Below are 144,179 nucleotides of genomic sequence, written 5' to 3'. Positions count from 1 at the left end.
TCAGTCCTGAATATTCATTGGAAGGACTGATGCTGAAGCTCCAATACTTTGGCCACCTGATGCAAAGAATTGACTCATTTTAAAGACTGTGATGCTGGGAAAGATTGAATTTAAGAGAAGGGGACAACAGAGGATGAGATGGTTGGATGGCATCACTGATCGATGGACATGAGTTTGAGTATGCTCTGGGGGTTTTGATGGACAGGGAAACCTGGAGTGCTACAGTCCATGGGGTCACAAAGATTCAGACATGACTGAGTGGTTGAAGTGAAGTGAAGGAATGTATATACATAATATAGGAGGAAATCTAACAAAGCAAATATTTTCAGTTGAATCCAGGGGAAAGGATTATAATTTTTAATTTAATGTGTTATATTTTATATTCTGTGTGAGATGTTTAGAATGGAATGTGGAAAGGGTAAATGAAAGTAAGAAAGTCATTATAACTTACATTAAACGTTTTCACTAACAAAGGAATATATTTTTGCTATAATTCCTATACTTTAAGGAAAATTTATTTCCTTATATAATATTTAAGGAATATTCCTTAATAGCATTTCCTTAAATATGTATTAAAATGTATTTTGTTTCTTTGTTCATGTAAATCATTAAAATTCCAGAGATTATAATATTTTACTATTTATAGTCTACTACAATTTCTACACTTTATATCTAGAAGTATTATAAAAAATTTTATCAGATTACATAAGTTTTGGTTTAGAAAATGTGTTCACTGCATGTGTGCTAAGTCACCTCAGTCGTGTCCAATTCTTTGTGACTGTATAGACCCATGAGGCCCCTCTGTCCCTGGGATTCTCCAGGAAAAAATACTGGAGTGGGTTGCCATGCCCTCCTCCAGGGGATCTTCTTGACCCAGGGATTGAACGCTTGTCTCTCATGTCTCCCGCATTGTTAGGTGGGTTCTTTACCAAAGCAAAACCAGGAGTCCTATTTAACTTACCGTTTTCCTTAAATAAAATGAGCTTGAAGGGCTGGTTGATTTTCCTTTTATTCCCCTTTTTATTTTTCCTAGGTGGAGCTCTCTCATCTTTCCTCACCCAAACTGGAGTTTCTGCCTCTGACCCATCCAATAACCACTGACAAGGTGATTGTTTTGCAAAATGCAAAATGCAATATGATAATGTCACTCTCCTGGTTAAGCCAAAAATAAACATAAAAACAGATGCCACCAACTCCAAGATAAAGTTCAAACTTCTGAGTATTTCATGAAGTAGAGTCACAGATATAGAGAACAAATTATTAGGGGTAGGGGAATAAGACATCAGAACTCTTAGGTATAAACTAAAGTACAAGGATATATTGTATAACATGGGAATACAGCCAATATTTTAAAATAACTTACAAACTGAGTATAACCTTTAAAAATTGAAAATCACTGTATTGTACACCTATAATAATAATATTGCACAACTGTAGTTCAACTAAAAAATAAAATAGTTAAAAATTCAACTCTTTGTGAACTTATTTCCTGTGACACAGTTCATATTCTTGCTACACACACCTCATCTCCTAACATCTTGTACATCCTGTAGCCTACATACATTCTGCCCTTTAAGCTCCTATGATGCCTTTCTGTGCCTCCATAACTTCCAGGTTCCAATTTCATTTACACAGGATTTTTCTTCACACACACACACACACACAATGGATTCTTTGATATTTTTCAAATATTGTCTAAGATTGGAAACTGATTTTTCTTCTGAGTACTCATTCTCTGAGATCAAATTCCATTTTGGGAGAAACTATTTCTTCCACACTTCTATCATATATGACTCTAGTGAGAGGTCCTAATCATGGATTTCCATCTCCTGATCCTTGTTGATTTGTTTAGGGATGGACATATGGTCCAAGCCACGCCAAACAGTCTATCTTCATGATTTTGTTGACTGGGATGAATAAAGAGAAACAGTTCCTATTTAATGACTAAGCTATGCTACAGGAGCTATGGAAGCTGTCAGGAATCAAGTTCCAAAAAAAAAAAAATAATAATAATTTGAAGCCTGCATCCAATAACACAGAAAGAGGTTGCAATGTTAGATAGCACAGGAGTCTTGAACTTTTTCATGTGGGCTCCTCCTTGCATTTGTCCCTGAGGCCTGTACAAGGATATGTGAAATTGTAAATAAAAGCCACATCTCCTTATCTATTTAAAAATTCTTTTGCTTATAACATTGAATTTTTCTCAGCTGCCAATACGAGTCAATGGACAAGATTCCCTAATCTGTAATTTCGTACTGTGGTGAGGTTGTACCATATAAACTTAGTTTAGACAAAATTATCCACATATGTTAATGCAAGGACAATAGAGAATTAATATATAAAATAATATGGACAATCTACAGGTCTTGAAGTGTGTATAAGATCTGAATCTCCCTCATTTTCATTCCTCTATTTCCCTCAAAGTGAAAGCATAAACTTTGCTGAGTGTGAACCTTTCTTTTTAATCTATGAAATGATTCTTAAATTCAAAATAGCCCCCAAATGCATGTCCAGCACCTATATCTTGATTTCTAAATATACACCAATAAATGAAACTGGGACTTCTTGGAGAAGTGGTTAATTCCAGGGCTAAACAAGAAAAATATGAGCTTGGTCCCAGAAAATAAGAGAAAGCTCAAAGAAACACAATGGGGTGTCAAAAGAACACAGGAACCAACCTGAAGGCACTTCTAATGGTCCAAACTGAAACATTTTGTGCATGAAAATGAGTGACTGAGTGAAAGTTGCTCATTTGTGTCCGACTCTTTGTGACCCCATGGACTATACAGTCCATGGAATTCTCCAGGCCAGAATACTGGAGTGGGTAGCCTTTCTGTTCTCCAGGGGATCTTCCCAACCCAAGGATTGAACATAAGTCTCCCGCTTTGCAGGTAGATTCTTTACTAACTGAGCCAAAAGGGAAGCTTGAAAATAAACAATGATAATATTGAAATTTAACCCATAATATAAAAGAAACATCTACAAGTCCAGACTGATATAAATAAATACTCAACTAGGGGACAAGAGATGGCTCTTCTTTATAGTAGAATACCATTCAATAAATGTGGAAGAAAATGAAAAAAAAAAAAAAAAGAAAATCAGCATTAAACAAATGTCATAGTAGCAATAATTTCTGCATACCAGGTTCATTGATGTATGCTAAAGTTAGTGCCAGCTTGAGAAGAAATGGGATTTATATCATATCAAAGTCTCTCTCTCCAAATATTTATTAACTATAAAAGTGATAGATGGCAATGCTGCAGTAGAAAAAGTTCACAGAAGACACATTTCATCAAGTGATCAATGACAACATCACCAGTAAAAACATCATCATCATGAACCCCATGATATCTTGCACTCGGACAAACACAATATCATGCCTATGGTACAATACCATACAGTTCCTATGGTATTGCTGCCAAAAAAGCATAACCATTGTTCAGTTATGACAAAATAACAGATAAACCCAAATGGAGAGAATTTTAAAAAATAACTTATAAGTATTTCAAAAGTATCAAGATCCTGAAAGACAAAGAAAAGCTAAGGATCTGTTGAAGGACTATTGGACATTAAGAAGAAATAACACTTAAATTCAACATTGAGTGTTGGGTAGAAGGATGAATCTTAGAATAGAGAAATGAACTTATGAAACCATAGTAATTAAGCTTTTGATATATTGACAGAAATATATACTAAACAGATAGAATAGAGATCTCAATACACTGACATATGCAGGTATGGAACTTGGAAGAAATCAGAGTTGGCAGGTCAAATGTTACTGCTGCTGCTATGTCACTTCAGTCATGTCCAACTCTGTGTGACCCCATAGACAGCAGCCCACCATGTTCCCCCGTTTCTGGAATTCTCCAGGCAAGAACACTGGAGTGGGTTGCCCTTTCCTTCTCCAATTCATGAAAGTGAAAATTGAAAGTGAAGTCACTCAGTTGTGTCCAACTCTTAGCGCCCCCATGGACTGCAGCCCACCAGGCTCCTCCATCCATGGGATTTTCTAGGCAAGAGTACTGGAGTGGGGTGCCATTGCCTTCTCTGGGCAAGTCAAATGAGTGACAAGTAAGTTAGAGAAAGTAATTAACTATGTTAAAAAAAAAATGAAACTATTTCCCTACCTCATTTAGGTACAGGATTATCCATCCACATTAACACTATTTACAATAGCAAAAACTTAGAATAAACTTAAGAGGATAACAATGGAAAAGAGGATGAATAACTTCACACACACACACACACACACACACACACACACACACTCCTACAATTACTATAAAACAAAGCAAATGAACTAGAACCACATTGATGTTGCATTAGTGGAAGTGAAAAGTAAGTTTGACAGAAGACTTATCACATGATTTTTAATAAGTAAAATGGTTAAAATTCCAAAATATATAGTAATATATATAGGTGCAATAAAATTACAGTATATAATAGACACTGAGTACAAGATTAAAAATGGTAGTTACTTCAGTTGAACTAAAAATAAATAATTGTGTGAAATGCCAAGCTGGATGAAGCACAAGATGTAATTTAGATTGCCAGGAGAAATATCAATAACCTCAGACACACAGATGACACCACACTTATGGAAGAAAGTGAAGAACTAAAGAGCCTCTTGATGAAGGTGAAAGAGGAGAGTGAAACAGTTGACTTAAAACACAACATTTAGAACACTAAGATCATGGCATCCAGTCCCATCATTTCATGGCAAATAGATGGGGAAACAATGGAAACAGTGAGAGACATTATTTTGGGGGGCTCCAAAATCACAGAAGATGGTGACTGCAGCCATGAAATTAAAATACTCTTGCTTCTTGGAAGAAAAGCTATGACCAGCCTAGACAGCATATTAAAAAGCAGAGCCATTAATTTGCCAACAAAGTTCATATAGTCAAAGCTATAGTTTTTCCAGTAGTCATGTATGGATGTGAGAGTTGGACGATAAAGAAAGCTGAGCACCAAAGAATAGATGCTTTTGAAGTGTGGTATTGGAGAAGACTCTTGAGAGTCCCTTGGACTGCAAGGAGATTCAACCAGTCCATCCTAAAGGAAATAAGTCCTGAATATTCATTGGAAGGGCTGATGCTGATGCTGAAACTACAATACTTTGGCCACCTGATGCAAAGAACTGACTCGTTTGAAAAGATCATGATTCTGGGAAAGATTGAGGGCAGGAGGAGAAGGGGACAATAGAGGATGAGATGGTTGGATGGTATCACCATTTCAATGGACATGAGTTTGAGTAAGCTCTGGGAGTTGGTGAAGGACAGGAAAGACTGCTGTGCTGCAGTCCATGGAGTTGCAAAGAGTCATACACGACTGACTGACTCAACTGAACTGAGCTGTGTGACATCCACATCATTTATTGCCCTGTCCATTGGTGGGCACTCTGTATTTTGTTTGACTGGTCCTTTCTAAACCCCTTTGCCAATTTATTATCTAATATGCTATTCGCCAGGCAATATGAAAATATCATTTGCACTTAACGATTGATATTTTTTTTGTGTTAATCATTTTATGTAGTTTATATAACCATTTCATTATTTATTTATTTAATTTATTATTTTAATTTACTTATTTAATTTAATTAATTAATTTATTTAATCTTTATTTTTATATGTAGAAGGGGTTTTAATTTCCAACATTTGCTTCTACACTAATAGCTATATATAAGGCCAGAGACCTTTTTTCTTTTCATATATGTTGATATCCTCCTATGAGCAATAAGGAAATTAGTCATTAACCAATTCTTTCCACTCTCCTCCCTTTCCCACAGCACCTGATATATAATAATAAATTTTAACCTCAATAACTTTAAAAGAATCAAAAAGTTTATTCTACCTTTCATACTGATCTCTTTCTTATTTTTTATGAATACACTTTTTCTACATCATCAGAGCATATGTTTGCCATAATTTACTCTTTTATAATCATTATTATAACCACTTTTCTCTTTTCTATAAACATTGTTTATTGTTGGTTCTGAAGGAAAACATATCTTTTATGTTTACCAACATACTCATGCCAACGTTTATCATGTCATTTGGTAATCTAATCTAACTCTTTAATAGATTCCTAAAGAAATATCTGTGAATGTAATTTTTCCTAAGGAAATGATTGTGCCAGTATTATGCACTTGTATTTTTATAACAGTGCACAGCCTTTTTATTTGAAAGTCAGCTATTTGGATGTAAAGTATTTGGCTCACATTTTCTTTCCTAGAATATTAAATGCAAATTTTAATTGTACACTTTCAAATTTACTAATTTTTCTGTGCTAACGATTTTATTTACTTCTTTGGGAACTTGTAATAGAGATAATGTATACACTTGTAAATCAAAATAAATTGATCTAACAAGTAATATGAAATATAGGATTAACCAAAATAATAAGGCCTAGAAATTACCTACCAAATCTGACTTCTTTTCCCACCTTTCTACTGAACCTTTGCAAAACTCTCTGAAGTCTTTCTCATCCCTATATCTAGTGGCTTCTTTTGAGTTATCATTTTGCATTATTTCATCTCTGATTAATTTGCTTCTGTTGATTGCTTCTTTCTCAGGCTGTGTTTTAATTTGAATTCTTTGATCTTTCCTAATCCTTTTTTATATTTCTCAATTATTCTTTTGACTTTCTCTTATTACTTCTTAAACGATTGACTCCCTAGAGTTCAGCCTTTTTTCATTTTTCTTTTTTGTTACACATGTAAGTGGGGATATCATCTGCTCTCCAGTCTTTTGGTGGATACTATTGAAGATTTTCTAAATTCTATTTCATACTCCAATTTGTATTTTCAGCTGCTAATTATTATTTTTCTGATAATACCTCAAACCTAATATGTTCATAATGAATTTCATTATCCTCCTCAAATGCCAAGCCTGCTTTTCTTATTCTGTTTGCATCAGAATAAATTTTACAATTATTTTATGAATTCAAATTGTGGTACTGGAAAAGACTCTTGAGTCCCTTGGACAGCAAGGAGATCAAGCAAATCAATTCTAAAGGAAAATCAACCCTGAATATTCATTGGAAGGATTGACGCTGAAGCTGAAGCTCCAATACTTTGGCCACCTGATGCAAAGAGCATCAGGAAAAGCATTGGGAAAGACCCTGATACTGGGAAAGGTTGAGGGCGGGAGGAGAAGGGGGTAATAAAGGATGAGATGGTTAGATGGCAATACTAACTCAATGAACATGAGAGCATGAAACTCCAGGAGAGTGTGAAAGACATGTGTGCTGCAGTCAGTCCATGGGATGGCAAAGTGTCAGACAAGATCTAGTCCAAACAACAGTAAAACAACAACAATCTTATGAATCATTGCTTGTATACACTTTTTTCTTCACATCTGGGTGCTTTTCTGCATTACCTAAAAATTGCTTCCTACATATTCACTAGAAACTGAACTACCCTTGACTTTAATTGAAGCTTTTTCAAATCACCATCCTCCTAACTGGTGTCCCTGTTTGATGTGTCTACTACCTCCAAACTGCATATTCTCCACAAATCATCAGAAGTGCACTTTAAAACATACAATTCAGTGTAGCATTCTCCTTTTTAAAAACACTCAATGGCTCCTTAGTTCATATAGCAATAGTTATAAGTTCATTTTATCATCATGTTAGCAGTGGCTCTTTAATATTTTTTTTCTGTGAAGATGTCCATACATAGGAAAAATTTCTTGAGCCAAAGCAGGGATGTGAGCGGTACTGGGTAGAGGACCTAGTTTTTCCTGCTGAATCCTCTTATTCACTGCATTGTGGAGCACCTCTGGTGAATCTTGAGAATTCAAGATCAGTCAGTTTAGTTCAGGCGTTCAGTCGTGTCCGACTCTTTATGACTCCACGGACTGCAGCACACCAGTCTTCCCTGTCTAGCATCAACACCCGGAGCCTACTCAAACTCATGTCCAACATGTCAGTGATGCCATCCAACCATCTCAACCTCTGTCATCCCCTTGTTCACCTGCCTTTGATCTTTCCCAGCATCAAGGTCTTTTCAAATGAGTCAGTTCATTGCATCAGGTGGCCAAAGTATTGGTGTTTCAGCTTCAGAATTAGTCCTTCCAATGAATATCCAGGACTTATTTCCTTTAGGATCAACAGGTTGGGTCTCCTTTCAGTCCAAGGGAGTCTCAAGAGTCTTCTCCAACACCACAGTTTAAAAGCATCAGTTCTTTGGTGCTCAGCTTTCTTTATAGTCCAACTTTCACACCCATACATGACTATTGGAAAAAACCATAGCTTTCAGTAGATGGACCTTTGTTGGTAAAGTAATGTCTCTGCTTTTTAATATGCTGTCTAGATTGGTCATGGAGAAGGCAATGGCACCCCACTCCAGTACTCTTGGATGGAGAATTCCATGGATGGAGGAGCCTGGTAGGCTGCAGTCCATGGGGTGGCTAAGAATTGGACACGACTGAGCGACTTCACTTTCACTTTTCACTTTCATGCATTGGAGAAGGAAATGGCAACCCACTCCAATATTCTTGCCTGGAGAATCCCAGGGACAGGGAGCCTGGTGGGCTGCCATCTATGGGGTCGCACAGAGTCGGAGATGACTGAAGTGACTTAGCAGAAGCAGCAGCAGCAGCAACAGGTAGATTGGTCATAACTTTTCTTCCAAGGAGCAAGTGTCTTTTAATTTCATGGCTGCAGTCACCATCTTCTGTGATTTTGAAGCCCTCCGAAATGAAGTCTCTCAGTTTCCTTTGTTTCCCCATCTATTTGCCATGAAGTGATGGGATCAGATGCCATGATCTTAGTTTTCTGAATGTTGAATTTTAAGCCAACTTTTTCACTCTTTGACTTTCATCAAGAGGCTCTTTAGTTCTTCACTTTCTGCCATAAGGTAGGTGTTATGCTTTTGAACTGTGGTGTTGGAGAAGACTCTTGAGAGTCCCTTGGACTGCAAGGAGATCCAACCAGTCCATTCTGAAGGAGATCAGCCCTGGCATTTCTTTGGAAGGAATGATGCTAAAGCTGAAACTCCAGTACTTTGGTCATCTCATGCGAAGAGTTGACTCATTGGAAAAGACTCTGATGCTGGGAGGGATTGGGGTCAGGAGGAGAAGGGGATGACAGAGGATGAGATGGCTGGATGGCATTACTGACTCAATGGACGTGAGTCTGAGTGAACCCTGGGAGTTGGTGATGGACAGGGAGGCCTGGTGTGCTGCAATTCATGGGGTCGCAAAGAGTCGGACATGACTGAGCGACTGAACAGAACTGAACTGATCCATGTATCTGAGGTTATTGATATTTCTTGATTCCAGCTTGTACTTCATCCAGCCCAGCATTCTCTTGATGTACTCTGCATAGAAGTTAAATAAGCGTGGTCACAATATACAGCTTTGATGCGTTCCTTTCCCAATTTGGAGCCAGTCTGTTGTTGTTCCATGTCTAGTTCTAACTGTTGCTTCTTGACTTGCGTACAGATTTCCCAGGAGGCAGGTCAGGTGATTTGCTGTTCTCATCCATTGAAGAATTTTCCACAGTTTGTTGTGATCCACACTGTCAAAAGCTTTGGCATAGTCAATAAAGCAAAAATAGTTTTTCTGGAACTCTCTTACTTTTTCAATGATCCAGCAGATGTTGGCAATTTGACCTCTGGTTCCTCTGCTTTTTCTAAAAAATTTCCTGTAAAAAGCCTCAGACTTCTCAGCACTTTATTGAAGACCTTAAATGGGCTATACCCATCTACTTTTTTTTTTTTTTTTTACTACTTCCATATCATTATCCTAAATTTTGAAATCCTAACTACTCAAAGTTCCACTGAATATAGCGTTTATTTATTCATCTTCTTTCATCACTTTCTATGCTTAATAACTTGAATTCATCCTTCAAGCATTTCTTTTTCTTTGAAGGCATCCCTCAAAACAAAACTGATTTTACTTCTATGCATTATCTCTGAGAGTAGTTTGTATAAATGTTTTCGATAACACTGATCATGTTTTTCTTTCATATATCTATCCTTTTATGTCTTTCTAACATAATGTAAACTCTTGAAAATATAGGGTCTATGTCTTAGTCTTACCTGTATATTCCCAATTCCTCATACAACCTCCAGAACATAAAAGTTATTTTATAAATATGGACATAATTGACAATGTGTGTGTAGTATAAAATATAAAAACATCATTAAGTGCAAATGGTTTATTATTTACACTGAGTCTAATTTTTCATTCATTACACTCTGATATCCAGCCTCAGTGGTCATCCCAGACTGAGAGTCCCTTTCATATTCATTGTGTGTTAGTTGCTCAGTCATGTCTAACCCTTTGTTACCCCATAGACTGTAGCCTGCCAGGCTTCTCTGTCCATGGAATTCTCCAAGCAAGAATACTGGAGTGGACTGCCATTCCTTTCTCCAGAGGAACTTCCCAACCCAGGGGTCAAACCCTGGTCTCCTGCATTGCTGGCAGATTCTTTACCATTTGAGCTACAGGGAAGTCCTTCATGTTCATTTCTATGTAGTATTTTAAAAAGATGCTGCAGCAATAATATCCTTCATCCCACGTGTTCTTCTAGAATAGGACTTGACAAGCTACAAATTATTAAGCAAATCAGCCTAGATTTATACTGCCTTGTTCATTTTTTACTTCCCTCAAGCTAGGAATTTTTTTTTTACCTTTTTAACTATTATAAAATAATGAAGACTATGTGACAGAGATTGTGTGGGGACACAGAGCCTAAAATATTTATTTGGCCCTTTCCAGAAACTTTGCCAGACTCTGTCCTAGAAACTTGACACATCTTTCAAGTGTGGTATCTAATTGCCTTCCCCTTAACTCTATGGATTTATGGCTTACTTACAAGTAATAGAATGTGATGGGTATGATGCTGCATGATCCTCAAGGCTAAGTAAGAAAAGACTATGCACTGCTCACCTTGCTTACTGATGTCCTGCTTAAATGCTGATATCCTGAGATTGCCACATGGAAAGGAAGCCTGAACTACCTCACATGGAGAAACTACATGCAGATTCTATGTGCCTGTGTGAAGAGAGAGAAATATCCAGTCAGCTCCCAACCACAGCATTGTAGCTACAAGCCACTATCTGACCACAGCTGCAAGAGAGGCTCAAACAAGAACCACTCATCAAGGCTCTTCCCAAATTTCAATCTTAGGTTTTTGTTATTGTTTGTTTTTATTGAAAATAAAGAATGATATAAGACCTCAGGATCTAGAACCAAGATCCCAGAGAACGACAGAGTAGCAATTATCCATAATGAAGAAACTGGTACTATGCGCTTATGCAAATTGAGAGAATGGACTACATTGTTACATGCCGTATGACTCTGTCTTTATAAAGTTCAAGAAAAAGAGAAAGATAATTTCTGCTGTTGTAACACAGGATGGTGATGACCTTTGGAAAAGGGGAGTAACTCAAACGGGATATGAGAAGAACATCTGGGTTGCTGTTAATATTCTGTTTCTTGATCTGAGTGAGGATTACATGGTTGTACACTTTCGAAAATCCAAGTTGCATTCTTATGACTTGTAAACTGTGCTTAATATTACACTTCAATTTTGATGGTGACTATTTTTAGGCATCAAGTACTTGTAGTTATATATTAATGTTCAGTGAAATATGCCTTGGTATTGAGATGGTGGAGAAATTAAAGAATATGAAAAGGTTAGAAAGGGAAGGAACATAAAAGATCACAGAATGCAACCATAATTTTGCATCTGACATACAAAGATGGTATCACATACAAAGTCATGGTACAATTTAGAAACTGAATTGAATGGTTTTATGGCTCTTTATTTAGTGTTTTTTTTTTCACAGTATAAAAAGTTGTAAAATAAAGATATGTTGCTTATTCTTGAATTTATTGCATTATGAAAATGGTTTATGAAAATTATTGTCTACTCCTCTACCACCATCTTTAGGTTATGAACATATATATAACTTGTATTTATACTTCTAGTTCTTATAGAAACATCCTGGCTCAGTTTTATTCACTGCTGACCCAGCAAGTTTCTGGCAGATTTGACCTCAGAAGACTCTTTTAATCTTAGAGACCTTGTAAGTGTCTATACTTGCAACATCCTCTAACTCTGCTAAAAAGTCAGTCTCTGGGTTGCTTCCCATTAAAGAGGTGTACAAGCTTAGATTTCAGCCTGTTCCCTCTCTGCAGGCATCAAGTCTTTATTAGGTATTTTTCCTAGCACATAAGCCAGGACTTCATCAAACTGCATCCCACTGGGTACAAAGACTGTTCTTAAGTTTCTGGAGAGAAATATCTTTTGCAATGACTCCTCTGTCCTTTTTCTCATTTCTAGGTCACTTTCAACTTATTCTTTATAATATGTGGAGATTAATCAGTCAGCTTTTCTGATGACCATATACTGTTAATCAGAACAGCTTCAGCACACTGCTGCTCTGGGCTCATCTGTTAGCGTCTCACTGTTCCTTTGACTACATGCCCTTTCTTATCATCAAGAGGTTATTTAGCATTTTATGATGTTTTTACATTGGAACTTGGCAGTTTAGTTTTTCTACCTTTATGATTTTGATTTTTTTCTGACTAAAAGTAATATATAGGCAGTATTAAAAGATTGAAAAATATAGGAAATCATTGTAATACCAATATAAAAATGATCATAGTAATAGCTAACATTTATTTGCAGGTTATTTGGGAGTACTGTACTATTTTTTTACACATATTAATACACATTTATATTTTATATAACTCTACAATATTTTAGGGAGGTAGGCACAAATATGGTAAATGGAAGACAAGTTAAATGTTTACTTCAAAATCCTATGGCTAACAAGTGGGTGAAAGTGAAAGTCACTCAGTTGTGTCCAACTTGTTGTGACCCCATAGACTATACAGTCAATGGAATTCTCTAGGCCAGAGGACTAGAGTGGGTAGCCTTTTCCTTCTCCAGGGGATCTTCCCAACCTAGGCAGGGAAACCAGGGGACATTCCGAACCCAGGTCTCCCACATTGCAGGTGGATTCTTTACCAGCTGATCCACCAGGGAAGCCCATAAGTGGCTGAACTGGGAGTCAAATCTAGATCTTCTGAATATGAAGCCCCAGATTTCTCTTAAATTGACTGTTCAAAAAATAAACATTGTTTACATTTTAGTTTTCTGTCATGTAATAAACATGTAGAGCTCAATATTTCTCTATATTTTTCTATTCTGGGATCATTCTGTACATAAAATGTGTACCCTGCTACTAACACCTAGTACTTAACAATTTTCTCATTTGATTAAAGTTTAAAATATTTGAAATCTGTTTTTTTCTGGGTTATACAATATTAATAACAACTTTTTAAACAATGTAACATCGCTGGGGCATAGTGATCGACAGGAAAGCCTGACATACTGCAGTCCATGGGATGACGAAGAGTCAGACATGACTTAGCAACTAAATAACAACAACAGCTATTCATTTCTCATATACATTACATGAGGTAAACAGCTCAACTGTATTCTGCTGGGACCTGCTTTGGATATCTAGTCTTAGCTTCAAGTGTCTTCTTAACCAGAACTGGAGCTGGAGAAGAAACTTCTATCTGGAAAAAAAGTGCTCATGGAGGAACACTAGAACAAGAGGAGCCCAGTTAAGTCACTCAAGTGCAGTTAAACCCATGTTCAGATATGTGAAAAGTCACAAATGTTTATATCAAATTGGCAAAAGTGTACCACATGGCAAAACCCAAAGACAGTGGTACCAGGGAGCACAGCAAATGTGGGAAGGGGATGAATGATTATATATGAATGATACAACCCACCACAGTATTCATTTCCATTCTGCAGGCAAAATATACATTCATTCCCTCCTCAAAGCATTGAGATGTCTTTTCTTGAAGTTAAAATAGGATCAAAGCCTAAGGTCTTGGGATCCAAGAGCTTCTCTTGAATGAAAGAATGTTCAGTTAAAAAGATTATCTATTCCCCCTACATACCCAAAGAACAGTGAGGGGACAATAACAGGATAATCACAATGAATATTCACATAGAAACAGAAAAAAATACATATTCCCAGTTAATCACTGGTTCTTAGAAACCTTGAAACCCCACAGGGCAAATGTGAGATTGGCCCTAACCTAGGGAATGTTTCTTGACTAGGCTCCAGCTCTGTCCCATAGAATTAACAATTCTGTCCCTAGTACTCCAAGGAACTTAGCTCTTTGTTTGGGAATATTCCCCTTGGTGTAGTTTAAGAAGGTTTTGAGATGTGCCCTCCTTGTCATTGAGCAATTTTTCCTTCTTATAGAGGGCTGAGGGAATAAAAGAAATTTTACAGCTAGAAAATTTACAGTCCTTTTAACCAGGATATATAATACTTTGATGATACATCTCTCTCAAAACCTGCTGGTTTTTACCTCTTTAATTCTAGTCAGCATTACATAATAGGCAAAGTCTCAATGCTTCTTGACATATATCTGTCACTCTAGACTTAATTGATGTTCTTTGTGTTTATCAGGTTTCTAAGAATACACAGAAGAAGTGTACAAAAAAGATCTTCATGACCCAGTTAATTACGATGGTATGATCACTCACCTAGACCCAGACATCCTGGAATGTGAAGTCAAGTGGGCCTTAGAAAGCATCACTATGAACAAAGCTAGTGGAGGTGATGGAATTCCGGCGGAGCTATTTCAAATCCTGAAAGATGATGCTGTGAAAGTGCTGCACTCAATATGCCTGCAAATTTGGAAAACTCAGCAGTGGCCACAGGACTGCAAAATGTGTTTTCAGGCCAATCCCAAAGAAAGGCAATGCCAAAGAATGCTCAAACTACAGCACAATTTCACTCATTTCACATGCTAGTAAAATTATGATCAAAATTCTCCAAGTCAGGCTTGAGCAATACGTGAACTGTGAACTTCCAGATGGTCAAGTTGGTTTTAGAAAAGGCATAGGAACCAGATATCAAGTTGACAACATCCACTGGAACATTGAAAAAGCAAGAAGTTCTAGAAACACATATATTTCTGCTTTATTGACTATCCCAAAGCCTTTGACTGTGTGAATCACAATAAACTGTGGAAAATTCTGAAAGAGATGGGAATACCAGATCACCTGACCTGCCTCTTGAGAAATCTGTATGCAGGTCAGGAAGCAACAGTTAGAACTGGACATGGAACAACAGACTGGTTCCAAATAGGAAAAGGAGGACATCAAGGCTGTATATTGTCACCCTGCTTATTTAACTTACATGCAGAGTACATCATGAGAAATGCTTGGCTGGATGAAACACAAGCTGGATTCAAGATTGCTGGGAGAAATATCAATAACCTCAGATATTCAGATAATACCACCATCATGGCAGAAAATGAAGAACTAAAAAGCCTCTTGATGAAGGTGAAAGAGGAGAATGAAAAAGTTGGCTAAAAGCTCAACATTCAGCAAACTAAGATCATGGCATCTGGTCCCATCACTTCATGGCAAATAGATGAAGAAACAGTGAGAGGCTTTATTTTGGGGGCTCCAAAATCACTGCAGATGGTGATTGCAGAGACGAATTTAACAGACGCTTACTCCTTGGAAGGAGCTTATGACCAATCTAGACAGCATATTAAAAAACAGAGCCATTACTTTGCCAACAAAGGTCCATCTAGTCAAGGCTATTTTTTTTCCGTTAGTTATGTATGGATGTGAGAGTTGGACTATAGAGAAAGCTGAGCGCTGACGAATTGATGCTTTTGAACTGTGGTATTGGAGAAGACTCTTGAGAGTCCCTTGGACTGCAAGGAGATCCAACCAGTCCATCCTAAAGGAGGTCAGTTCTGACCTGATGAGAAGTGCTGACTTATTTGAAAAGATCCTGATGCTGGGAAAGATTGAGGGCAGGAGGAGGAGGGGACGACACAGAATGAGATAGTTGGATGGCATCACCCACTCAATGCACATGAGTTTGGGTAGGCTCTGGGAGCTGGTGTTCGACAGGGAGGCCTGGTGTGCTGCAGCTCATGGGGTTGCAAAGAGTCAGACATGGCTGAGCAACTGAACTGAATTGAACTGATGAGACCAAAACAGTGCACTCTTATCTTTAAGAAATTTTGTCAAAATGAAAGAATTTACTTGTCTATTTAATAAAATCAGACTTAAGGGAAGTTTTGAGATTTTTTCCTTTAATTTAGTCTTTGTCCAGACATTATATTTCTACGACCACACCCTTCACTTGGTTTTTACCTTTGGGTTTGATCTTAATTTGACAATCTTTTAACAGCTGAGGTGAAAACCTGATGAATTTTTCAACTCTGTAGTCTCCACATTTCTGTGCTTTCCCTTCTTTCTCACTTGGAAACCTTTTTTTTCCTGAGCTCGTTTCTTCCTTGAAACACTTCTCCAAATGGAGCAAATACTCACCAACTCATGTTGCCATTACTTTGATCAAAACCTTTTAATCCAAAGTTCAAAGTTATATACTCTGCCTCCCAAATGAACATTTTATCAAACATTTCACAGTAGAATCCTGTGGTCTTCTTTTTTATAGCCTCTTATGACAGCGTTCTTGCTTTCTTCTCCTTCTATAGCTAATACCACATATTTTGGTGCTTTGTTATGGCAGATAACATTTATAGATATTCCATTTTCTAGAACTCTGTATGCAGTTTCCACTAGGTTAAGCTATAGGGGGGAAATCCTCAAAATATCAGTGGCTTAAAATGACAAATAATTATTTCTTATTAACATCAAATGAGGGTTTCAGGGAGCCCAAGACATCTAGGCTCTGCTTGACGGAGGAAGGGAAACAGGCGCTTAAATTTGTGCCTAAAGTGAGCCGCTTTCTAGGCTTTTATGTAAGCAAGGTTAAAACATCTTCCGTGTACTTAAGCTATTTTGAGTCACATTTTCTGTCACTTGTTCTAAGGGAAATCAACTGAACTGCTTTACTAAGGAATTTGATTGTTATCCTAAGAGCACAGCAGATATTGAAAGAGTTCCATTAGAGAGATAACATATGAATTGCATTTTGGAAAAAAAAAAAAAAATTCTCCTCCTGCAGTGTGGAGAAAGAATGGGGAAGAGTCCAAAGTAGATGGGAAAAGACAGTTTCTAGGCCAACAGAAGAATTTAGATAGTAGAATATTATAGATTGGAATAGAGTGGTGACACCAGAGGAGGAGACATGCAGATTTAAGAGGTTTAACAGAATAGACAAGTATTGGTAGTGAATTAGATATGTGAGTGAGGAAGAAGGAAATGTGATAACTGATTCAGAGAAACTCAGAAATTTGTTTTGTGCAACTGGATACACATGATAGAAAGCATTGAAACAGGAGCTGTTTTCTTTATAAAATAACCTGTTAGTTATTAAACTTGTTGAATATTATGTGCCCTTACAGGCCAGGAAGCAACAGTTAGAACTGGACATGGAACAATAGACTGGTTCCAAATAGGAAAAGGAGTACATCAAGGCTGTATATTGTCACCCTGCTTCTTTAACTTCTATGCAGAGTACATCATGAGAAACACTGGATTGGAAGAAACACAAGCTGGAATCAAGATTGCTGGGAGAAATATCAATGACCTCAGATATGCAGATGACACCATCCTTATGGCAGAAAGTGAAGAGCAACAAAAAAGCCTCTTGATGAAAGTGAAAGAGGAGAGTGAAAAAGTTGGCTTAAAGCTCAACATTCAGAAAACTAAGATCGTGGCATCTGGTCCCATCACTTCATGGGAAATAGATAGGGAAACAGTGGAAACAGTGTCAGACTTTATTTTGGGGGGCTCCAAAATTACTGCCGATGGTGACTGCAGCCATGAAATTAAAAGACGCTTACTCCTTGGAAGAAAAGTTATGACCAACCTAGATAGCATATTCAAAAGCAGAGCCATTACTTTGCCAACTAAAGTCCATCTAGTCAAGGCTATGGTTTTTCCAGTAGTCGTGTATGGATGTGAGAGTTGGACTGTGAAGAAGGCTGAGCACCGAAGAATTGATGCTTTTGAACTGTGGTGTTGGAGAAGACTCTTGAGAGTCCCTTGGACTACAAGGAGATCCAACCAGTCCATTCTGAAGGAGACCAGCCCTGGGATTTCTTTGGAAGGAATGATGCTAAAGCTGAAACTCCAGTACTTTGGCCACCTCATGCGAAGAGTTGACTCACTGGAAAAGACTTTGATGCTGGGAGAGATTGGGGGCAGGAGAAGGAGGGGACGACAGAGGATGAGATGGCTGGATGGCATCACCGACTGGATGAACGTGAGTTTGAGTGAACTCCGGGAGTTGGTGATAGACATGGAGGCCTGGTGTGCTGCGATTCATGTGGTCACAGAGAGTCAGACATGACTGAGTGACTGAAAACATTCAAGTGGAGATGTGGAGTATGTGTGCATGTGTGGTCAGTTGCTTCAGTCATGTCCGACTCTGCGACCCTACGGACTGTAGCCCAACAGGCTCCTCTGTTCATGGGATTCTCCAGGCAAGAATACTGGAGTGGGTTGCCATTTCCTTCTCCAGAGGATCTTCCTGACCCAGGGATTGAACCTGTGTCTCCTGCATTGCATGCAGATTCTTTACCCCTGAACCACTGGGAAAGCCCAATGTGGAGTATACAGTTGGATATTTGAAAGTTAGAAAATAAATCTTGATTAGAAATACTGATTAATGAGCCTTTAGGCTAAATTTGGACCCAGATGAATTCTTAAAGGCACTTACCCTGTGTTGTGAGCATTTAGATTCTCTTTTCTTTTAATAATAAAAAATTCATAGTTGTTAGCTCTTTCATGTATATAGAACTTTTCTCTGTGCAAGAAAATTTCTCTTGGAAGAAATTTCTTCTCTTGGAAGATGGGAAATTTACTTCCAGTGTCCAGAATAATGGCTTATACTTGGTAAGAGTTTACTAAGACTTAGGAAAAGGCAATGGCACCCCACTCCAGTACTCTTGCCTGGAAAATCCCATGGACAGAGGAGCCTGGTAGGCTGCAGTCCATGGGGTTGTGAAGAGTCTGAAATGACTTGAGCGACTTCACTTTCACTTTTCACTTTCCTGCATTGGAGAGGGAAATGGCAACCCATTTCAGTATCCTTGCGGGGAGAATCCCAGGGACGGGGGAGCCTAGTGGGCTGCCGTCTATGGGGTCGACAGAGTTGGACATGACTAAAGCGACTTAGCAGCAACGGTAGCAGTGAGTAAATGAAGATTACAAGTAGAATCATCTATCTAGCATTTTGGCTAGAGTACTTTTTCTGTTCCTATGATTTCAAATGTGGCTTTTAAAGTCACCGTTCCAACTCTCAGCCATGTATGTCTCCGTTTATTTTTGCCTGGTTGTTTCCTTGTTCAACTATTTACATAGAAAAGACCATTTATAAACCGTTGTGCTCTCATTTCTCTGCACACTTGAGACCAAAAGAGTATATTTTCATAAATATTTTCTACACTAGTATGTTCCTTGTGTTTACATTGAAACTAAGTTGTGGTGAAATGGGAGATGGGGGGGTCTATCTAATATCCACATACCTGATCAATTTCAATTTTTGATGCAATGGTAGTTTGTTTCATTAGGGCGGGTTGGTTTTTTTTTTCCCCCTGAGCCTACAGTATGGACTTTTGGAAAATATTAAGAATGGATTATATGAATACAAAATTTGATCAGCTCTATGGGGGCTGGTATTTCAGTTTTCATGAATACTTCCAAAGAACTAGAGGAATATTAAGATATGTCATCCCTGACCCACTTAAAGTTTTTCATAAATAGTATGTTCCATTTATAAAGCAGAAGTGTCTGTTGGATGACTAACAAAGCAGATTTAATTCAAAGGGTAGCAGAAATTTCTTAGCTTACTGTTTATTGCCACAGCTGCAGTATGAACCAATACATTCAGGGCCTCTACCCCATATATACAAAGAGAAGTCCGAAAGGAGCTAGCCAAGCAGAGAGGAGTTATGCTAAACTGGCCTCAGCTGCAGGTCTCTTTCTTCATATCTTCCCACAGCAGAATGGCCCTTCCCTGCCAAGACCAGAGCAATCATTTCTCATGCAAATGATACATTTCTGAATGCCAGAGAATGGAAAAACAATGACACCTGGAACCACAGTCTACTCACCAAACACCCATTATAAAATGAGATCATATTGGAAAATATGCAGGTGTTGATCTCCAACAGCTTTTTACAGGGAAGTAAAGCATTTGGGCATGGAGCCACAGGTGCTTTTTATAGGCTTTTCCCTTTTTTTTAAACCATCTAGTGGCATATTAGGCTGAGACTATTTTCAGGATTTCATTGTCATATAAATCCTCTTTTGTGGAATAAGAAATTGAAATAGGATGGAATTTTGACCATGCAAATACAGAAAGATGGTACTTACAAAATACTGGGTTGGCCGAAAAGGTAGTTTGGGTTTTTCCATTAGATGGTGTGGGAAAGACCAAACAAATTTTTTGCCTGACCCAAATTTAATTTTGTTAAAGTAAATTCTTATACAGTCAATTCAGTTACTGTAAACTCTCTGCTTCTTGAGAGATCTTGGGGAAAAAAATCAGGCTAATAAAATAACTGGGTTTACTGTCTGTAAAGAGTATTTTTATATTCTTTGCCATTCTATGGGTTATATGTAAGTCCACTTTAAGCTAGGTATCTATATTAGCCAGTTCTTTCCCCAATCTGCTGGCTTTAGCCCTCTACCAAGTCTCTAGAATTCTTTCAAGCCATGCCTAATCCCAACATTGCATGTCTCAAATGGAATTCTCCAATGTCCAGATGTTCTGCTAGGCATCCCTTGTTTTCTCCCCAGTGCACAGTTTCCAGGAGCAGGTGTGCTCATCCAGTTGGGACTATATCTCCTCTTTTGAGCCTTCAGAATGCTAAAGCTTCATATTGGTTCATACCATCTTAAAGCAGGGACAGGAGAGAGGAGAGAGTGTGTGTACAACAAGAACAGGACTCTCTTCAGTATTGTACTCTTTTACAGGGCTCCCCAATCCATTTCAGAGCTAGGTAAAACTTCTCCTTCAGTTTTTATTATACTCCTTTCTCTCCCTGGGGCTTCCCTGATAGCTCAGTTGGTAAAGAATCCTCCTGCAATGCAGGTGACCCTGGTTCGATTCCTGGGTAAGGAAGATATGCTGGAGAAAGGATAGGCTATCCACTCCAGGATGCTTGGGCTTCCCTTGTGGCTCAGCTGGTAAAGAACCCACCTGCAATGTGGGAGACCTGGGTTCAATCCCTGGGTTGGGATGATCCTGTGGAGAAGCTAAAGGCTACCCACTCCAGTATTCTGCCATGGAGAATTCCATGGACTGTGGAATTCTCCATGAGCAATGTTCACTTTCACTTTCTCTCCCTGGGACCTAGATATAAGCCCAAGATTGCTAGCATGAACTTTAATAGCAACTGGCATTTTTCTCAAAATTTTTCTCTGAGGATGTCTTTTGTTATATGCTTTAGATAGTCATCCCAGGTTACTTCTTTATTTAAGACAATTCCTTCACTAGCTGTCCCTTAATTCCCCGAAGATATGCTTCTCTGTGGCCATCCTGCCAGTTTGTCTGTCTAAAATCCAACATCTATTCATAAATCAACAAATATTTACTGAAGCTCTATCATTGACTAGATACTACACAAGTAAGTTTTTAATTAAAAACTTTATCCCTACTTTTTATTTGCTGAAAAAGTACTATCCTGTGTGACTGTTAGAATCTAAAAATAATCTATTTAGCTATGCTTTTGCAAAAAACTAAACACAAAAAAGAAAGACTTGTAATTCTGTGCATGTGTGGGAGTACATATTGTTGATATTTTCTGAGTGTTAGCTGATCGCAAAACTTCTCTTAAACTCCCCAGTCTGCCAGCTTCCTCTTTTCCAGGGAATGTGGAACCAAACAGTATACTTAAACTCTAAAAATATTCTCGATAGCCTCATCAAACTTCCAATACATTCCATGCTATCGCCTTTATTGCAGGTGGTGAGTGATGAACCTTGATTTGCAGAACTGGTTTCAGACTTTCTTTAAACAACTTTCATGGGCAACCTGAAATTTCACTGCAGTATGTGAGAGTATTTCACACCTCAGTCTGAGACAAAAGGAAACATTGTGTCACCTGTTACTAGAGTCACTTTTTTCACTCTCTTCTTTTTTAGGATAACTCACTTCAGGCAGTTGTCTACAAGGGCTAAAGCTAAGGTGTGGCAAAGTTGAGTCTTCCTTCTGTAGCAGATGTACTCAGAATCCACTGAGGAAAGAAGACAGATTGACTACATTTCTCACTAACTCCTTTCTTACCACTGTGTCTCTTGCAACATTTTCATGGAATAATATTAAGATGCCTTTCTTTCATCAGTGTAATTAAATTTCTACCTTTTAGTCCCTCTCATATTCTTTCTGTGGTCAGTGTTGAGAAATAACATAGATGTTGGTTTCCAGGGGAAAGGAAAAGATTTAAAAAAAAAAAAAAAAAGAAGAGGAAAACAGATCCACGGGACTGAAATATTATGACCTAAAAGTAAGCTTGTGAACTAATCAGCGGTTTAGTGTTTGATACATTTATCAGCATTTTTTCCATCTTCTTTTAAATCCTTTTTACATCAACTCCCTTTTCCAACTCATCACCTCATGATGAAAGGATTATTATAGATGAAAGCCTTCAAAAGTATCTCATGCAGATACAGCATATGTCTTCTGCCTCAGGAGCCTTTACAAATTTATTTAAAATCTTTAAAATATTATCAACTCCACACCTTTCACATTAGTAGCTAGCCAAAAATAAAAACTATACACTAGAGAAAACAGCATTTCACAGAAACCAGCAGGTGTATAATAGATCAAGAATCTATTTTCTCCTTTAAATGAAGTGATTGCTCTGTACAGACCTCTATTAAACTTCGCATAAAGAAGAAATCTATGAAAATCATTCTCTTCTCTAAAATACTTTCAAAAGTAGATCAGAATAAAAATCATATCCCAGTATTCCCTATTTAGAGTGCACATTGAGCTAGGGGCCTAGACATCGTTAAAGTATTGCTCATGGCATCTTTGGAGATTAAATAAATTTCTAAAGCTTTAATTTAGGCCTTTAGGTTGGAATACGTCCAAAAGAACAAGTAGTTATTCTAGGATTATTACCGAGTTTAAAATAGGGTTAAATGCAAAGTGTTTATTAAATTTTTTTTCTTCTCAAGAGGTATCATTTTCACAGTGATCTAGTTAATGGTACACTAGCAGATTAAAAAAAAAAGATGTACATCCACAGAGAAAACCTGATAATAAATATCATAAAAATAGAAATTCACTCTTAGATAAGTACTTCATAATTTACAAAGTATTTTCACATTTTTAATCTTGCATTCTCAAAGTTAGTTTTCAGAGCCATATTAATATCCTCACTTTACAGACAAAAAGAATACAGTTCAAAGAAGGTAAGATTTGCCCAATATCACACAACTACTTAATGACACAGCTGGGACTTCAACCCAGATTTCTAACTCTTTTGGTACCATTTCAAAGACTCTTTTGCTGCGGTAATAGTTGCCTTAGGTACAATTCTCCTTAACTGGTTAGGAAAGAAGCTAAACAAAAATAATACATCTATTCAAAAATGAAGTAATCAATTGGCTACAACACACAGATAAAAATGATATATGTGTCATTGTAAAAATTTTTGAAAACTTTGAAATGGGCAAAAACAATGTATGTCCTTTCAACAGAAAGCAGAACATTCTCTAGCAAATCCTTCTAAAGTTTCTAATTTTATATATATCTGAACCATCTCCTGGATTGGATCTGACAGTTCTGTAAGATGTAGAAAACTGACAGTAATGAAAATAATTCTTGCCTATAAAGATCCAATTTGGCCCTTAGAGATTATTTCCACCCTGTGGATATTCATCAGTTTTGTACCTATTGGAAAATTCATTTTCATATTTCAATGGCCTATATATATATCTGTATTTTGGAGTCATCTTTGGATCTACAGTCTTCCACTCTACCAGCTTAGCTATTGAAGGGTGCACAGAGTCACCTTTGAACCAGTTTTAACTTTAACTGGTTCCCTCATTAACTGAGTTAAATAAAAACATTTGATACATGTTCATTTTTCATTTGTAGGAGAGTCATGATTTTACTTTTGAAAAACGTTCTTATCAAATGAAACTAAATGTGTCTTATAAGAAATTACTATACAATAAGGATTGAAATACAGTTAAAGTAGTAAATGACAAATAATACAAATTTGTGAACAAAGTGATTTACAAACATAAATAAACAGTACTGTAGGGTTGAGGAATAATGGTTTATCTCCAACTTGAAAATGAAAAGAGAAAAACCACAAAAGTTAAAGAAACATAACAGTGAACCATGTTTAAACATAAATTGGACAATTAATAGAGATAAAGAAAGTAGTCTGTTTTGGGGTATAATGAATCATCATTCTTCGCATGCATGCTCAGTTGTGCCTGACTCTTTGCGACCGCATGGACTGTAGCCCGCCACGCTCCTCTGTCCATGGAATTTTATAGGCAAGGATACTGGAATGGGTTGCCTTTCCTACTCCAGGGTATCTTCAAGATCCAGGGATCAAACCTTTGTCTCCTGCATTGGCAGGCAGATTCTTTACCACTGTGCCACCTGGGAAGCCATCATCATTCTTTAGCATCATGATAAACTGAAACAAATGGTTTTTATCCTACATAGGCTGCAATATGATAGGCAAAGGAAGTGGGAAATTGCACTAAGATTTGGTTGATTCAATCTTTTTGGCCTAACTGGATATGTATCCAGCCTCCAGGAGATTCTTTTCTCAATTTTTTCAGCTGGGTTTCATATTTGTAAAGACTACATATTTATTAAGAGTATTATTTTTCTAATTCATATCAGTAGTTATTTCAATACTAAACAAAGATTACTGTCAAGAAAATCCATTTCATAGATATTTGATGAATTTAAAGAATACTTGAGCTCATGCTGGTGCTTTCTTCTGAAGTATTCTCCCCTTCAGAAATTCCATTTATTTGAGGGTCTTATGGCAAAGACCCTCAAAATTTTCTTCTACTTGAAACTTCTGTCTGAATCAGACAACCACTTTTTCCATTTCTCTTATAGCATTTCACATCTCTCTATAGCATTGGTTTCATTTTGTCTTGTAGTGTGTAGCTATTGGTAGTTTAGATCATCACATTCTCCCCTCCTAGAATCTTGTCTCCTTGAGGTCAGGACCCTGATTTATAATATATCTACATAATTCTCAAATGCTTGCCATGATGCTGGTACAGATACCTGTTGGATAAGTTCATAAAAAATATTCACTTGGCACTGAAAATGCTTGCGAGACCAAAATATATATTTTGAACATAAAGAAAAATAATTTTTCTAAATGGTGTATTTTCATGAGACAATAATCTTTAATTAATTCAGAAGTAATTTTGAAATTTACTTTTTTAGCACAAAAATTATCTGAGCCACTGGTAAGGCAGTCTGTACCAAAGTTATATAAATATGGGAAATTTATGGGAGCTATAAATAAACATACCTCTATCCACAACATTAACAAATAGTGAACAAGAAAATGATATCACAGAAGGAAGGACAATAGGGAACTTTATAGTCACAGACATTGCTTTGTAGTAGCATTGTGATTTAATAAGCTCTGCTCTTATCAATAATATCCTCTATAGTATGCATGTGAGTGCATAATATTCCAAATTAAACAAATGTGACTATGGCAGAGCTTTTTATATATTTCAGGAAATTGATAGATTTTCATATCATCTATGGGTCTGTAAATTATTATTCTGATGATAAATAAAAATTTCTTTATATATAATTATTTTCAGATATTGTCAAATTACACAACATGACAGCTGTGTTAGTGATATTTAAGACCAAATAAATAACTTGGGCAAAAATATCCTTGTATGTGGGGCACCCCAGGTGGCATAATGGTAAAGAATCAGCCTGCCAACGCAGGAGATGCAAGAGATGTTGTTTCAATTCCTGGGCTGGAGAGATCCCCTGGAGTAGGAAATGGCAACCCATTCCAGTATTCTTGCCTGGAAAATTTCATAGACCAAGGAATCTGACAGACTATAGCTATGGAATTGCAAAGAGTTGGACATTACTGAGCACACACACTCACACACATTCTAGCATGTGACATACAAAGGAATCATCCAGTTAATATGTGAGGCAGGGTAGCAACTGGAAGACTACCAGCCACACTGGTAACAACCAAGGGAATCTGGGGGTGAGGGAGAGTGAAAATAATGGGATTTATTTCATGTCAGGTTGATTCAAAAGCTAGTGGGAATGGGGGAATGCTAGATTCACTGAAATAGAGCCATTGATTTGACAATTTTTAAAAGTTACTTACTTGCCTTAAGTGATGTTATAGGTTGAATCGTGTGACCCCAAACATTATGGTGCAGTCCTAACCCCCAATACCTGTCAATGACACTTTATATGGGAACAGAGTTATCACAACTTTAATTGGTTAAGTTAAAATGAGTACTGGAGTAGTACTGAATCTAATATGATTGATGTTTTTATAAAAAGAGGAAAAGGTAGACAAGGACATAGAAAACAGCTGTGTGATGCTGGAGGCATGAAATTGGACTGATGCATCTACAGGCCAGTCAGAAGGGCTGGTAGGCTTCTGGGAGGATGAGGGCTAGGGAACCTCCTCTTCCAGAATCTTTGGAGGGAGCATGATTGGTGGTGCTGGTGGTAAAGAACCCATGTGCCAGTGCAGGAAATGTAAGAGACGCAAGCTCCATCCCTGGGTCAGGAAGATCTTATGGAGGAGGGCATGGCAACCAACTCCAATATTCTTGCCTGTGAATCCTATGGACAGAGGATCCTAGAGGGTTACCATCCTTAGGGCTGCAAAGAGTCATACACAACTGAATTGACTTAATGTGCAAAGTTCTGCCAACAGTTCAGTTTCAGACTTCTGACCTCCAGAGCTATGACAGAATAAATTTCCATTGTTTTAAACCATATAATTTGTGGTACTAGTATAATAATACTAAGAAACTAATACAATTTTTTTTTAGGTACTAAAGTAACAAAGACTATTTTAAATAGTTACTTTAATGCATTTACCTTGGTGATCATAATAATTGGATTCTATGTGGCATAATGCCATTAATATAGAAAATAATACTGAACTCTTATGGTATGATTGTCATAAAACCTGCATAAAATCTGTTTAATTGATAGTAGCAGTAATTATCATGTATTAAATTCATGATCTTTAATTTCCTCCACAACCCTAGAATGTTAGGCAATATTATCCTCCTTTTACAGAAGATGAATATAGGGCACAGTTGGTTAGGAATTATCACAATGAGAATAGCTACAATTCAAATCCAGGTCTATTTGATTCCGTGTAGGACTGTTTCAATAAAGCCTCTAGTCGTCTAATAAATCGACACCCAAAATAAATAATTTGACTGATTTTTCAAGAAATGCAAAAAAGCAAAATGGCTTACAAGGCCTCTGAGGAGGCCTTACAAATAGCTGTGAAAAGAAGAGAAGTGAAAATCAAAGAAAAGGAAAGATATAAGCATCTGAATGCAGAGATCCAAAGAATAGCAAGGAGAAATAAGACAGTGATCAATGCAAAGAAATAGAGGAAAACAACAGAATGGGAAAGACTAGAGATTTCTTCAAGAAAATTAGAGATACCAAGGGAACATTTAATGCAAAGATGGGCTCAATAAAGGACAGAAATGGTATGGACCTAACAGAAGCAGACGATATTAAGAAGAGGTGGCAAGAATAGACAGAAGAACTGTACAAAAAAGATCTTCATGACCCAGATAATCACAATGGTGTGATCACTCACCTAGAGCCAGACATCCTGGAATGTGAAGTCAAGTGGGCCTTAGAAAGCATCACTACGAACACAGCTAGTCAAAGTGATGGAATTCCAGTTGAGCTCTTTCAAATCCTAAAAGATGATGCTGTGAAGGTTCTGAACTCAATATGCCAGCAAATTTGGAAAACTCAGCAGTGGCCACAGGACTGGAAAAGGTCAGTTTTCATTCCAATCCCAAAGAAAGACAACCCCCCAAAATGCTCAAACTACCGCACAATTGCACTCATCTCACACGCTAGTGAAGTAATACTCAAAATTCTTCAAGCCAGGCTTCAGCAATACAGGAACTGTGAACTTCCTGATGTTCAAGCCAGGTTTAGAAAAGGCAAAGGAACCAGAGATCAACTTGCCAACATTTGCTGGATCATGGAAAAGCAAGACAGTTCCAGAAAAACATCTATTGCTGCTTTATGAACTATGCCAAAGCCTTTGACTGTGTGAATCACAATAAACTGTGGAGAATACTGAAAGAGATGGGAATACCAGACCACCTGACCTGCCTCTTGAGAAACCTGTGTACAGGTCAGGAAGCAACAGTTAGAACTGGACATGGAACAACAGACCAGTTCCAAATAGGAAAAGGAGTACGTCAAGGCTGTATATTGTCACCCTGCTTATTTAACTTCTATGCAAAGTACATCATGAGAAACACTGTGCTGGAAGAAGCACAAGCTGAAATCAAGATTGCCGGGAGAAATATCAATAACCTCAGATATACAGATGACACCACCCTTATGGCAGAAAGTGAAGAGGAACTAAAAAGCCTCTTGATGAAAGTAAAAGAGGAGAATGAAAAAGTTGGCTTAAAGCTCAACATTCTGAAAACTAAGATCATGGCATCTGGTCTCATCACTTCATGGGAAATAGATGGGGAAACAGTGGAAGCAGTGTCAGACTTTATTTTGGGGGACTCCAAAATCACTGCCGATGGTGATTGCAGCCATGAAATTAAAAGACTCTTACTCCTTGGAAGGAAAGCTATGACCAACCTAGATAGCATATTAAAAAGCAGAGATATTACTCTGCCAACAAAGGTCCTTCTAGTCAAGGCTATGGTTTTTCCAGTAGTCATGTATGGATGTGAGAGTTGGACTGTGAAGAAGGCTGAGCGCTGAAGAATTGATGCTTTTGAACTGTAGTGTTGGAGAAGACTCTTGAGAGTCCCTTGGACTACAAGGAGATTCAACCAGTCCATCCTAAAGGAGATCAGTCCTGGGTGTTCATTGGAAGGACTGATGCTGAAGCTAAACTCCTATACTTTGGCTCCCTCATGAGAAGAGTTGACTCATTGGTAAAGACCCTGATGCTGGGAGGGATTGGGGGCAGGAAGAGAAGGGGACGACAGAGGATGAGATGGCTGACTGGCATCACCAACTGGATGGACATGAATTTGAGTGAACTCCAAGAGTTGATGATGGACAGGGAGGCCTGGCGTGCTGCAATTCACGGGGTCTCAAAGATTTGGACATGACTGAGCGACTGAACTGAACTGACTGATATATTTGAACGTTTAAAGTTTCATCCTTTAACAAACCAGTGAAAAGTAACTTGCTCAAACAACACAAGCATGTATCTGAATCCTTTTATTCCATCAATCAGCATTACACAATTAGCAGAAAACATAGTATTTCTTCTCTTACCCACTACTTCCCCATGTGTTTATTGCATGTCCTTCATATCTTAAAAATAGAATCACTCTTCCTTTTTTTTCCAGGGATGGCATATCATATTGATTAAAATGAGAATGAGCTTTGATGTGTTATAGTGCCTATGACTGTGGTGGTTTCCTTGCACCTTCAGAGCCCCAGTTTCTTCATTATAGAATGAGGATCATAATACTTACTTTGTAGCATTGCTATACAGATCAGCTGCTTAGCATAATGGCAGGCACATACACTAAGTTACTATTTCAATTATGCCTTCAATAGTATACTTAGAACTAAGAAAATGTGTTGATTATATGAAATTGACCACAAATGTATTGTTATATAATTTTAACCATTAGCTCCCTAGTTTCTATCATCAAAAGAAATTTTAAAAAGATGCAGAAATCAAAGAAGGCATTTTCTTTTCTATATTATTTAAAGAATCTCTTACATTCAAAATACAAAATAATAGTTTTGAAAATCTAACCTTTACGATAAGAAAGAATTGGTAAAGTTTCAAGTTATGTATAGAAAAAATATGACTATATAAGCAGATTTAGTGTCAAGCTGCTTCCAAATTTTCTCTGATAAAGCATAATAGTTACATATTTCCCATCTGAACTATTTTTGCATTACAATGGGAGCCAAATTATAAAAATAAAATGTATTTACTTGGATTTTTTGTGTTGCACATGTGGTCTATCCAAATGATTGAATACTCCCCCAACAATTGGAAAATAAAATGATGATGGCATTAAAGGTGACCCGATATTTACATTTTCTTTATTTAAAAATGATATCTACTAACAAATTAGTTCTGAAACTTTTTGTCATCATTAGGATTAATGGCAGTGAAACAGCAAAGTGTATGATTGAGAGTGTGGGCTCTGGAATCAGAGTTTGGGGTTATTAGCCCATCTCCACTGCTCACCCGTCATGAGAACTTCGGCAAGCCATGTGGCCATGCATTCCTCAGTTTCCTCATGTACAAAGCATAAATATGAATATTACTAATCTCATAGAGTAAACAAAATTATTATATGGATGCACGTAAAATGTTTAAAGACAATGCCTAATACATAGATAATTGTTAGTCACTCAGTCATATCCGACTCTGCGACCCCATGGATAGTGGCCCACCAGGCTCCTCTGTCCATGGGATTTTTCAAACAAGAAAACTGGAGTGAATTGCTGTTCCCTTCTTCAAGGAATCTTCCTGACCCAGGGATGGAACCTGGGTCTCCTGTAGTGCATCCAGATCCTTTACCCTCTGAGCCACCAGGGAAGCCCTAAGCTTTCGTTTAATGTTTATAATTCTTATTAATATTAAACCTTATAGTGTATCATATGCAGAAATAATATCTAAAAGATATTATAAATAAATAATTAAAATAGCTATGTGTATTAAACACTTATCCTGAGCCAGTCTCTATAGTGATTATATTTCATGGATATATTATTCCAAAAACATTATTAGTAGCTTAATTTACAGACAATGGAACCAAGGTATATGTGGAGGAGTTGTCTATTGCTTGCATACTCTAGCAACTGGGAAAGCCAGGATTACTTTTCTTGTCCCTCACCTGTGGACCAAATATGGGGAGGGGCCCACAGGATGCCAGAGAAGGCAATGGTACCCCACTCCAGTACTCTTGCCTGGAAAATCCCATGGACAGAGGAGCCTGGTGGGCTACAGTCCATGGGATCGCAAAGAGTCAGACACGACTGAGCAACTTCACTTTCACTTTTCACTTCCGTGCATTGGAAAAGGAAATGGCAACCCACTACATTGTTCTTGACTGGAGAATCACAGGGATGGGGGAGCCTGGTGGGCTGCTGTCTATGGGGTCTCATAAAGTCGGACATGACTGAAGCGACTTAGCAGCAGCCGCAGCAGCCACAGAATGCAACAACCTTCTGTCAGGCTTCTCCCCTGCCTTCAGAAGCACATAAGATTTTCACTTTGAGAGTGGTTTACTATTTGTTTTGCTAAAAAAGGGAGTGCCAGTCTCCTGAATCGAATGTCTGGTGATCTGGGGTGGAACTGCTCCAATAACAGAAATAAAGTGCACAATGAATGCAATGAGCTTGAATCATCCTGAAACCCACCCCCCACTGGTCTGTGGAAAAACCAGGTCATGGTGCCAAAAAGGTTGTGAATGTCTGCTCTAAAAGAAGAGCCTGAAGTAGTTACTTCAGTGAAATCACTTGTGAATGTGACTTATTGAGGGAGTGCTTCTAGGAGAAAAGGAGAGAGAGAAGAAGGGTAGGGCAAGCAAAGAAAGTTAAGCAAGGATGTGGTGTCAGCTGGCAACCAGCTTCATCCTGGAGGATCAGTTGTTGGTCCTGATTGTGCCAAGAGGGCCAACGCTTTGTACCCTGTGTCAGCCTGGCAGTAGCCTCTGACAGCCCTATGAGCTGGCGATCAGGGGGCACATTAATTTCTGAACAATGGAGCTTCCATTCCTTCAAAGCCAATATGCTGTACAAGGGGCATCTGTGAGCCCTTAGAAAACACCACTCCCAGCATGTGGGGAAACGGTGCACCAGAGAAGGGAGAAACATATAGTATTGTCATCTGCCTCTTATTGCAAGGTCTTTTTCCTTCATGGAGACACAGCCTCTCCTTTAAATAGTTCTATATCTGAACTCAGGATCAATTCTAGAAATTAGGCAAAGGATTTTGATTCTATATTGGGCAGCATTCTGCCTGGCATTGTTTATACGTACAGATATATCTCCTACTTTTTGAAAGTTTGCATTATGCCAGTTCACTTTTACAAAAGAACTCCATTAGTACCTATTTTCACTACCGGAAAGAAATCTAGAGAGGATTTTCACATTTATGAAAAAAAGTGAAATGCAAAAACAGCACTCAGTGTTTGTTTTGCAGGGAGCTTTTATAGAGGCAGTGCACCCTGAGTAGCAAAAGTGGTACCATCAAGCCCCTTCCCTGAGACTATACTCGGCATCTCAGCACCAAGCTGCCACAGCTTTGAACTGCATGAGCATTTGTGCTTTTTCTCAATTCATTTCGAGTATTCGTTAGCAAGATGTGCCCTAAGGTTATTGCTTCTTCACTATATGCCATTTCAGCTTAGGGAAGGTTTCCATGGAACTCTCTACTTTCAGATAGTGGGTAGAACCCGTTTATATTCAGTTCATTTGCTGGCAGCCATCTATTTTGACCTGAGGATGTAATGTTCCACTTGTATTTCCACAGATCATGGCAAGCCAGGTGCCCCTGGCTGCTAGTCTGACCTTGTCGCTCATGTTAGTGATTATATCCCCATTTCTGCTGGCACTGAAGTGTCACCACATGGCTTTTGCTATATGGGATTCCTATCATCCCACTGATACAAGGCAGCGTGCCCTCTTCAGCCCTGAGAAGAAAGGGTGACCACTGCTGAGTTCTCAGTGAGGCTGGTGTCCTCCTTATAAACACATATCTTTTCATCTTTAGAAATCACCATCTTGTGGATTTTGAATCTTTATAGTGGACCCACTCTAGTATGCCCAAATCTTGGAGGTTTTTTTTTTTTTAATCCTTTATTCTAATCTGTCACAGAGTTCTAGCTTCCTTATTTCAATTAGTGTGGTCCATTTAATTTTCCAAGAATTGAAGGGCCAACCAATAGTGTATTTGGAACACTTTCCAAACCCCTTGCAGGAAGTTAAATCTTGTGTCATGGGAAAATATTTGCATATTAAAAAACTCCATTTTTCAGTCTCTGTCTGCTTTCTTTGTTCCAGCCCTCTCAGAATACATTTCTGGCATATTTTCCTTTTTCATGCTGATACATGTGAGCTGGGTCTTGCAGCTCATTTGGCATATAATCCATCTCCTCCTGTAGAAGGCCAAGCTCTTTCACAGTCAGGCCTTGCTTAATGCTGGCCTGATTAGCATGGCTCAATACTAGGTACAATAAATAGGGGTCGGCTTCCCTACAGTGATTTTTGCATTTTAAGCATAAGTACTATTTACTTAAATGATAATTTTTACCCAGTATTTGTCTAACTGGAAAATGGCTTCACTTGAAAATGTGGCACATTATTCTCTAATTATGGATGATGAAGAAGGTAGGTAGGACAGATCCCAAGGAGGGCAAGTGTAGTTTTGTAAGGCATTTGCTTCATTTGAGGACTCTCCATGGGTGGGAAGTCAAGTCAGCTGATATCGAGGTGACAAAATGAATTGAGAGTTCAAGATTCTCAAGTGCATCAGACTAGATATCCCCTCTCATGTCTCAGGATCACTCTTTGTTATTAAGGCTCTGCCTTTGGCATTGGACTCTTGTCTGGACTAAAATTCCACCTTCTTTACAAATCTCCAAATCTTACAATTTGGTCCTGTACCTGCTCTTCACTGCTGCCCCTCCTCTGGTTGTGAGCAATAAAGAGTATCCAAATGAGCCTCCGAGGAAGCTTCCTGACCCTCATGAGACTGATTATAGTTCTAAGTCTCTAATTTTCTCTCTTCTGTACATCAATGGAACTTAGAAACAAACATCAAGTTCCACAGTTTTATTAATTACTATTTACATTATATCTATGAAATGTTAGAATTGCTGCACCAGCCAGATAATTATCTTCCATAAACAGCCTGTTCTAAGTAATCAGTGAAAGTCTGAGCAGTCACTGTTTCAGTCCCTCAGGCCCTACTAATATTTTTCCTACTTTATTGTTGTTGTTGTTTAATCACCAAGTCATGGTCTACTCTTCACAATCCTAAGGACTATAGGCCGCCAGACTCCTCTTTCCATTGGATTCTCCAGGAAAGAATACTAAAGTGGGTTGCCATTTCCTTCTCCAGGAGATCTTCCCTACCCAGGGACTGAACCCTTCTCTCCTGCATTGGAAGGTGGATTCTTACCACTGAGCCACCAAGGAAGCCCTCCCCTCCCCGCTTTTTCTATCTTATTGGGAGCTTATTGCCTCCTTGCTAGCAAATGACTCACTTTCAGAACCATATCCTTATAACCTGTTTCCAGAATATATTTTGGCATCATCTTAGGTAGGATTCCAAAAAGCAGAGCCTTAGAGCATTTTTGTTTTCAAAATGATATATTAAAGATATGCCCTCAGGAAGAGAGTGAGGTCCCATGCTGAGGCAGGGTGCATTACCTTTGCATCCCAGAGTCCATTTGTCATTGGGATCTTCCTATTGTGTAAAACTCCTCAGAGAGGCAGATCCAGTTCAAGTGAGGGCAATGCTCTGGCAGATGCAGGAGATTATGAGCCATTAGTCAATAGTTGAGGGGAGATGTACTGGTCCAGTGAAGGACATCTTGGGAGCACATGGACAGCATCCTCTATGCCATTTCTGAGACAGAATTTCAAGCCATGCTTGCAAAGCGTAATGCATTAGTAAATGCATTTACTAATGCCAATTAGTAAATGGCATTACTAATTTGGGGCATTTTCCTCCATTTGCATGCTACCTACTTTGCTCTGCTTATCACCCATCCCTCTCTCTGTATTTTACTCTGCATTTTTCCATACAGTCAATTCAATTATAAGCTACTGTAGTGCAAAATATTACATGTTTATTTTTAAATTTAAGAAGTTAAATTACCTATCTAAGGAAATTTTCAGCTTCAGATATAGATTTTTGACCTTCCACCCCTCAAATTTCTCCTTATTTGGCTGTCAGGGGCATGCCTGAGGCCAGCCTTCCTGCTCTCAGCCTGCACCACCAAAACTGTGTTCATGTATGAGTTCTTAGTCAATGGTTTCCATTTTGAGTGGGCTTTCTGAGGACTAAAATTAAATAAAAAATTGCAAAAGGATCCCTTGCTAGATTACCAATATGAATTAACTTAATCCTTCATTACTAAATGTAAAATTTCCATTTATAATTTTAAGAAAGCCAAGAGCACATTAGAAAGAGCATTGGAAAAAGCAAAGGCCTACTGCAACAACAGTGAAAGCAGGGCAAGGTGAAAGATCTGCCCAGACAGATTGCAGAAGACAGGCAGATTTTCAGAAGGCATTAATAGTTTAAAGTGAGCAGTATAAAGGGGAATTTATGCTTCAACAGTGATCACAGAACTTCATCTTTTGAACATACAACAGCAACAAAGAACTAGTTATGAAGGATAATACATCAGTTTCATAGTCTTCCATCATCAAGGCAATACTTTTGTATAGTGATATCCATCCTTACCTCCGGAAATGGACGTACCAGGAAAGGAGGCTGGGGACTGGAGAAAGAAGACAAATTTACCTGTTAATCCTGGTACTGAGGGCCGTAATATATTTTGAGAAACTACATATTTTTTCCTCTTAAATTGGAAACAACTCTGTTACATACATGTGTTATGATTGAAAACAAACCAACCACTTCTTAAATTAGTAAATCTGAGGGAGAGAAAATACAAACTACTGTGTGAATTTGATCTGTGAAATTCTGGTAACAAAATGTATCAGCTCAAATGTCCAAAGGTTAATGCAAAGAAATCCTATAATATTTTAGAAGATTACAGTATAAAACTACACTGCAACTGCTTTCAAATAACACGTTAGAAATATGATTTTCTGTTCTTAAAGTATGTGATCAGACTATTAACACCTATGCATGGAGAAAATTCTTTTCCAAGAACCACACAGAAATCATCAGTAAAGTGTTCCACATTATGTGATTATATTTTGCTAACTTAATAGGCTCTAAGTAAAGGCAGTGAAAATGTTTCAGTAGTCCCCACACCTAAATTTAGGCCACACTAGATTTCAAATTAGGCTATATATCAATGAATGCCTCTGTGGAAATATTATATCAAAAGATCATAATTAGCTTTGTAATTCACATTTTTATTTTCAGCCAAGAAGTTCCCCATACACATATCCTCATTCTAAAACTTCTTTCCTTTATATTACATCTTTGGAAATCTTTTTTTTTTTTTTCTTTAAAATTCTACTCAAGCTTCATTTTCTTTTTAAAACTGTCTGTGCTTCTACCATCTCACTCTCAAGTAGGATTGACTTAAACTTTTTTCATTGCATTCATTGCAGTTGCATTACCTTTACTATAGTACCTATAAAAAACATGTTGCAAAGGTCATTTACTAATTTGGAATCTATATGAGTTAGTGATCTCTTTGAGGATAGGTATCCTTTCTTATTCAATTTTACCAGTGACTTGTACAATACCAAGAAATTTTGAGTCAGTGCTCAACAATTTTATTTTGAATGAATGAATGTATGAATAGCTTTTGTTAGAAATTTACAGATGAATATCTAAAACACTATTGCATGATTTCCAGAGTTCAGGTGCAGGTAGTATTCAGAAAAGCAAAGTCTTATTCTGCGGGAGTACATGTCCTATTTTATGCCTTTTTTGTTATCTCCATTTGAAAAGTCTTAAAATTCCCTTAGCATATTCTCAGATTACTTACTTGAACAAAATTTAATCACAAACCTAATGAATAACCTACTTTTGCATTCCAGTCCCCTATAATGAAAAGGACATCTTTTTGGGGTGTTAGTTCTAGAAGGTCCTGTAGATCTTCATAGAACCATTCAACTTCAGCTTCTTGAGCATTACTGCTTGGGCATAGACTTGGATTACTATAATATTGAGTGGTTTGCCTTGAAAACAAATGGAGATCATTCTGTCATTTTTGATGAAGATGATGCTGTGAAAGTGCTGTACTCAATATGCCAGCAAATTTGGAAAACTCAGCAGTAGCCACAGGACTGGAAAAAATCAGTTTTCATTCCAAACCCAAAGAAAGGCAATGCCAAAGAATGTTCAAACCACCTCGCAATTACATCTCACATGCTAGCAAAGTGATGCTCAAAATTCAAAGCCAAGCTTCAGCTGTACATGAACTGTGAACTTCCAGATGTTCAAGCTGGATTTAGAAAAGGCAAAGAAAAAAAAAACAAACAGAGATCAAATTGCTAACATCTGTTGGATGATTGAGAAAGCAACAGAGTTCCAGAAAAAACATCTACTTCTGCTTTATTGACTATGCCAAAGCCTTTGACTGTGTGGATCACAATAAACTGGAAAATTCTTCAAGAGATGGAAATATCAGACCACCTGACCTGCCTCTTGAGAAATCTGTATGCAGGTTAAGAAGCTGCAGTTAGAAATGGACATGGAACAAATGAACAAAAAAGACTGGTTCCAAATTGGGAAAGGTGTACAAGACTGCATATTGTAACCCTGCTTATTTAACTTATATGCAGAGTACATCATGCAAAATGCTGGGCTAGATGAAGCACAAGCTGGAATCAAGATTGCTGGAAGAAATTTCAGTAATCTCAGATATGCAGATGACACCACCCTTATGGCAGAAAGCGAAGAACTAAAGAGCCTCTTGATGAAAGTGAAAGAGGAGAGTACATCTGGTTCCATCACTTCATGGAAAATAGATGGGGGAAACAGTGGAAATAGTTAGAGACTTTATTTTGGGGAGCTTCAAAATCACTGCAGATGGTGACTGCAGCCATGAAATTAAAAGATGTTTACTCCTTGGAAGAAAAGTTATGACCAACCTAGATAGCATACTAAAAAGCAGAAACATTACTTTGCCAACAAAGGTCCATCTAGTCAAAGCTATGATTTTTACAGTAGTCATGTATGGATGTGAGAGTTGGACTGTGAAGAAGGCTGGGCACCGAAGAATTGATGCTTTTGAACTGTGGTGTTGGAGAAGACACTTGAGAGTCCCTTGGACTGTAAGAAGATCCAACCAGTCCATTCTGAAGGAGAGCAACCCTGGCATTTCTTTGGAAGGAATGATGCTAAAGCTGAAACTCCAGTACTTTGACCACCTCATGCGAAGAGTTGACTCATTGAAAAAGACTCTGATGCTGGGAGGGATTGGGGGCAGGAGGAGAAGGGGATGACAGAGGATGTGATGGCTGGATGGCATCACTGACTCGATGGATATGAGTTTGAGTGAACTCTGGGAGTTGGTGATGGACAGGGAGGCCTGGCGTGCTGTGATTCATGGGGCCGCAAAGAGTTGGACACGACTGAGTGACTGAACTGAACTGGTAGAGAAAACTCTGGAGAGTCCCCTGGATTTCAAGGAGATCAAACCAGTCAATCCTAAAGAGAATCAGTCCTGAATGCTCATTGGAAGGACTGATTCTGAAGCTGAAACTCCAATACTTTGGGCACTTGAAGTGAACAACTGACTCATTGGAAAATACCCTGGTGCTGGGAAAGATTGAAGGCAGGAGGAGAAGGGGACGACAAAGGATGAGATGGTTGGATGGCATCACTGACACGATGGATATGCATTTGAGTAAGCTCCAGGAGTTGGTGATGGACAAGGAGGCCTGGTGTGCTTCACCCATGGGGTCAAAAAGAACTGGACACAAATGAGGTACTCGACTGAACTGAATGAATTACCACCATGACTTCTGATTACTACTGGGAGAAATAAAGGAAATGGACAAATATATTGTCTTCCATATAATTTAAATTGTTTCAATAGGCTCAAAGCTAAAATTAGTAAGAATGATACTGCTTAAAGCAGGCACCATCCGTGCCAACTTCACCTTTCCTCACCCTTCAACCAGAAATGTTGGGAAAATGACTTTGAGTCAATTAGAAAATTTCAATCGGTAAGTGTTTGTATCATGTTTACAGACCTTTGAAATAATTGTCAATATATATTTTTCAAAATTTCACTGATTTCAAATTTCACAGATCTTGCATCTATCTTTCTCACTAACCTGAAAGTCTGCAGTGTCTGAACATGATTTCTCAAGGATGTTGTATAGACCCATCTTTATGAGGCATCACCTGTATGGTAAGTCAACTTTTTATCAAGTTGGGAAGCTTATTAGCATCTAGGGAATAAAAGATAGGCTTTTCAAAAGGTTGAACTCTACAACAGTGCAGTCGATTGTAGCTGGTAGGTTTTTGTTACTCAGTAACTGTCAGCTCACTTAATTCTTCAAATGAGAAAATTCTGTTCTTAAGCCCGTAATATAAAAATTAGATGCCTGGAAACTTTTATTTCTATTTTAAAGGTACAACTTATCATCCAGATCATATTTGTTATAAATGTTTTGTTAGCAATTTACTTGTCACAAATGTCTATTGTACTGACAAACTGCAAGGAATAGTGTATGTTTATTCTCATATACTTATGAATTTATGAAGAGATGCAGTGACAATAAAGGTAAAAAATATTATGACTTGCAAACCTTCAGATAGTGAGATTTGTTGTGTTATAATCCACTTTCCAAGGTCTGAAGTGAATCCAAACTTTAGGAAGAGAAATACATTATAATTTTATCACAGTGTGAGCACATAACTGACTTGGAATTAGCCAACCATTGAAAGATTTATAGAAAACGGTTGCTTTCATGTGTGTGTAACAGTTGAGGAAGTGAGTTGGGAAGATAAGTCAGTATGAGATTTTTTTTAATGTAATACACCTTAAAAGAGATGGAAAGAAATTTTAGAAATAGAAATGTTTGAATGCATATTGCCTTACATAGTTGTGAGAGGTGAGATATTCATATTCATACATATTCATATCTCATTTCAAAATCTGATATTTCTTAAAATTATCATATTATCTCAGGATGGTCAGCCTTTGCCATATATGAAAGTAACCATTATGTCAATCATAATATCATAGAAAATGTTCAAAGCAATCTGTATGTCCCCAACATTCATTTTTTTCATGCATTCATTAGTTCATGCAGCATATATTTATTATTGACTATTTCCCCCTATTTTTTGGCAAGTCTTTTTGGGTGTCCCTGATGGCTCATACAGTAAACAGTGTGCTTGTAATGTGGGAGACTCGAGTTTGATCCCTGGGTCAGGAAGATCTCCTGGAGAATGGAATGGCCATTTCAGTGTTCTTGCCTGGAGAATTCCATAGACAGAGGAGCCTGTGATCTATATGGGATCACAAAGAGTTGGACATGACTCAGTGACTAACAGTTTCACTGTTTTCATTTTGTGCAAGTCACTGTGATAGGGATTTGTCCTCACTTTGAAAAATTTTATTGAGGCTAAGATTCTGGAAATTCTTTTTTCTCTCTCTATTATTTTTTAAATATTTTTAGTTTATGGCTACAAATGGCCCATGACAAAGAATGACAAATAAAACATTGTCTATATCAAGTATCATCAATCAGCCTTCCATTTGCTTATTTACTCAGAATAACATTTTTATGAAATTTATCTTTAAAAGGCCCGAAAATAATTTGTATTCATATCCTCGGTAATCAAAATAATACCTGCCATTTTGATATCTTAAATCTCAGATTTTTAAACTTAAATAAAATCAGGTGTACCATATTCACAAATGTAACATATCTCACACATACTTTAAATTTAATACCTTCTAACATTTAAATGTCTTTTCTGTGTTATGTTGGCATAAAGAAAAACAAATAGATCAATAAAACAGAATAGAGCAGTCAAAAGTAGACTCACATGTATAGATAATTCGTTATTTATTTATTTATAAAGTTGAGAGCAGTCCAAAGGGGAAATTGACATACTTGGGGAAGACAAAACACAAACCTGAATAACTCAATATCTATATGGAAAAAAAAGTGCACTTTTATTTATTAAATGAACAAATGTCTTATGATATGTTGCTTCTGAGTCAAGAGGTAGCATGGACCACAATATGGTATAAAGGTCCTGAACAATTTCTCTAAAGAATTTTGAACCTTTCCGTTTCATTAGAAAATCAAGTTTTTATACACTAATAACACTAAGTCATTCCTACTTATTATTTACCTCCTGAGTGTCAGAGACCATGTGAGACATTTTTCATTGATCATGTTATTTTTCTTTGTAATACTCCATAAGATAGTGTCAGATAGATCATAGGACCTAGTTTCTAAATAACTTGCCTACAGTCATGGGAAAATCCCCTGGAGAAGGAAATGGCAACCAACTCCAGTATTCTTGTCTGGGAAATCCCATGGACAGAGTAGCTTGGGAGGCTCTAGTCCATGGGGTTGCAAAAGAGTTGGACACAACTTGGTGATTAAACAACAGTTACACCAGTAAATGATTGAGCATTGATTTAATCTAGGACTATCTGAAGCAAATTTAAGTACTTTAGTATACTAAGGAAAAATTTAATATATACAGTGTACTTAAATATATCATATAACACATTGAGATATATGAAATCACAAGATGCTTTATTAATTCAAACATACATCTAAAATAGCATAAAAGTCATGGAACTAGCTAAATAGAGTTTGAGCTCTAAAGATGCCATTCCCCATTAATGCCAGATTAAGTCAACAAGTTTACTGATATCTGAGAATGAAAAGTCTCAACAGCAGAAATTCTTTTTTCCCAATAATAAGAGAAATATTAAACTTATTGGAACAGAAAGTATTTCATTTCAAAAAAAGTTAAAATAATTCTACAATATACATGCCTCAGTTTACTCAATTTAGTTGAAAAATTTGAGTCAGTTTTTATTTAATCAGTTCCCAATAGTCATTTTAGAGCATATTCTGTTTTGGGAAAAAGATGATGAAAACTTTTGTCAGAAAGATGGGTGCATTAGCAATGGAATAATCAAATAAAAATTCAAGGGAAAAATCACTCATAGAAAGAAAAAATGGTCACTTGGGCTCCCAGACTCTCTCGACCTAAGTAATTGATCTATAAGCTACATATTTTCAGGAAGAGCAGCAGAAACTAAGATGAAAGAGCAGTTACTCTGAGTCTGCATGAGTCAGAGAAGAAAGATATGAGACGGCACTGATTGCTTGAAGCTTAGAGATCATAAATGCAGAGGAATAAGCTTGAAGTTTTGAACAAGTTTCAAAATTATTTTGTGTTCTGAATTAAAGAAAGACTTAAAATTACAGTCCTGCCTGTCTAACACAGTTTTTCAACCTAGGCGGTAGTAACATTTTGGTCTGGATAATTTACTATGCAGAGCTACCCTGTATATTGTGGGAATTTTAGCAGCATTCCTGGTGTCTACAGATTAGATGCCAATGGTACCTTCGCTGTGACATCCAAAACTGAAAACATTGTTAATGTCTTCTGGTGAGAAAAATCATCCTCAGTTTAGAACCACTGGTCTAATATGCTGGTTTGCCTTTCTAAAAAACAAAGTGTTTAGAACAAAATCTCATACACTAGTTAAAAGAACACTTAAATTTCTCTCCCTTCTCTGGTGAGAAGCTGAGTTTTCTTTGCCTGATGATACTAATGTTGCTGGATGTGAGCTGTAGAACTTGCCACATTTATATGCTAAGGGTTTATATTTATCAGATAATGAAAGTAATGCATTAATTTTATATAGTATTGTCATCACTAGAGCCACATTAACCATCTTACCTAAATTAAAATGACTTTTTTATTAAAGTGATGATACAAATGATATATTTTCTTAAAATGAATATTAATATGTTAGCCCTACACTTGAAATTAAAGATGAGACATGAACCTTCACATAAAAAAAGGTACTTCTCTGGTGGTCCAGTGGTTAAGACTTTGTGCTTCCACTGCACAGGTTAGGTCCTTGATCAAGAAACTAAGATCTCATATGCCATGTGGAAGGACCAGAAAAAATTTATTTACTGTCATCCAAGTAAATTTAGTATGTGATACTGAAATTAAAGACTGTAGGCCTGGGGACTGGCTGATGCATTCAAGGGGGGATGACTACTGCAGTTTGTTCATTGATGTAGTTGTTTAGTTATTAAGTTATGTCTGACTCTTGTGTCCCCATAGACATGCACTGGAGAAGGAAATGGCAACCCACTCCAGTATTCTTGCCTGGAGAATCCCAGGGACAGAGGAGCCTAGTGGGCTGCCGTCTATGGGGTGGCACAGAGTCGGACACGACTGAAGAGACTTAGCAGCAGCAGCAGCAGACTATGGCCCATGAAGCTCCGCTGTCCATGGGATTTCCCAGGCAAGAATATTGGAGTGGGTTGCCATTTCCTTCTCTAGGGAATCTTCCTCATCCAGAACTGAACTCGCATCTCCAAGGCAGATTCTTTACCACTGAGCTACCAGGAAAGCCCCATTGATCTGGTTCGCCAATACCTATTTAATGTTACATTGTGTAATGCATTGTTTCTGAGAAAACAAAGGATCCACTAGCCAAAATCTCTCATAAAGTTTATATGCTAGTTGAGGGAGAAAATAATGAACTAATAAACAAATATAAAATAATATAATGTTGAATAGTTAAGCTATTCGTAGGAAATAAAGCATATCAAGGACTAGAGAATTTTATGTGGGATGATCAAGGAAATCCTCTCTCCATAGATGATTCTATAAACAGAACTCTGAATACAATAAGGGAACGGGGTTCATGGAGAACTGGGAGAATTCTAAGCAAAGAAGAAATACAGTGCAAAATTTGGAGTCAGAATCAACCTAGCTTATCGAAAAAATCATCAGGAAAACTAGTGAGACCAAATTAAGGAAGTAAACCAGAAACTTACATGAGTGGAGAGGTTGGAGAGATCATGCAGAGTCACTGAAGTGAGGTTGAAATTTGCTTTTCTGTGGTATAAAATGAAGACACAGCAGAATCTGAGCAAAAGAGTGTGTGATCTGATTTACATTTATAAATGATCAGGCTACCTGCTTTGTAGAAAAGTGTCTGTAGAAGGAAAGGAGTTGAAACAATGAGAATTATTAGAAAGGCACTGAAATTTCATAGTCCAGGGACAATGAGATGGTTTGGATAGGGACAGAAGAACTGGGGCAGATGAGAAATAAGCAGATTCAGGAAATATTGTTCCAGAAAGATGGAGCAAACAGAACCTGCTGAAGAACTAAATGATGGTATGCTTGAAAGTATTCAAGGACAACATAAAAGGATTTGGGTTCGAATGACAATGTGAAAATAAGTGTCATTTTCTAAAATGGGGACAACTGGAGAAGAAACAGATATGGGTGTGGGTGTAAGAGTGAGATCAAATGTCTTTTCAGACACATCAAGTGTGAAATGACCTTTATATATTAAACTGCTGCTGCTGCTGCTAAGTCACTTCAGTCGTGTCCGACTCTGTGCGACCCTATAAACCGCAGCCCACCAGGCTGCCCCGTCCCTGGGATTCTCCAGGCAAGAACACTGGAGTGGGTACTATTTCCTTCTCCAATGCATGAAAGTGAAAAGTGAAAGTGAAGTCGCTCAGTCGTATCCGACTCTAGCGACCCCATGGACCGCGGCCTACCAGGTTCCTCCGCCCATGGGATTTTCCAGGCAAGAGTACTGGAGTGGGGTGCATTGCCTTCTCCAATATATTAAACTAGCACTACAATGGCACCCCACTCCAGTACTCTCACCTGGAAAATCCCATGGACGGAGGAGCCTGGTAGGCTGCGGTCCATGGGGTCACGAAGAGTCGGACATGACTGAGCGACTTCCCTTTCACTTTTCACTTTCATGCATTGGAGAATGAAATGGCAACCCACTCCAGTCTTCTTGCCTGGAGAATCCCAGGGACGGGGGACCCTGGTGGGCTGCCGCCTATGGGGTGGCACAGAGTCAGACACGACTGAAGCGACTTAACAAGATGTTATCTACGGAACTCATAAGATACGTTTTTCCTCTTCACTACCTCTCAGTTACTTTTTAAAGTATCTTTTTTTCTCTTAGTAGTAGGGTGTTTAATTACATCAGCTTTTCTACTTATCTCCAACTTATTTATTTCTTATCTGCTAGCTTTGCCATAGAAAATATGTGTCTTGATTGGTATTTATCAGAGCTAGTGTTTTTTTTTTTTTTTCTTTACCACTCTATCTGGGGCTTCCGTAGTGGCTCAGTGGTAAAGAATCCACCTGCCAATTCAGGAGACGCAGTTTCAATCCCTGGGTCAGGAAGATGCCCTAGAGAAGAAAATGACAACCCACTCCAGTATTCTTGCCTGGGAATTCCCATGGACAGAGCAGCCTGGAGGGTTACAGTATGTGGGTTGCAAAGAGTTGGACACAATTTAGCGACTAAAACAATAACCACCACATTATCTATCTAAGCCTAGGTAGCTCAAAAAAAAAAAAAAAAAAAAAAAAAAAAGCTCAGTGAAAAGAAGCAAGACATGCGTAAATAAAATTTCAGAAGTCTGTTTTTTCCTCAGGCAACTGGTGAACATTGACAGATACTGTTTTAAAACACAAATGTTAAAGTTGAAAATACAAACTTTAAACATTTAATTGTGACACAGATTATATGTAGAATTTGTGGGATCTCTTCTTAAAAGTATATAGTTTGATGTGGTAAAGAATAAAGATTGTTCCCTGAATGTTTAAAAATACAGTAAATCTAAGTTTGAAGATTATTGGTATGTAAATTCACTGGGGAAGAAAAAGAGCTGTAAAAGATGGCTTCATAGTAAAAGTATCAGCTATAATTTTTTACTGTCATTAATTTGTATTCCACATTACTACTTTTTGATATTTTGATTGAAAATTGAACCAAAATCAAAGTCTATATTTAAAGTTTGTCTTGGAATATTTTACAACAGGCCATGCAAAATCTTTCTAGGGTGCAACCTTTTTAAGATGACACGTGAATTGTAAACATTATTTCAGCCAAGAAGGGTAGCATTATAATTTTTATTATCCATTTATATCATAGGAATGATAATCTTTTTTGTGCAGATTCTGAAGATATACTAGGCAAAATAAATTAAGAGAGAAATAAATTGTGGAGCATTCCTGGTTCTCATGTTTAAGTGGGAAACCTGAAGGCAGTTTAATGATTTATAAGAGAGGAGGAGAAGAAGAGTTTATTGTTGTTTTGCTGTGTGATCAGTCAGTTCAGTTCAGTCGCTCAGTCGTGTCCGACTCCTTTCGACCCCATGAACCGCAGCATGCCAGGCCTCCCTGTCCATCACCAACTCTCGGAGTCCACCCAAAAGCATGTCCGTTGAGTTGGTGATGCCATCCAACTATCTCATCCTCTGTTGTCTCCTTCTCCTCCTGCCCTCAATCTTTCCTAGCATCAAGGCCTTTTCAAACAAGTCAGCTCTTTGCATCAGGTGGCCAAAGTATTGGAGTTTCAGCTTCAGTATCAGTCCTTCCAATGAATATTCAAGACCGATTTCCTTTAGGATGGACTGGTTGGATCTCCTTGCAGTCCAAGGGACTCTTAAGAGTCTTCTCCAACACCACAGTTCAAAAACATCAATTCATCAGTGCTCAGCTTTCTTTATAGTCCAACTCATCCATACACGACCACTATAAAAACCATAGCCTTGACTAGACAGACCTCTGTTGACAAAGTAATGTCTCTGCTTTTTAATATGCTATCTAGGTTGGTCGTAACTTTCCTTCCAAGGAGTAAGCATCTTTTAATTTCATGGCTGCAATCACCATCTGCAGTGACTTTGGAGCCCAGAAAGATAAAGTCAGCCACTGTTTCCCCATCAATTTGCCATGCTCAGTCCTGTTCAAACCTTTGCGACCCCATGGACTGTAGCCTGCTAGACTTCTCTGTCCATGGAATTTCCCCAGAAAGAATACTGGAATGGGTTGCCATTTCCTACTGCAGGGGATCTTCCCAACCCAGAGATCCAACCTGCAGTGCACTCTCGCATCTCCTTCATTGGAGAGGGATTTCTTTACCAATTTCTTGTGCCACTTGGGAGGCTCTAGGAAGAGAGCAGAGATGGTTTAAGGAACAGCAATACAGGGCCCTGACTCACGTTTGATTTGGGGTCAATCCCTATTTTCTATATTGCTCTGGCTTCTTATTAAAGGAACATTCTATATAGTGTGCAAACTCATATTTTCAGGCCTGTTACTGTCCTATGGAATTTGTTTTCATGCTCATGAAAAAAAGAAAATAAAAAATATAAATGAAACAAAGTTCTTAATAAGCTGGACAAGTGAATTCTATCATACTTTAGGCAAGAAAAGTAAATTCTATTATTTCATCATGCTAAAAGAAATATTAGTGACTCCTGGGGTTCAGTAAAAGGACATAGCCTGTTTTAGCCTCTAGGTCATTTGATAATTTTAAATGACCTGTGGAGACTGAAAATGTTTTATGCTGTTTTCTATCTCTGTGACAGCAGGAATGGACAAAGACGATTAAGAACAGCCTTTATGTATGAAAATAATCATAAATGAATATAAAAGAGCAATTTATATTCATATCTCAGGAAACAACTGACAAAAATATTCTGATTATAACATTTAAAATTATGAAAATTAACTAAATTTACTAAATTCTTAGGTACTTGGTAAATTTTTAATTTGGCCTTTAATATTAGATTCCAAATATAGTTAACAGCTAAACGGTGGTCAAATAAAACTTGTAAATTTAGAATATTTACTAAATCTTATGTTGAAGCACATTAATGAAAGATAAATTTATGGAAAGTACAATAACAAATGAAATCTTTTAAAAAAAATCCAAAATATTCAGTATTTTTATTTTTCTATAACTGAATTTAAATTTTAACTCTAGCTTTTAACTATCCCAGAAGCTGAAAAGTACATTAATTCTTATCAGGGCAAAGTATGTACAAAATATTTTTTCATCAAGTTTCAGATACTTTTTGGAGTTGATCTAAGCTCTGGAAGGTTTAAAAGCATCCATGGAGTTCTGGTGGTGATGTTATTGGTGGTGGTAAAGCTTCTAGTCCTTAATCATCACTATCTATTTTTTTTTTTTTAAATACCGTTCTTGGTGGTCCCAGGTGTCAGCATCTCCCTCATGAGAGTCCACTAACTCTTGCCCAGCATCTGTTTTCTGTTGGTCACATCTTTGAATTGTGATTTCTTTACCAAGACAGTGACACTATTCAAATGGGCCAACTTTTCTTCGGGCATATTATAGTCCCTGCAGACGATAGAAATTCACATATCCTTCTCTCCTTTCCAAAGCAGTTAGATTCAGCAGCTTAAGAATGAGTAGGAGTTTTTTAGCTGTCCCATGAGAATGGCAAGGCTTCTGGAAAATTCCTCATGTCCAGTAACTTCCTATTTACCCAACTAAAACCCAGGTGTAGTGTAAGAGCCTGATAGTTAAGTTTTGGTTGTAATGCTAATGCCCAACATTAAGCTTTTGATTTCAAAGATATCCATTTTGAATAAACAAGTTGCCAGCATAATGACAGAGCTACTAGCTAAACAACTAGTTAAGAAAGAAGGCCGCTCACACCCATGAAACACCCCTTTCAGAAAACTCCAGGTAACCCAGATAACTGACCACTTACTTGAGTGACACCTCACCCACATTCTTGTTCTTATGTGTTTAAATTCACCAGTGAAGAGCAAAGGCATGAAACCTTAGCTCCCCACTCAAGACGCTAATAAAGGCAGAAGCCAAAGTGCATGATTTCTCTTCCTCTCTCTCCCTCTCTTCCCCCCTGCAACCTCATTGTGTGACCCAGGGGTGCTGTGCACTCTTCAGTACTCATGAGTAATAAACCTTGGCTTCTCACAGTTTCCTGATGGCTGGAGCCAAGGTAAGTCTAACAATCATAATAAAAAACCACAAGGGCCCAATATTGTCACTACATTGGCTCCATTTAGAGAAACTCCTGTAGGTGCCTGCTACAAGTAGTATGGGCCTAGGTGAGTGCCTAGGCTTTCCTAGCCAATAACATCACTACCAATAGGCTGCTGCTGCTGCTGCTGCTGCTGCTGCTGCTAAATCACTTTAGTTGTGTCTGACTGTGTGTGACCCCATAGACAGCAGCCCAGCAGGCTTCCCCTCCCTGGGATTCTCCAGGCAAGAACATTGGAGTGGGTTGCCATTTCCTTCTCCAATGCATGAAAGTAAAACGTGAAAGTGAAGTTGCTCGGTCATGTCCGACTCTTAGCGACCCCATGGACTGCAGCCTACCAGGCTCCTCTGTCCATGGGATTTTCCAGGCAAGAGTACTGGAGTGGGGTGCCATTGCCTTCTCTGACCAGTAGGCTGAGACCAATGCAAAACACCAGACCTAACTAACTGGTCATTAGCCCCAGAGACTCTGTCCTGTTCCACCTTGTCTATGTTCTTCCATCTCCAGACACAGGAAACTGTAAGTACTCTGTGACCCTCCAAAGCTTCTAAAATCCTCATAAAAATCCTTCGGCACCAGCAAGAGATGGAGTAGTGCTTTCCCCAACTTTTCCTGTACCAAAGTATGTTGCAAATAATAGTTGAACTTGTATTTGAGTCTCAGGATAAATTTTTATCTTTCTGAATGACAGATTGAGTGGCTTCAGCAAACTTAATAGGCTGTCTCAGTGACTTAAAACAACAATTTCATTATATGTCATGATTTTTTGAGTCAGAAATTCAAAAAGAAAGTGGTTGGCAATTTTTCTACTCATTGTACCAATGACTAACTGGGGTTGTTTCTTATTTTTACCTTGTAGCTCGGCTCTTATAGAGGTTCAGAAGGCTTCACGCAGATGCTAAATACCTTGGCAAGGACAGTTGGAAAACTGGACTCAACTGAACACCTTTCTTTTTCCACATAGACTCAAGGCCAATCCAATTGGTTTTGTCCACAGGGAAGATGGAGTTCTTACGTGGAGGATATCTTTGTGTCCATGGTAGATCTTTTTTGACTCAGAAGTTATTTTGAAGGGCTTAAGTTCCAAACATTTTAAAATATAATTTAAAATTATATTCCAATAAATTTTTATATCATTTAATTTTGGTTTATTTCTTGTGGGCTCCAGATATAATCTGTAGGAATTTTACATTTTCAAATTTACTAAGGTTTTCTTTACTGCCTAGCATATGATAAAAATTATAGTCAAAAATTGATTAAATGTAGTCTCTGTGTAGCTAAAAAGATCACGTGTTCTGAAAACATTCAACTCAGTGTTCTACATATGCTAATTCATTATGTAGTTAATTATAAGTTACTTGTACCAAGCTGTGTTACAATTAGCAGTTATGATATTTGCTTATTTTTTACCTTTTAGTTCATTTTTGGCACTATATATATTGAATACAGGGGAGCACAAATATAAATATTGTTATATCTTCCTCTTAAGTTGGCATTTTTCATTATTATGAAAACTTCTCTCAATATACTCCTTGCCTTAAAGTCCTCTTTGTCTGATATTAATGTCACCACACCAAATACCTATTAAGAAGATAACAATTAAATTCTTACCTCTGTAACTTCTGGGCATCAGTCAAGAGAAGTCTTAATAACTGTAGCATGTGAAACAATTATAATTAATATTTAAACATATTTTTATTAACCTGAGAGAGTCTTAGACTAGGTCTAAAAATATCTATTGAATTATTTTCCTGACTGCTAAAGGACTCTTTTTGCAGAATATATAGCATGTATTTATATTTAAATTTATTGGTGATCACACTAATGCAAATCATTGATTCTAAATGCCTGCCTATTTTGTTTATGGGAAAGTTTGAGCATTTTATTTCAACAGGCAAATATTTGTTTTAAAATAAAAAACGAAAAATAGTGCCTTGTAGTTCCTAAAGCAGCTATTTGAATGTGAGGCAAAATTTTGTATGCCACTTACTACTTGATTTTACTTGTTTGTTTTTGTTTCTACTTCAGCTACCCATGGTTAGAGAACTTAAATTTAGGAAAAAGTGACTAAGAAGATAGTGTAAGTGAAGGGAGTCACTGTTTCTTTGGATGTGGTTTTCCTGGAGGTGACATCAGTAGTCTGAAACTATTAGGCAGTTACAAGGTTTGGTTAACAAGACATTGCTTTCACCTGAATATCTGTAAGCCCCACACATATTGTTACTATGTGTTTAAATATTGCTATTTAAGTATTAGCAAAATACTATGTGTTTAAATATTGCTATTGAAGCAACACAGAGAAGGCTATGGCACCCCACTCCAGTACTCTTGCCTGGAAAATCCCATGGACGGAGGAGCCTGGTAGGCTGCAGTCCATGGGGTCGCTAAGAGTCGGACATGACCGAGCGACTTCACTTTCATGTTTCACTTTCATGCATTGGAGAAGGAAATGACAATCCACTCCAATGTTCTTGCCTGGAGAATCCCAGGGACGGGGGAGCCTGGTGGGCTGCCGTCCATGGGGTCACACAGAGTCAGACATAACTGAAGCGACTTAGCAGCAGCAGCAGCATAAATCCTGTTAAACTTTGCTGGTGGTCCAGTGGCTAAGACTCCATTCTCCCAATGCAGGGGGCCTGCATTCATCAGGGAACTAGATCCCACATTCCGCAACAAAGACTTTGCATGCCACAACTAAGACCCAGCACAGCCAAATAAATAAATAATAAATAAAATAAATATAAAAAATAAAAATAAAATAATTTATAATAACTTGTAATAATCATATATTTTATTGATCAAAAAATTTTACTAAAAGTGAAATTACTCTGTTATGGATTCATGATTTTTATTTTACCTTTGAAATTACTTCTTAAACTCTAAAAGGCAAATATTGCTAAAATGATTGATTCTATAAATGTACTCCTGTCACTGCCCAATATTTTAAAATGTGACAACTTTATAGCTAAATCATTAGACTAAATTCATGTGAGATATCTGTATGGTACAATTCTTTAAGTGTTTGTGAAGTATGGCTTGCCATTTATTTGTAAACATTACATAAAAACAAGCATAGCAAAATATGCCTATTTAATAAAAGATATTTGGTCATGATGCTAAAAAATACTAAGGAAAGAAAAGTTAAATGTTTTGTTTGAATATAAAAAGTAACAGAAAAGTTTTGGCAATAAATTTATTAAACATATAAAATATGTAACACCATCAACAACAATAATAACTAATAGTATAGAGTCTGTTTACATGCCAGGTACCTTGCTAACCTTCATATGTATATTATCTCTTTGAATCATTGTAACAAATGGGTAAAAATAGTAGTGTTTTCACTAATTTTTCCATGGAAACTAGGCATAAAAGTTTATTCAAAGACCATATAGCTAGTAACCAATACATTTGGTATTAAATTTATGAAGACTATCACTAGAACCTATGTTCTTATTCACTTTGCTGATGAAACAATATAAATAGGAAATAGTGATAATGAGAGAAGAGAAGGCATAAAGGATGTAAGGCTGGTAGGCCAACTCATGGGCAAACTAAAAGGATATTGCACCTTGGGAAGAAAAATAATTGACTTAAATTTGTAATTCAAGAGCAAATAAAGTCTCAAGCAAAACTTTAAACTTCAGGATATAATTAGCCTAATTTGTTTCATGAGGATTGACAATAAAAATGGTATGAGTACATTACAGTAAGAGGAATTCTTAATATAGCATAAGTTTGTAAGCTTGATAGGAATTGTTTAGATTACCATCAAGGTTTAGAGCCAATTAAACTATAGAAGTAAAACATGATTATTAAGTCTCTTGTAATCAAAATTTTAGGGCAATTTTAACCTGTAAACTTGATGCAGTGCTCACTCTCACTACCTGCTTGGAAGTGAAGAGGAATAAAAATGATCAATAAACTTCCTTTTTAGCAATATGCATATTTTAGTGTATCCCTCAGCAAATCCATACTGTAGAAGATGCTTTGTGTGTGTGTGTGTGTGTGTGTGTGTGTGTGTGTGTGTGTATGCTAAGTTGCTTCAGCTTCAGTTGTATCCAACTCTTTGTGACCCCATGGACTGCAGCATGCCAGGAGCCTGCCAGGTTCCTCTGTCCATGTGATTCTCCAGGGAAGAATACTGGAGTGGATTGCCATGCCCTCCTATAGGGGATCTTCCATACCCAGAAATCAAATCCAAATTTCTTATGTATTCTGCATTGGCAGGCAGGTCCTTTACCACTAACACCACCTGGGCAGCCAGAAGCTGCTTTCAGAAGGTAAATAAAAGTATGTTTACGTCTGTGATTGTTGTTGTTATTCAGTCCCTCAGTCATGTCCGACTCTTTGCACCCCCATGGACTGCAGCATGCCAGGCTTCTCTGTCCTTCACCATCTCTAGGAGGCTGCTCAAACTCATGTCCATTGAGTCAGTGATGCCATCCAACCTACTGGTCCTCAGTTGTCCCCTTCTTCTCCCACTTTCAATCTTTCCCAGGATCAGGGTCTTTTTGAATTAGTTGGCCCTTCACAGCAGGTGGCCAAAGTATTGGAGCTTCAGTTTCAGCATCAGTCCTTCCAGTCAATATTCAGGGTGGATTTCCTTTAGAATTGACTGGTTTGTTATCCTTGAAGTCCAAGGGACTCTCATGAGTCTTCTCCAACACCCCAGCTTGAAAGTGTCAATGCTTTGGCACTCAGTCTACTTTATGGTCCAACTCTCACATCCATACATGACTACTGGAAAAACCATAGCTTTGACTAGATGAACCTTTGTGGGCAAAGTAATGTCTCTGCTTTTTAATAAGCTGTTTAAGTTGGTCATAGCTTTTCTTCCAATGAGTAAGCATCTTTTAAATTCAGGGCTGCAGTCACCATCTGCAGTGATTTTGGAGCCCCCTAAAATAAAGTCTCTAACTATTTCCATTGTTTCCCCATCCTATTTGCCATGGAATGATGGAACCAGATGCCATGATCTTAGTTTGCTGAATGTTGAGTTTTAAGCCAACTTTTTCACTCTCCTCTTTCACTTTTTTCAAAAGGCTCTTTACTTCTTCTTCACCTTCTACCATAAGGGTTGTGTCATTTGTGTATCTGAAATTATTGATATTTATCCTGGCAATCTTGATTCCAGCTTGTGCTCTATCCAGCCCAGTATTTCTCATGATGTACTCTGCATATAACTTAAATAAGCATGGTGACAATATACAGCCTTGATGTACTCCTTTCCAGATTTGGAACCAGTCTGTTGTTCCATGTCCAGTTCTAAGTGTTGCTTCTTGACCTGCATACAGATCTCTCAGGAGGCAGGTCAGGTGGTCTGGTATTCCCATCTCTTTCAGAATTTTCCACAGTTGGTTGTGATCCACACAGTTAAAGGCTCTGGCATAGTCAATAAAGCAGAAGTAGATGTTTTTCTGTAACTCTCTTGCTTTCTCCATGATCCAGCAGATTTTGGCAATTTGATCTCTGGTTCCTCTGCCTTTTCTAAATCCAGCTTGAACATCAGGAAGTTCACAGTTCATGTACTGTTGAAGCCAGACTTGGAGAATTTTGAGCATTACTTGGCTAGCATGTGTGATGAGTCAATTGTGTGGTAGTTGGAACATTCTTTGGCATTGCCTTTCTTCAGGATTGGAATGAAAACTGACCTTTTCCAGTCCTGTGGCCACTGCTGAGTTTTCCAAATTTGTTGACATATTGAGTACTTTCACTTTCACAGCATCATCTGTTAGGATTTTGAAATAGCTCAACTGGAATTCCATCACCTCCACTAGCTTTGTTCGTAGTGATGCTTCCTAATGCCTACTTGACTTCACATGCCAGAATGTCTGGCTCTAGGTGAGTGACCACACCATCATGGTTATCTGGGTCATGAAGATCTTTTTTGTATACTTTTTCTGTATATTCTTGCCAACTCTTCTTAATGTCTTCTGTTTTTGTTAGATCTACACAATTTCTGTCTTATATTGTGCCCATCTTTGCATGAAATGTTCCCTTTATATCTCTAATTTTCTTGAAGGGATCTCTAGTCTTTCCTGTTCTATTGTTTTCCTCTATTTCTTTACGTTGGTCAGTGATGAAGACTTTCCTATCTCTCCTTGCTCTTCTCTGGAACTCTACCTTCAAATGGTTATATCTTCCCTTGGAAATCCAGCTGAGCTATTTCACATCCTAAAGATGATGTTCTTACAGTGCTGCACTCAATATACCATCTAATTTGGAAAACTCATCAGTGGCCACTGGAGTGGAAAAGGCCAGTCTCATTCCAATCCCAAAGAAGGACAATGCCAAAAATTGTTTCACGTACCACATTTGCAATGCTGAAACCTAAATGGCTCTGATTAGGAACAAGCCTGTGAATGTAGTGCATTTTAAGTCACTTCAGTCCTGTCCGACTCTGTGTGACCCTATGGACTATAGCCCACCAGGCTCCTTTGTCCATGGAATCTCCAGACAAGAATACTGGAGTGGATTGCTATGTTCTCCTCCAGGGGATCTTCCCAACCCAGAGATCAAACCCGTGTCTCTACATCTCCTGTATTGGTAGGTCGGTTCTTTACCATTAGAAGGGTGGGTATAATCTTGCATAGAGTTTCCTTACTCAGAAAAACTGGCAAAGCGGCTCCCAACTTATAGCCTGTCTCTTTCTGCTTTGCTGAACTTCTTGGCAACTCTTAGCTCCCTCTCCCAGACCTTTCCCCACACCCAAAGAAGACTGCACATGTTCTTTCTTAGTGAATTGGTATAAAACGTTCTAAGATGAATGCACTGGATTTACAGCATATTTAAGTGAGGGAGCACTACATTATCCTCTTCTTCAAATGCAACTCAAGGTTCTTGCAATTCTGCATGCATTCAATCAAATATCTTAGCATTCTGCAGGTAAAGAAATATCTTCTCTCTAACCTGACCTCTATTTTCAATCAATTTCAAAACTTTAAATGACCGAGGCTTGAAATAAATGATTAAATATGCATGTGACAAATGTGTGTGGAAAGAATAAATGATAGACTCATGGTGTGGCACTGAAATTTCAAACAGAATTATCATGTTAAGAGGCATATCTCCAGTAAAGTGATAATAATCTAAGAAGGGTTTCTATTTTACACAACTTCAGGGAGCAACACAAAACACAATATAAACATTAACCAGTGGAATTGTGCAACATGACCTAAATGACCTAAATGACCTAGTTCATGACCTTGTTGAAAAGACTTTTCCATTAGAGGACAAAGTTCACATTTAGGTTTTGCCATTTTTCTGAGTGGTGATATATTTTCATGATTCCAAATTACAAAAATGTGACTAATTGTTTTTTTTCCTACTTACCTCTTGGTGTTTTTAATGATTTCCTTTTACCTCCTTGCCACTTCCATTTTGCCTTCTACTCTGCCTAACCAAGTGCTATACATTTTTAATGCCAGCTCATTTCAATTCCTCAATTAAATTCTCTGATAATTCTTAACAGTGTTAATCTTATATGATCCTTGTCAATTTCAGAGTTGAGTTTTAATAATGGGAATTTTTTGTCCCAAGTAATAAGTAGATTACCATTCAATATTACTGGTATCTAGACATTATCATGTATCTGTTATCTATCATGCTTGGACTAAATTGTTGGTACATGTGTGCAGACCAAATTTCAGCCTGAACTTTTCCCCAAACTGTGTCCTTGTGTTGGAGTTAATCATTAAAAGTCAGTTTTCCAACCCAGTATGCCAGATTATAGGGGGAAGTAGAGCTCAAACCTTAACAATAATTAAATTTGCTGAATTTCTATTGCTCTACACGTGGCATTATTTTCCAAAACAGTAAGCAATTCTTGGTAACCTTCCAAATAAATTGCACTCTTGCCCTGATTTGTACAGCAATTATCTACCTGGAAAAATTAGTAAATCTTAATAGCATTCCAAAATTTTCTTTTTACATGTAGAAGTGATTTACATCCTTGTATCAAATAATTTAAATGGATTTTTAATCTACATAATATCTGGTCAGAAATATAAGAGCCACAGTGTGTTTCCATTATATGACACTTCCTGTGTATTGAAAGGTTTCAAATCCGCCCTTAACCTATAAATGGCAACAGTGGCCCTCCCCAACAGTTTTTTGTGACAAAGAATAACACTCCATACAAACTTCAATATTTCTCTATAAGCTCCCACTGAGAATCACATCTGTTAGACTGGAAATTAACGCAAGAGCCAAATCATGGTGAGCTTATAAATATATGAAAGGACTTGAGGTTTATCTTTAGGATAATAAGAAACCATTGAAAATATTTAAGCCAGAGAGTAACATGGCAGCATTTTTATTTCAGAAAATATAATTGTTCTATTATTGACGGAATGAACTGGAAGGTGTTTCTGTGTCAAATTGAAGACCTTAAATAGTCCAATGACTTGAACTAAGCTATTTAGAAATTACATTATTAAAGACTGATTCTAAGGGAGTAGAAAAGGAAATGAACACATAAAGGATAAATGGTCAGTGTAGGAAAAAGCTAGAGAAGAATCAAGTTTGGAGTTCAGTCTTGTATATCTCATTTCCCTCTTTGAATTTAAGCTGTTACTTATGATGATATTTCCACCTTTAAAGATGTTTTTTCTCAATTTCCTAATTTTTGTTAAAGTTAGTTTACGTCACTAGGAAAAAAACAGATTTCATATACAAAAATTACCTACACAAAGAAATTTTATTAATAAACTTACCACTTAAAAATTTGAAGCTCTCTTTCAGTAATCTTTGAGAGATTTAAATTTTTTCATGGATGCCATATTAATGGAGATTAACAAGGTCATTACTTTGTATTTCCAAGTATTTATTATTATTTTTTTTACATTATTTATTTATTTTTTAAAATTTAAATTTATTTAATTGGAGGCTAATTACTTCACAATATTGTATTGGTTTTGCCATACATCAACATGAATCCACCATGGGTGTACACGTGTTCCCATTCCTGAACCCCTCTCCCACCTCCCTCCCCATCCCATCCCTCTGGGTCATCCCAGTGCACCAGCTTCAAGCATCCTGTATCCTCAATCGAACCTAGACTGGCGATTTGTTTTTTATATGATATTATACATGTTTCAATGCCGTTCTCCCAAGTCATCCCACCCTCTCCCTCTCCCACAGAGTCCAAAAGTCCATTCTATACATCTGTGTCTTTTTTGCTGTCTCGCATACAGGGCTATCGTTACCATCTGTCTAAATCCCATATATATGCGTTAGTATACTGTACTGGTGTTTTTCTTTCTGGCTTACTTCACTCTGTATAATCAGCTCCAGTTTCATCCACCTCATTAGAACTGATTCAAATGTATTCTTTGTAATGGCTGAGTAATACTCCATTGTGTATATGTACCACTGCTTTCTTAGCTATTTGTCTACTGATGGACATCTAGGTTGCTTCCATGTCCTGGCTATTATAAATAGTGCTGCGATGAATATTGGGGTACACGTGTCTCTTTCAATTCTGATTTCCTTGGTGTGTATTTCCAGCAGTGGGATTGCTGGGTCATAAGGCAGTACTATTTCCAGTTTTTTTTTAAAGAATCTCCACACTGTTCTCCATAGTGGCTGTACTAGTTTGCATTACCACCAATAGTGTAAGAGGGTTCCCTTTTCTCCACACCCTCTCCAGCATTTATTGTTTGTAGACTTTTGGATCGCAGCCATTCTGACTGGCGTGAAATGGTACCTCATTGTGGTTTTGATTTGCATTTCTCTGATAAGGAGTGATGTTGAGCATCTTTTCATGTGTTTGTTAGCCATCTGTATGTCTTCTTTGGAGAAATGTCTATTTAGTTCTTTGGCCCATTTTTTGATTGGGTCGTTTATTTTTCTGGAATTGAGCTGCATAAGTTGCTTGTATATTTTTGAGATTAGTTGTTTGTCAGTTTCTTCATTTGCTTTTATTTTCTCCCATTCAGAAGGCTGTCTTTTCACCTTGCTTATAGTTTCCTTTGCTGTGCAGAAGCTTTTAATTTTAATTAGGTCCCATTTGTTTATTTTTGCTTTTATTTCCAGTATTCTGGGAGGTGGATCATAGAGGATCCTGCTGTGATTTATGTCGGAGAGTGTTTTACTGATGTTTTCCTCTAGGAGTTTTATAGTTTCTGGTCTTACGTTTAGATCTTTAATCCATTTTTGAATTTATTTGGCACCAGAATTTCTAACCAAGTTATAATACTTAACACATTTAACCTTTTTAAATAAAGTATTCATTTTTTCTTTCTCAGATTCATGCTTTACTTTCATGTATATAACGAGATATAAAAATTCAGCTTGCTGCTGCTGTTGCTTCAGTTGTGTCTGACTCTGTGTGACCCCAGAGATGGCAGCCTACCAGGCTCTTCTGTCCCTGGGATTCTCCAGGCAAGAACACTGGAGTGGGTTGCCATTTCCTTCTCCAATGCATGAGAGTGAAAAGTGACAGTGAAGTTGCTCAGTCGTGTCTGACTCTTTGTGATCCCATGGATTGCAGCCCACCAGGCTCCTCCGTCCATGGGATTTTCCAAGCAAGAGTACTGGAGTGGGGTGCCATTGCCTTCTCTGAAAAATTCAGCTTAGAAGAAAGTAACATAAATACTTAGATAAGATAGAGTTCTTGTATTAATATATTTTCAGTGTACACTAGAATCATCCAGGTTGCCTCTTAACATATATTTCTGAGCCCCATTCTTTAAAAAAGAATTCCTTTTTTAAAAACAATACAGTGAAAATTTTTATAGAATCAAAGAATTTCATTTAAGCTAGATATCAATGGACATAAATGTAGAAACAGCTTGACTAATGCTATTAAGTGACCCATCTGTCCAAGATAGTGTCCTTCTAAATGTTCATTCTCTTATATGCATAACCATAAATCTCAGATGAACAAAAAATAGTCAGAAGAGTTCTTAGAAGTCACATGTATCCCAAATAACACAATGCTTAGCACCAGTCACTGTGGCAATAGCTGCCTGGGCCATGAATGTGCAGAATCAAAATTTCTGGTTCAGTAAGTCTGGAGGGGAGTTCAAGAATGTGATTTACTTATTGTTTATTTCCTTGTTTATTAGTAAGAAATTTGGCTAATGCAGGTATTAAGAGTACACTTTGAGAAATAGCGCTATTTCCAAGGAACAATTTACCACACTCTATTCTTTCCTTGATATGTAAAACATAATAGAAATAGTTTTTTCCAAGCCTATAAATATACTAATTCTCTACATTGTGGAGTGGTCTATATTCTTCCAGGAGAAAAATTACATACTATTATGTGGAAAAGTTCCCCATGTGCCAAAATTACATTTAACTCAGACTATCTCAACAAAGTACGCTCTGATACTCTTTCCTGGGGCAGGGTTGAGGGATTGGTAGTAGTTAGCTATGGGATACAAACACATAATTCAGTAATTATCTGCCTTGATTGTGTATGAAAATCACCTGAGTACTTTAATAACAGCCTTTTATTCAAGTCACACCCTAGACTATTTAAATAAGAATACCTGGAGGTGAGGCCAAGACATTTTTTAAAATATTCTAGGTAATTTCGATGGGTAGCCAAGATTGAGAACCACTCATTAAATGAATTGTTCAATGATTAGTCCAAACTGGGTTTTACCTCTCAGTACAGCTGAGAGGTAAAAGTACAGCACTATTCAGGTGCCCTACAGTGATGGTTAATTTATGTGTCAACTTGCAAGGATGAAGGGATGCCTAGATAGCTGGTAAAACATTATTTGTTTCTGTGTCTGTCTGTAAGGTGTTTCTGGAAGAGATTAGCATTCAAATGAATTGAGTTAGTGAAGAAAGTAGGTATCATTTAACCAGCTGAGGCTCAAAATAGAACTAAAATGCAGAAGAAGAGTGAGTTTGCTTTCCCTGTCTCAGCTGGGATATCCATCTTCTGTTCTCAGGCATCAGTACTCAATTCTCAATTCTTCAGATTTGGACTAAATTACATCAGTGGCTTTCCTGTTTCCTCAGGTTGCAGATGATAAATCATGATGCATCATGGCTTCCATGATCACATAAGCCAACTCTTATAATTAATTAACACACTTTCTCATTATTAATTAATTAATGCTCTGAAGAACCCTAACACCCCTGTGAACCTTACATGTAGCCTTTTGAATCAAATGCTAGTGGACTGGACACTATTTGTGTGCCAACTTTCTAATAGTAATAACCACCTAACATGAATTCATTTTCAGAGTGAGAAACCCGTTTTGAAGAACCAGCTTTATTAATCTCACAGATGATAAACTTCGTTTCAAACTTTCTTATCATTGAATCAAGTTATTCATAATATCCAATGCATATAAATCTCTCCATTTGTCCCAGGGACACTGTAATCATGTTAAATTTTTCAATTTTATGATTCAACTGGAAAAGACAAGTCTGCATTTCACTTTTGGCCTTATACAGCCCAGCATTTCACAACTAAATGCAAGAAGAAATAGTTGTAAGTGGAACCATTTGGAACCAACATAATCACATGGAATTTTAAACTTAAAAACAGTAACTTAATTTTCAAAAGAGGTCTTTTACTGGAGAAATAAACTTGCAAGGACTTTTTTGTTAGCTATTTTTCTTGATTTTTTAAAATGTCATTTTCAATAGCAAAGACATTGTTTCTACAACTGAGACAGTAGAAAAGAATAGGTACAGAAATATTGTCTGTTTCTTTAAACAAGAACGCTGCCTTCATAAAGCAAAGTTTTTTAATGTCTGACAAATAATTAGTAATTCAATCCTGAAATGAGCTAATACTGACAGAAAATGCACCTATGATTTCTCATTGATATATCTTAGTAGTTGTAGCTGTTTCCTAGTGTTCCTATTGCATATTATCACAAACTTGGTGGCATAAAATAATGGAAATTTATTCACTCACAGTTTTGGAATCCAGAAATCTGAATCAAGATGTTGGAAGGGTTGGTTCTTCTGGAGTCTCTGATGCAGAATCCCTTTCACATTTCTCTCTTAGTTGCTGGTAGCTCTGGCACTCCTTGGCATTTTTTTTGGTTTGTTGACACAGCCTTCCAATTTATACACGCATCTTTATTCATGGTTCTATCCCTGGTGTTTCTTTATGTCTTTTCCTTTTCTGTCACTTATAGGGAATCCTGTTGCTGAAACAGGCCCCACCATAATCCAGAGTGATCTCACTGGGCTCCTTTCCTTAATTACATATGCAAATATAATCCCATTCTGAGGTTTTAGGTGGAGAAAGAGTTTGGGGAAGACCTTATTCAACCAACTACTGTACTGATATATTTTATCTCTTATTCTTTTTCATATATATACATTTCACATATACATAACATTTATTCCATGATAGCATATTAATTCTTTTCCCCAAAATATTCTACTTTTGAAGTAGGAACAAACGTTGGACCCAACTTAAACAACCTGAGTTAAAGTTTCATCTTGGTCATCTAGCTGTGTGGTTTAGAAAGTCATAACTGAAATAAAGCTTAATTTTTCATTTATGAAAAGAGGATGACAATACCTGTGCTATAGCCTGTGCAAAATCACTGGAATCAAAGAATGCATGGTAAAAACCACTGCAATATTGTAAATTAATTAGCCTCCAATTAAAATAAATTAACTTACAAAAAAAGTGATATGAATTACAAGACTGAAACCTACAGACACTTTTAACATTTTATTTTTAATAAAACATATAAAATTAAGGTTAATTTTCTAATCTTTGATTTAGTCACCATACTCATAATGCAAATTTTAACATTGTTTTCTTTGGAATGGGTCAAGAACAAAGATGTATGTGAAATAATTTGATGTGTTTTTTCAAAGATTTAAAAATATCTATCCCATTTCCATATTGAAAGCAATTTTAGAGAGTTAGTTCATTAAAATTTCCCAGACATTTCAACATAATTTTCATAGATACAAGATTTCAATAACATTTTATTATAAATTATGTAATCATAATAATAAACACTATTGGCAAAAACATGTTGGAGGAAACATACCTGACTCTTGGTAAGTATTCAGTTCAACAGCTGGACAAAGATGTATGATCATATTGAAGAGTAGCTCAGAATTGGAGGTACATTAATCAGTATGACATGTAGAGAGAATGGAGAGTTTTAGTTAATGAAGCTTTAAGTTAACTGGAGGTTAGTCATAATTTCTTATCCACCAGGAAATAATTCTTCTTCTTCCCCAACTTGTGAATTCTTTAATAGTTTATCATGCTGCTAAATATAATTTTTTTGCATCTGTTTTGCACTTTGTGAGCATACTTCTATTACATTTTCTACTAGACTAACTGCCCCTTAGGAGAGGAAGTGTGTCTTGTTCATCTTTGTATTTTTCTCAGTTTCTTGGGACATAGTCCTTATACACACTCTGTGTTTTGCTGAATGAATGAATGATGCTTTAAAAGAAACAGGAAATTGCTTATCAAGTAAAACCTTATCTATGCTTTGAGAAAATGTGGAAAGTGTGTCAGATTTCATTTTCTTGGGCAGCAAAATCAATGTGGCAGGGCCATGCTCAGTGAATCTTTAATCCAATTTTCTGTTGATGGGTGGAGCTGTGTTCCCTCCCTGTTGTTTGACCTGAGACCAAACTATGGTGAAGGTAATGAGGAAAATGGCCACCTCCTTAAAAATATCCCATGCACACACTTCTGCACTCAGTGGCCCCTACCAGGCAGTAGGCCACCGATGACCTAGTCACCACTGGAGACTCCTGGACACTCACAGGCAAGCCTGGGTCAGTCTCTTGTGGGGTCACTGCTCCTTTCTCCTGGGTCCTGGTTCATATAAAATTTGATTATGCTCTCCAAGAGTCTGTTTTCCAGTCCTGTGTTCTGGTGGTTCTGTGTGGGATTAATGGTGACCTCCTCCATGAGGGCTTAGGCCACATTCAGGTCGCTTCACCCAGAGCCCTGTCCCTGTGGCAGGCCACTGCTGACCTGTACCTCCACAGGAGACACTCAAACACTCAAAGGCAGGTCTGGCTCAGTCTCTGTGAGCCAGACCTGCCACTCATCTAGAGCCAGCCATCCTGGAATATGAAGTCAAGTAGGCCTTAGGAAGCATCATATGAACAAAGTTAGTGGAGGTGATGGAATTTCTGTTGAGCTATTTCAAATCCTAAAAGATGATGCTGTTAAAGTGCTACACTCAATATGCCAGCAAATTTGGAAAACTCAGCAGTGGCCACAGGACTGGAAAAGGTCAGTTTTCATTCCAGCCCCAAAAAAGAGCAATGCCAAAAAAATGTTCAAACAATCGCACAATTGTGCTCATCTCACATGTTAGCAAAGTAGTACTCAAAATTCCCCAAGTGAGGCATCAACAGTACGTGAACCATGAACTACCAGATGTTCAAGCTGGATTTAGAAAAGTCAGAAGAACCAGAGATCAAATTGCCAACATCCGTTGGGTCATCAAAAAAACAAGAGAATACCAGAAGAACATCTGCTTTCTTGATTACACCAAAGCCATTGACTGTGTGGATCACAGCAAACTGGAAAATTCTTCAAGGCGATAGGAATACCAGACCACCTGACCTGCCTTCTGAGAAATCTGTATGCAGGTCACAAAGTAACACTTAGAACCGGACATGGAAAAACAGACTGGTTCCAAATCCGGAAAGGAGTACATCAGGGCTATATACTGTCAACCTGCTTATTCAACTTATATGCAGAGAACATCATGAGAAATGTTGGGTTGGATGAAGCATAAGCTGGAATCAAGATTGCCAGGAGAAATATCAATAATCTCCACCCTTATAGCAGAAAGTGAAGAAGTAAAGAGCCTCCTGAAAAAAGTGAAAGAGGAGAGTGAAAAAGTTGGCTTAAAACTCAACATTTAAAAAACTAAGATCATGGCTTTTCCAGCAGTCATGTACGGATGTGAGAGTTGGACCATAAAGTAGGCTGAGTGCTGAAAAATTGACACTTTCGAGCTGGAGTGTTGGAGAAGACTAATGAGAGTCCCTTGGACTATGAGGAGAACAAACCAGTCAATTCCAAAGGAAATCAACCCTGAATATTGATTGGAAGGACTGATACTGAAGCTGAAACTCCAATACTTTGGCCATCTGATGTGAAGAACTGACTCTGGAAAAGACCCTGATGCTGGGAAAGATTGAAGGCAGGAGGAGAAGGGGACGACAGAGGATGAGTTGGTTGAATGGCATCACAGACTCTAAAATGAGCCTGAGCAAGCTCTAGGAGTTGGTGATGGACAGGGAAGACTGTCATGCTGCAGTTCATGGGGTTGCAAATAGTCAGACACAACTAAGTGACTGAACTGAACTGAATTCATTTTCTAGTCATTCCATTTTCTGTTCTTTTAAAAGTTTTTATGATGCTCAGATCAGAAACCAGATATTTACTTCATTGTTAACAGTCTGGTATTTCTTACTCTTTGACAGTGAGTATCCTCATACCCCATTTCAAATAATATATATGATATAATATGCCCATCATATATGAGCATAATGTATATGATAGTGTTCCTTGACAATTAAATAAAAATGTATTAGTGAAAAATATGTGATTTCTATATCTATTTTATTCCTCATACTACATTTTATTTTAAAGGTTCTGTCTCACAACTCACCACTGTGTGCCAGGACCTAATCTGATTTTTTTTTTCACCTTTAGAAACTTACCGCTAAACATACCGCAAAGTAGATAATAGACACTCAGTTCAGTTCAGTTAGGTCGCTCAGTCATGTCTGAGTCTTTGAGACCCCATGAACCGCAGCACTCCAGGCCTCCCTGTCCAACACCAATGCCTGGAGTTCACCCAAACCCATGTCCATGGAGTCGGTGATGCCATCCAACCATCTCATCCTCTGTCATCTCCTTCTCCTCCTGCCCTCAATCTTTCCCAGCATCAGGATCTTTTCAAATGAGTCAGCTCTTTGCATCAGGTGGCCAAAGTATTGGAGTTTCAGCTTCAGCATCAGTCCTTCCAATGAATATTCAAGACCGATGTCCTTTAGGATGGACTGGTTGGATCTCCTTGCAGTCCAAGGGACTCCCAAGAGTCTTCTCCAACACCACAGTTCAAACGCATCAATTTTTCAGCTCTCAGGTTTCTTTATAGTCCAGCTCTCACATCCATACATGACCACAGGAAAAACCATAGCCTTGACTAGATGGACCTTTGTTGGCAAAGTAATATCTCTGCTTTTTAATATGCTCTCTTGGTTGCTCATAACTTTTCTTCCAAGGAGTAAGTGTCTTTTAATTTCATGGCTGCAGTCACCATCTGTAGTGATTTTGGAGCCCAGAAAAATAAAGTCAGCCACTGTCTCCCCATCTATTTGCCATGAAGTGATGGGACCAGGTGCCATGATCTTCGTTTTCTGAATGTTGCACTTCAAGCCAACTTTTACACTCTCCTCTTTCTTTCATCCGTAAAGGTGGTGTCATCTGCATATCTGAGGTTATTATTTCTCCTGGCAATCTTGATTCCAGCTTGTACTTCCTCCAGCCGAGCATTTCTCATGATGTACTCTGCATGTAAGTTAAATAAGCAGGGTGACAATATATAGCCTTGACGTACTCCTTTTCCTACTTGGAAGCAGTCTGTTGTTCCATGTCCAGTTCTAACTGTTGCTTCCTGACCTGCATACAGGCTTCTCAACAGGCAGGTCAGGTGGTCTGGTATTCCCATCTCTTTCAGAATTTTCCACAGTTTATTGTGATCCACAGTCAAAGGCTTTGGCATAGTCAATAAAGCAGAAGTAGATGTTTTTCTGGAATTCTCTTGTTTTTCAATGACCCCTGGATGTTGGCAATTTGATCTTGTTGACTTTCAGTTAGTATTAGATTAACTGTAAGTGACTAATGAAAACCAGGAAATATTAAATGCATTACAAGTGATGAATGATTGAATTTCTCTGTGAGGTATTAAAATTCAAAGATAAACTACACATACATATTGAAGTAATAAATCCATTGTTTTAAGGAAGACACCTAGATATGCAATTCATCAGTACTTAAAAGTTTGTGTATGTGTTAGTCGCTCAGTTATGTCCAACTCTTTGTGATTCCATGTACTGTAGCCTGCCAGGCTTCTTTGTCCTTGGAATTCTCCAGGCAAGAATACTGGGGTGAGTAGCCATTCACTTTCTGGGGGATCTTCCCAAACCAGGGATCTAACCCAGGTCTTCTGTGTATTGCAGGCAGACTCTTAACTATCTGAGCCACCAGGGAAGCCTCCATACTGAAAGTAAGTGAAGTTGTTCAGTCATGTCTGACTCTTTGTAATCCCATGGACTATAGACTACCAGGCTCCTCCATCCATGAAATTTTCCAGACAAGTGTACTGGAGTAGATTGCAAATTCCTTCTCCAAGGGATCTCCCCAACCCAGGGATCAAACCCAGGTCTCCCACATTGCAGGCAAAAGCCTTACTGAAAGTGAGCCTTTTCATAAATCCAGCTAGATTATTTCTCAAAATTCTAGAGAAATTATGATGTAAATTTTCATGTATCAATAAGGTATTGAGTTCAGAAAATATTTGGCAGAAAAACTGATAGTGAGTCAACTTTGGAAAGATATATGAGAATTGGGAGAGGCATGAAGAGAAATTTCAGACAGAGAAAATGTACCATCAAAAAGACAAACCAAAAGCCCCATCAAGGTATGAAATGCAAGTATGCTCAGGTACTTTGCGTTATATTATTTTCTGTCTAGATTTTAACACCTAAGAAGATCTTATTTTTCCTGCCTGAGTAAACATGATGTTCAGCATCCTTCTTAAAATGCATTATGGGTTATCCTTGTGTTGATTTAGTTTTGCCATATCAAGGGCATGGTTATGGGGAATCTCACTAAAGGTCACACATATCTGGCAAAAATGTTCCAAACGAGCAATATTTCACACTCCCAAAAGAACTTAATATAAAGTTTTGTAAATTGTTATTTGACCACCATAAGAAACAAACAACAAATCTCCAGTTTTATCAAAGCTCTCAGGAACATATTCTTTTGAATGATAATAAAATAACTATCTTTAAATATAACAAGGATAGGAAAGCAGTAAACTCTACATTCAGTCTGTCCATGAAACTCTGAACTGGCTCTCTACCAGGTATCTTCTCCTAGAAGATTCATCTTCTATTTTCTAAAAAGGCAAGCATCAATTTGGGCCCTATGTCACCAGATATACAGTGAGACGTCTCAGATATCTTAAATGGAAGGCTCTCTGATTCTTCTCAGTGCTTCTATCATGTTCCATAAGCACAGTTCTTCCATGCCTGTGGCAGGTTCTCTTGGTTGAGGGACCAAATCCCCAGTTCCAAGTTTCTTCTTGACTTTCAGCTGGGGGTGGCCAAAAGACACAGCTCTGGACTATGAGACACAAGTGAAAAACTGCTGTGGTGAGTCTAGGAAAAGTTTTGTTCTGTTTGGTGCAAACGTTGGCTTTTCCTCTAGCTCTCTGTCTTTATCCTGCCTCAGCTGCTAATGTGATGGCATCTGCGGCAGTCATCTTGTGACCATGTGGGAGACAACTTGAAAACTAAGTACAACATCCCTACTATTATTAAGCTATGAATTCAATGCCAGCAAATAACTAGTTCCAGACTTTTCTCATTATGTAAAACAAACCCCAATTTTTAAGGCCATTGTAGCAGGGTATTCTATCACTTCCAATCAAAGGCATTATAAGCTTTTTAAAACATTACTGACCCTCCATTAATTAAATTAGTTAGAACAATCTCTAGAGAGATGAGGAGCAAACAAAGCTAACATTCTCCAAGGCATGTAATGATTTAGATTTTCTGATTCAAAGGCCAATAAAGAGCAAAAGTGAATCTTTACAAGAATTTGTATAACTTGGCCATTGCTGAGTACAATGGGAATATTACATTCTAGTCATAAACTGACCAATTAAATGAATACAGCCTATGCCTACTTTAGCCAGTTTAGTACATTTATTTATTTACAGGACACTATCCCAATATTAAGTACCTATTAAGTGAGCATTTATGTATTTGTCCATTCACAAATATTTATTAGTTGCCACTAAATTAGAGACTGGCTTCTGTACACCTAATCACATATATATTTTCGTATGAGATACTGCCAAAGCAAATGACCAATAATTTGCTTTTACACATTTACTTAACCTTAATTTATAGCTTTGTCACATTAGAGTTTCTTAATGAAACTTTTTAAGATAGTTGTAGTTCTCTTGCACGTGTAGGAAACAATAGAGAGACACCTTGTAATCTCTATTCATTTCCCCAAATAATGATATCTTGAAACATCTCACAACCAGGATATTGACATTGATGAAAGTGAAAGTGAAAGTGAAGTTGCTCAGTCATGTCCGACTATATCCTACCAGGCTCCTCTGTCCATGGAATTTTCCAGGCAAGAGTACTGGAGTGGGTTGCCATTTCCTCCTCCAATTGACATTGATACCATCAAGATAAAAACATTTCATCACTGTTAGAATCCCTCTGGTTTTCCTTTTATAGACATAATAACTCTCCTATAATCCTCTTCTCCTCTTTAGCCCTATACTTGTGCTTGCAACTCCATGGGCTGAAGCCTGCCAAGCTCCTCTGTACATGGGGGTTCTCCAGGCAAGAATACTGGAGTGGGTAGCCTTTCCCATCTCCAAGAAATGAAAGTAAAAGTCGCTCAGTCCTGACCTACTCTTTGTGACCCCATGGACTAAATAGTCTATGGAGTTTTCCAGGCCAGAATACTGGAGTGAGTAGCTTTTCCCTTTCTCCAGCAGATCATCCCAACCCAGGAATCATACCGGGGTCTCTTGCATTGCAGGCAGATTCTTTACCAACTGAGCTATCACGGAAGGCCCTCTTTAGCCCTAGTAATTACTAATCTGTCTTCCATTTCTTTGATATTGTCATTTCAAAATATTATATGCATGGAATCATCTATTATGCAACCTTCTGGGATTGGATTTTTTTTCACTTGGCATAATTCTCTGGAGATACATCTAAGATGTATATAGAGCTTTTCTTTTAATTGCTGAGCAGCATTTCAGGGTATAGCTGTACCACAGTTTGCTCAATCATTTACTCATTGAATGGCATCTAGATTCTTTCTAGCTTTTGCTATTATATATTAAAACAAACAAACAAAAAACTACTACAAACATTGTGTGTTCAGATTTTATGTGCAAACTTAAGTTTTAATTTTTCTGGGATAAATGCCTGGCAGTGAATTGATAGGAGGTATGATAAAAAGAAGTTTTATCTTTTAAGAAAGTGCCCAATGCTTTTTCCTTAATGGCTATACCATTTCACTTTCCCACTAGTAATGTAAGAGTGATTCAATTCTCTGCATGGTCAATAGAATGTGATGTTTTCACCAAATAATTTTTATTCATTCTGATATATGTATGACATCTCATTGTGGTTTTAGTTAAAATTTTCCAAATGGCTAATGATGGTGAACTTCTTTTAATTTGCTCATATGCCATACATACATCCTCTTTGGTGAAATGTGTCTTCATGTCTTTTGCCCAGTTTCTAACTGGATTATTTTCTTAGAAATGAGCTTTGAGAGTTCTTTATATATTCCAAATATTAGTATTTTGCTGTATATATTTTATCCTACTCTGTAGTTTGTCTTTTTATCCCTTTCAAAGGGTCTTTCTCAGAGAAAAAACTTTTGGTTTTGATTAAGTCCAATTCATCAGTTTTTTCTTATATATATTGTACTTTTGTTGTCAAGTCTAAAAATTCTTTGCCTAGTCGAAAATCTTAAATATTTTGTCCTTTTCTTTCCTAACACTTTTATAGTCTGATATTTTACATTTAAATCTATCATTTATCTTGATTTAATTTTGTACAAGTTGTGATGATTAGGTGAAGATCCATCTTTTTGTTTTGCCTGTGATGCCCAATTGATTCAGCATCATTTGTTCAAAAAATATCTTTCCTTTATTGAATTGCTTTTGGACCTTTGTTAAAAAATATCACTTGAGTATATTTGTGTGTATGTGTCAGTTTTTTGTGAATTCTCTATTTTGTTGCATTGATCTATATGTCAATCCTGGTTCCATTGTCACAGATACTTGATTATTGTAGTTATATGTCTTAAAGTCTGGTAGAACGATTCCTCCCACTTTATTCTTCAAATTTGTTTTAGTCACAATACTTTCTTTTCTTTTTCACATATATTTTAAAAATAATCTTGCTAAACATTGATAATTCAGTTAAAGCTACAATATATAACAATATGAGAATTGGCATCTTTATTCGGATGGGTCTTCGAATCAATGAACATGATAATGTCTCCGTTTAGCTACGTCTTTAAATTATTTCACCAGAGTTGTCCAGTTTTCAACATAGAAAGCCTATGCATGTTTTACTTTTAAATATTTCTTTTTTGAGTGATTGTAAATGTTTTTACATTGTTAATTTCAGTGTCTACCTTTTCATGCTTAATACATAGAAGTAAAGTTGATTGTTATATGTCCATCATCTATCTTATGACCTTACTGAATTCTTCTATTAGTTATTGAAATGTTTCTTTATTAAATTCCTTGAGATTTTTTTGGCAATAATGTCATTTGCAAATGGGGAAGTTTTATTTTTTCATTTCTCATTTAGGTAAAAAGAATCAGACTACATTTTATTGAAAACTTTTTAAGTTTCACCACTCCCTTTTCCCTTTTTGCTCTCATATGGACAACCAATTAGAAAATCTGAGTGTTCTTCAGAGCCCATGGGAGGTTTAGATAGCACAAGTCCCTGACGGTACAGGATCATTCATCCTGGCCTCAGTAAAAGCCCAGGAAGTCTCCTTCCTTGCTCTGTCAAGCCATTTTTGGCCTAGAAGGCCCAAGATACCCCCCTCCAAATTTAAAAAAAAAAAATCCTTTTCATATCCTTTTATATGTGTGCATGTGCATTATCAGTATAAACCTGAGAACCAACTTTTGTCTTGAACGGAAATCCCTCACAAACAGTTGAACAGGACTTAGTGGCTAAACAACAATAACCATCTTGATTTTCAGAGTACCACAACAATCTATATGACATTTTATTCTTTCTTTTTCTTCTAATTTTTTTGTTATTTCACTGGCTAGAGCTTTCAATTTTTCAAAATTAAGTATAATGTTATCTGTAGATTTTTGTAGATGTTGAGTTTTATCACAAGATTTTGTCCATCAATTTATATATTCATGTGATTTTTCTTCTTTAACCTGTAAATTGGTGGTTAACATTGATTGATTTTCAAGTTTTGAAACAGTCTTGCATCTCTGCTCTAAACCTACTTGATCATGGTATATAATTATTTTAGTACTGAATTTTATTTTCTAAGATTGTGTTAAGAATTTTTATTTACATTTGTATTAGTGTCCTAGGGCAAATCCTACTAATTATGACAATCTTGGTGGTCTAAAACAACAGAAACTTATTCTTTCACTATTATGGAGTCTATAGCCCCAAACCCAGATATCAAGAGAAGTCCTTCCAGAGGCACTGACCAGAAAGCTATTCCTTGCCTTTTCTATTGCCAGCAGATGCATATTTTTTTACTTGTAGTTCAGTTCAGTCACTCAGTCGTGTCCAACTTTTTGCAACCCCATGGACTGCAGCATCCCAGGCCTCCCTGTACATGTCTAACACCCAGAGCTTTCTCAAACTCATGTCCACTGAGCCCGTGATGCCATCCAACCATCTCATTCTCTGTTGTCCCCATCCCTTAACTGCCTTCAATCTTTTCAGTGAGTCAGTTCTTCACATCAGGTTGCCAAACCATTGAAGTTTCACCTTCAGCATCAGTCCTTCCAATGAATATTCAGGATTGACTTCCTTTAGGATGGACTGGTTGGAACTTTTGGCAGCCCAAGTAACTCTCAAGTGTCCTCTCCAACATCACAGTTAAAAAGCATCAATTCTTCAGGGCTCAGCTTTCTTTATAGTCCAACTCTTATATCTATACATGACTACTGGAAAAAACCATAGCGTTGACTAGACAGACTTTTGTCGGCAAAGTAATGTCTTTGCTTTTTAATATGCTGTCTAGGTTGGTCATTGCTTTTCTTCTAAGGAGCAAGCATCTTTTAATTTCATGTGTGCAGTAAACATCTGCAGTGATTTTGGAGCCCAAGAAAATAAGGTCTCTCACTGTTTTCATTGTTTTCCCATACCAGGCTTCAGCAATACGTGAACTTTCAGATGTTCAAGCTGGTTTTAGAACAGTCAGAGGAACCAGAGATCAAATTGCCAACATCTGCTGGATCATCGAAAATGCAAGAGAGTTCCAGAAAAACATCTATTTCTGCTTTATTGACTATGCCAAAGCCTTTGACTGTGTGGATCACAATAAACTGTGGAAAATTCTGAAAGAGATGGAAATATCACACCACCTGACCTGCCTCTTGAAAAACCTGTATGCAGGTCAGGAAGCAACAGTTAGAACTGGACATGGAACAACAGACTGGTTCAAAATAGGAAAAGGAGTATGTCAAGGCTGTATATTGTGACCCTACTTATTTAACTTATATGCAGAGTACATCATGAGAAAAGCTGGACTGGAAGAAGCACAAGCTGGAATCAAGATTGCCAGGAGAAATATCAATAACCTCAGATATGCAGATAATACCACCCTTATGGCAGAAAGTGAAAAGGAGCTAAAGAGCCTCTTGATGAAGGTGAAAGAAGGGAGTGAAAAAGTTGGCTTAAAGCTCAACATTCAGAAAACTAAGATCATGGCCTCTGGTCCCATCACTTCGTGGCAAATAGATGGGGAAACAGTTTTCAGTTTTAAGTCAGTCAGTGGCTGACTTTATTTTTTTGGGCTCCAAAATCACTGCAGATGGTGACTGCAGCCATGAAATTAAAAGACACTTACTCCTTGGAAGGAAAGTTTTGACCAACCTAGACAGCATATTGAAAAGCAGAGACATTAGTTTGCAAACAAAGGTCCATCTAGTCAAGGCTATGGTTTTTCCAGTAGTCATGTATGGATGCAAGAGTTGGGCTATAAAGAAAGCTGAGCACTGAAGAATTGATGCTTTTGAACTGTGGTGTTGGAGAAGACTCTTGGGAGTCCCTTGGACTGCAAGGAGATCCAACCAGTCCATTCTGAAGGAGATCAGCCCTGGGATTTCTTTGGAAGGAATGATGCTGAAGCTGAAACTCCAATACTTTGGCCACCTGATGCGAAGAGCTGACTCATTTGAAAAGACCCTGATGTTGGGAAAGATTGAGTGCAGGAGAAGGGGATGACAGAGGATGAGATGGTTGGATGGCATCACCGACTCAATGGACATGGGTTTGGGTGAACTTCAGGAGTTGGTGATGGACAGGGAAGCTTGGCGTGCTCTGGTTCATGGGGTTCAGAGAGTTGGACATGACTGAGTGACTGAACTGAACTGAACTATTTGCCATGAAGTGATGGGACCAGATGTCATGGGCTTAGTTTTTTTAATGTTCAGTTTTAAGCCAGCTTTTTCACTTTACCCTTTTGTATCCAGTTGCATCACCATAGTCTTGGCTACCATCTCCACATCACTTTCTCCAATATGCATATATAAAATCTCTCTGTCTTCTTCAGTAAAGATATTTGCAATGGCATTGAGGACCTACCCAAATAATTCAGAATAAGCACCTCTTCTCAAAATCATTAACTCAATCACACCTTTTTTCAAACAAGGTAACATTCGTCTTTTGCCAAATAAGGTGATTTTACATCTAAAGATAGAATCAATTTCTACTAATGAATTGAATTAAATATTTTGTAGATGATATATACTGACTATTTTCAGTGTCTGATAATGGAAATGGCTCCCATGGACCTTCAAAATAAAAATAATAACAGCAGCTTTTAGATAAAACTTTTATGTTGAGGCAGGATATAGATGGAACCCAGTTTGAAGAGCTGGAGTTTCTCCCCTGTGGACAGATACTCCAAAACAGCAGAAGTGAGAGAAAAGCTAAACCATGCCCAGATAAGAGGTAAAAGACCACATATTCCTCATTTTTGAAGTCATGGATACCTTCTCATCTACACAAGTGTAGAAAGGCTCCTGGAAGATCAAGAAGGGAGGGGGAATCACCTCACAGTGATGTCAACCTACCCATAAGCCTCCACTAAAATCCATCTTGGTTAAGAGATGCTCATGCTCACATGGGAGGACCTTGAGATAAACCAAATATGGACCCAGAATTAGGCAAAGATGATTGGCCAAAGGAAAATCCAAAAGAAATGACCCATAAAACTGATTTGGACTACCATGAGGGTGTGACTCTCTGTCTGAGCCACTTGTGTTTATCCACACATACTCTATTTTCTCCCAATAAACACTTTGTTTCACTACTCTCCATCTCTATGTTTAAATTCATTTCTACACAGCTGATAGGCCAGAGCTTTGTCACTGGCCACTGTCCCTGGTGGACTAGTGGCTAGGATTCAGTGCTCTCACTGGCACTGTCTGACCTCAATTTCTGGCCAGGAAGTGAAACCCTTCGAGCCACTGCAGGCTGAGGCCACTCAAGATCAATATTATGTATCTATGTTGTTGCATTTAAATGGATATTCTTATGAGTATAAAGAATGCAAATAATCTCTGCTATTCCATTATGCAAAAAATGTCCACTCCTAAAATGTGAAATAAATATAAATTACACAGAGTAAACTTTTAGTAGAAAGAATAATATTATAGGGCATGAATAAAATTTTCAGATTGTAAATTATTATTGACATGCACAAATAATTTTTTCCAACCAATAGATCAACATTTTAATCTTACTTTTATTATGATACTTTCTTTAAATCTTGACTTCCAAAGATATATAAAGAAAAGTAGAATCTGATATCCCAAAGATTATCATATAAAATGAGACTATATTTATGTTCAAGTAAATACTAGAATGGAGAAGGCAGTGGCACCTTACTCCAGTACTCTTACCTGGAAAATCCCATGGATGGAGGAGCCTGGAAGGCTGCAGTCCATGGGGTCGCTGAGGGATGGACACGACTGAGCGACTTCACTTTCACTTTTCACTTTCGTGCATTGGAGAAGGAAATGGCAACCCATTCTGGTGTTCTTGCCTGGAGAATCCCAGGGACGCAGGAACCTGGTGGGCTGCCGTCTATCGGGTCACACAGATTCAGACACGACTGAAGTGACTTAGCAGCAGCAGCAGCAGCAGCAGCAAACACTAGAATAAAAGTCCCTTTAAATTGAGTTTGCATTAAATCACTCTGCCTTCAAGTCAATAGAAACTGTATTTGACAAGGTTTCAGTATTAGAATTATTAATACCTATTAGATAATGGTCACTCCTAAGAGTATCATTCAAATAATTGTGTGTGGTTTCCTCAATGTGTACAGATTTATTTGTACAATAAAAGTCTTTGTCACTTTTATCTAAATGACTTTGTCACTTTTATTTAAATTCTTTAACAAAAAATATTTAAATAGTTTATTACTTATGGTCCCCATCCATAGAGAACACTGTCCAATAGACTTCATAATTTTTTGGAAGCATCTAAAGTAGTGATCAAAGAACCTTAAAACAAAAGGTTTCTCTCATTTTTCAATTAAATTATATTTTAAAATAAATATAATATTATTCATAATTAGGTCTTTTTTGTTGTTGGCCTAAATAAGTTAAAATTCCTACTCAAGGACCATGCAACTTCATTGGTATGATTTCTGGAAACACAGTGCACTTTTTTCATATAAGAAAGATCTTGATATTCTGCTCTTAATTTTAGTAAAACGTTTAGGACAGGATCTTATTTTAATGAAAAAAATGACTTTTTAGACTTCTTTCATGATCAACTGAGATCCCTGTTGCAACCACTTACCAAAACTACACTTAAAAGCAAAGAATCACAAGTTGTGGATCATCTTCATCAAAGTACAGAAATAAGACATTTTGTGAAAACTGGCATTTTTCAACTTGTGCAAAGAGTATAAAAACTTTCTAATCAGTGTTTTTTGAGGATTTGTTTGTTTTCACAAAAAAACACATAAAACTTGAAAATATTGGTCAAAATTGGTATAGAACAGAGCTTACAAAATAAGAATTATTTTTTTGACAGAGCAATCACACATATAACAGGTGGCCTGATTGTTTCACAATGTCAGTAGGCTCATCCAATTTTATATTGAAAGGATCTGTTATATTTTTTCATAAGATGCTTCAAAATTCTATGATAATAATAATTTCATGAACATTTACTTACAGAGGTATCACTTTAAAATTTATTTTCTGTCCCAAGTCAAATGTGACCACTTTGGTCCAGATCAACTTGACCATTTTAAATTACAGGGTTTCAGCATCCACTGTCTCAAGGAGCAGTGTTAGAAAAATTACTAAATAAAATACAATAAAACTCAAACAAAATAGAGGGAAAGTCTCTTCTGGACCCTGCTTTCAAAACCTGGGATCCAATAGGAAAGCAGAAAGCATAGATGACAAAGGAAAGATTTGATAAAATCATGAGCTGAAGTTGAATATGAAAACCCTCCCCCTCCCCTCTTAGAGAGTTTTACATACAGGTGAGTTACATGAGAAACCAGCAAAGACAAATGTGTGACCAGTGAAAAGAAGAAGGCATTAGCAAAATGAAAATGCAAACCACATTCAGATATCCCTATACACACTGTACATTCATGTTCACAGCACCTTCATATGTAATAGCTAGAAAATGAAAAGAACCCAATGGCCATCAAAGGTAAGTAGACAAACTGTATGTAGTCAAACACAGTACTATTATTCAGCAATACAACATAATAAACTATTTATATACACAACAATATGGATAAATCTCACAAAATTATGGTGAATGACAGAGGCCAGACAAAGAAGAGTATTTACCTCCTGTATGGTACCACTTATATTTTATTTTAGAAAATACAAAGGAAGTGGCAGAGTGTAGAACAATGATTTCCTGGGGACCGAGGGTAAGGCATGGATAGGGCCAAGAGGGAGTCACTAGACAGGTTATGAGGAAACATTGGTTCAGTTCAGTCACTCAGTCATGTCTGACTCTTTGCAACTGCATGTACTACAGCACGTCAGGCTTCCCAGTCCATCACCAATTCCTGGAGTTTACTCAAACTCACGTCCATTGAGTCGGTGATGCCATTCTACAGTCTCATCCTCTGTTGTCCCCTTCTCCTCCCGCCTTCAATCTTTCCCAGCATCAGGGTCTTTTCAGTGAATTAGCTCTTTGCATCAGGTGGCCAAAGTATTGGAGCTTCAGCTTCAGCATGACTCCTTCCAATGAATATTCAAGACTAATCTTTAGGATGGACTGCTTGGATCTCCTTGCTGTCCAAGGAACTCTCAAGAGTCTTCTCCAACACGACAGTTCAAAAGCATCAATTCTTCAGCGCTCAGCTTTCTTTATAGCCCAACTCTTGCATCCATACATGACTACTGGAAAAACCATAGCCTTGACTAGATGGACCTTTGTTGACAAAGTAATGTCTCTGCTTTTGAATATGCTGTCTAGGTTGGTCATAACTTTCCTTCCAAGGAGCAAGCATCTTTTAATTTCATGGCTGTAGTCACCATCTGCAGTGATTTTGGAGCCCAAAAATGTAAAGTGTGCCAATGTTTCCCCATCTATTTACCATGAAGTGATGGGACCTGATGCCATGATCTTAGTTTTCTGAATGTTGAGTTTTAAAGCCAACTTTTTAACTCTCCTCTTTCACTTTCAACAAGGGGCTCTTTAGTTCTTCTTCACTTTCTGCCATAAGGTTCATGTCATCTGATATGAGGTTATTGATATTTCTCCCACCAATCTTGATTCCAGCTGTGCTTCCTCCAGCCCAGCGTTTCTCATGATGTACTCTGCAGATAAGTTAAATCAGAAGGATGACAATATACAGCCCTGATGTACTCCTTTCCCTATTTGGAACCAGTTTGTTGTTCCACGTCCAGTTCTAACTGTTGCCTCTTGACCTCCATACAGATTTCTCAGGAGACAGGTAAGGTGGTCTGGTATTCCCACCTCTTGAAGAATTTCCCACAGTTTCTTGTGATCCACATAGTCAAAGGCTTTGGCATAGTCAATAAAGCAGAAGTAGTTTTTTGGGGATCCAAAATCCCTGCAGATGGTGATGGCAGCCACGAAATTAAAAGACACTTACTCCTTCGAAGAAAAGTTATGACCAACCTAGATAGCATATTTAAAAGCAGAGACATTACTTTGCCAACAAAGGTCCATCCCGTCAAGGCTATGATTTTTCCAGTGGTCATGTATGGATGTGAGAATTGGACTGTGAAGAAAGCTGAGCGCCGAAGAATTGATGCTTTTGAATTGTGGTGTTGGAGAAGACTCTTGAGAGTCCCTTGGACTGCAAGCAGATCCAACCAGTCCATTCTGAAGGAGATCAGCCCTTGGTGTTCTTTGGAAGGAATGATGCTAAAACTGAAATGCCAGTACTTTGGCCACCTCATGCGAAGAGTTGACTCATTGGAAAAGACTCTGATGCTGGGAGGCATTGGGGGCAGGAGGAGAAGGGGACGACAGAGGATGAGATGGCTTGATGGCATCACTGACTCAATGGACTTGAGTCTGAGTGAACTCTGGGAGTTAGTGATGGACAGGGAGGCTTGGCGTGCCGCAATTCATGGGGTCGCAAAGAGTCAGGCACAACTGAGAGATTGAACAGAACTGAACTGAACTGAGATGTTTTTCTGGAATTCTATTGCTTTTTTGACGATCCAACGGAAGTTGGCAATTTGATCTCTGGTTCCTCGGCCTTTTCTAAATCCAGCTTGAACATCTGGAAGTTTATAGTTCACATACTGTTGAAGCCTAATTTGGAGAATTTTTATCATTACATTGCTAGCATGTGAGATGAGTGCAATTGTGCAGTATTTTGGGCATTCTTTGGCACTGCCTTTCTTTGGGATTGGAATGAAAACTCACCTTTTCCAGTCCTGTGGCCATTGCTGAGTATTCCAAATTTGCTGGCATATTGATTGCAGTACTTTCAAAGTGTCATCTTTTATGATTTGAAATAGCTCAACTGGGATTCCATCACCTCCACTAGTTTTGGTCATAGCGATACTTCTTAAGGTCCACTTGACTTCACATTCCAGGATGCTTGGCTCTAGGTCAGTGATCACACTATTGTGACTATCTGGGTCATGAAGATCTTTTTTGTACAGTTCTTCTGTATATTCTTGCCACATTTTCTTAATATCTTCTGCTTCTGTTAGGTTCATTCCATTTCTGTCCTTTATTGTGCCCATCTTTCCATGAAAAATATTCCCTTGGTATCTCTAATTTTCTTGAAGACATCTCTGGTCTTTCCCGTTCTATCATTTCCCTCTGTTTCCTTGCATTGATCACTGAGGGAGGAAATTGTTAGCCTTAATGGATGTGTTATCTTAAATATGGTGATGGATGAATATATATATATGCTAAAATTTATCAAATTATATACTTTATATATGTGCTGTTTATCATATGGCATCACCCCAATAAATTAAAAAAAAAAACAAATAGGAGAGATAATGTCTACATTGTCAGAATGGCAAATTCTTCTGAAGGCCTGAAATTTTTATTGTCCCATTTAAATTCTTTCCATCACTTTGGAATCTTGGTTTTATTCTCATTTTATTTAATTGTATAAAAATGTTCCCTATAACCTCTATTCATATGAGCTTGCAGCACAATTAAATGTAATATACAAACCAAATTACAGCAAGAACTTAAAGATTTTGTCAATTTCACAACATAAAACACAAAATGCAAGCAGGCATAAAAGGCATTAATTGGTTCTTGGAAAATACTTTTATAAAAATAACCTCAATGCTTTATTTTATCAAGATTAAAGAAGTATAAACATATACAGTTATATCAGAATGCAGTATGTTGTTAATTTATATCTTAACATTATCAAATATGTTTATGCCCTAATTTAACCAGGCTAAGGGGATTTTCTAGCACTGTTTCTTTTTTTCCCACATTAATTATGTAAATACACATTTAGAATTTTGTTAAAATCAAAATTTTGCACATAAAGCAAAACACGGTAGTAATTTCCTAAATGAAAAGAATGTGTCACATGACTCTCCTGAAATGAATGACCAGATCACTGAGAGCTAGCAGGACTTCCCTGGTCGCTCAAACTGTAAAGAATCTGCTTAAAATAAAGGAGACCTGGGTTCAATCCCTGGGTTGCAAAGATCCCCTGGAGGAGTACATGGCAATCCACTTTGGTATTCTTCCCTGGAGAATTCCATGGACAGAGAAGCCTGGTGGGCTACAGTCCATGGGATCCCAGAAAGTTGGATACAACTGAGTGATTTTTCACAAGTACAAGGACATTGGAACATACTATCAAAAACCTTCCTGATAGTAAAACTGTGTGATTTCTTTTAATGCCAGGTGATATTTCTGGAGTTATAAGAAGCATTTACTATTAATGTAATGATTATTTTGCCAAAGTTACTTTGCTTAGTAAACAATAAAGAACCAAAACTCTGCCTTTTAAAAATAAATATAGCTTCATAAGCTCTGGTGGATTTGAATGGAAAATATTTTTCCTAAACTTCTTTAATAAACTGCATTAATATCAGAAATACTTTACTATCATGCTTCATGCTTGGCTGCTCAGTCATGTCAGACTCTGCAAGCCCATGGACTGTAGCCTGCCAGACTTCTCTGTCCACGGGATTCTCCAGGTAAGAATACTGGAGTGGGTTGCCACTTCATCCTGCAGGGGATCTTCCCTACCCGGGGATCAAACCCATGTCTCTTGAGGTTTCTTGCAGCTGGCAGGCGAATTCTTTACCACTCAGGCACCTGGGAATCCCTGCTCCCTATCAGGAATGCTTTTATGTGTCAAACATTGTTCTAAGTGCTATCCAGATGCTAATTCTCCCAATCCTCATACAAACTCTAAGAGGTAGATAACACTGCCGTTCTACTTTTAACAAATACAAAAATTTTGGATCAGGGAGTTGAGGTTGTTATGAATTGAATTGTGTCCCACTCCAGTTTGTATGTTGCAGTCCTAACCCCCAATACCTCAGAATGTGAGTTTATTTAGAAATAGGGTTGTTACAGAAGTAATTAGTTCATTTGATATGGTGCTGTACTGGAGTAGGGGAGGCCCCTAATTCAATATGACTGATATATTTGTGAAAGGGGAAATTGGAAGAAAGACACACACACACAAGAGGAATGCCATGTGAAGATGAAGGCAAAGATCTGGGTGGTGTCACAGAAGCTAAGGGATGCCAAAGATTGCCAGCAAACCAGCAGAACATAGGAGACAGGCATGCAACAGATTAGCCTTCAGAGATCTCAGAAGGAACTAACTCTAGCAACACTTTAATCTTAGACAGTTATTTCCAAAAACCCCAAGACAATAAATTTTTATTGTTTAATCCTCCCAGTCTGTGGTACTTTGTTGTAACAGCTCTGGTAAATTTATACAGGGATAGAATCCAGATATCTTGTTCCAGAGTATGCATTATGTTATATATTCCCAGCAAGTATTAATTATACTAATTCTACATCAGAAAGGAGATACGGATTTTCAGAGGGGACAGATCAAAGGGAGTAAACTGTGGAGCTGGTGATAGGGAGTCCAAGTGTGCTAAATGAAGAAGTAGCAGGAGGCTTCATGTAAATTGGAGATGGAGTAGGAAGAAGGAGGGGAAGGAGAGCCTAGTGGGAAGTAAGGAAGATTGCACTGAGAAAGGAAATATTAACTTACAGAAACTTCTCTTGTTTTTCAAATGTGTCTAAAAGTTTGTACCTAAATCCTGGTGTGAAAAGTCCAAGAAACGGGTGAAAAAACAATATTCACTGCAAAACCAAGAGGATGACTAGAATTACAGCAAATCGCCTCTGTCACAGAATAGCTCTCATAAATAACCTCAAGTATGTCTGGTTTAAAATTTCAGGCCAGTTGACCAGAAAAAGTGAATGACTTCTTTGAATACTCTCCATTCAGAAAATAACTTGTTCTAAGAAATTCTGCTGGGTCAAAAACAAACAAACAAAAACTCCCAAAAAACTACTGTTACTGGTTAGTATCGCCAAAAAGAAAGACAAAACGAATACAGCTTTTTTGTTGCTTTGTCTGTTGTTTGCTTTCTCTTGGTCAAAGACCTATTTTATTTTCTGGGAAGTGCTTGGGAGCTTTTCCTTGCAGGATAAACCAATATCCAGTCTCAGCCTTTACCGGCACAACTCTGAAAGGGACTCAGGTAAGTGAGCTTCTCTGGTTTCACATCATTGAACTCTAGAATGTTCTTCCACCAGGCAGAACCACAGTGGAGAGATTAGGAATGATGACTAAGGATGTTGTTCATCGGCTATAATGTTGTGCAGTGTTGAGTCCTAGCTGGATTAATGAAGTACACAGAGCCGAGTTCAGGTGGTCGCCACCACACGACTGAATGAAGATACATCATGGGCTACTCTAACCTTATGAATCTAATGCTGGTGGGATCTGGCAGGAAATTGTTATGCTCCTAACTGTTCTGGGTAACCTTTACATACCGAGACATTATCATTTGAAAGTATGCATTTGTTGGTAAAAAGTCTGGAGGACAGGAAGCTCTTCCCTCTCTCAGAATGTTGCTGCTTTCTATGCTGCATATTCTATTCTAAGATCAATCCTTCCTTTCACAACTCTAAATTCAGTAAAACCTTTTTCTCACTTTTCCATATTCCAGTTTAACGTTAACATTTATCCACATAGTTGTAATGTAGTCTTTTATCCATGATGTAGTGAAATTTTACCAGGTTTTATCTATTTATCATTCTATCTATCTGACTGTTGTTTTTTATCTTCCTTGGTGTTTAGTGAAGTCTTTCATTTTTAGAATAAATATTATTTTCAGCTATAGAAAATTTTTATATTATATTTTTGAATATTGTCTCTATTTCTCCTTTTGGAATTGCTCTTAGACTGGATTTATCCTTTTTGAATCTTTCTGTATATACCCTCTATATTTTAGGCTTGAAATATTTCCCATCTGATTTTTTTAAGCGTGGGAAATTTCCTGGTTTCCATTTTTCAGTTTGCTAATTAGCTCTTCAGATGAGCTTGTTTTATTATCATTCAGTCTTAATTTAGTTGTTCTTTTTCTTATAGATTTTATTTTCTTTCCAAGGTTTCTAATTAAATTTGTGACATATTGTTTCATAGATTAAACATACTTTTTTACTCCTTTAAATGTATTATATTTTTGTTTTTATGTGTTTATTCTCATGTTTCATAAGATATTACTTTGCTTACTGAATTTAGTGTCACTATTTCACAGCATTATGTTTTTTAAAATTGGTGATTTTGGTTTATCTTTCTGAGATTCTTCAGTGGTGGTCCTGTGATTACAACTTTTTAGTGTCATAAGATATTCTTATTCTAAGCTTTAAGAATTGAATTAGTTCCAAGTCAAAATACCTACTTATATACTTTCTTCTTGGAATATAAGTAGACATTATTCATTAATGTTATCAACCTTGTTGATTCTATTCTTCACATTTGAAAATCAATTTCTTTGAAAAGGAGCATAAAGCAAACATAGAAGTCATTTACTTATGTTTGCAGAGCTTTGGCAAGATGAATGAAGGAAAATAGCACAAAGTCACACATAAAGGTTAAGAAACAGGGAGGGTTTACTGGTGACTGTCTCAGGTCAATTTTTCTAGAAGCAGAGTTTGAGATGAAGATTCTGCTATTTTGAGAGTGTGCTTTCAGAAGAATGGGAGAAAAAGAAGCTGAATAGGACACGGAGAGAAAGTTAAAAAGAATGTAGTCATCAATGGAGATGAGATTCATCCTGGTGCCATGGGGATCTCTGAAACATGTTAAAACTCACAATTTCTCCTAACTTGAGGCAAGAGGGATGACCTTCTGTACCCTATGCCATTCATTCATTAGCCTCTTGCTGACCCAGCAGTAAGGAGTATCTATCATAATTATTTCAGCGAAGGCAATGGCACCCCACTCCACTACTCTTGCGGGAAAATCCCATGGACGGAGGATGCTGGTAGGCTGCAGTCCATGGGGTCGCTATGAGTCAGACAAGACTGAGTGACTTCACTTTCAGTTTCGTGCATTGGAGGAAGAAATGGCAATCCACTCCGGTGTTCTTGCCTGGAGAATCCCAGGGACAGTGGAGCCTGATGGGCAGCCATCTATGGGTTCGCACAGAGTCGGACATGACTGAAATGACTTAGCAGCAGCAGCATAATTATTTATCCAGCCAAGACATTTCTCTATAAAGGATTCAGCTGTGAATTTTCTGTAAGCATCATTCAGTTGGAATGTTCATGAATTTTACAGGCTAGTTGTTACACTAGTAGCAGCTTGAAATCAGCCATGATGAAAGATTTTACATAATAGAAATTGGCAAATATTACAAGTCAGAGATTTTTTTTTTTTCAGAGAGCCATTTTACCTGCACGCAACTGATACAGTGGAGGAATAAAATGGCCCTTGATAGGGATTAGGGTGGTACATGAAAAACAACCTACAGTTCACTCCCGGCACTACTCAGATTTACTTCTTTCATTTCCCAAGAGTCTAGTTGGTCAACCATATTCTGAGAAAACATTAAGGAAAGCTTTGTGGGATAAAATACAGGTGCTACTTCAGGTTTTGGTCATGAAACTTAACTGATATAAATTTTCTCTCTTTAACATACACTCAAGATTTCCTTTACTTTATATAGCACTTCTTTCCGTGCGGTTAGGTGGCCTGTCTGGTTATCATGCTCTAATGAGGATACAGTTGCTTTATTTGCTCATTTACAGTTAAAACTGGACACAGGAATAATAAGAGATGCTCTAGTAGATTACCTGGATACTAAACATATATCTCCAAACCCCCATTATATAGCAGCAATCCTTCTTCTGGACCACTGGTAAATTCTTTGTGCTCTTTGATCTACTGAAACTAGTTTACCAAAGAATAGAAATTTTAACTGCATGTATATGGGAACTCTTAATTATGTCCCCTGGCAGAACCCAGGATCTCTAGGTAACAGTGCTGAAATTCATGGGGTCAGGAGATAAAACATCACACATAAGTCACTGGAAGTGATGGTAAAAGGGACCATTCCTACATCCACTCCTTATATTCTACCTATTGATGACAAGACATCCAACAACATATAATGGCTATTTGTTGAAAATATGTCACAGTCTGTGGAATGTCCAGATCATCTAGGTCCTTTTGAATTACATAATAACAGGGAGCAAGAGAATGAATATAGCTTCAGACAAGACTACTCTCAATCTCATATAAATACAAGTTATTTCCGATACTCCTTCTAGATGGGTAATGAAATGATAGAATTTTTTAGATCAGTAGTTTCACTACTTACACAAGACCACACTAATAAAGATACCACATGAAGCACAGCAAGAAAAACTGGGGCTTCTACTTGGTTATGGTAGTCCATTTTCTTCTGCCATTTCACTTTAGTCTTCACCTGACAAGAGAATTAAATGTAAATGTAAGAGGAACATTAGCGCTGAATCTTTAAATATTCGTGTAGCATCAGTTGGAGCTTGTGAGTGCATTAATCATTGCCATTCTTTCTAAGATTGGATACTACTTTTATTTACCATCTTGGGGAGAGGGGACAATTTCTGGGGCTTTCAGTTTGGTTTTCCTACTGCAATGGATCTTACTCTACTAGATAGCCAATTTATAAGAGTTTTACAATTGCTAATTATTTCCACTGTGGTTATTATAATTAGGAACCCAAAAGATAACTACACAGACTTTGGATCTAGGACTCCATTTATAAAGAGACCTCCAGTGCCCTGTTAATCTTGGAGAAAATGATGCCTTCTCTAACCAAACTTAAGTACCCAGATGCCATTCATATCCTGTTGCCCACCTTGTTTCTAACAGGTGAATGCTACCATCAGATTTGATCTAATCTAGGATCCTATTTTTTTCATTGTCATTGTGGGGTCCAGTTTTTTTTTTTTTTTTTGGGGGGTGGGGGGTCCAGTTTTGAAACAGCAACTCCTACCTTCAGGCCTATCTTACCAAATATAGCTGCCATATACTTTTGGTTATTTCACAAAGTGAGAAATGTAAAGAGCCCATAGGTATCTAGCATTGCTACTTTTCCAAATATGTTTATATTATACCTTCCTCCAGTCTTCCTTCTCAGGCTATTCTGGAATCTTTATTTATATATCCAACAGTTTTTGTAAACTCTTTATAAATGGAAATGAAGATTTATCCTGAGGAGGACAGGCATTGTCTTCTAAGTCATCTGCATTGAAGGCCTTTCATAATAGTCAAAAAGCAGTGCAGGGGAGGTATAATCACTTCTCCAACTGATAAAATGAACATTTCTATAGACCTAGAGTTCAGGAAAATCTGGGAACTCAATATTACTTGTTTGAAAATTAAAATACTGTGTGTCTCCATGAAATACACATTCACCAAACATGAACAGCTTTGCTTTTCATGTGATTAAGACCTTTTCCCAATTGTAGAAGGCTTTTGGGACCCATACTACTCTCATGATACTTCATGAATCTTCATCATGTATGCTAAGCCTGGTACAGTTGACAGTGTGTGCAATTGAGGACAGCAGAGCTTCCTTTTAAATCTATAGACAGTGCATGTTTTGCAGCACTCCAGGTGCCAGCACTCAATGAAACATTGACTAACCAAACCACAAATCTTGGAAGAAAAACCATGGTAGGAATATTATTAGGAATATTACATTAATCTTAAATAAAAATTTTCAGGTTTTTTGTTGTTGTATCTTGAATGTTTTGATACACTTCCAATAAATCCAAGGAGGTTTTCCTCAATTTCGCCATCTAACTTCACAATTTTGTCAAATCCACATAACTTTGTATAGGTGAAAGTGTTCAATTCTCAGCATAACTCTTCTTAACCTTTATATGTTTTTCCCCCTTAGAACTGATATTATAAAAGACTTATTACAGAAGGCAATAAAACAGTATGATTTCTATTTTAACTTTCTTAAGTCAATATTAAGTAGAGAGGAGTTATGATGTCTGACTTGTAGCCCTTCAAAGACAAGCTCAATCCAAAATCTTTAACATGACCTCTTCTTTAAACCAAGTATCTGTCCTATTCTTACATGAAATTGAATAACATTGATGCTGTTCTAGAATCAGTGTCTTGCTTTAGTCTCCATGGTTTCTGAATGCTGTCCTGTTACTAGTAAAACAAGAATATCTCAACCACTTTTATTCTCAAGAATCCCAGTCTGGTCGGTAGCTCAGTCGTGTCTGACTCTTTGCGACCCCATGGACTGCAGCACGCCAGGCTTCCTTGTCCATCACCAACTCCCAGAGTTTACTCAAACTCATGTCCATTGAGTCAGTGATGCTATCCAACCATCTCATCCTCTGTCATCCCTTTCTTCTCCTGCCTTCAATCTTTCCCAGCATCAGAGTCTTTTCAAATGAGTCACTTCTTTGCATCAGGCAGCCAAAGCATTAGAGTTTCAGCTTCAGCATCAGTCCTTCCAATGAATATTCAGGACTGATTTCCTTTAGTATTGACTGGTTGGATCTCCTTTCAGTCTATTAACTATTTACACACTTTAGTAGTTTATAAAAACTCATTTAGTATTTTTCAAGTTTTATTCCATAGACTAGTTTTCCTACAGAGTGATAGTGGTTTTACTGTTCTTGTCTTTTTAAACATGATTTCCAAGAGTAATTTTGGGGGATATGATTGGCTTAATAAAGCTACTTCTGTTTTATTTTATTGCAGAAACTATCAAAGTATTACTATGACAAAGAATAGAAAGAAATGCATTACCTATTTCTTTCTTTAACTAAAGAAATTAAACTTTCTTGGACACACAGCAGGCAATGGTTTAATCATGAATAAAGGGGAATAGTATCTATACTAGCAAATTGTTTAGTCTTAAATTGTAGCTGTACTGTAAATTCTCTAATTACTTATAAGGCCTTCTCCCACAGGAAGAAAAAGAATTCTTATTGAGTGTAATTTAAAAGCTGCCTATCCTAGCAGAACAAACAAGAGGAATTATGACCAGCTAAATTTACTTAAACTGTTCTAGGTACTTCTATGTCATTGCCTATGGAGGGAAATTTTAAATTCAGAAATATCATAATTTTACCAATACTCACCTTTTTCTGGCCTTCTATTTCTTGCTTTATATAATATAAAAAGTTTATATAATGCCACATCTGCTCAATCAAATAACTTTTAAGCACACCCATGCATGATTTTAAAATAAAGCATATATGAGTGCTCTAAATAACTCTTTTTAGTAGCTCTGAATATTGAGGAATTAGCTTGTATATTTCAATTGCCAAAGAAAAATAAAAAAATAACTTAATGAAATTAAATTTTCTAGATGGGAAATCTTACATGTGAAAATATCTTCAAATATGAAATAAATTAAATTCTCATTTAGAATGTTCTAATCTATAAATAAAAATATATTTCAGAATTAAGCCAAATAAAGAGATTCATATATATATTATGGAATATGAAGTGTTATAGCTAATATTTATTCATGATCAAGTTTTCTGTTTTGGACCACACATATAGAAAATGAGCTCATTTCTTTTAAGACTATCAGCACATAGATACCAATTATTCACTGAAGCCATGTAGAAATGCATGATTTATGAGAATTGGTTTCAAATATTTCCATATACTGATTCCATAAGTGAACAGAATGTGGATGGTGGGAGTGTTTTAGTCCCACAGGAAATGAAGGAGATAAGAAGAAAAGCATGATCAAAATAAAAAGCATCCATCATACTAAACTGGTAAAATTCACATCTGTTAGATAAAATAATCTCTAATATATATATTTATTTGAAGGGTAGGGGTATGACTGCAGATGAGAAATCCACAATAGTGGTCAGACAACACTAAATAGAGATGATAAGGTTTTTTTATTTCCCAAACCTTGACCAAATACCTCATGTGCTCTACTTCTTTCTTTAACTTAGAGTTTGCATGAGAAGACCTTTGCTGAGTTTCTGATCAAAATAACACTTAATGCACTCTACATTATTGAAATCTAGTGGTTACTCTGAGACATTTTCAAACCTATGAGCTAACAAAATAGAGGCAAGATACTCCTGTATGGCCTGTTGTAATAAGTGTAAAGCAGCCTCCTATGGCTTGGTTTTCTAAGATAGTGTTGGCTTTCCCCTCATGCCATCCTGCTTTCATCTCTATCAACACGCTCTGATAGAACTTTTAGACTATTATCAGTATTCAACTATATTTCTCATTGATTCAAAATTACACAGGAATATAAATTGATTATAATCTTGTGAGCATTATAATATTTCTCCCAAACTTGTATAACCAAATAAAAGCTATTTTTCTCTCTCTCCACCCCTGTTTATTTTTATGGGTTTGTAAAATAACAATCGATGTGATGTGGGAGTTGTACATTGATAGGGAAAATAGTGTATTCCAATATATTATTTTAATTTGATATTCCTTAAAGCTAAACTTTTGCCAGGCATTCATGAGCTTGGATAACTTTGTACTATGAAGTAAATGATGGGTTTCCAAGAAAAGTGTAAATGTGAAGCTCTGTTATAAAATAGGGTATATATTTGGGGATAAAGATAAAACATGTGTTAAGTATTGATAGAAATTTAGCTTTTGCAAAGTGAATTAAGTGAAAAGTATTCAATTTATTCAGAAAATTTGGCTTCAAATCCCAGTCATCTTTTGGATATGAGTCTTCAGCAAACCACTAACCTGTCTGTGGTTAAATTTAGCCATCTACAAAAATGAAGACCATATGTTTGCCTGACTTGCTTTTATGTGCTCAGTAGAGAAAATAAATGCAAAATCACTCAGTATAGTCTAAAAAATAATAAGCTACAACTAGTTATGGGCTTTGATTAATGCTTTAGATGAACTAGTTCTATAGTTTTCTTATGCAAAAATTCTGAGATGCATTAAAAAATTGACATGATAAGTGAAATAAATCTACATATTTATCACAGAGAATGTCTCAATAAATCAAATGACAAGTGGGAAATGATAGAGTCTATTTCATTGGGACAATTTCCTTCAGACTATTGATTTTTAAAGTAATAAATTACTCCTTAGACACAAGGTGGAGTTAAAACTTTGGAATCTCCCTAATCGCATAAGCATAGCAGGTTCCTGAGGGTGATTCAGTTAGTAGACATAATTTTAAATTCATTTTACTTCATTTAGGAAAATTCTGAAAACTTGTACTATTTTTCCAACAAATTTCTAGACAAAATTTTTGGTGAGTGAGTGAGGATAAGATGCAGGTTACTTGTCAGGTACTTGTAAGGGTACTTGAACCAATTAGCAGAAACAAGAAAATCTTTAGTTTACCTTAAATATCCCTTCTCAAATGAAGAGATGCTTCTAATAAATAAAATTACTTTTTACTAGGTATAAACATTTTAAAGTTATAAATTAACATATTTTACCATTTTGACAGTAAACAAATTTTTTTCTATTCTGTTAATATCAACATTTAAATACATTTATATTTTATTTACCAGTATGTCAGCATGTATGAATCATTTTAAAGTGTTAAAATTCAATTCAGTATGAAAAAACAGAATAAAATTATTCTATATTGATTCTCCAGTTTCACGACTGTAGCTTCATTTTTAGACTCCCTTCTAGCTTGCATTATCCTTACACAGCCAGCAGCCTTAAGTTGCTGTATCTACATTTTTTCAAACTTGCTCACAACTGAGCTTCAATTTAATTTCAATGATAAAGTACCTGTGCTTTATTATTATTGCTTTCTTTTCAATCAAAGAAGAAAGATTAACATATACTCTCAATACTTTGGCCACCTGGTGCAAAGAACTGACTCACTGGAAAAGACCGTGATGCTGGGAAAGATTGAAGGCAGGAGGAGAAGGGGATGACAGAGGATGAGATGGTTGGAGGGCATCACCAACTCGATGGATATGAATTTGAGCAAGCTCCAGGAGTTGGTGATGGACAGGGAAGCCTGGTATGCTGCAGTCCATGGGGTCTCAAAAAGTTGGACATGACTGAGTGACTGAACTAATTGACTCAGTGTTATTTTATCTACCCCCAACCTTGGAATGTAGTTCCATTACAAGTCAGTAAGCTAGAACATTGGAGAAGGAAATGGCAACCCACTCCAGTACTCTTACCTGAAAAATTCTATGGACGGAGGAGCCTGGTAGGCTAGAGTCCATGGGGCTCCAAAGAGCTGGACGCGACTGAGCAACTTCACTTTCTTTCTTTCATTTTCTTTATGCTAGAGCATATCTGCGCATAAGGGCAAAAATGTGGTATTGACCTTAAAATATAAGGAACTGAATATATCCACCCTCTTTGATTTGTGTGAGATGTTAATATTGCAAACTGCCTACTTCCTATCTGCTCAATACAAAATCCTATATAGATAGAAACACTTAAGCAGGTGTTTGTTCAACCTGAACCAATATTGGAGGCATGACATTGCAGCACACTTAAAGCAAAATATAAGTGGTCATCCCAGTAGATGTAGAGATACGAAGTGTGGAAAGAAGTTCACATTGTACCTGTTCCCAGAAATATTATTTACCCTGCGTTCCTGGCTAAATTTTTCTTACCATTCAGTTGTAAGAAGAAATATGTTTTCTACAGAAAGTCTTCCCAAGGCCTTACTTAATTTTTTATTAATAAATTTTATTATAATCTGTAATGCTACATTTGTTCTAGTAGGCATTTTTGTATCTATCTTCAACAAATTATAAGCTCCGTCAAGTCATCTTAACATATAACTAATCACTATAGTTCATTTAACTCTTACAAGAGCCATATACATTCTAATTAGACAATAAATATTTTTGAACAAGTAAATGCAGCATTTTGGGGCTATATGGAGCATCTGAGAGGCTTTAACTAGCTTCTCAAGTCTGGTCTCTTGAGCTAACTCCAGCTATGTCAAGATATAGATACTGAGTTCAGTGAGTTAAGCTGAAGAATATTGTAGAGGAATTCTAATATTAGTTGAGAGATCTGTCTCCTTATGACAAACAAGGTTGTTTCAGGGTGTGATAATGTGACCAGTGTATCCTTCTGAAAGGCTGACTTTGTATTTGACAGAATATGTCTTTCAAATGAATTGAAAACAGAACCCAAGAGAACGACGTCCTTCTTACTTAGCCTTGTAGTCTGCCCTCTTTATTCTTAGAAACAGGGATATATGAGATTGTAAAAGGATAAGAGTATATGAGTCTTTACTGAATTCAAAGGGGCATCTTTAGATTTCTAAGAATAGAAGGCTTCAACAGAAGTTCTTAGAGTACTTACTGTGTGTCAGTATTCAAAACTAGCAAACTTCTACCAACAGTACCATTTTTTCTTTAATGTAACATAAAAGCTGTTTTGCATGAGAAATTACACTGTTGCAACCAATATTATAATTAGTATAGAAAGCAGACACATTAGATTCACATTTAGGAACAAGCTAGAGAAGATTAATTACAGTCTATTAAAATTCTAAGTTCATCATCATTTAAATTTTTTTCACTTGATGCCAGAATGTAAGGATTCCAACACATTTGTGAGATGAATCTAGCATGCCCTAATCTACCATGCTGAATCCATTCAAACTTAAGGACCCAAATGTGTTATAAAACATAATTACTTGAGAGCTAAATTTTAAGCAAGACAGAAATCTGAATTAAAATTGGCAAGGATCACATGAAGACAGAAAACAAAATCAAGGAGAATCTATATAAATGAAGATTTATCTTTAAGTAGTCCAAAATCACAAAATGGTAAGAATCATGTGGCCTACTATAGTTTAAAGTGACTTCTTATGAATTTATTTTAAGGCATTGAAAGGCATAGCTACTTTCAAGTGTTTACACATTCATTTTATATTAGCTGTCGCTTGTCACAGTTGAGTTTCTTCTTAATCTTCTAATCATGCATGCAAATGAAATGATTCTGCAAGACTATTTTAATAATATGAGTACTTGATGCCACTTTTTGATTTTTATTAATTAATATAATTGCATACAATACCATTTGTGACAGAAATTCCAAGTGACAAGCTGTCATTCAAATGTAATGTGATAAAACATTTTGGTTAATCTCATCCAAAACCACAGTCTTAGATTTCAGAGCTCCACTTGCCTTTTTTAAACAACAGATCAGTGCTCTTTCACAGGTAATCATGAAAGTCTTCGATGTGAAATGCAATGTAATCAAAACAAATGGGATCAAAACTGACAGTCATAAATAGTACTTCCTCATCAAGAGAACTCTTTTGAAATAGAACTTTTGGCTAGACTTCTCAGGTTAGGTTTTGAAAATTCTGATTTGCTTTATTTTGTTTACTTGCAAACAGAGTATGGGGGACAAATTAAACCTAGTCTATCCTTCTAAGCTAAACGTACTGCATTAAGTTAAAAAAAAGGCAGGGGGGAACTGTGACAGAAGCACTTCATTACTTTCTTACTTTAATACTCAGCCTAATTTATCCTGGATTAATTATAGCTGGATGATCAGCTAATTAGGAATAGTCATTATCATTTTCATAGGCACTTTGTAGAGTATTATGTCTGAGTGATTTAATATTCATTGCTTTATGAATACACTCTTGCAAGTAAGACACTATCAGAGCCATAGGAAGATGAAAGTAAATGCCATTTCATGACCATGAAAATCACTTTATTTTTTTAACTAGAGTTTTAGGTCTGAATAAATTCATATATGTTAGAGTTAAAAGAATAAAAAGCAGCTTTATTCTTCAAAAACACAGTTCTGTATTAATGTGTAACTTTCTGATATTCTGTATAGTTCCCACCACACATTTGTTTTTCCTGAATGTTAGGACTTTTATGCTAAATTTATCATGGATATAATTATTGACCAAAAATTTCTTTCAGTTTTTAAGTAAAAATAAAAGATACATTTTCATAAAGAACTTTATTGAAAAATATATTCACCATTTTACTCAACTACTTTCTGCCATTTTCCAGGCAAATTCATAAGTCCAGTTCAGTTAGGTTCAGTTGCTCAGTCGTGTCCGACTCTTTGCGACCCCATGAATCACAGCACGCCAGGCCTCCCTGTCCATCACCAAATCCCGGAGTTCACTCAAACTCACGTCCATCCAGTCGGTGATTCCATCCAGCCATCTCATCCTCGGTTGTCCCCTTCTCCTCCTGCCCCCAATCCCTCCCAGCATCAGAGTCTTTTCCAATGAGTCAACTCTTCTCATGAGGTGGCCAAAGTACTGAAGTTTCAGCTTTCGCATCATTCCTTCCAAAGAAATTCCAGGGTTGCTCTCCTTCAGAATGGACTGGTTGGATCTGCTTGCAGTCCAAGGGACTCTCAAGAGTCTTCTCCAACACCACAGTTCAAAAGCATCAATTCTTCAGTGCTCTGCCTTCTTCACAGTCCAACTCTCACATCCATACATGACCACTGGAAAAACCATAGCCTTGACTAGATGGACCTTAGTCGGCAAAGTAATGTCTCTGCTTTTGAACATGCTGTCTAGGTTGGTCATAACTTTTCTTCCAAGGAGTAAGCATCTTTTAATTTCATGGCTGCAATCACCATCTGCTGTGATTTTGGAGGCCCAAAAAATAAAGTCTGACACTGTTTCCACTGTTTCCCCATCTATTTCCCATGAAGTGATGGGACCAGAGGCCATGATCTTTGTTTTCTGAATGTTGAGCTTTAAGCCAACTTTTTCACTCTCCTCTTTCACTTTCATCAAGAGGCTTTTTAGTTTCTCTTCACATTCTGCCATAAGGGTGGTGTCATCTGCATATCTGAGGTTATTGAGATTTCTCCCAGCAATCTTGATTCCAGCTTGTGTTTCTTCCAATCCAGCGTTTCTCATGATATGCTCTGCATAGAAGTTAAATAAGCAGGGTGACTATATACAGCCTTGACATACTCCTTTTCCTATTTGGAACCAGTCTGTTGTTCTATGTCCAGTTTTAACTGTTGCTTCCTGACTTGCATACAGGTTCCTCAAGAGGCAGGTCAGGTGGTCTAGCATTCCCATCTCTTTCAGAATTTTCCAAAATTTATTGTGATCCACACAGTCAAAGTCTTTGGCATAGTCAATAAAGCAGAAATAGATGTTCTTCTGGAACTCTCTTGCTTTTTCCATGATCCAGCAGATGTTGGCAATTTGATCTCTGGTTTCTCTGCCTTTTCTAATACCAGCTTGGACATCAGGGAGTTCACGGTTCACATATTGCTGAAGCCTGGCTTGAAGAATTTTGAGCATTACTTGACTAGCATGTGAGATGAGTGCAATTGTGCGGTAGTTTGAGCATTCTTTGGCATTGCCTTTCTTTGGGATTGGAATGAAAACTGACCTTTTTCCAGTCCTGTGGCCGCTGCTGAGTTTTCCAAATTTGCTGGCATATTGAGTGCAGCACTTTCACAGCATCATCTTTCAGGATTTGAAATAGCTCCACTGGAATTCCATCACCTCCACTAGCTTTGTTCATAGTGATGCTTTCTAAGGCCCGCTTGACTTCACATTCCAAGATGTCTGGCTCTAGATTAGTGATCACATCATTGTGGTGATCTGGGTTGTGAAGATCTTTTTTGTACAGTTCTTCTGTGTATTCTTGCCACCTCTTCTTAATATCTTCTGCTTCTGTTAGGTCCATACCATTTCTGTCCTTTATCAAGCCCATCTTTGCATGATATACTCCCTTGGTATGTCTAATTTTCTTGAAGAGATCTCTAGTCTTTCCCATTCTGTTTTTTCCTCTATTTCTTTGCATTGATTGCTGAAGAAGGCTTTCTTATCTCTTCTTGCTATTCTTTGGAATCCTGCATTCAGATGCTTCTATCTTTCCTTTTCCTTTCCTTTGCTTTTCACCTCTCTTCTTTTCACAGCGATTTGTAAGGCCTCTCCAGACAGCCATTTTGCTTTTTTGCATTTCTTTTCCATGGGGATGGTCTTGATCCCTGTCTCCTGTACAATGTCATGAACCTCATTCCATAGTTCATCAGGCACTCTATCTGTCAGGTCTAGGCCCTTAAATCTATTTCTCACTTCCACTGTATAATCATAAGGGATTTGATTTAGGTCATACCTGAATGGTCTAGCGGTTTTCCCAGCTTTCTTCAATTTAAGTCTGAATTTGGTAATAAGGAGTTCATAATCTGAGCCACAGTCAGTTCCCTGTCTTGTTTTTGTTGACTGTATAGAGCTTCTCCATCTTTGACTGCAAAGAATATAATCAATCTGATTTCGGTGTTGACCGTCTGGTGATGTCCATGTGTAGAGTCTTCTCTTGTGTTGTTTGAAGAGGGTGTTTGCTATGACCGGTGCATTTTCTTGGCAACACTCGCTTAGTCTTTGCCCTGCTTCATTCTGCATTCCAAGGCCAAATTTGCCTGTTACTCCAGGTGTTTCTTGACTTCCTACTTTAGCATTCCAGTCCCCTATAATGAAAAGGACATATTTTTTGGGTGTTAATTCTAAAAGATCTTGAAGGTATTCATAAAACTGTTTAACTTCAGCTTCTTCAACATTACTGGTTGGGGCATAGACTTGGATAACTGTGATATTGAATGGTTTGCCTTGGAGATGAACAGAGATCATTCTGTCATTTTTGAGACTGCATCCAAGTATTGCATTTCAGACTCTTTTGTTGACCATGATGGCTACTCCATTTCTTCTGTGGGATTCATGCCTGAAGTAGTAGATATAATGGTCATCTGAGTTAAATTCACCCATTCCAGTCCATTTTAGTTCACTGATTCCTAGAATGTTGATGTTCACCCTTCCCATCTCTTGTTTAACCACTTCCAATTTGCCTTGATTCATGGACGTGACATTCCAGGTTCCTATGCAATATTGTTCTTTACAGCATCGGACCTTGCTTCTATCACCAGGCACATGCACAACTGAGGATTGTTTTTGCTTTGGTCATCCCTTCATTCTTTCTAAAGTTATTTCTCCACTGATCTCCAGTAGCATATTGGGCACCTAATGACCTGGGGAGTTCCTCTTTTGGTATCCTATCATTTTGCCTTTTCATACTGTTCATGGGGTTCTCAAGGCAAGAATACTGAAGTGGCTTGCCATTCCCTTTTCCGGTGGACCACATTCTGTCAGACCTCTCCACCATGACCTGCCGGTCTTGCGTTGCCCTGCAGGCATGGCTTGGCTTCATTGAGTTAGACAAGGCTGTGGTCCTAGTGTGATTAGATTGACTAGTTTTCTGTGAGTATGGTTTCAGTGTGTCTGCCCTCTGATACCCTCTTGCAACACCTACCATCTTACTTGGGTTTCTCTTACTTTGGGCGTGGGGTATCTCTTCACGGCTGCTCCAGCAAAGCACAGCTTCTGCTCCTTACCTTGGACAAGTGGTATCTCCCTACCACCACCATATAAGTCCATCTTCCCAAAACTTTTAATCTTTTTGATTAAAGAACTGTTCCAAGTGCTTTGTATATTCTTCTAAAAAACTGAAATTTTTTTCAATTAAAGAGAATTTTGTAAAGATCAAAATACTAATAAATGGAAATCCAAAACTGTAATGTCTGGTGAATACAGGAGATGACTCATATCTTCCCAGCTAAGCTATAACAGTTTTTGACTGGTCATAATATGCAGTCTTGTATTCTCCTGATGGAAGATCAGGAATTTTCTGTTGACATTGTTACCAAAATGCCAGTGTACATGCCAGATGCACAGTAAGGGCAAACAATATCCAACCGTTAGAATTTGGAACAGGGAAAGTTTCATTGAGGGCAATGCAAGGGGATGGATTCCTCATGCCTTAAAAAAAACCCAAACTCCCCAAAAGCCTTCAGCAAAGACCTTTTATAGGAAAGATGAGGGAGGGGTGTGGATAATGATTGCAAACTTCCTGGTGTCCAATCCTTTGTTGTTGAGGTCAGGTTATGGTCAGGTGATGACGGTTCTAAAAATCTCTACCAAACAATTGTTATTTTGTTCTGACGAAAAAGGGCAAGGTCTCAAGGTATGACTTTTACTTTCTGAGATCCAGGTCCTGGCAAAAGGAGACATATATCAGCTGGAGGCTTCCTCAAGGCCAGGTCCTCACACTCTGCCCAACTGTCATAGCTGAGGGAGCCAAGTGCCCAGGACCCAGCTGCCCTCAGTGAAAGGTTGTTGCTGAACCATGAAAAGATGCCTGGGTTCTTAGCCTCCAGAGGAGAGGAATTCAATCTGGGGCTACAGACAAGGCTTGATAGCGCAGAGATTTTATGTAATAAAGTTTTATTAAAGTATAAAGGAGATAGAGGAAGCTTCTGACATAGGCATCAGAAGGGGGCAGAAAGAGTACCTGCTTGCTAAGTTAGCAATGGAGTTATATACTCTCCAATGAATTACAAGAATGTCTGGAGGTTGTAAAGTCCTCACCAGACCTACTCCCATAGTTTACACTTTAAGATAATAGGATTAACCAGAGGGTTTAATCCAGAGACTGTCCTCAGGCAGGATATATTCAGTTCAGTTCAGTCCCTCAGTCCTGTCCAACTCCTTGCGACCTCATGAATCACAGCACGCCAGGCCTCCCTGTCCATCACCAAAACCCAGATTTCACTCAGACTCACATCCACCAAGTCAGTGATGCCATGCAGCCATCGCATTCTCTGTTGTCCCCTTCTCCTCCTGCCCCCAATTCCTCCCAGCATCAGAGTCTTTTCCAATGAGTCAACTCTTCGCATGAGGTGGCCAAAGTACTGGAGTTTCAGCTTTAGCATCATTCCTTCCAAAGATATCCCAGGGCTGATCTCCTTCAGAATGGATTGGTTGGATCTCCTTGCAGTCCAAGGAACTCTCAAGAGTCTTCTCCAACACCACAGTTCAAAAGCATGAATTCTTCGGCTCTCAGCTTTCTTCACAGTCCAACTCTCACATCCATACATGACCACAGGAAAAACGATAGCCTTGACTAGATGGACCTTAGTTGGCAAAGTAATGTCTCTGCTTTTGGATATTCTATCTAGGTTGGTCATAACTTTTCTTCCAAGGAGTAAGCATCTTTTAATTTCATGGCTGCAGTCACCATCTGCAGTGATTTTGGAGCCCCCAAAAATAAAGTCTGACACTGTTTCCATGGTTTCCTCATCTATTTCCCACGAAACGATGAGACTGGATTCCATGATCTTCGTTTTCTGAATGTTGAACTTTAAGCCAACTTTTTCACTCTCCACTTTCACTTTCATCAAGAGGCTTTTTAGTTACTCTTCACTTTCTGCCATAAGGGTGGTGTCATCTGCATATCTGAGGTTATTGATATTTCTCCCGGCAATCTGGATTCCAGCTTGTGTTTCTTCCAGTCCAGAGTTTCTCATGATGTACCCTTCATATAAGTTAAATAAGCAGGGTGACTGTATACAGCCTTGACGTTCTCCTTTTCCTATTTGGAACCAGTCTGTTGTTCCATGTCCAGTTCTAACTGTTGCTTCCTGATCTGCATACAGATTTCTCAAGAGGCAGGTCAGGTGGTCTGGTACCTATCTCTTTCAGAATTTTCCAAAATTTATTGTGATCCACACAGTCAAAGGCTTTGGCATAGTAAATAAAGCAGAAATAGATGTTCTTCTGGAACTCTCTTGCTTTTTCCATGATCCAGCGGATGTTGGCAATTTGATCTCTGGTTTCTCTGCCTTTTCTAAAACCAGCTTGGACATCAGGAAGTTCACGGTTCAAGTATTGCTGAAACCTGGCTTGGAGAATTTTGAGCATTACTTGACTAGCATGTGAGATGAGTGCAATTGTGTGGTAGTTTGAGCATTCTTTGGCATTGCCTTTCTTTGGGATTGGAATGAAAACTGACCTTTTTCCAGTCCTGTGGCCACTGCTGAGTTTTCCAAATTTGCTGGCATATTGAGTGCAGCACTTTCACAGCATCATCTTTCAGGATTTGAAATAGCTCCACTGGAATTCCATCACCTCCACTTGCTTTGTTCATAGTGATACTTTCTAAGGCCCACTTGAATTTACATTCCAGGGTGTCTGCCTCTAGATGAGTGATCACACCATCATGATTATCCGGGTCATGAAGATCTTTTTTGTGCAGTTCGTCCGTGTATTCTTGCCACCTCTTTTTAATATATCCTGCTTCTTTCTGTTAGGTCCATACCATTTCTGTCCTTTATTGAGCCCGTCTTTGCATGAAATGTTCCCTTTGTATCTCTCATTTTCTTGAAGAGATCTTTAGTCTTTCCCATTCTGTTTTTTTCCTCTATTTCTTTGCATTGATCACTGAAGAAGGCTTTTTTATCTCTTCTTGCTATTCTTTGGAATTCTGCATTCAGATGCTTCTATCTTTCCTTTTCTCTTTTGCTTTTCACTTCTCTTCTTTTCACAGCTATTTGTAAGGCCTCTCCAGATAGCCATTTTGCTTTTTTGCATTTCTTTTCCATGGGGATGGTCTTGATCCTTGTCTCCTGTACAATGTCATGAACCTCATTCCATAGTTCACCAGGCACTCTATCTATCAGATCTAGACCCTTAAATCTATTTCTCACTTCCACTGTATAATCATAAGGGATTTGATTTAGGTCATACCTGAATGGTCTAGCGGTTTTCCCTACTTTCTTCAATTTAAGTCTGAATTTGGCAATAAGGAGTTCATAATCTGAGCCACAGTCAGCTCCTGGTCTTGTTTTTGTTGACTGTATAGAGCTTCTCCATCTTTGACTGCAAGAGAATATAATCAATCATGATTTCAGGTGTTGACCATATGGTGATGTCCATGTGTAGAGTCTTCTCTTGTGTTGTTGGAAGAGGGTGTTTGCTATGACCAGTGCATTTTCTTGGCAACACTCGCTTAGTCTTTGCCCTGCTTCATTCTGCATTCCAAGGCCAAATTTGCCTGTTACTCCAGGTGTTTCTTGATTTCCTACTTTAACATTCCAGTTCCCTATAATGAAAAGGACATCTTTTTTGAGAGTTAGTTCTAAAAGGTCTTGTAGGTCTTCATAGAACCGTTCAACTTCAGCTTCTTCAGCATTACTGGTTGGGGCATAGACTTGGATAACTGTGATATTGAATGGTTTGCCTTGGAGACGAACAGAGATCATTCTGTCGTTTTTGAGATTGAATCCAAGTATTGCATTTCGGACCCCTTTGTTGACCATGATGGCTACTCCATTCTGTGGGATTCCTGCCCGTAGTAGTAGATGTAATGTTCATCTGAGTTAAATTCATCCATTCCAGTCCATTTTAGTTCGCTGATTCCTAGGATGTCAATATTCACTCTTGCCATCTCTTGTTTGACCACTTCCAATTTGCCTTGATTCATGGACCTGACATTCCAGGTTTCTATGCAATATTGCTCTTTACAGCATCAGACCTTGCTTCTATCAGCAGTCACATCCACAGCTGGGTATTGTTTTTGCTTTGGCTCCATCCCTTCATTCTTTCTGGAGTTATTTCTCCACTGATCTCCAGTAGCATATTGGACACCTACTGACCTGGGAGTTCCTCTTTCAATATCCTGTCATTTTGCCTTTTCATACTGTTTATGGTATTCTCAAGGCAAGAATACTGAAGTGGTTTGCCATTCCCTTTTCCAGTAGACCACATTCTGTCAGATCTCTCCACCGTAACCCGCCTGTCTTGGGTTGCCCTGTGGGCATGGCTTAGTTTCATTGAGCTAGACAAGGCTGTGTTCTTAATGTGATTAGATTGACTAGTTTTCTGTGAGTATGGTTTCAGTGTGTCTGCCCTCTGATGCCCTCTTGCAACACCTACCATCTTACTTGGGTTTCTCTTACCTTGGGCGTGGGGCATCTCTCACAGCTCCAGCAAAGCCCAGCCACTGCTCCTTACCTTGGACGAGGGGTATCTCCTCACCACCGTCCTTCCTGACCTTCAACGTGGGATAGGTCCTCTAGGCCCTCGTGCACCCGTGCAGCCACAGCTCCTTGGCCATGGGGTTCTCTTCCCAGCCACTTCCCCTGACATCTGACTTGGGTAGTTCCTCTCAGCCATTCCTGCACCGTTGCAGCTTTGCATTCTTGGCCACTTCCCCTGACCTCTGATGTGGGGTAACTCCTCTTGGCCGCCACCCTTCAGGCATGGGGTCCTCCCAGCTGCTGCCCCTGACCTCAGACGTGGGGTAGCTCCTCTCGGCCGCACTTAGTGCACCAGTCACAGCCGTATTGTTATATAATCCTAATGAATGTAGAGGGAAAAAAAAGTTTGTCCTTTCCTCCTCCTTGAGAATTCCAGACCCCTCTCTCCTTGGGGACCCTTAGACTTCTTATCAACCTGCCTAGGAAATGACTCTCTCATCAGGCTCCTGAGGCCTCCAAAATGGCAAGGTCCAGGTCTCACACATTGGGTCCTATGAAGACGGCTGCTGCTATTAAGTCACAGAGGTGGGGTTGGGGGAGAAGATCATTGCCCCCTTAAGGCTTGGACCCAGGGGTAGTGGGTGGCTTTGGTCAGGGCTCTGGAGTCCAGCTGGACACAGGCCAGTTCCCTGGGCCCCCTAATAATCTGCTGGTCCAATGCTCATGAGCTGGAGAGCCCTGAGGAAAAGGCTGAAATTCTTCTCTTACCTCATTCTCTGCCTGATTACTGTCACTCCACCATTGACTGCTGGCTGAAGTGAAGGGAGCACTAATGGTCACTCACTGACAGTTGCTCACTTGGGCAGCTGACCAATGTGCAGCACTGACCAATGGCTGAGTGACCATTAGTGGTCTTGTAACAACCATTGCCTGGTACCGGGGCAGGGCAAAAGCTGTGTGCTTAGGGCTGCAGATGGCAGCACTCTATTACATAATTCCAGATGCTTTTCCTCTAGTGTTGCTTTCAGCTGGTCTAGTTGGGAGCAGTGCTTGTTGAAATTAACCGTTTGGCTTTCAGAAAGGACCCCATAATAGAATACTTCCTTCCAATCCCACCATACACACAATATTACCTTCTTTGGATGAAAATCAGCCTTTGGTGTGTTTGGTGGTAGTTCATTTCACTTGCCCCAGGATCATCCTACATTATTGTACAGTATCCACTTTTCATTTCCTGTCATAATTTGCTTTAAAAAAATGGACATTTTGTTATGTTTAACTAAAAGATCACATGCAAAAATATGGTCAAGAAGGTTTTCTTCACTTATGTGAAACTGACACATCAAAGTGATTAACATAACAAAGCTGATGCAAATAATTTTCAATATTTAATTTGGATGTTTTGAGTATGTAGCTCTCCCCCACGTGGTATAACCTTGATTGTTTTCAATTAATGTCTCAATTCAGTGGTTATCAACTTCAAATGGCCTATCTGACTGTGGTGCAACATCCAGTGAAAAATCTCTAGCACAAAATTTTGCAAACCACTTTTGACATTTTTGATCAATCACAGCACCTTCTCCACTCACTGAACAAATCGTGTGTTGTGTTTCAGTTGCATTTTTACCTTTCTTGAAATAATGAAACATAATATGCTGAAAATGCTGATTTTTTCTTCCATCCTCAATATTACAATGGCTACACAAAAGTTCATCAAGTTTGAGAAGTGCTTTTCAAATGCACTCTGATATGGCAGCTGTCACAAGACAATCTAAGCAAACTGTTTCTAATAAAGTTAAAGATGACTAAGCACTAGTAGGGGTCTTTCTAGGTGGCACTAGTGGTAAAGAATCTGCCTGCCAATGCAGGAGACTTAAGAGATGAGGGTTTTATCCCTGGTCAGGAAGATCACCTGGAGGAGGGCAGGGCCACCCACTCCAGTATTCTTGGCTGAATACTGAATCCACTCCAGAATCTCCATGGACAGAGGAGCCTGGCGGGCTACAGTCCATAGGGTCTCACAGAATCAGACACAACTGAAACAACTTAGCAGGCATGCATGCAAGCACTACTAGAGCCATCTTATGGCAATATTCCAAAGGAAATTTTTGGTGAACCCAATATGTTATTGAAGAAATAATTTTAAGTGTTAGAAAAATTTAGTTTGAAGTCTACCTTCACTATACAGCAAAGGTAAAATCCTTAGTTGCACGGAGCAATCTCATTTAAAGTGAGTCAGATAGTTTTCCTCTATCTTGGCAGGTGTGATTTTAAATTTCAAAAGAAAAAGTGGATCTAAAATACAGTCTGTAAATGGACTCTATGCACATTATATCATTTGTCCCACATTCTGCAATTCAGAATACTATTTTATATATCAATATAAAAGAAGATTTATACCATTTGTCTGTTAATATGATTGGTGTTATCTTAGATCAGTAAAAAGCCTACTGAAATAGACTCTAATGTGAACATTTAGAGGGAGAATTAGTAAGAATCAGGTGATAGAGAATGAAAATCAGATTCACTTTAATTTTGATCTGGGAAATTTCAAATATATATTTTTTTTCAGTAGACAAAGGTTTTTAAAAATAAAGATGGACATTATAAAAAGCAAACATTGTGATGCACCCCAAATATTTTTGTAATTAAAAAAAGACCAGGTTTCCCATGGTCAATATCTGCTTTCACCTGTAGGCCAATTTCTGCTCAACATCACAATAAGAGTATACACATGGGCACAAGTACAGATGGCATTTTAAAACACTGATAAAAAAGTGTAGGTATTGCTAAAGGTTTGGGAGAGAGAAAAGAGAAAATGATATCAAACACTAAACACATTTTGAAAATTTTTAAACATCAAATTATTCTATAACTTTCCCTGTCTATTCTACAATGAAAATATTATTGAAAAATTCCCTCACTTATGATTTCTTGCTATATAGTGATTTCACCCTCTTCCAGTTTAGCTTTGTTTTAGCTCCTCCACTTTTCATCTCTTTTCTCAGAATAAAATTATCAACTGAAAGATCTTTCTTTGGAACTATCTATAATTAATCTTAAAAGAATTCTTAAAAAATTTTTAATATAAATTTATTTATTTTAATTTGAGGTTAATTACTTTACAATATTGTATTGGTTTTGCCATACATCAACATGAATCCGCCACAGGCATACATGTGTTCCCCGTCCTGAACAGGCCTCCCTTCTCCCTCTCCATACCATCCCTCTGGGTCGTCTCAGTGCACCAGCGCCAAGCATCCAGTATCATGCATCGAACATGGACTGGTGATTCATTTCATATATAATATTATATATGTTTCAATGTCATTCTCCTAAATCATCCCACCCTCTCCCCCTCCCACAGAGTCCAAAAGACTGTTCTATACATCTGTGTCTCTTTTGGTGTCTCGCATACAGGGTTATCATTACCATCTTTCTAAATTCCATATATATGCGTTAGTACACTGTATTGGTGTTTTTCTTTCTAGCTTACTTTGCTCTGTATAATCGGCTCCAGTTTCATCCACCTCATTAGAACTGACTCAAATGTATTCTTTCTAATGGCTGAGTAATACTCCATTGTGTATATGTATCACTGCTTTCTTATCCATTCATCTGCTGACGGACATCTAGGTTGCTTCCATGTCCTGGCTATTATAAACAGTGCTGTGATGAATATTGGGGTACATGTGTCTCTTTCAATTTTGGTTTCCTCGGTGTGTATGCCCAGCAGTGGGATTACTGGGTCATAAGGCAGTTCTATTTGCAGTTTTTTAAAGAATCTCCACACGGTTCTCCATAGTGGCTGTACTGGTTTGCATTCCCACCAACAGTATAAGAGGGTTCCCTTTTCACCACACCCTCTCCAGCATTTATTGCTTGTAGACTTTTGGATGGCAGACATTCTGACTGGCATGTAATGGTACCTTATTGTGGTTTTGATTTGCATTTCTCTAATAATGAGTGATGTTGAGCATCTTTTCATGTGTTTGTTAGCCATCTGTATGTCTTCTTTGGAGAAATGTCTGTTTAGTTCTTTGGCCCATTTTTTGATTGGGTCGTTTATTTTTCTGGAATTGAGCTGCGTAAGTTGCTTGTATATTTTTGAGATTAGTTGTTTGTCAGTTTCTTCATTTGCTATTATTTTCTCCCATTCAGAAGGCTGTCTTTTCAGCTTGCTTATATTTTCCTTTGTTGTGCAGAAGCTTTTAATTTTAATTAGGTCCCATTTGTTTATTTGTGCTTTTATTTCCAGTATTCTGGGAGGTGGGTCATAGAGGATCCTGCTGTGATGTATGTCAGAGAGTGTTTTGCCTATGTTCTCCTCTAGGAGTTTTATAATTTCTGGTCTTACATTTAGATCTTTAATCTGTTTTGAGTTTATTTTTGTGTATGGTGTTAGAAAGTGTTCTGGTTTCATTCTTTTACAAGTGGTTGACCAGTTTTCCCAGTGCCACTTGTTAAAGAGATTGTCTTTACTCAATTGTATATTCTTGCCTCCTTTGTCAAAGATAAGGTGTCCATAGGTGTGTGGATTTATCTCTGGGCTTTCTAAAGTCAGGAACAAGACAAGGGTACCCACTTTCACCATTACTATTCAACATACTTTTGGAAGTTTTGGCCACAGCAATCAGAGCAGAGAAAAAAATAAAAGGAATCCAAATTGGAAAAGAAGTAAAACTCTCACTGTTTGCAGATGACATGATCCTCTACATAGAAAACCCTAAAGACTCCACCATAAAATTACTACAGCTAATCAATGAATATAGTAAAGTAGCAAGATATAAAATCAACACACAGAAATCCCTTGCATTCCTATACACTAATAATGAGAAAATAGAAAGATAAATTAAGAAAACAATTGCACTCACCATTGCAATTAAAAGAATAAAATACTTAGGAATATATCTACCTAAAGAAACTAAAGACCAATATATAGAAAACTATAAAACACTGGTGAAAGAAATCAAAGAGGACACTAATAGATGGGGAAATATACCATGTTCATGGATCAGAAGAATCAATATAATGAAAATGAGTATACTACCCAAAGCAATCTATAGATTCAATGCAATCCCTATCAAGCTACCAATGGTGCTTTTCACAGAGCTAGAACAAATAATTTCACAACTTGTATAGAAATACAAAAAAACTCGAATAGCCAAAGCAATCTTGAGAAAGAAGAATGGAACTGGAGGAATCAACCTGCCTGGCTTCAGACTCTATTACAAAGCCACAGTCATCAAGACAGTACGGTACTGGCACAAAGCTGGAAAGAATTGCAAACAAAATTTATTATTAGAGTTCTTGGATAAACATGACAAAGCATATACATTTTTCTCCTTGCCTAGAACTAATTCATAGAAATAATATGAGTGAAAGTAGCTAAAACAATATTAATGCCAGCAAAACAGAACTGAAGGTGAAAAGCATAAAGAATGGTGAGGAACAAATTTCATGAGTCAAAGAAGCAACCCCCAAAACAGAATTAATAATTACCAAACTTTAAGGATCTAATAGTATAACTTTGAAATAAACCAAAAACTTTTAGAAATGAAAGAACAAATTGATAAAACTATAAACATAGTGGTAAATTTTAACATAATTCTCTTCTAAATCAAAAGGTTGAGTAAATAAATAATAATTACTTAAATATAAGATTTAATGAAATAAGTTTGGTATAATTGAAATATAGATTGTTTTGCCAAGCAAAAGAAAAAAACCACAGTAGTTACAAGTTTCATGGAAAAATATAGCTCACAGTGTTATTAAAAGCAAACATGTATGAATCATCTTCACTAACCAAAATAAATTAGAAATGAATTGTAGCAATACAAATTTTACAAAGCAGGAAAAAAGTAAAACTTACAGTTACTTAAAAGTGAATCACAGTTGAAGTAATAAATACCATGACACGTGAGTTAAGCATAAATTGATACTAAGAGGAACATGAACTGCTTAAACAAAACTATTAAAAAACAAGATGCATCCAAAGTACATGAACCAAGCTTTCAGTTCCAGAGGCCAGAGACTGTTAAATGCAAATTAATATTAAAAGAATTCTATTGCTTTTTGAAAGAAATGGTTTAGCTAAAAGTATAAATTAGTCACATGGAAAAACTGCCTCTAATTTAGAATTAATGAAGAAATCAAAAACTTTTAAATTTCTATTGTGGTTAAAAAACACATAACATAAAATTTATGATCTCAACTATTTTTAAATGTATTAAACATACATTAGTAGCATTAGTACTATTAAACATATTAACACTGTGATGAAATGTCACTAGAACTTTTTCTTCTGACAAAACTCAAATGTTATCTATATTCATTAACTCCCCTCATCTCCCTTCCTCTACCTCTGGCTATCCAATTTGGATGCCTTTTATTCTTTTTCTGCCTACATGTTCTGGCTGGGACTTTCAAAACTACATAGAATAGGAATGGCAAGAGGAGGCCTCCTTCTCTTGTTTCTGATCTTAGAGGAAAAGATCTCAGTCTTTTATCAATGAGTATGTTAGCCATAGGCTTTGATACACAAGTGTAACTCATTTTATTACACTTGCTTTCTGGTGATTCATGGACATTGTATTTTTGTTGTTGTTGTTGCAAATTGAAGGTGTAAGCAATCCTGCATTGAACAGTTCTATCTGTGCCATATTTCCAACAACATTTTCTTACTCTGTATTTCTGTATCACTTTTGGTAATGCTCATCATATTTCAAGCTTTATTAATATTATCCTTGTTATTATTATGTGACCTATGATCAGTGATCTTTGATGTTACTATTGTAATTGTTTGGGGCACCATGAACTGCACCTGTTTAAGATGACTAAATTGATTACTTTTGTGAGTGTTCTAACTGTTCCACCAACGAACCAACCATTCTCTCATCTCTTTCTCATCAGACTTCCCTATTCCCCAAGACACAACAATATTGAAATTGGCCAATTAATATTCCTACAATAGCCTTTAAGTGTTCAAGTAAAAAGAAGAGTCATATGTCTTTCACTTTAAATCAAAAGCCAGATAAAATTAAACTTAGTGAAGAAGGCATGTTGGAAGCCAAAACAGGCTAAAAATAAGGGCTCTTAGTGTTGTAAGAGTTGTGAATGTAAAGGAAAAGTTTTTGAAGGAAATTAAAAATGCTGCTGCAATGAACACACAAATGATAAGAAGCCTTCTTGCTGATATGGAGAAAGTTTTAGTGGTCTGTTTAGAAGGTTAAACCAGACACAGTATCCCCTTAAATCAAGGGAATCCAGAGCAAAGTCCTAGCTTTCTTAGTTGTATGAAGGTTGAAAGAAGTAAAGAAGCTGAAAAAGAAAAGTTTGAAGTCAGCAGAGGTTACTCCATGAGCTTTAATGGAGACATCATCTCCTTTACATAAAAGTGCAAGATGAAGAACCAAGTGCTGATGTAGAAGCTACAGCAAATTGTACAGAAATTCTAGCTAAAATCATTAACAGAGGTAGTTACACTAAACAACAGATCTTCAATGTAAATGAAATAGTCATCTATTGGAAGAAGATGCCATCCAGGACTTTCATAGTCATCAAGAAGTCAATGCTTGGCTTCAAAACTTCAAAGGAAAACCTAATTCTCTTGGTAGGGACTAATGTAGCTGGTGACTTTAAGTTGAAATCAATGCTCATTTGCCATTCCAAAAATCCTAGGGCCCTTAAGAATTATGCTACATTTACTCTGCCTGTGTTTTTTAAGAATCAGACACACCTGAGGAAGTGAGCGCGCACACACACACACACACACACACACACGTACATACACACACACAGTTTATAAATGGAGCAACAAAGTCTGAATAACAGCATATCTGTCTATAACATGGTTTACTGAATATTTTAACTCCACTATTGAGGCCTACTACTCAGATAGAAACAGTCTTTCTAACATATTTTAGAATATTTTAGAATATTGTCAATATTGTCAATATTGTTCATTGACAATACACCTGATCACTCAAGAGCTCTTGATGGATACATACAATGAGGTTACTGTTGTTTACATACCTGCTAATACAACATCCATTCTGTAGCCTTTTGATTAAGAAGTAATTTCTTTCAAGTCTTATTGTTTAAGGAATACATTTTGTAAGCTATAGCTGCCATGAATAATGATTCCTCTGATACATCTGGGGAAAGTAAATAGAAAAGTTTCTGGAAAAGAGTCAGCATTATAGATATCATTAAAAACATTTGTCATTTAAGGGAAGAAGTCAAAATATCAACATAAACAGAGTTTAAAAGAAGTTAATTCCAATCTACATGGATGACTTTGAGTTCAAGACTTTAGTGGAGGAGGTAACCGCAGATGTGGTAGAAATAGAAAGAGAACTAGAATTAGAAGTGGAGCCTGAAGAAGTGACTGAATTGCTGCAATCCCATGATAAAATTTTAATGGCTGAGGAGTTGTTTCTAATGAATGAACAAAGAAAGTAGTTTCATGAGTTGGAATCTACTCCTGGTGGTAAGGCTGTGAAGATTATTGAAATGACAGCAAATAATTTAGAATATTAAATTAGTTGATAAAGCAGTGGCAGAGTTTGAGAGGATTGACTCCAATTCTGAATGAAGTACTATCGTGGTTAAAATGCTATCAGGCAGTGTTAACATGCTACAGAGCAGAAATCATTCACAGAAGAGTCAATTAATGCATCAAACTTCAGTGCTGTCATAGTTTAAGAAATTTCCACAGACACCCCAGTCTTCAGCAACCACCACCATGATCAATCTGCAATCATCTACATTGAGACAAGACAATTCCGCAAAAAGATTATGACTCACTGAAGTGAGTGTTTTTTAGCAATTAAGTATTTTTTACTTAAGGTAGATACATTGTTTCTTAGACATAATGTTATTACACACTTAATAGACTACAATATAGTGTAAATATAACTGTACATATATATATACACGTGTAATTTTTTAAATAAAATAATATATGACTCACTTTGTTGTGGTGGTCTGAAGTCAAACCCGTAATATCACTGAGGTATGCCTGTATGGACTTTATTACATCGAGGTAATCTCATATTCTGAGTTTTTTAGTGTTTTTATCATGAAGGGGTGTTGAATGTGTTTCCATATCAACTGAAATGATCAAATTTTTTTCCTTCTGTTAATATCATATATTGCGTTGATTGATTTTCATATGTCGAAACACCCTTGCACTTCAGGAACTAGTCCCACTTGGTGAGGGTGTATAGTTCTTTCAGTATACTGCTAAATTCAGTTTGCTGATATTTTGCTGAGAACTTAAAAATAATTTTTTAATTGGAATATAGTTGCTTTACAATATTTTGTTAGTTTTTGCTGTATAGCAAAGTGAATCAGTTTTATATATACATATATCTCCATTATTTTAGAATTTAATCATTTGTATTTGTGAACTTACTGACAGGGAATTATTTTCTATTGACATTTTTTCTAATTTTTTTGTGTCTTGCAGATTTTCTGTCCTTCACTTTTTTTTAAAAATTTTATTGAAGGATAATTGCTTTACAGAATTTTGTTGTTTTCCGTCAAACCTCAACATGAATCAACCATAGGTATACATATATCCCCTCTCTTTTGAACCTCCCTTCCATCTCCCACCCCATCCCACCCCTCTAGGTTGATACAGAGCCCCTGTTTGAGTTTCCTGAGTCATACAGCAAATTCCCGTTGGCTATCTATTTTACATATGGTAACGTATAAGTTTCCATGTTATTCTCTCCATACATCTCACCCTCTCCTTCCCTCTCCCCATGTCCATAAGTCTATTCTCTATGTCAGTTTCTCCATTGATGCCCTGTAAATAAATTCTTCAGTGCCATTTTTTCTAGATTCCGTATATGTGTGTTAGAATATGATATTTATCTTTCTCTTTCTGACTCACTTCACTCTGTATAATAGGTTCTAGGTTCATCCACCTCATCAGAACTAACTCAAATGTGGTCTTTTTATGGCTGAGTTATATTCCATTGTGTATATGTACCATGATTTCCTTATCCATTCATCTGTCGATGGACATCTAGGTTGCTTCCACGTTAGAGCTATTGTAAATAGTGCTGCAATGAACAATGGGATACATGTGTATTTTTCAATTTTGGTCTCCTCAGGGTATATGACTAGGAGTGGGATTGCTGTGTTGTATGGTGGTTTTATTCCTACTTTTTAAAGGAATCTCCATACAATCTTCCACAGTGGCTGTTATCAATTTACATTCCCACCAACAGTGCAAGAGTGTTTCTTCCCTTTTCTCCACATCCTCTCCAGCATTTATTGTTTGTAGACTTTTTGATGATGGCCATTCTGACTGGTGTGAGATGATATCTCATTGTAGTTTTGATTTGCATTTTTCTAGTAATGAACAATGTTGAGCATCTCTTTATGTGTTTGTTAGCTATCTGTATGTCTTCTTTGGAGAAATGTCTATATATCTTTTTACCACTTTTTGATTGGGTTGTTTGCTTTTCCAGCATTGAGTTATACAAGCTGTTTGAAATTAAAAGACTCTTACTCCTTGGAAGGAAAATTATGACCAACCTAGACAGCATATTAAAAAGCAGAGACATTACTTTGCCAACAAAGGTTCATCTAGTGAAGGCTATGGTTTTTCTAGTGGTCATGTGAAGAAAGCTGAGCACAGAAGAATTGATGCTTTTGAACTGTGGTGTTGGAGAAGACTCTTGAGAGTCCCTTGGACTGCAGGGAGATCCAATCAGTCCATCCTAAAGAAGATCAGTCCTGGATGTACATTGGACGGATTGATGTTGAAGCTGAAACTCCAATACTTTGGCCACCTCATGCGAAGAGCTGCTGCATTGGAAAAGACCCTGATGCTGGGAAAGATTGAGGGAAGGCAGTGAAGGGGATGACAGAGGATGAGATGGCTGGATGGCATCACCAACTCAATGGACATGGGTTTAGGTGGACTCTGGGAGTTGGTGATGGACAGGGAAGCCTGACGTGCTGCGGTTCATGGGGTTGCAAAGAGTCGGACATGACTGAGCAACTGAACTGAACCTTTGTCAGTTGTTTAATTTGCTATTATTTGCTCCCATTCTGAGAGTTGTCTTTTCACCTTGCTTATAGGTCCCTTCGCCGTGCAAAAGGTTTTTTGTCCCACTTGTTTACTTTGTTTTTTTATTTCTGTTACTCTAGGAGGTGGGTCATAGAGGATCTTCTTTTGATTTAAGTCATTGAGTGTTCTGCCTATGCTTTCCTCTAAGAGTTTTATATTTTCTGACCTTACATTTAGGTCTTTAATCTATTTTTAGTTTACCTTTGTGTATGGTGTTAGAAATTGTTCTAAAATCATTCTTTTACATGTAGCTATCCAGTTTGCCCAGCATCATTTATTGAAGATGCTGTCTTTGTCCCATTGTATATTCTTGCCTCCTCTGTCAAAAATAAAGTACACATAGGTGCATGGGTTTATTCCTGGGCTTTTTATCTTGTTCCATTGGTCTATATTTCTGTTTTTGTGCCAGTACCATACTGTCTTGAAGACTGTAGCTTTGTAGTATAATCTGAAGTCAGGAAGGTGGATTCCTCTAGCTCCATTCTTCTTTCTCAAGACTGCTTTGGCTATTTAGGGTCTTTTGTGTTTCCATATGAATTTTGAAATTTTTTATTCTAGTTCTGTGAAAAATGCCATTGGTAATTTGATAGGGATTGCATTGAATCTGTAGATTGAGTTTGGTAGTATAGTCATTTTCACAATACTGATTCTTCCTTTCCAGGAATGTGGAACATCTCCCCATCTGTTTATGTCATATTTGATTTCTTTCCTTAATGTCTCATGATTTTCTGTGTACAGTTATTTTGTCTCCTTAGGTAAGTTTATTCCTAGACATTTAATTATTTTTGTTGCAATGGTCAATGGGATTGATTCCCTAATTTCTTTTCTGATTTCTCATTGCTGGTATATAGAAATACAAGTGATTTCTGGGTATTGATTTTATATTCTGCAAAATCTGCTAAATTCACAGATTAGCTCTAGTAATTTTCTGATACTATCCTTAGGGTTTTCTATGTACAGTATCATGTCATCTGCAAACAGTGAGAGCTTTACTTCTTTTCCAATCTGGATTTCTTTTATTTATTTTTCTTCTCTGATTGTTGTAGTCAGGACTTCTAGAACTATGTTGAATAATAATGTGAAAGTGGACACCATTCTCTTTTTCCTGATCTTAGGGGGAATGCTTTCAGGTTTTCACCATTGAGAATAATATTTGCTGTAGGCTTAACATATATGGCCTTTACTATGTTGAGGTAGTTTCCTTCTATGCCCATTTTTTGAAGAGTTTTAATCATAAATGGGTGCTGAATTTTGTCAAAGACTTTTTTGCATCTATTGAGATGATCATATGGTTTTTATCTTTCAATTTGTTAACATGGTGTATCACATTGATTAATTTGCATATATTGAAGAATCCTTGCATTCTTGGAATAAACCCAACTTTTTCATGGTGTATGAGCTTTTTGATGTGTATCTGAATTCTATTTGCTAAAATTTTGTTGAGATTTTTGCATCTATATTCATCAGTGATAATGGCCTGTAGTTTTCTTTTTTGGTGTTGTCTTTGTCTGGTGTTGGTACCAGGGTGATTGATGCTGGCCTCATAGAATGAGTTTGGCAGTTTTCCTTCCTCTGCAATTTTCTGAGAGAGTTTTAGAAGGATAGGGGTTAGCTTGTCTCTAAAAGTTTGATAGAATTCTCCTTTGAAGCCATCTGGTCCTGGGCTTTTGTTTTTTGGAGATTTTTTTTTTTTTAATCACAGCTTCACTTTCAGTGCTTGTAATTGGGTTATTCATAATTTCTGAATCTGTCCATTTCTTCCAAGTTATCCATTTTATTGCCATATAGTTGTTCATAATACTCTCTTATAATCCTTTGTATTTCTGCATTGTATATTGTAAGTCTTCTTATTCATTTCTAATTTTGTTGATTTGATATTTCTCTCTTTTTTTCTTGAGGAGTCTGGCTAAAGTTTTGTCAGTTTTGTTTATCTTCTCAAACACCCAGCTTTTAGTTTTATTAACCTTTACTATTGTTTCTTTCATTTATTTTAAATTTATTTTGCTCAGATTTTTATGATTTCATTCCTTCTATTAATTTTGTTGCTGTTGTTGTTCTTCTTCTTCTTCTTTTTCCAGTTGTTTTAGGTGTGAAGTTAGGTTGTCCGTTCAATGTTTTTCTTGTTTCTTGAGGTAAGATTGCATTGCTATAAATGTCCCTCTTAGAATGGCTTTTGCTGCATCCCATAGGTTTTGAATTGTCATGTTTTCATTGTCATTTGTTTCTAGAACTTTTGATTTCTTCAATAACCTGTTGGCTATTTACAAATGTTTTGTTTAATCTCCATGTGTTTATGTTTCTTACAGTTTTTCTTGTGATTAATATCTAGTCTTATAGCAGTGGTTGGAGAAGATACTTGATATGATTTCAATTTTCTTAAACCTGCTGCTGCTGCTATGGCTGCTGCTAAGTCGCTTCAGTCGTGTCCAACTCTGTGTGACCTCATAGATGTCAGCCCACCAGGCTCCCGTGTCCCTGGGATTCTCCAGGCAAGAACACTGGAGTGGGTTGCCATTTCCTTCTCCAACGTAGGAAAGTGAAAAGTGAAAGTGAAGTAGCTCAGTCGTGTCTGACTCTGAGTGACCCCATGGACTGCAGCCTACCATACTCCTCCATTCATGGGATTTTCCCAGCAACAGTACTGGAGTGGGGTGCCATTGCCTTCTCCATTCTTAAATTTACTGAGGTTTGATTTGTGACCCAAGATGTGGTCTACTCTGGAGAATGTCCCATGTGCACTTGAGAATATGTATTGTTATCCATTTGGATGGAATGTCCTGAAGATACTAATGAAATTCATCTCATTTAATGCATCATTTAAGACTTGTTTCCTTATTAATTTTCTGTTTGATGACTTGTCCATTGGTGTGAGTGGGGTGTTAAAATTGCCTACTGTTTTTGTGTTACTGTCAATTTCTCCTTTTATGCCTGTTAGTGTTTGTCTTTGTATTGAGGTGTTCCTATGTTGGGTGTATAGATATTTACAATTGTTACATCTTCCTCTTGGATTGATCCCTTGATCATTATGTAGCGTCCTTCCTTATCTCTTGTATTCTTTCTTTTAAGGTCTATATTGTCTGATATGAGGATTGCTACTCCAAATTTCTTTTGCTTCCTATGTGCATGGAATATATTTTTCCATTCTCTCACTTTCAATCTATATGTGTCTTTAGGTCTGAAGTGGGTTTCTTGTAGACAGTATATATATGGGTCTTCTTTTTGTATCCATTCAGCCAGTCTGTATCTATTGGTTGGAGCATTTAATCCATTTATATTTAAAGTAATTATTGATATATATGTTCCTGTTGCCATTTTCTTAATTGTTCGGGTTTAATTCTGTAGATCTTTGTTCTTCTCTTGTATTTCTTGACTATATAAGTCCCTTTAACATTTGTTGTAAAGCTGGTTTGGTGGTACTGAATTCTCTTAACTTTTGCTCATCTGAAATCTTTTTATTTCTCCATCAATTTTGAATAAGATCCTTGCTGAACACTGTAATCTTGGTTGTAGATTTGTCCCTTTCAGTACTTTAAATATATTCTGCCATTCCCTTCTGGCCTGCAGAGTTCCTGCTGAAAGATCAGCTGTTAAGTATATGGGATTTCCCTTGTATGTTACTTGTTGCTTCTCCCTTTCTGCTTTTAATATTCTTTCTTAGTGTTTAGTCTTTTTTAGTTTGATTAGTATGTGTCTTGGTGTATTTCTCCTTGGGTTTAGCCATATGGGACTCTTTGTGCCTCTTAGACTTGATTGACTATTTCCTTTTCCATGTTGGGGAAATTTTCAGCTATAATCTCTTCAAAAAATTTCTCATACCCTTTCCTTTCCTCTTCTTCTTCTGGGACCCCTGTAATTCAAATGTGCTGCATTTAATATTGTCCCAGAGGTCTCTGAGACTAGCCTCAGTTCTTTTCATTCTGTTTACTTTATTCTGCTATTCAGAAGTTATTTCCACCATTTTTTTTTCCAGCTCACTGATTCATTCTTCTGCTTCAGATATTCTGTTATTGATTCCTCCTGGAGTATTTTTAATTTTGGTGTAATTTTAATTATGTTGTAATGGTTGTTCTTTAATTTTTCTAGGTCTTTGTTAATTGATTCTTGAATTTTCTCCATTCTGTTTTCAAAGTTTTTTGATCATCTTTACTATCATTATTCTGAATTCTTTTTCAGGTAGTTTGCCTATTTCTTCTTCATTTACTTGGACTTCTCTGTTTCCAGTATGTTCCTTCATTTGTGTAGTATTTCTCTGCCTTTTCATCATTATTATTATTATTAGCTTATTGTGTTTGACATCTCTGTTTCCCAGGTTTCAAGGTTGAATTCTTTCTTCCTTTTGGTTTCTGCCCTCCTAAGATTGGTCCAGCAGTTTGTGTAATCTTTGTATAGGGTGAGATTTGTGCTAGCTTTTGCTTGTTGTTTAGTTTTCCTCTGATGGGAAAGGCTGAGTGAAGTGGTAATCCTGTCTGCTGATGATTGCATTTGTATTTTCATTGTTTTTTGCTTAGATGAGGCGTCCTGCACAGTGTGCTACCAGTGGTTGGGTGATGCCAGGTCTTGTATTCAGGTGGTTTCCTTTGTGTGGAAATTTCCTAGGGTTAGTTCTCGCGTAGTCTAGGGTTTGGAGTCAGTGCTTCCACTCCAAAGGCTCAGGGCTTGATCTCTCATCAGGAACAAAGATGAGATTAAAACAAATATCCAAAAATGAAAACCAAAGATGAACTCCAGATGCAGTTACAAAATCAGGCAAATAATAAGTAAATGAATGGAATATACATATACACATACACATCCATGAGCAAAGTAAAAAGAGTCCAAGAAAAATAAAGTACAATAGATTGACTGGCAAACAAAGGAAATCAAAAATTATATTCACCAATTAAGAACAAAACTAAATAAAGCACAAAATGGAAAACAAAACTAAAGCAAGTTGCCAAGTGGGGAATAAAGCAATGAAAACAAAACTAATAAATATGTTGAGAGGAAAAGAAGGAAAGAAAAGAAAGAAAGAATAGATATGTAAAGTTAGATAGAGTTCGATGAAGAAGATTTATACACATTAAAGATTAACTGCAAGGGGAAAAGAATAGTAGGAGACAGAAACAAAGGAATAAAAGTAGAAAAATAACAATAGGCTTAAAAAATTAAAGTTAAAAAGAGAGGAAGGACAAAGAAAAAATGAAAACTCCCCAGAACTGTAAAAGCCCAACACAGAGGCAGATGTTTATAACAAGAATAAAAAATATGACTGATTTTAAAGAAGCTCAAACTCTTAATCAGATTTAATAGTGCCAATAAGAGGGCTTCCTTGAAAGCTCAGTTGGTAAAGAATTCACCTGCAATGCAGGAGACCCCAGTTCAATTCCTAGGTCAGGAAGATCTTCTGGAAAAGAGATAAGCTACCCACTCCAGTATTCTTGAGCTTCCCTTGTGGCTCAGCTGGTATAGAATTCACCTGCAATGTGGGAGACTTGGCTTCGATCCCTGGGTTGGGAAGATCCCCTGGAAAAGGGAAAGTCTACACACTACAGTATTCTTGCCTGGAGATCTCCATGGGGTTGCAATAAAATTGATAAGTACAACAGGTGGGGGGGGGGAGGCGGTGGACGAAGGAGGTAGGGGGAAGGCGGGGGGAGGGGAGGAGGGGGGCATCCAAAAGAATCTACAGAACAAGTCAAAACATAAGAATAATAAATGTTTTTTCTTGAGTCACTGCTGTCAGAGTCCTTACCCTCACTGGCAGTCACAGTCCACCTCACCTCCCTAGGATGCCCTCCAACATTGTGCTGATCTCTGGACCGGCTATGGGGGCCGCTCAGATTCTAATCTTGTTCTACTCCTGGGTGTTCTTGCCTCCAGTGTCCACAACTATCAGAACTAGTGTGTTTTCTTTTGTGGGATGACGTTTTATATGTTCTATCAACACAGAGTCTGTCTAGTTGATTGTGTGGACTTAATCTGCAGCTAGTATAGTTTGTCTGAAGGTTTTGGGTCTTCTCCCTTAGTCACACTGCCCCTGAGTTTCAACTGTGGTCTTATTTCCACCCCTGCATGTGGGCTGTCCACTGGAGTTTGCTCCTGAGGCTGCCCTGGAAGACTTGGGTTTGCCCCTGTGAGGGCCAGGTGCAGAGGTGACACAGCTGCTTGGGTTTCAGGGGTTCTGCCAGCACCAGGTACTAGGGGAGTTGGTGGCTAGGGCAACAGGAAATATAGTGCTCTAGAAGGGTATGGCAACCAGTATTGGCCAATACGCTCCAGTATTCTTGCCTGGAGAACCCCTTCCCCGATGGAGAAGCCTGGCAGGTCATAGTCTAAAGGATCACAAAGAGTCTGGACACTACCAAAGCAATCCTTTATGAACAGATACAAGACATTTTTGCCTGTGGCAGCTCTGCCCCAGTAAGACTTGAGAGTGAAGGTGGTGCAACCGCTTGGCTTTCAGGGACGCTGGCAGCGTGAAGTGTGCGGGGACATAGACTACATCTGCCACAGGAGTTATAGCCCTATCAGAGTCTTTTTCCAAGTCTCTTGTAGCTGGCGATCAGAAGGCCTCTTTGACCAGTCTTTCTTTGTAGCTCTGTCCATTCAGGCACATAGAGGGTCCCTCCCCCCCAACCCAGGTAGGGTCCTACTCTGTAGATTGGTGCTTCAGGCACTTAAAGGGGCACCATGAGTGGGGTCTTACTCTGTAGTTCAGTGTGTCAGGTGTTTGATGGGCCAGCCTCTCTATTGTTCAGCTGCCAATGCTGGCATGCAGGGGGCAGAGAGGCTATGGTGATGGCTCCACCCACGACGCATGACTCAGCAGCATTGCCTTGCTTCCATGGCTTTCCTCCACAGGTATTTTCCAACACAATCTCCTCCCTCACATCCTGGCGATATGTTTCTCTGCAGTGAACAGCAGCCCTCACCTGCAATTGGTCCACAATCCCTAAACTCCAGCCACTGCACCTTCCAGGGGACCTGCATCCCTGTCTGGGGTATGTATGGCTGTGGCAAGGACTGTCAGATTCTCATTCCATTTAGGCTGTCCCAGACCAGCTGTTTCACTCTCAGCCTTAAGTGTTTCTCCTCTGACTCAGATTATTGCACGGATGTGGAGATTGGACCCTTGCTTCAGTTCCCCTACCTGCTGAAGGCAGGTCCAGTCCTACTAACACTCCTGTTTTTCCCCTATTTCCTTCATCCTACCAAGTTTTGTGTGGGTCTAAATCCCCCCCCCCCCCCACTGGTCAGGTACTCCTGTCCGTTCTCAACTGGAGTTTTGCATGCATTCTGTGTCTGAAGGTGCATTCCTGATGTATCTGTGGAAAGAGATGTACTCCACATCCACCTACTCATCTGCCATCACTTCTCCCCTTCACTTCCTTTCTCACTGCCTTCTTTTATGTTTCCTTGACAATTTTTTAGTGACAAGCTTCGATTCTCTTCTCATTTCATTTTGTGTATACTCTACAAGTACTTTCTTTGCAGTTACCATTGCAATTATTAATATATAACACATCATAAAAGTATTATGTTCTATTCTGAATTGATGATAGTTTCAATCATACATAAAAACTTGACCTCTTTATAGATTTAGTCTCCTTTTCATGTTATTGACATCACAAATTACATCTTTACATATCATATACCTATTAAAAATATACAATTATTTTTGGTTTTTGTGATTTAAATTCTATACAAGAATTAAAAGTGGAACTTGTACAATAAAATCAGAATAGTGCAGGTTACTATATTTTGTTCATGCATTTACCTTTGTCCATGTTGTTTTATTCTTAATTTTACTTAATGAAAAATATTGCAGACCCTACAAGGCTGCTTTTCCCATATGTTCTTATAATAAACCGCCTCTCACTGAAATACTCTGAGAGTATATCTAGTCCTTGAAAACTAACAGTCCAACAAGTTAAAATATTTCTTTTTTTAGTATTCCTTCCCCAGCCAACTGGCTTTAAAACAAAGAAAGACATAAACATACAAAAATTTTATTGTAGAATTGTCATGCATGCTTGCTCGGTCGCTTGTGTCCCAGTCTTTGTGATCCCAAGGACTGTAGGCTACTCTGTCCATGGGATTTTCCTGGCAAGAATACTAGATGGGGTTGCCATGCCCTTCTCCAGAGGATCTTCTTGACCCAAGGATTGAATCTGTGTCTCCTGCATTGCAGGCATATTCTTTATCACTGAGTCACTGGGCAAGCCCATAATTGTCATATTTGTAATTAAATTTTGTTCTAATTTTAAAACAATCCATTAACAGCATCATAGACTTTAGAGAAGGAATTGAAAAAGAAAATCACTGGTTTAGAAGTTTAACTAATAGAAACACCAAAAAAAAAAAAAATCAATATTCACACTTGGAATAGTAAAGCTTGTGAAGGGAAAATCCTTACAGTACTACAGGTTTGATGTTTGTTTTCTTCTAGATAGAATGTCTGATAGCTGTCAAGTGTTGGATCTGGCAGGGATTTCAAAGAAGAGCCAAGAAATACTTTAACCTTAGTGATTAACTTTACAAATAGAGAAATGATAGCATACTGTAGAAAGTTTGGTGGTAGGGGGATGTAAATCAATAGAAAAAAATTAACTCTGTGTAACTATGTTTTTATTGGTGTATATTAATTTTTGTGTTTATAGTCTTCTGTAGAAAAGAAGAATGCCCTTGGAGCACTGCAATTTGTGTAAGTTAATTGGATCTTTTCAATATAGTATTCAGAGGACAGTATCTTGAAAATAAAATAAATTTTTATTTAGAATAGGCATCTTCCAAGTAGAAAATTAAAAGTATGTAATTGAAATATAAAACTGTCATGAATTAATACACAAAAATAACCACAGAAAAATTTTAATCTTTTTGTGTGTGTGTGAATTTCTGGCTTAGAGATGAATGTATGTGACTTTAATCTGGACTAGTAGAGTATCTACATGTTTGATCCAAATATAAAAAAATTTTTTTAATTTACAAATTTTGTCACTTCCAGTTGATCTAAATAAAATAATTAGGCCTTGAGATAATTCACAAAAGTGTAAAATAGTTAACTTCTGTGTTTTAGACATGTTTGGGGAAGAATTTGATTTTAATGGAATATATTAGCTAAAATTAAAGGCAGAGATTAGCAATACACCCAGATTCTGAAAGTCTAAGCCTCTAAGAAACCTCAAAATAAATACAAAGACCTAAATAAGTAAAAATAAAAGGATGGAAAATGATATATACCATGCTAACACTAATTTTAAAATATCCTGTAGTGGCTATATTAGTATCAGAATAAAGTGAAGTTTCAAAAGAAACTGTATTATCATGGGTACAAAAAGCATTTTATAACAATGGCAAATGAACATGATAATCCTGAATGTTTATGTGCCTATAATATAGTTTCAAAAGATAGGAAGCAAAACTGCAGTGTAAATGCAAAGACCCACAATTATAGTCTAATTTCCATACCCTTCTCTCACTACGTAAAAAGCAAGAGAGAAATTCAATAATGGTTATACCCTTCTGCATATCCAACAGGATCTAATAGACATTTGTACAAAGTATTACCTAACACTGGAAGAATAAACATTCTTTACAAATGCAATGAACCACTTGCTAACATAGACCATTTTATGTTCTGGGCCATGAAACAAGCTCTATAAGTTGAAAATGATTCAAGTGTTATGAAATGTTCTCTGACAACAATGGAATAAAATTACAAATTAATAACAAAAAATAGAATTGGAAAATTCTTGAGTATTTGGAAACTAAAGAAAATCTATATAATCTAGTCTAAAAGTAACTGAAAAAGGAAATTAAAAGATATTATGAGGAGAATGGAAATGAATGCACAACATATCAAAATATGGGATATAAGGCTAAAGTATTATATAAAGAAATATTTATAGCATTAAAAATATGTATTAGAAAAGAAAGACCATTAACCTCAAATTAGTTACTTTGGGGTAATGTCAGAAACTAGAAAAAGAAGAGCAAATGAAGCCCAAAATAATCAGAATGAGAGAAAAAAGAGCAGAAATCAATGAAATAAAACACAGATAGTATGGAGAAAATCAATGAAATCAAAATATAATTCTTTCAGAAGATCAATAAAATTAATAAAACTCTTTCCGTACTAATCCAAAAATGATGAAAAATTACACAAATAACCCATGTCAGGGATGAGAGGCTGTCACTCCAAATGATACAGGTATTAAATGTACAATAAAAGAATTACAATTAAATAAAATTATGAACAACTTTATGATAATAACTTCTACAACTTAGGTTAAATGAACAATTTGCTTGAAAGATACAAGCTACTAAATCTTACTCAAGCAGAAATCAATTACCTGACTAGGCAATGGCTAATATAGACATTGAATTTGTTTAATATTCAAAGCTATGATTTTTCCAGTAATCAGGTATGGATGTGAGAGTTGGACTATAAAGAAAGCTGAGCACTGAAGAACTGATGCTTTTGAATTGTGGTGTTGGAAAAGACTCTTGAGAGTCCCTTGGACTGCAAGGAGACCAAACCAGTCCATCCTGAAGGATGGACTGAATATTCATTGGGAGGACTGATGGAGAAGCTGAAACTCCAATACTTTGGCCACCTGATGAGAAGAACTGACTCATTTGAAAAGACCTGGTGTTGGGAAAGATTAAAGGTGGGAGAAGGGGACTTGACAGAGGATGAGACGGTTGGATGGCATCACTGACTCGATGGACATGAGTTTGAGTAAGCTCTGGGAGTTTGTGATGGACAGGGAAGCCTAGCATGCTGCAGTTCATGGGGCTGCAGAGTTGGACATGACTGAGTGACTGAACTGAACTGAACTGAATATTCAAGAAAACTCCAGACTCAGATGTGTTTGTTGTAGAATTTTCCCAAATGTTTAGAAATAATACTAATTCTAGACAAATTCTTCCATAAAATTGAAGAGGAGGTAACACTTCTAATCACATTACAGGAAAAGAAAACTACAGGCCAATACTCCTCACTACCAACAGATAAAATATTCTTAAAGTGTTGGCAAATTAAACCCAACTGCATATTTAAAAATATAATATATTATGAGCAAGCAAGACTTTTTTTCAGGATACAAGATTATTCTTGCATTTAAAACCCAATAAATGAAATTAAGACATTAAAAATTTCGAAGATCATCAGACAAGTCCCTGTGTGACCATGAAGGAAAAGGACAAAAGCAATTTAAATCCTCAGTCATATATGAACATGGTGAGAAACATGCTGCTGCTGCTACTGCTGCTAAGTCGCTTCAGTCGTGTCCGACTCTGTGTGACCCCATAGACGGCAGGCAACCAGGCTCCGCTATCCCTGGGATTCTCCAGGCAAGAACACTGGAGTGGGTTGCCATTTCCTTCCCCAATGCATGAAAGTGAAAAGTGAAAGTTAAGTCACTCAGTCGTGCCCGACTCGTAGCGACCCTATGGACTGCAGCCCACCAGGCTCCTCTGTCCATGAGATTTTCCAGGCAAGAGTATTGAAATGGGGTGCCATTGCCTTCGGTGAGAAACATGAATATTGTTCAAATCACAAAAATGAGCAAACTTCTCTCTACAACAGCTAATATGTTTACATCTGTTTACAATTTACAGATACAACTTTGTTTCATTCATCCCAAATTATAGATAAAAAATTTTTAAGGTACCCAAAGACTTGCCCCTACTTATTGGAAATTAAAAAATAATTACCATAATGCCAATAAAAAATTGCTTTACGAGAGGCTTTTATGGAAACAAAATCTCCATATTTTTCCTTCTAATGTTATGAAAAATTTATTTACTATGTATATTACTCAGAGTAGGCTAAATATTAAAATGTTCAAACACAATAGACACATTCCCTTCTCACATACAATCAGCCAGGATCATTCAAGATGCTCTGCCAACATCAAGTGAGATCTCTAAAGGCCTCACTGGATGTTGTTATTACAGTCAGCTCTAAGGAAAAAAAAAAAAAAAAGGCACTGAGGACCATATATAGGAAATACTTAGCGCCATGCCATGGAGTCCTACACATCACTTCAATTCATATTCTTCTGGTTAGAGAATCCTGCTTTCACATCCATCCTTAACTACCAGCAAGTCTGAAAAACGTAGCATAGCTATTAAGCAGAAAAAAGATGAAATGGGTTTTGCTTATTGACTTGGCAATGTCAGGGATGCTATGGATTTTTAAAAAAATGTTTAACTGAAACATATATTCAGAAGCATACACATAACATGTGTGAAAATGTTAATGATAAAGGGATTACTCATGTCACCAGCTCCCCAGTTTAAAGGAAAAGCAATGTCAGTTATGCCTTCCATTTATTCCTTCAAGATTATAAGATTCTCCCTCCTCACAACATTGGCTTCTGCTGTAATGTTTTCCTGTTTGTTTTTAATATGGCAATGCCTATTAATGTGTTCTAGACAATATAACTTTGTCCAATTTTGAATTTTATATAAACAGCATCACAGCATATATGTTTATATCATTGATGTATTGTCTGACTCCTTGTGACCCTATATACTGTAAACCACTAGGCTTCTGTGCAGGAATACTAGAATGGGTTGCCATTTCCTTCTCCAAATGATCTTCCTGACCCAGGAATCAAACCCACATCTCCTGCTTCACAGGGGGATTCTTTACCACTGAGCATATGTGAAGCCATAAATGTTTACACTTATAGATTTTTGTTTTTATGAGATTCATGCATGTTTCAGTATATTCCATGTCACATTAACAATATAGCCCATTTTGTATCATTCTATTGATCAACTATTATTGCTCCTGATTTGGGACAGTTATAAACAAAATGGCTATGGATTTTTTGTACCTGCCTTCTGGTGCATAGTGAAAAGTTCCCCTACCCAGTAAAGGAACAGATGAACTATGTTCAATAGAACATAATGAACTTTTTATATTAAACTTTACTAAGTAATGGGCTTCCTTGGTGGCTCAGATGCTAAAGAATCTGCTTGCAATACAGGAAACCCGGGTTCAATCCCTGAGTCGGGAAGATCCCCTGGAGAAGGGAACAGCAATCCACTCCAGTATCCTTGCCTGGAGAATTCCATGGACAGAGGAGTGTGGCAGTCAATAAGGTCACAAAGAGTTGGGCACAACTGAGCAACTAACACTTTCACTTTCACTTGACTAAATAATATGCTAGTTTTACAAAATAGTTGTAATGCTATATGCTCTCATCATGGTACTCAGGGTATGAGAATTCACATTTTGCCATATCATCGAAAATGGTATCATTAGATTTTCTTTTTAACTTGTAGATGTAATGAATGCATAACTGTAATTATATCCTGTGTTGTTTCAATGGGGACTTCCTTGATCATCTCTCTGTTTCCCTGATGATCAATGAGGATAACTATCATTTGATATGCTTATAGGCCATTTGGAGTTCCTTTTTATTCAAAGTGCTTGTAGAAATATTCTGCATTTTCCAATGGATTTTCTTTTTCTCATTAACGGGTAATAATTCATTACATGTTATGAGATTTTTGTCAGTGATGTGTTGTGAATATTTTCCCATTCAGTGATTTGCTTTTTATGTATCTTTTGATTTTTTTATAATGTCTTTTGATGAACAGAAAATTTTATTTTTAATGTGGTCAAATTCATTATATATTGCTTTATCAGTAGTGCTTTTCTGAGCCTTGTTCCATTATTTTTTGCCAACCAGTAAGGCAAGTCCAACCAACATCACCTTTTCTGAAGTTTACTCTATTAACTCTTAACTGCTAAATCTCTTATCCTTAGGCAACACCTCTAGAATTCTCCATAGGCACGATTTTCCTTGTATCATTATCTAGCACAATTTTCCAACTGATCACCTAAGACTCCACTCACTGCATCTTCTTGTAGTTCTAACTCTTCTGTTTAAAGGTCTAAAATTACAGGTAGGGTCTATTCAAGATGATCCATGCCCAAACGCTCAAATACTTCCATAATAGTATTTACTCTGGTGCATGAGAAAATAGCATTTTTTTTCTGCCAAACTCTTGAAACTCAGTCCTTCCCTTTTGTTCTCCTAACAGGGGCAGTTCCAACTATTTCTGACCTTTAGACTTTTGTATTAAGAGTCCAGTCTTTGTTCTATGCTTCTGTTTCCTCTGCATTCGAGAAAACAGATTTTACATTCTCAGAGCCATTCTCTTCAAACTCCTCTTGCCTCATTTCCTTTGAGATGAATTTCAGGTTGGAGAGTGTTAAAAATAAATTCACTCCTTAAATTCATAGCATTTTGACCAAACTTTCCAAAGACATTTTCATTACTTTTTTCTTCTTCATTATTCTTTCTCCCCCTCTATAATCTGGAGATGATGCAGGACTACAGGTCTCAGAAGCAGTTTAGGGTCACTTCGATGGTAGATTATCTGAGACTTCTCTTTGGCATGTGAGAACATTTATCCCCCACTCCTCTATGGAATCTTCAACCAAACTCTTAAGACACAGAAGGTCGTATTTAGCAATATATTTCTTTCTCTGTGTCATTTGAAATTTTAATCAAAACCATTAACATATTACTTCAGATAGAATCAGTTGAAACTAATTAAGTCTATAAGAGGTCATAAGCATCGTGTTAAAAATAAACACATTTAATATAAACATAAAAATAACATATCCACTGATATGAATCAAAAATTGACACACTTTGTCTAAATACATAGCCAGCTCTTGAGTAACAAGTGATTTGAAACATTTTACAGTCAAAAGAAATTTTTATACAAATGACTTAAGATGTTAAGCCTTTTTTGTAGCATAACTGTATCATCCAGTCAAATTAACTTGAAATCTCTATTTTTCTTAGTCATCACTTCTTTGTTAGACAGTTTTCCATCATTCTCCAAAAATGATATGGCTCTTTTATGACCCCATAATTTGTATATTTCTTGCCCCCAAATCTCTTTGTAGTCCTTATTTACTATGTACTTACATTAAAACTAACATATATATTATGGCTTCTATTACCCTCTCCCACTCACTAAGGAAGTGTTATCTACCTTATTGTTGATGTCACAGTCTTAAATTCATCATCTATTATAGCACATAGATCCTCTGGAGGAAGGCATGGAAATCCACTCCAATATTCCTGCCTGGAGAATCCCATGGACAAAGAAGACTGGTGGGCTACAGTCCATGGGGTGGCAAAAGAATCAGATAAGACAGAAGCAACTTAACACACACATAACATATTACAGATATTATTAATTATAACAATTTTAAAATTGTAATATAATTAATTCCTTAATAAATATTTGATAAATGACAGTATCATATCTCCTCAATTTAAAGTCCAGAATTAGGGAAACTGATACTAGGTTTTTAGTTCTGGGTTATGCAGCATAAGCTGCAGAAGCTGAAAGTGTGTGAAACTGGATAATATTGAGGAGTTTGCTTTAATTTTTGACTTTAAGCTCACAAGGAAAATAAGTATACTCGGGTTATTTTCAGCAAAGTGGTTTATTAGTAGATAAAGACAGAATGTAAGGAAGGAAACAAAGAAAGCATGTCAAGAGCCAAATAGTTCTCAAGGAGAATTAAAGCTATAGCCACTACTCTTTTGGATTCAACAGCACTGTAGTAGATCAGCAATAATTTCACTAGCTCAGCTGTGGCTCTGGTGACCCAACCTATTCATCTAGTGGACACCTAGTGCTTACTACTCTAGTGACTTCCTGACCCTCTTACCTCCTCTTACCTCTGATTTTTCTAAATTTGCTACTTTCTCAATACTTCCTTTGATTCTACTCTGGATTTTCCTCTAATCTGTTTATGAATTATCTATGCTCTTTTTGCGTGCCTACACTCTACGTTTTTTGAGATTATAATATTTTACTGAACTTTTTCCTGATTGGTAGAACACTTTATACTAGGTCACTGTATATGTTACTGGACTTCTTGCACCTACCCTATAGTTGGTTCTCTTTTACTGCGTTATAGTTGCAAATTCAATCAGTTTTGGTCACTGTAGCAAGATCATGAAGCACTAAGTAGGCAAAATAAGGCATAATTTCTATATATATGATAATGAAATGTGGTTATATTAAATAATCTTATCTGGATATTATTGGGGAATGAAAGGTTTAGATTTCTGCAACTACTCCTTAATGGATTAGCAAAGATATATGTGAGAGAGAATGCTAATAGTTGTCAAATAAGGAGGTGATATGCAGAGTTGTTTTTGTTGTTCAGTCACTAAGTCATGTCCGATTCTTTGTGACGCCATGGACTATAGCACTCCTGGCTTCCCTGTCCTTGACTATCTCCTGGGATTTGTTCAAACACATGTCCTCTGAGTCAGTGATGCCATCCAACCATCTCATCCTCTGTCACCCCCTTCTTCTCTTTCCTTCAATCTTTGCCAGCATCAAGGTCTTTTCCAGTGAGTCAGCTTTTCGCATAAGGTGGCCAAAATATTGGAGCTTCAGCTTCAGCATCACTCATTCCAAATAATATTCAGGTTGATTTCCTATAGGATTGACTAGTTTGATCTCCTTGCCCTCCAAGGGACTCTCAAGAGTTTTCTCCAACATCACAGTTCAAAAGCATCAATTCTTTGGTGCTCAGCTTTCTTTATAGTCCAACTCTCATATCCATACATGACTACTGAAAAAAACATAGCTTTGACTATAAGGACCTTTGTCAGCAAAGTTATGTCCCTGCTTTTTAATATGCTGTCTAGGTTCGTCATGCTATTCTTCCAAGGGGAAAATGTCTTCTAATTTTGTGGCTACAGTCACTGTCCACATTGATTTGGGAGCCCAATAAAATGAGCTCAGAAACTATGTCCACCTTGTCCCTGTCTATTTACCATTACACTATTTCCAAATTTCCTTCATCTATTTGCTGGCCAGTGAAGGATTAAACACTCAGCGAAGACCAGTGGTGGGACATCCAGGCATGTCATCCAGCTACAATGAGTGGCTGAAGGGCATGTCTCTGCTAGTAAGGGCCTGACAAAAGATGGTCCACTGGAGAAGGGAAATGGCAAACTACTTCAGTATTCTTGCCTTGAGAACCCCATGAACAGTATGAAAAGGCAAGAAAATGACACTGAAAGAAGAACCCCCCAGCTTGGTAGGTGTACTTCTGGGGTAGAGAGGATAAATAGTTATAGAAACAATGAAGAGGCTGAGCCAAAGCAGAAATGATGCCCAGTTGTGGTTGTATATGGTGGTAAAAGTAAAGTCTGATGCTGTAAAGAACAATATTGTATAGGAACCTGGAATGTTAAGTCCGTGAATCAAGGTAAATTAAAACTGGTCAAACAGGAGATGGCAAGAGTGAACATTGATATTTTAGGAATCAGTGAACTAAAATGGATGGGAATGAGCAAATTTAATTCAGATGACCATTATATCTACTACTGTGGACAAGAATCCCTTAGAAGAAATGGAGTAGCCCTCATAGTCAACAAAAGAATCTGAAATGCAGTACTTGGGTGCAACGTCAAAAATGACAGGATGACCTTTTTCATTTCCAAGGCAAACCATACAACATCACAGTAATCCAAGTCTATGCTCCCAATCTTTAATGCTGAAGAAGCTGAAGTTGAATGATTCTATAAAGATCTACAAGACTTCCTAGAACTAACATTGAAAAAAAAAAAAAGATGTCTTTTCATTATAGGGATTGGAATGCAAAAGTAGGACATCAAGAGATACCTGGAATAACAGCAAGTTTGGCCTTGGAGTACAAAATGAAGCATGAAAAAGGCTGACAGAATTTTTGCCAAGAGAACACACTGGATCATAGTAAACATCCTCTTCCAGTAACACAAGAGATGACTCCATACATACATGGACATCACCAGATGGTCACTACTAAAATCAGATTGAATATATTCTTTGTAGCTGAAGATGGAGAAGCTCTATACAGACAGCAAAAACAAGACCTGGAGCTGACGGTAGATCATCTCATCAGCTCCTTATTGCAAAATTCAGGCTGAAATTGAAGAAAGAAGAGAAAACCACTAGGCCATGCAGAGAGAGGGGTATTGTTCTTTTCATTTTCCTGTATGTTTGAAATTTTTCATAATAAAGTTGAAAGAAAAATAAAGTTAAGAAAAAATGACTAAACTGGATGCTTTTCTTGCCAGTGTTTTATAAAGGTTGTGCTCTATGTTTTAAGACATATATGAGAAGAAATTAAAAATTTAAAGTTATTGCTGTGGCTTTATCATGTCTTATATGACTGGATCATTCCATTATTCTCTGTAAATATTGAATAATTATTGTCTGTTCAGGATGTTGCTGGAATTATGGCATTAATGTCTCCATAATTCTCAGAAATTTTTAGATGAGAAATGCTATGCAACTGAAATGTATTGTTATAAGGGTAATTATCATTATTAACCTTCATGGTACCTCATATTTGAAAGTGCTTGGTAACCATTTTTATTAGTTATTATTAACATCTTTTGTAGAATGCACTTCAGATTGATTAATCACATTCTTGACCTGACTACTCAATTTATGTTCAGGATTTGCCTGTATGTTCAGTTACAATTTATTTTTATAAGACATCTGCTTGCTTTTTAAACCCAGAGATTTTCAAGTTATCTCTGAGATCAAAGTACTTTCAAGTAATTCCATTTTGTTCTCTACCAGATTTTTGAAGATAGAGTTATTATTTTTATGGTACTTTAGAGGACATACAATTCAGTTTGTGAAGAAAATTGCCAAATTATATTCACATTTTATTCATATCTTTCAAATCTATTGGCTTCTTTGCTATCCTTAAAGTGGTGGACCTACTTCACTCATTTATTAAGTCCTTGATTACCGCTTTTATACAAAGTCAAAAAATAAAAGAGCATGTCTTTGGTGTAAGAGAGTTGGGTATGATATCTGAACCCACCACTACCTGACCATAGCTCTGTAAATCAGCCTTCTTAGTTTTCTTATCTATAAAAAGAGAAAATCACTGTTTCATAATTTGCCTTGGTGATTTAAAAAATTGTTCATTATGAATTATTATTACAGTATCTGACACATAATAAGTACTTAGTAATTAGTTAAAAACTAATTTACCATGTTTCTATTTTTTCATCCAAGTTTGTGATAGGGTGATCTCTTTTTAAACAATAAATCTGAGAAAATCACTTTAATTAATTAATTAATAACTCCCATTCTCTTTAAAGGACATTACAGAAGTCTACATAATCTTATGTGAATGTCATATTCTACCATTTCTGTAATCATTTTTTTTTAAAAGATTCTAAACTACATGGAACTAAATACTACTGGCCACCCTCCTGAGCAGTCATCCTAGGAACTGTCCATTTTCCCAAGCACTAGGTACCTTGTAAAAGCTTTGCACTTTCCAAGTGTACAGAACTGCCATGATGTTCTTTGCAAAACCTTATTTAGCCAGCAAAGTTTAACTCAAATGTCACCCTTTGGCAAAAGCTTTCCCTGATAATTTTTTTCTTCATTTTTGTCTCATAACAACATGACCCCATTCACCCCTTGAATTTCTATAAATACATATCTCTTTCTTCCTTTCCCTCTCTCTTCCCATGACTATGAGCTCCTCAAGGATAAGGTTATATTATACTGATTTTCATTTACCAAATGAAATAGCAGTCAATACCTAATTTTACCAGTATTTATCAAAAGGTACACTTTGAAAGGTACTAGTCTCTAATTCTCTCAAAATATCTGTTTCATCCTCAAGAGATGATGCTATTTTCTTTTCTGTGTTACCTGGAATTTCTAACAATGATTCTATTGATCAAAATGGAGGTTTTTCTTAAAAATGTGCTGTTGCTGCTGCTGCTAAGTCACTTCAATCGTGTCTGACTCTGTGTGACCCCATAGACGGCAGCCCATCAGGCTCCCCTGTCCCTGGGGTTCTCCAGGCAAGAACACTGGAGTGGGTTGCCATTTCCTTCTCCAATGCATGAAAGTGAAAAGTGAAAGTGAAGTCACTTAGTCGTGTCCGACTCTTTGCGACCCCATGAATCGCAGCACGCCAGGCCTCCCTGTCCATCACCATCTCCTGGAGTTCACTCAGACTCACGTCCATCAAGTCCGTGATGCCATCCAACCATCTCATCCTCTGTCATCCCCTTCTCCTCCTGCCCCCAATCCCTCCCAGCATCAGAGTCTTTTACAATGAGTCAACTCTTCGCATGAGGTGTCCAAAGTACTGGAGCTTCAGCTTTAGCATCATTCCTTCCAAAGAAATCTCAGGGTTGATCTCCGTCAGAATGGACTGGTTGGATCTCCCTGCAGTTCAAGGGACTCTCAAGAGTCTTCTCCAACACCACAGTTCAAAAGCATCAATTCTTTGGCACTCAGCCTTCTTCACAGTCCAACTCTCACATCCATACATGACCACAGGAAAAACCATAGTCTTGACTAGACGGACCTTAGTCGGCAAAGTAATGTCTCGGCTTTTGAATATGCTGTCTAGGTTGGTCATAACTTTTCTTCCAAGAAGTAAGCACCTTTTAATTCCATGGCTGCAGTCACCATGTGCAGTGATTTTGGAGCCCCCAAAAATAAAGTCTGACACTGTTTCTACTATTTCCCCATATATTTCCCATGAAGTGTTGGGACCGGATGCCATGATCTTCGTTTTCTGAATGTTGAGCTTTAAGCCAACTTTTTCACTCTCCTTTTTCTGTTTCATCAAGAGACTTTTCAGCTCCTCTTCACTTTCTGCCATAAGGGTGGTGTCATCTGCATATCTGAGGTTATTGAGATTTCTCCTGGCAATCTTGATTCCAGCTTGTGTTTCTTCCAGTCCAGCGTTTCTCATGATGTACCCTGCATATAAGTTAAATAAGCAGGTTGACAATATACAGCTTTGACGTACTCCTTTTCCTATTTGGAACCAGTCTGTTGTTCCATGTCCAGTTCTAACTGTTGCTTCCTGACCTGTATACAAGTTTCTCAAGAGGTAGGTCAGGTGGTCTGGTATTCCCATCTATCTCAGAATTTTCCACAGTTGATTGTGATCCACACAGTCAAAGGCTTTGGCATAGTCAATAAAGCAGAAATAGATGTTTTTCTGGAATTCTCTTGCTTTTTCCATGATCCAGCGGATGTTGGCAATTTGATCTCTGGTTCCTCTGCCTTTTCTAAAACCAGCTTGAACATCAGGGAGTTGTTTTAAAATGTTGCTGAAATTTCTATTTTATTTCTTACTTTTTCCAAAGCACAAATTAGTTTGTCAGAGTAGTCAGATGTCACCATAAAAGATATAGAGAAATTGTCTATAAGCTTATGATTCAAACTTAAGCTTTCTGATTCTCAAACTTTCTGAAACTCCCAAGACCAAGGATCTGAGAAAAGTGGAAACAAAAGAATACCTCTAAAACAAAACCTCTGTTTCCTAGATATTGCTGATTTTATCTAAAAATTGATGCTACCTAACAAAACACATTCTGTCAGACCCCTCCACCATGACTCATCCATCTTGGGTGTCCCCACACTCGCATGACTATACAGTGGAAGTGAGAAATAGATTTAGACAGAGTGCCTGATGAACTATGGATGGAGGTTTGTGACATTGTACAGGAGACATGAATCAAGACGATCCCCAAGAAAAAGAAATGCAAAAAAGCAAAATGGCTGTCTGAAGAGGCCTTACAAATAGCTGTAAAAAGAAGGGAAGTGAAAAGCAAAGGAATAAAGGAAAGATATACCCATTCAAATGCAGAGTTTCAAAGAATAGCAAGGAGAGATAAGAAAGCCTTCCTCAGTGATCAATGCAAAGAAATAGAGGAAAACAATAGAGTGGGAAAGACTAGAGATCTCTTCAAGAAAATTAGAGATACCAAGAGAACGTTTCATGCAAAGATGGGCTCAATAGAGGACAGAAATGGTCAGACCTAACAGAAGCAGAAGATATTAAGAAGAGGTGGCAAGAATACACAGAAGAACTGTACAAAAAAGATCTTCACAACCCAGATCATCATGATGGTGTGATCACTCACCTAGAGCCAGACTTCCTGGAATGTGAAATCAAGTGGGCCTTAGGAAGCAAAACTATGAACAAAGCTAGTAGAGGTGATGGAATTCCAGTTGAACTATTTCAAATCCTGAAAGGTAATGCTATGAAAGTGGTGAACTCAATATGCCAGCAGATTTGGAAAACTCAGCAGTGGCCACAGGACTGGAAAATGTCAGTTTCCATTCCAACCCCAAAGAAAGGCAATGCCAAAGAATGCTCAAACTACCACACAATTGCACTCATCTTACACGTTAGTTAAGTGATGCTCAAAATTTTCCAAGCCAGGCTTCAGCAGTACGTGAACCGTGAACTTCCAGGTGTTCAAGCTGGTTTTAGAAAAAGCAGAGGAACCAGAAATCAAATTACCAACATCCGCTGGATCACGGAAAAAGCAAGAGAGTTCTAGAAAAACATCTATTTCTGCTTTATTGACTATGCCAAAGCTTATTGTGTGGATCACAATAAACTGTTGAAAATTCTGAAACAGATGGGAATAACAGACCACCTCAACTGCCTCTTGAGAAACCTATATGCAGGTCAGGAAGCAACAGTTACTAGACATGGAACAACAGACTGGTTCCAAATAGGAAAAGGACTACATCAAGGCTGTATATTGTCACCCTGCTTATTTAACTTCTATGCAGAGTACATCATGAGAAACGCTGGGCTGGAGGAAACACAACCTGGAATCAAGATTGCCAGGAGAGATATCAATAACCTCAGATATGCAGATGACACCACCCTTATGGCAGAAAGTGAAGAACTAAAGAGCCTCTTGTTGAAGGTGAAAGAGGAGAGTGAAAAAGTTGGTTTAAAGCTCAACATTCAGAAAACTAAGATCATGGCATCTGGTCCCATTGCTTCATGGCAAATAGATGGGGAAACAGTGGAAACAATGTCAGACTTTATTTTTCTGGGGTCCAAAATCACTGCAGATGATGATTACAGCCATGAAATTAAAAGACGCTTACTCCTTGGAAAGTTATGACCAACATAGGCACCATATTAAAAAGCAGAGACATTACTTTGTTAACAAAGTCTGTCTAGTCGAGGCTATGGTTTTTCCAGTGGTCATGTATGGATGTGAGAGTTGGATTATAAAGAAAGCTGAGCACTGAAGATTTGATGCTTTTGAACTGTGGTGTTGGAAAAGACTCTTGAGAGTCCCTTGGACTGAAGTGAGATCCAACCAGTCCATCCTGAAGGAAATCAATCCTGGGTGTTCATTGGAAGGACTGATGTTGAAGCTAAAACTCTAATAATTTGGGCACCTGATGCGAAGAGCTCACTCATTGGAAAAGACCCTGATGCTGGGAAAGATTGAGGGCAGCATGGGAAGGGGACGACAGAGGATGAGATAGTTGAATGGCATCACCGACTCAATGTACATGGGTTTGGGTGGACTCTGGGAGTTGGTGATGGACAGGGAGGCCTGGCGTGCTGCGGTTCATAGGTTTGCAAAGCATCGGACACGACTGAGTGACTGAACTGAACTGAAAAAAAGCACAAATTGCAGGGCACCATGCTAAGCGTGGATATGGAAAGACTAAAAAAACCTAAATTAAATTAAAATTTTCTAATAACTAATGTCAAGGAAAAACAAAGTTCATATAATGTATTAGCAGAATAAGTCTATAATGGCAAAATAAACATTACTGAAGATGTTTCTATAAGTTAAATCAGAATTATTTTTGTATTGAATGTTGTAAAAAATTTTGTGAAAAAAGAAATTAAACCAAATATCCTAATTGTTGTGGGAAAAGAGGAAAAAGATAAGGGAGAATATTCTAAAGAATGTGACTCTTCTTCCACTTTCCTTTTTTCCTTGGATCATTACCATTTACCTCCCAACCATCTATCTTTATTCACATTCTGTCATTTTTCATATTGCTTCTTAAAATCCTAGTAACACATGTCCTATTTGCTTTACTTTGTTAGCTGTGAAGACAGGTAAAAAAAATCCTTTTAGAACTGTCCAGATCATTTTGTTCAAAAAGGACCAATTACAACAGTTATTTTCAATATACTAACTCAATATATTTATTGATACTACAGTGTAACAAGAATATTTTGTAGATGCATAGCTTTCCATTTCAGTTGAGAAAATTTAAGCATTATAAAATGAGTAGCTCAATAACTTGCAGTGTTAATGAAGTCAAATTTTCAGGCTTGCTAATAAAGAACAGAGATTAAATTACTTGCCTCTGTCAAAGCATGAGTCAGGAGAAAGCCATTCAAATAATCTCAGATACAGTAAGTCATAAACAGAATCCTTGGAAGAAAACTATGAATAATCTGACATAATATATCACTCTATTAAATCACGTTAATTTACAGTAATTAAGCAACAACCTATTTTAAAGCAGAATTGTAACAATTCTGGGCAATTTACTAATTTCTTTTTCCATTCTTCACCTAAGATTTTGTTGAAGAAAAGAAAAATCATATTGTTAAACTCACAATTATCATCTTAATTCTGTCTCTAATATGGTTTTGGAAAATACTTTCTTTGAGTAGTCTTAAATTTGAGTCAATTTGATTAATTGGTTAGATTATCATGTTCCAATCACTCTGCTAAATACCAAGGACAAAATGTTTAATAAACCTTGCATCATTCAATGAGAACTTTACAATCTCCTGGAGAGAAAAAACACACACATAATTGAAATCAAATATGTTAAATGTTAGAGATACACAAAATGCCCTAGTTTAAACCTCATTATCTCTCATCTGGAAAACTGGTAGCATGTAATAATTGTTCCTTCTGCCTCTGATATCCTCCCACACACCAGCTATTTAGTCTCTTTTGCACATGACTGCCAGAATAGTCTATATAAGAAAAACCTAATTTTGTTAAGACTTCAGAGGCTCTCTATTATAAGCAGAATGCAGCCTGAGCTCCTTAGCAGGATACTGGAGACGTCCCTAATATGGATGTGTTTTTCTTTATGTTCATCTCTGTTACTTATTACCAATTTTTTGCTGATAGATTAATTACAAGCATCATCTGTGATATGTCTTTTTGTCTTCCTGTATCTGGCATGTCTTTAACATACTTTTCCTAAGTCATTTTTACTCTTCCTTCATGATTCAGTCAGGGTTTATTTCTTCTAAGAAACCTTGCTAAACTAAGGATTCTTCCTTTGCCTTTTTATAATACACTATTCTAATCTCCATTTTACCACTTTCCATATTTTTGGTTATATGTATAAAGCATAAGTATAAAATCCTTGTGATGAAAATAGTCCTTTCCCACTCCTTCTTGTGTACCCTCCTGCCTTGCAGACTTAAGTATATTTCTGGATTCAGATTAGATTCTGCCACACTTTAAACTGTATTTTAATGAAATTTAAAGGCAGATAAAGTAGAATCCAGGGCTTCCCTAGTGGCACAGTGGTAAAGAATCTGCCTGCCAAGCAGGAGAGGCACGTTCAGTTCCTGGGTCAGGAAGATCCCCTGGAGAAGAAAATGGCAACCCTCTCAAGTATTCTTGCTTGGGAAATCCCATGGACAGAGGATCCTGGCAGGCTACAGTCCATGGGGCTGCAAAAGAGCTGGACATGACTGCGAGACTATACAACAACAAAAGTAGAAGCCATCTTAATGTTTCTTTCACTATTTTCTCCTGGCAAGCAAGAAGTTATGGTGCAGCAGTGTTCTAGGGTCCGGTTCTTTATCTTTGCAAGTGCTGAAATATAGTTTTGGAAGAGGCAGGAGCCAGACTTAAAATTCCTGTGTCCAGATACTGATTCCATGGAATTGAGACACAGTTACATGGGATTTCACTGGCTTCCTGATCCCACATTCCTGATCTCAGAATCATGTGTGTGTATGCTCAGTTGAGTGTGTTCAAACCCAAGCGTCCCAGGGCCAACTCCCTATTCACCACATTTCTGATCTTAGGATAATAAACAGCTCCCTCTCAGATCAGTTCTGCATTTTATCGGGGATCATTTCAGGAGACCCAGCCTGGAGTCCAAACTTCCAATTACTTTTTAAGTGCCCCTTTATTCAATTTCTCTTTTTGAATAGAATGCCTAGAGTTGTTTCTGTTTTCTATTCTGCTCCTTGACAGAGTTTTTATACCAAAAATGGATGCAGACAACAACATATTCTTAAGAAAAGGAATCTTGGATCAGTTATCTGGCTACGTTAAATTTAAAAGCAGTGAAAATGAGGGTATAATCTTCATTTGAAGAATGGATGGTGGTGGTCCAAAGAAAGCAGGGTAAGTCAGTAACTTAAGATATTTGAACACCTACTGATAAAACATCTATTGTTTCTTGAAGTGAAGACTAACTGATACACTCTCCTAAAGGCAAAGATTCTCATCACCATCTTGTAGACACAACTCCTAGTACATAGCCTGACATATAGTTGCATGGCACATAAGTGTATGGAACTGAAATGAGTGATATATTCTGCCTAAGTTATGATAGTATCTCCATGAAGGAACTTATGTTTGACTTTGATATTGAAGCATTTCAGTCATATTTCAGATAAAAGAGAGTGTGTTCACAGGAATAAAGGCTCTTAAAGACAAAGCATGCTTAAGAAGTAGCACGTAACTCAATAACTATATCAGCAGGCTTTTGAAAGATATGGTGAGAGATCATACTAGAAAAAATCTGAAGGAAGTTTTCTGAAAAAACAAAATTTTGAAATATGTAGTGTATCATACTAAATCCAGTACCGCTCTTAACAATTTTCATTATTTTTTCCCAGAACTAACTTTTAGAATCTACTGTTATTTCCCTTCCTATATTGGAAAAAAAAACAAAACTGCAATAACATTATTATACCTCTATTATCCATTCCAGAACAGTGCTATTTTTCACCTATTAGCATTTTATTTCAATAAATATAAAACAAAACACAACTGAAAATGATCCTTTTCTCCTAAAATAAATCTTTAGCAATCATTTGTAATTTATGTTTCTTAGAGATAAAATATCTATATTTATTTTTACCTTGTGTTTTTGAATTACTAAATCAGAAGGGATCACTTCTTTTTATAATTTGATCTTTTCTCAAATGTACTTTCAACATAACTATTTTAAAAGTCAGATAGGAAATTAATTTTCACACAGCTACTTTCACCTGTTAATCATAACAACCAGCATTTCCATAGACTGGAATATTGATCTAAATTTAGATAAAATTATTTTTTAATTAAGATGATTATTTAACAGAAAAGATCTAGAAATGAATATTCTTTTTCCTACAAACAAAAATTTTCTAAGTTCCCAGTTCTTCCACATGTAAAATACTAGATATAGTAGAAAATGGGACAAGTCTTCATCGTTACTGCATCAAACCAATACTACTCAGGAATCTATGATCTGACATTCTTTAGATAATAAAATTTGCTCTTTAGTAACAGGGCTGATGAAATTTTAATGTGCACTCCCTTTGGAATTTATTTCAGGCCATTTTCTCAGTCATTTATTCAATAAATATCTGTTGAGTGCCTACCATATGCTTGGAAATATCAGCAAATAAAACAAAGACCTTTGCCCTGGGGAGCCAACATTTTAATGTGGGGAGACAAAAAATAAGCAATAAAATAAATTGTTACTAGTCCTAATAACCACTGTCTAGGAGAAGGCAATGGCACCCCACTACGGTACTCTTGCCTGGAAAATCCCATGGACGGAGGAGCCTGGAAGGCTGCAGGCCATGGGGTCGCTGAGGGTCGGACACGACTGAGCAGCTTCACTTTTGCTTTTCACTTTCATGCATTGGAGAAGGACAGGGCAACCCACTCCAGTGTTCTTGCCTGGAGAATCCCAGGGACGGGGAAGCCTGGTGGGCTTCCGTCTCTGGGGTCGCACAGAGTCGGACACGACTGAAGCAACTTAGCAGCAGCAGCAGCAGGATTAAGCGACAGATCTGTGAAAAGTGCCTTAGTTCTTAGAGTCTAATATATGATGTCTATTCTCGATGGACGCGAGTCTGAGTGAACTCCCGGAGTTGGTGATAGGGAGGCGGGGCGTGCTGCGATTCACCGGGTCAAGAAGAGTCGGACACAACTGAGCGCTTGAACTGAACTGAACTGATTCAAGTTCTAAATACAATTACCCCTGACTTTCTGTACTAGAAATTCAACATATAAATAATAGTCACAGTAATAAGCAGAAATACAAAAAGGAGCAGGATGGCTCAGAACTAGCAGGAACTAGTAAACATTATATCTTATCAATAGCAGTCATCTTTATCAGACACTACATGCCAGGCACTGTTTTATATGCATTTCATTCTTTAGCAAAACATTTTTATAGAAATAAATAAGCTCAATTATAGAATTTATAATATAGCCAATTTATAATGTAGCCAATTTATAGAAAAGGAAACACTAACAGATGATTCCAATATTAAAGAGTTGTAGAAGCAGCTTGATGTGGCTAGAACCCATTCTTACAGGTAGTAGACTTAATTGTGACTAGAATGTAGTAATATATCTATATAAATAACAACTGTGCTAATCATAAAGAGACATTGGGGGCCATGGAGGAATGAAAAAGGTGAAGTAACTGTTGCAGTGCACATCTAAATGCTCTTTAGAAGAGTGCGAGCCTTAAACAAAGAAATTAAAATTGTGTTCTCAAGACCATTCTAATGTAGATGGTGCCTCAGGCTAACTTGATATGATGAGAAATATTTGATTCATCTAATTAACTCTCTATTCTAATTTACTTATCAATCAACTTTCTGATTATTATTTGGAGTTTCAAGTTTAACACCAAGAAAGAAGGCACTGACCATGTCAACGTGAGTTTTATGATGTATATATGACATTTGTGCTTCCTTTGATATATGATAAGTTTGATTGTAGTTTTAGTCATCTGTCTCATAATCTTGGCTAAAAACTGAGTATGTCGTGAACTCTTTGACATTCAACGTTCTATGCTAAAAATCTTATATGCTCTAAATATTTTTGCCACAAATATTTATTGAATTTATCTCTAAATATTTAGTGTGTCATTTGTCAATGACATATCATTTCAATAGAATTTTTATTTTGAAAAGCAGTATCATATCTTTGTTAAAATTTGCATTTAGGATGATCACTTAAACTAATGTTTTCTCAAAACAAACTTTGGTTTATACCTTTTATATTAATTTCCTGTAACTAATGTTGCAAACTACCACATACTTGGTGACTTAAAAAGACAGACACATATTCTCTCACCATTCTAGGGACCAGAAGTCTAGAATCAGTACCACTGGGACAATCAAGGTGTTAGTGGGGCCATGCTCCCTCTGGGAGCTGTAGAGAAAAGTCCATTCCTTGCTTCTTTCAGTTTCTGGTAGTAGCCAGGATTCTGTTTCATTCTTTTGATGAACACGATTCTTATGTCAGGAAGAAGATCTTTGCTCTGTTCCAAAAGCATATATAGACTTTTATAATGCTACTCTCTAAATTATGATTCACATTTTATAATATTTTGAAAGAGTTTAGAATGTTTTTAATTTTAATAGAATTTTGCTATTATCAATGCCCGTTTTAATAAAGTAAAATACTGTTAACTACTGCTCCCAGGTAATAACTAAGCAGGATAAGGGTACTAATGCTGGCCCTTTCCTGTCAAACAGGAAACTGTTCAGTTAATTTGGCTTCTTGTTGGTCTGGTAAAACTTTTCTGGACACTTGTTACGGGCCAAATTGCATTCCCCATAAATTCACATGTTGAAGTCCTTGACGACAGTACTTCAAAAACTGACTGTATTTGGACATAGGGCCTTAACGATATCATTAAGGTAAAATTAGGTCATAAGTGTGGTCCCTAATCTAAAATGACTGGAATCTCTATAAGAAGACAATAGGACATAGGAACAGAGGAAAGATCATGTGAAGATACTGGAAGACTGCCATATACAAGTCAAGGAAAGAGCCCTCAGAAGAAGCTAACCTACTGACACCTTGATCTTGAATTTCTAGCCTTTAGAACTGTGAAGAAAGAAATTATGCTATTTAATCCAGTCAACCTCTAGTACTTTGTTAGTCATGTCTGACTCTTTGCGACCCCATGGACTGCAGCCCTCCAGGCTCTTCTGTCCATGGAATTCTCCTGGCAAGAATACTAGACTGGGTAGCCATTCCCTTCTCCAGGGGATCCTCCTGACTCAGGAATCTAACCCAGGTATTCCACACTGCAGGCAGATTCTTTACCTTGAGTCACCAGGGAAGCCCCAGTACTTTGTTATGGCAGCCTAAAAATCTAATATAAAACTATTCTGGAGTTCAGTAATCTTCCTGATCCTTTCCCTTCTGTCTCCTTTTCCACAGGTGTAAAACCTGAATCATGGCCAGAAATATCCCAACAGCTTCTGTTCCCTCTCACTTTATTCTTCACAGATTTTTCCTCCAATATAACTTTTGCATGTATAAGTCCATTTTGGTTCTGTTCTTCATTGAAACCAAACTAACACAATCTTGTAAATAAAATAGAGTAAAACAGTATCTCTAGTTCCTGTAATAGAA

At 37.3% G+C, this 144,179-nt stretch overlaps 1 pseudogene; it reads left to right on the top strand.

The window, feature by feature from the left end:
• LOC108635623 lies at window positions 33,481-111,459 on the top strand (annotated as a pseudogene).

Source organism: Capra hircus, chromosome 3 (assembly GCF_001704415.2).
Source record: "Capra hircus breed San Clemente chromosome 3, ASM170441v1, whole genome shotgun sequence".
Classification (NCBI taxonomy): domain Eukaryota; kingdom Metazoa; phylum Chordata; class Mammalia; order Artiodactyla; family Bovidae; genus Capra; species Capra hircus.
Note: the sequence above shows the minus strand (reverse complement) of the source record. Positions and strands in the feature narration are given on the sequence as shown.